This window comes from Capricornis sumatraensis, chromosome 1 (assembly GCF_032405125.1).
Source record: "Capricornis sumatraensis isolate serow.1 chromosome 1, serow.2, whole genome shotgun sequence".
Classification (NCBI taxonomy): Eukaryota; Metazoa; Chordata; class Mammalia; order Artiodactyla; family Bovidae; genus Capricornis; species Capricornis sumatraensis.
Genome location: NC_091069.1, coordinates 172630335 through 172749189, shown reverse-complemented (window position 1 = coordinate 172749189; position 118855 = coordinate 172630335). Strand labels below are relative to the sequence as shown.

The following is a 118855-nucleotide window of genomic DNA, read 5'->3' as shown; positions in this document are numbered from 1 at the left end:
AGATACAGAGATCTAAGAAGAGCAAGGCAATCTTGAATAACAATAATGGAGGATTTGCACTACCCAGTAGGAGAACTATTATAAAGCTATAGTAATTATAACAGAGTGGAAATGACACAAAGATAGATAAGGCAACCAATGCAACAGAAGAGTTCAGAAAAAGACCCACACACATACTTTGGCATTATTTAGGCCAAACATGACATGGCAGTGCAATGGGACAAATGACTGTTTTCAATTTAAAAAAATACCATCTGGATACGCATATGGAAAAAAATGTTTACCTTTATCCTACATCATTAATAAAAACTATAAAAGAAAATAATATATAGATTACATTAATATTCAGTTCAATTTGGTCACTCAGCCATGTCCAACTATTTGTGACCCCATGGACTACAGCACACCAGGTTTCCCTGTCCATCATCAACTCCCAGAGCTTGCTCAGACTCATGTCCATCAAGTCGGTGATGCCATCCAACCATATCATTCTCTGTCATTCCCTTCTCCTCCTGCCTTCAGTCTTTCCCAGCATCGGGGTCTTTTCAAATGATTCAGCTTTTCCCATCATGTGGCCAAAGTACTGGAGTTTCAACTTCAGCATCAGTCCTTTCCAATGAACACTCTGGATTGATCTCTAGGATTGACTGGTTGGATCTCCTTACAGTCCAAGGAATTCTCAAGAGTCTTCTCCAACACCACAGTTCAAAAGCATCAATTCTTCAGTGCTCAGCTTTCCTTATGGTCCAACTGTCAAATACATGACTACTGGAAAAACCATAGCTTTGACTAGATGGACCTATGTCAGCAAAATGATGTCTCTGCTTTTTAATACACTGTCTAGGTTGGTCATATAGAGAGATTAGATTAATTCTACATAGATTACAGAGCTGTTAAAGTTAAAAAAAATACAACTTTTAGAGGAAAATGTAAGAGAATATCTGTAGGACTGATTAAGCCAAGATTGCATTTTTTAAGCTAAGATTTTTTAAAATAAGACATATAGCAACCATAAGTGATTAATATATGATATAGCGTTAAAATTAATAGCTTTTGTTCACCAAAAGATACCATTAAGAGTAAAAAGACAACTCACAAAGTATTAGAAAACAGTCATACTACATATATTGGCAAAGGATTTGTATCCAAACTACATATATCACTTCAAAAATCAATGACAAAAAGAGTCATATTCAGATTGTAAGTCTTTTGCAATATAAATAATACTGCAGTAATAACCTTGCATATTAGTCAAATGTATCTGTAGAATGAATTTCTGGAAGTAAGATTTCTGTGACAAAAAGTGTTTCACAATTTTTAGAACTGCCGATTCATTTCCCTGTTTTCTATTGAGTTGTTTGTCCTCTTCTTCTAAGCTTGTAAGATCTACTTTTATATCATTTGTATTAATTCTCTTCCACCCTCTATGTTGCTAATAGTTTTTTACTGATTTTGTTTGTGGACTTTTAAAATATAACTTAAAAGGCACAAATCTTAAGTGTAAGACTGTAGTATTTTCTATATATGTATAACTCACACAACCACCACCAAGATTATATATATAATAAATATTTACTTACTTAAAAAATATATATTACATACATTATATATTATACTATGACTATGAATTGATGATGAGGTGATGGAATTCCAGTTGAGCTATTTCAAAACCTAAAAGATAATGCTGTGAAAGTGCTGCACTCAATATACCAGCAAATTTGGAAAACTCAGCAGTGGCCACAGGACTGGAAAAGGTCAGTTTTCATTCCAATCCCAAAGAAAGAAAATGCCAAAGAATGCTCAAACTACCACACAATTGCACTCATCTCACACGCTAGTAAAGTAATGCTCAAAATTCTCCAAGCCAGGCTTCAGCAAGACGTGAACTGTGAAATTCCAGATGTTCAATCTGGTTTTAGAAAAGGCAGAGGAACCAGAGATCAAATTGTCAACATCCGCTGGATCATGGAAAAAGCAACAGAGTTCGAAAAAAACATCTCTTTCTGCTTTGTTGACTATGCCAAAGCCTTTGACTGTGTGGATGACAATAAACTGTGGAAAATTCTGAAAGAGATGGAAATATCAGACCACCTGACCTGCCTCTTGAGAAACCTGTATGCAGGTCAGGAAGCAACAGTTAGAACTGAACATGGAACAACAGACTGGTTCCAAATAGGAAAAGGAGTACGTCAAGGCTGTATATTGTCACCCTGCTCATTTAACTTATATGCAGAGTACATCATGAGAAACGCTGGGCTGGAGGAAGCACAATCTGGAATCAAGATTGCAGGGAGAAATATCAATAATCTCAGATATGCAGATGACACCACCCTTATGGCAGAAAGTGAAGAACTAAAGAGCCTCTTGATGAAAGTGAAAGAGGAGAGTGAAAAAGTTGGCTTAAAGCTCAACATTCAGAAAACTAAGATCATGGCATCCGGTCCCATCACTTCATGGCAAATAGATGGGGAAACAGTGGAAACAGTGTCAGACTTTATTTTTGGGGGCTCCAAAATCACTGCAGATGGTGACTGCAGCCATGAAATTAAAAGATGCTTACTCCTTGGAAGGAAAGTTATGACCAAGCTGGATAGCATATTAAAAAGCAGAGATATTACTTTGCCAACAAAGGTCCATCTAGTCAAGGCTATGGTTTTTCCTGGGGTCATGTATGGATGTGAGAGTTGGAATATAAAGAAAGCTGAGCACCAAAGAATTGATGCTTTTGAACTGTGGTGTTGGAGAAGACTCTTGAGAGTCCCTTGGACTGCAAGATCCAACCAGTCCATTCTAAAGGAGATCAGTCCTGGGTGTTCATTGGAAGGACTGATGTTGAAGCTGAAACTCCAATACTTTGGCCACCTGATGCGAAGAGCTGACTCATTGGAAAAGACCCTGATGCTGGAAAAGATTGACGGCAGGAGGGGAAGGGGACGACAGAGGATAAGATGGTTGCATGGCATCACTGACTCAATGGACATGGGTTTGGGTGGACTCCAGGAGTTGGTGATGGACAGGGAGGCCTGGTGTGCTATGGTTCATGCGGTCGCAAAGGGTCAGACACGATGGAGCGACTGAACTGAACTGAACTATGAATTTTGCAGTCCCTTTGAAGAAGTTCTCAACCTTTTTAGAATATATTTTTATAATATTTTTTTCCATTCCTGAGTTGCTAATTTTTATTCATCTCAACACATTGGAAATTATTAATCTAAATATTACATCAATGGTATGTAAATGATATAATTACTGAATTCTGACATGTCTGAGAGTGCCTTCTTACCAAACTGTGGATGATAATACTTGATGAATATGTAATTCACAGGTCACACTCATACCCTTGTACACATGCAGCTTTACTAACTTTAGAGTTTCGGTGTAGTGTTCTGGAATCGTTCAAAGCCACTGATTTTTGTTCCTTTGTAGCCAGCTTACTTTCACTACTTTGGTACTTTTATTATCAGTTTCATCAAACCACTCAGAAAGGTCAAGCTAAAAGAATAATGAGGTTATGTTAACTAACCTTATTTTAATAATCATTTCTTAAAAACACATATCAAATCATCACACTATACAGCTTAAACTTATACAATATTATATGTCAATTATTTCTCTATAAAGCTGGGAGAAAAAAGGTATGTGCTTAGAATCATGTGAAGATTATTCTGGCAGAGAATGTCATATCTGAGAACTTGTCTCATCCATAGCTCCCTATATTTTAATGTCTGAAAATGCATCAAATAAGGAGATAACTGAAGCAAAGGAGATATTATCTCATTCCTCTCTAAGCTACTCATATTTAAATGAGTGGGGTATAGAGAATGATATACTATGTATTCAATCCATCAAAATGATCTTTAAGAACATGTTTCATCTATGTAGGAAATAATAAAAGGGGGAAGAAATGAGTTATGGCGTCTAGAATGGCAGTGGCTAAAAGACAAGGAAGGGAAAAGCCCATGAAAATAGAACAAAGGAAAGTCCGAGGACCAGAGTGAGGGCCTCAGGTAGAACAAATAGCACTCCTGGCTAGCCCAATTTACATACGGCAGGCCTGGGGGGAGGGGAAAACGTATAAACATGCGTGCTCATTCTCTCTCTCTCTCTCTCTCTCTCTCTCTCTCTCTCTCTCTCTCGTCCCCTCTCTTCTCTTCATGTCTTTGGGTCGGCATGCCCTCACGCCTCGAGGATGTATTTTCCTGCTATTTTCTAAATAAAATTGAGCTGCAACACAGAGCTGTAACACTGATCTGTCTAAGAGCTATAACATGGTCAGTTCGAGACCTGAGAGCTATAACATGGTCTGTCCAAGACCCGAGATCTATAACATGGTCTGTCTGAGAGCTGTGACGCGCTGAAGGCTTTAACGTCCGTTGCTTCAAATTATTGTTGAGATGAGACAGAACCGAGGAGAATACACTCGCCTGATATCTATCAGCACAGTTCAGTATGTGTGTATATATATATATGTATACACATACACATATATGTATATTTATATATACATATATATATAGCTAGAAAACTTCCTATGGTAAGAGATAATGTTTAATAAAAATTTTTTTCATAATTTCCAAAACTTGGAAGTAACCAAGATTCCTTCAGTAAGTTAGTGGATACATAACATTACATCTACATAATGTAATATTATTTGCACTAAAAAGAGATGAATAAGACATGGAGGAAACTTAGGTGCATACCAAGCCATGAACAAGACATCAAGGAAACTAAGTACGTAGGTGAAAGAACCAATCTGAAAAGGCTGTATAATGTCTGGTTCCAATTATAAGATATTCGGGTAAAGGCAAAACTGAGAGAGTCAAAAGATCACTGATTGACAGGGGTTGGGATATGGAGGAATGAATTGGCAGAGCATAGGATTTTTAGGGCAGTGAAACCACCCTGTATGATACTACAATGGTGGACAAAGGTGATTATACATTTGTTAACACCCATAGAATATACAACACAAAGAGTGAACTCTAATGTAAAATACGGACTTTAGATGATGATGTGTGAATGTAGGTTCATCAATTATTTAAAAAAGGACCAATCTGGTGCAGGATGTTCATAGTAGGGGAGATTATGCATGTGTGGGAAGAGGAAGTATATGAGAAGTCTCTGTACTTTCTGCTCAATTTTACTGTGAAACTAAAACTGTTCTTAAAAATAAAGTTTATTAATTAAATAAAAAACTTGCTGTTCATTAGTGACTCTCAATCTGGTGTTTATTTCCCTCAAATTCAAAAATGTTACAGGTATAAAGATTATTTATCTCATTAACACAACTGCTTATTTTTATCTCAAAAGCAAAATAAAAGGATTAAACAATATCAAAGAGATGATAAGAGAAAATGATAAAATGTGAGAGATAACAATTTCATTAACAGTTTCATTAAAACAATTACTTAGCTTCATCTTTACCTTCAATTTTAGCTTAATTTTCAACCAAAATTTAAGGAATATCAGAAAGGTTCAGAGACATAATTAAAACCAGGACATTTATTACAAATCAAGTTTTGACATTTCACAATTGAAGACAGGAGTGTGGTAAAACAGAACACTGAACTTGAACTTTAGAACACCTGATCTGCCACTGGTTAACTAACAATACGTGGGCAAGTAACTTAGAGTCTGAGTTTGTTTTCTCATCTGTAAAACCTCGTAAGAGTTTTGTTAAGATTAAATAAAACACATGAAAATGCTGGTACCCATAAAAGGTAAAAAATGTAACATCAACTGAAAATTCTGAATCAGATTAAATTTATTATCAAAGTTAGGATATATTTTCCTCAGTCTTAGAAATTTTTATTCCTAAGATAAAATAAATTATCACATCTTGCAAATTTTATACTTATATCTGAATATTTCTTCAGTCATCACTGTCACTTCCTGATTCACTCAACTGCAAATCATTTCCTAAAATAAAAAAAGCAAAACTCTAGTAATTATTTAATATTTTAATGTTTTTTGATAACACAGATATTTTGCCATATATAACCCCAAGGTGATCCTGTTTAGCCAGCATTACATTCTTAAATTATAGAAATAAGCAATCTGATTATTAGTTACATCAGTAGCAACTCTAATTGATAATGCCTGTAAAGAAAAGACAAACCATTAATCTTCAGCACAGTTTTAGTATCACTTGGTATCTATTTTAGTCTTCTTTCACATACCAACATCACCCTTCTTTTATACCACTGACTTAATTATATGAGAAAATGAGAAAATGTAGCTTAGCATAGGGGTCCCCAATGCCCAGGCCAAGAACAGGTTCTGGTCCATGGCCCATTAAGAGCTGGCCACACAACAGCAGGTGAGTGGCGGGTGAGGAAGTGAGCGAAGCTTTATTTCTGCCGCCACTCCCTACCTTCACATTACCTCCTGAGTTCTGCCTCTTGTTAGATCAGTGGTGGCAAAATAACTCTAATGTGTTTTGCTTGAATCATCCCAAACCATTCCCCTCACCCCTGCCACTGATTGTGGAAAAGCTGTCTTCCACAAAACTGGTCCCTAGTGTCAAAAAGGTTGGGGACCATTGGTTTAGAAGATCAGACTATTTTGAAGAGTGAAAAAGAGCTGTATAATTGTTTGTTTCAAATTCAGTCAGTCATTAAGTAATATATGTTAAGAGTAACTCATCATTGAATCTTTCATAATTCATCCATGTGCTTACAGCATGGAACATATTCCAGTAGGGGAGACAAACAATAAACAAATATATAATATTTATCCTAAGTAGAGATAAATATTATGTAATTTAGATGGGTATGGGGAGAGGGTGGGAGGTAATATTTTAGATAGAGGAGTTAGGAAAGCCTCCTCAGGGTGGGACATTAGAACAGAGATCCAAATGTACGCAGAGACGCATGAAAATACATGAGTATGGAGTAAACTGTCCAGGATCAGGAAAAAGCAAATATAAATGCCCCAAGGTGGAAGCATGCTTTTTGTGTTCTCAGACAGCAAGAATACCACTGTGGCTAGACTAGAAAGAATGAGGAAAAAAATGTTAGGAAATAGGTCATAAAGATATCCAGAAGACCACAGTGGGTAGGTCTGGAGAAGGATTGGTAACTCACTCCAGCATTCTTGCTGGGAAATCCCATGGATAGAGGGGTCTGGTGGACTACAGTTCATGGGGTTGCAAAAGAGTTGGACACGACTTAGTGACCTAACAACAAATAGTGTGTAGGTCATGGTAGAACCTTTGAATTTTGTTTGAAATATAATGGGAACTCAATTCATTGTAGCTCAGCTGCTAAAAAATCTTCCTGCAATGCAGGAGACCCTGGTTCAATTCCTGGGTCAGGAAGATCTGCTGGAGAAGGGATAAGCTACCCTCTTCAGTATTATTGGGTTTCCCTGGTGGCTCAGCTGGTAAAGAATCTGCCTGTGAAGAGGGAGACCTGGGTTTGAGTCCTGAGTTGGGAAGATCCCCTGGAGAAGGAAAAGAATACCCACTCCAGTATTTTGGCCTGGAGAATTCCATGGGCTATATAGTCCATGGGGTCTCAAAGAGTCAGACACAACTAAGCAACTTTCACTTTCAATTCATTAGAAAATTTTTAAAAGGCAACTGACTTAAACACTGTATATCAGTGAACAGACTATAATGGTGTGGAAGAAATATGGAATCAGGGAGGACAGTTAGTTATGAGAGTATACAGTTTCTCATGTAAGATATTGTCTTTGAGAAAGACAAATACTGTATGATAGTTTCTCATATAAGATATAATATTGTCTTTGAGAAAGACAAATACTGTATGATTTCACTTATATGTAGAAACTAAAGAACAAAACAAATGAACAAATATACAGAGAAACAGAGTGACAAGTACTGAAAACAAACAGGTGCCAAAGTGGAGGTGGGTAGAGTGAGGAGACAAATAGGTGAAGGAGATTAAGTTGTATAAACTTTTAGTTATAAAATATATGTTACAAGTATGAAATTTACAGTAGGAAGAATATAGTCAACAACAGTGTTACATCTTTCTATGGTGATGGATGACAACTAGACTTTTCATTGTGATCACATTTAAATGTATAGATTTAACATATATATTTAAAAAATATATTGTAACTCATACAAAAAAAAATCAGGTTTGTGGCCACTGAAGGTAGGGGGTAGAGGATGAGGGAATTAGCTAAAAGGCAATCAAAAGGCACAAACTTTCAGCTATAAGATAAATACTAGGGATGTAATACATAACATGATAAAAATAATTAACACTATTGTGTGTCATAAAAGAAAACTGTTAAGAGAGTAAATCCTAAGAGTTCTCATCACAAATAAAAAAAGTTTTTTTTCCTATTTCTTTGATGTTTTATCTACATGGGATGATGGATATTCACTAACACTATTGTGGTAATCATTTCAGGATATATGTAGTCAAACAGTTGTACACTTTAAAATTAAACAGTGCTATATGTCAATTATATCTCAATAAAACTGGGAAAGAATAATATTGGCTTAGACTCAGGTGATTCAGGCAAAGGTGGTGACCAGTGGTCAGATTTATAATTTTCTCTGAAGATAGAGCTTACAGGCCTATCAACAGTATTAGACTTAGTGCAAGAGAAAGAGAAAAGTGAAGAATGACCCTCAAGTCTTCTGGTCTTACCAACTAGATATATTGTGGTATCATTTACTGAGATGAGAAGCAGCAGATTACAAGACTATGTAAGAAAAATCACAAGTTCAATTTTTAAAATGTACATTTCAAATACCTAGTAAATATTCAAGTATATATGGTATATACAAGTGTATATATAAATCTGAAGCTCAAGGTAGAGGCTAGACCTGAAAACTATCTGGGAGTCATTGATTATAGGGGGTTTATTTGGAGCTATAGGATTGGATAAATCTTTCGGGTAGTAAATTAAAATGGTTAAAAATTTTTTCTATTTTTAAACTACTCCACAATCAACAAAAGCTGATATATTCTGAAATTAATATCCAATTTAATAGGAATAGTTTTTAGGCTCTATATAACTTATTGTAAGACAACTTGGCTCACTGCATGAACTCCAGAACTAATTACATGATTTGATAAAGAAACCTGCTAAAGGTCTCACAGGACCATTTTGTCATTTTCAACGCTCAAGTTTCTACTTATTATACAACTATTGTATGGCATAAAAATGTTTAACTTTATGTGATATCGGTACAATGAGATTCTCAAGTGACAGAAACCCAAATGTCCTGAGTTCCACTTTTCTTAATAGACTTCATTCTACGGAGGTTATAAGCACAGTATTACCAATGCTGTTGGTTGAAATGTTCAGTTATGTAGATATGAGATTAGCCTTTGAATATGAGATGCTTAGTAAAGAAAATAGGTTTCAATTAAAATGGTAATTAAAACTTGGGAAAAAGAGTTTACCCATAGCAAATGCATTCTGACACCTAAACCAATGTTTCTCAATGAGAGCAATACTGCTCCTTTAGTAGATGTTACAGAAATGTATATGAGAGATTGCTTGTCCCAGTGATTTGCAGATTGCTTTATAGATTGCTAGTGGCATACTGTGGAAGGGGAATTTTGGAAGCTTAAATATCTTGCAATGCAAGACCCGTCATGCACAATAAACAACTCTTCTATATTCCGCAAAACTTTTGAGAGTCCAGTGGGATATTCATGTACTTGTAAGATCTGGTGGTAATTTTAGGGCCAGGATTAGTTGCATTCTTATACACTAAAAGTATTCTTTTGTATAGATTTAAAATTCTCTAAAATTTACAAGGGCTTCTCTGGTGGCTCAGACTGTAAAGAATCTGCCTGCAATGCAGGAGACCAGAGTTCAGTCCCTGGGTCAGGAAGATCCCCTGGAGAAGGGAATGGCAACCCACTCCAGTATTCTGGCCTAGAGAATTCCTAGACAGAGAGCCCTGGCGGGCTATATAGTCCATGCAGTCACAAAGAGTTGGACATGACTGAGTGACTAACACAGACACACAAAATTTACAAGGATGTAACTATTATCCTTGATAGTTAAACTGAAAGAAAACTTTACTTTTTTCAGAATCTTACAAAGATTTTTTTTAATTGGTTTTGAAAACACAGCAATTATCTATGTTGCTCAATGTCTTTGGGTCAGTAATACAGCCCTTCAAAATGTGTCTGTGTATGCAATTCTATGAATATAATGTATATAGTTTTCCACTCCTTATTTTAACAAGTTAAATAAGAAATATTATTAACATATGAGTTGAATATTGTTTTGCTTCTCTTAATCCCACATATAATCATTAAAAGTAAGGGCAAACTTATAGCACTTTGTTACATCTTCTGGCCATGCCTGAATAAAATAGAATATGTATTACCTTACTATAAATTTTTGTCTTAATATTATATTAATCATTTTCAAAGATGTATGTGTTTAGATGATATCAAACTATTAAATTCATTTCATGTTAGTAAAAGGGACTTAAAATATGTTATGAAAAAGGGTGTTGAGTCTGCTAAGGTTGAAGTGGGATGACTATTTTAACAGTAAAAAAGGGTTTATTTCCTCTTATTAGGAAACCTACAGTTTGGATAAATTATATCAGGAAAAGAAATTCACTATTTTTTAAAATTCCAATTAGTTATTACTGGCATAACAAAATTGCTGCTGACCTCTCCATATCATTTTTACATCCAAAATATTTCTAAATTCTTTTATTATTTCTATAGTTTGTTGATTCCTTTGGATTTTCTATGTAGACAATTATATTATCTACAAATAAGGGTGATTTTATTTCTTGTTTCCAATTCTTACTTTCATTTCTTTTACTTGTTTTATTGTATTTCTCCAGAACCTTCAGTACAACACTGAATAGACACAGGGTGGTCCTAAGATGGCGTCGGAATAGGATGGGGAAACCACTTTCTCCCCTACATATTCATCGAAAGAACATTTGAACGCTGAGCAAATTCCACAAAACAACTTCTGAATGCTGGCAGAGGACATCAGGCACCCAGAAAGGCAGCACATTGTCTTCAATAGGAGGTAGGACAAAATATAAAAGATAAAAAGAGAGACAAAAGAGGTAGGGACGGAGATCCGTCTCGGGAAGGGAGTCTTTAAAAAGAGAGGTTTCCAAACACCAGGAAACCCTCTCACAGGCGGGTCTGTGGGGAGTTTTGGAATCTCAGAGGGCAACATAACTGGGAGGAAAAATAAATAAATAAATAATTAAACTCCACATATTACGTTGCTAACGGCAGCTCCCAGCAGAGAAGCAGCGCAGACACTCTATCCGCCACTAGTAAGCAGGGGCTGGACAGGGAGGCGCAGGCCGCATTGCTTAGGGTAAGGAGGTAAGGATCAGGCCTGAATGCCCCGAGGGCAATCTGAGGGAACTAACTTGAGATAGCAACCCAGACTGTGGGATAGCCAGAGAGAGAAAGAAGAAAAAAAAGAGGGATAGAGAGAAAAAAAAAGAGGGATAGAGAGAAAAAAAAAAAAACTATCCTGGGAAAAGCCCTAACCTAAGACACCGCCAGGCCTGCTCACAGAACAAAGGACTGAGCAGAGCTAGCCGGCGGCGGACTGGCCCATCTCCCGCCGGAGACAGGCAGGCCAGGCAGGCGAGGGTAGCCAGAGCCGGAAGGGGGCAATTGCGACCCCGGAGAGGCATCCTCTACCAAACTGCAAGCAGGCTTCATTGCTAACCAAGACTTCTTGGGATTTTGGACAGTTGACATCCACCAGGAGGGTCGCAGCCAGAGATCAGCTCCCAGAAGAGACACATGGCACACCTGAGAAGGCGCGCCCATTGTACACCCAGAAAACCAAGCGGCTGGGACAGGGGAGGTGATAAGATGCACCCCCCACCTGGGGGTGACTGCTCTCACCAAGCACCTGGTCACCGGAGCTGCTCGGACCTCGGAAGGGCACAAAACGCAGGCCCAACCGAGTCTGCACCTTTGTGGAGTACCTGAGAACCTGAACCTGAGTGGCTTAGACCGGGGAAGTGTATGCAACCCAGGGCCTGCCTCAGACAGTTCCCGGCAGAGCAACCTAGAGCCTGAAAACTGTAGACCATGAAAGCACACACGCTGTGAGCAAACCCAGTGCAGCTAAAACACTGCAAGCACTCCCCACACACACCAGTGATATTTGTTTGCAGTGTTCCTCCCTCCCCAAAACACAAATGAACAAGTGAGCCTAAAAAAGTGACTACCATCGCCCCCTAGTGTCAAGGAAGAAATTAGACACTGAAGAGACTAGCAAACAGAAGAAGCTAAAATAAACAGAGGGAACCGCTTTGGAAGTGACATGTGCAACAGATTAAAACCCTGTAGTTCGCATTGACTAACTACACCAACTAACATAGGAAGGGGCCTGTAGATTTTGAGAAGTATAAGCCAGAACAAGGAATTATCTGAAAATGAACTGACCCCACACTGTCTCCAACAGCTCCAGAGAAAGACCTAGATATATTTTCACTACTATCATTTTTTAAATTAAAAAAATTTACATTTTAAGTCCTCTATTACTCCTTTAATTTTCATTTTTATAACCTATGGATGGTGTGATCACTCACCTAGAGCCAGACATCTTGGAATGTGAAGTCAAGTGGGCCTTAGAAAGCATCACTATGAACAAAGCTAGTGGAGGTGATCGAATTCCAGTTGAGCTGTTTCAAATCCTAAAAGACGATGCTGTGAAAGTGATGAACTCAATATGCCAGCAAATTTGGAAAACTCAGCAGTGGCCACAGGACTGGAAAGGTCAGTTTTCATTCCAATCCCAAAGAAAGAAAATGCCAAAGAATGCTCAAACTACTGCACAATTGCACTCATCTCACACACTAGGAAAGTAATGCTTAAAATTATCCAAGCCAGGCTTCAGCAATACGTGAACCGTGAACTTCCAGATGTTCAATCTGGTTTTAGAAAAGGCAGGAACCAGAGATCAAATTGCCAACATCCACTGGATCATGGAAAAAGCAAGAGAGTTCCAGAAAAACATCTATTTTTGCTTTAGTGACTATGCCAAAGCCTTTGACTGCATGGATCACAATAAACTGTGGAAAATTCTGAAAGAGATGGGAATATCAGACCACCTGACCTGCCTCTTGAGAAACCTGTAAGCAGGTCAGGAGGCAACAGTTAGAACTGGACATGAAACAACAGACTGGTTCCAAATAGGAAAAGGAGTACGTCAAGGCTGTATATTGTCACCCTGCTTATTTAACTTTTATTCAAAGTACATCGTGAGAAATGCTGGGCTGGAAGAAGCACAAGCTGGAATCAAGATTGCCGGGAGAAATATCAATCACCTCAGATATGCAGATGACACCACCTTTATGGCAGAAAGTGAAGAGGAACTAAAAAGCCTCTTGAGGAAAGTGAAAGAGGAGAGTGAAAAAGTTGGCTTAAAGCTCAACATTCAGAAAACGAAGATCATGGCATCTGGTCCCATCACTTCATGGGAAATAGATGGGGAAACAGTGTCAGACTTCATTTTTTTGGGGCTCCAAAATCACTACAGATGGTGACTGCAGCCAGGAAATTAAAAGAGGCTTAGTCCTTGGAAGAAAAGTTATGACCAACCTAGATAGCATATTAAAAAGCAGAGACATTACTTTCCCAACAAAGGTCCGTCTACTCAAGGCTATAGTTTTTCCAGTGGTCATGTATGGATGTGAGAGTTGGACTGTGAAGAAAGCTGAGCCCTGAAGAATTGATGCTTTTGAACTGTGGTGTTGGAAAGGAGAGTCCCTTGGACTGCAAGGAGATCCAATCAGTCCATCCTAAAGGAGATCAGTTCTGGGTGTTCTTTGGAAGGAATGATGCTGAAGCTGAAACTCTAATACTCTGGTCACCTCATGCAAAGAGTTGACTCATTGGAAAAGATTCTGATGCTGGGAAGGACTGGGGGCAGGAGGAGAAGCGGACGACAGTGGATGAAATGGCTGGATGGCATCTCTGACTCGATGGATGTGAGTTTGAGTGAATTCCAGGATCTGGTTTTGGACAGGGAGGCCTGGAGTGCTATAATTAATAGGGTCGCAAAGAGTCAGACACAACTGAGCAACTGAACTGAACACCTTGTAAAAAAAAATACACTATTTTTAAAGCAAACTTAATATATATATGTTATAATTTTTGTGACTTTTTTTTTAATATTTTATTTTTGAGAATCTAACCTCTACTCTAGATTTTTAATCTCTGCTTTTTGGTATTTGTTATCAATTTTGTATCTTTAAGAACCCAATCTTCAGCACCCATTTTTATTTGGGAGTGAGATTACTGGCTTGATTGCTCTCTCCCCCTCTGGACTCTCCTTTTTCTCCATCTGGTCACCTCTATCACCTCCCTCCCCCTACTCTTCTCTACCCAACTCTGTGAATTTCTGTGTGTGTTCTGGGCTGTGGAGAACACTTAGGGAACTGATTACTGGCTGGATCTCTCTCTCTCCTTTGATTCCCCCTTTTCTCTTCCTGGCCATCTCTGTCTCCTTCCTCCCTCTTCTCTTCTCTGTGTAACTCTGTGAATATCTCTGAGGGGTCCAGATTCTGGAGAGCACATAGGGAGTTGATTACTGGCTAGCTTGCTCTCTCCCCTTTTGATTCTCCCTCTTTTCCTCCTGGTCACCTCTATCTCCCACCTCCCTCTTCTCTTCTCCGTGTAACTCTGAGTGAACCTCTCCAGGTGTCCCTCACTGTGGAGAAAGTTTTCATCATTAACCTAGATGTTTCATCATTGGTGCTGTACAGATGGAGAAGGCTTGAGGCCACTGTAAGAATAAGACTGAAAACCAGAGGGCAGCGGGCTTAAGTCCAAGATCTGAGAACACCAGAGAACTCTGGACTCCAGGGAACATTAATTGATAAGAGCTCATCAAAAGCCTCCATACCTACACTGAAACCAAATACCACCCAAGAGCCAACAAGTCCCAGAGCAAGACATACCACACAAATTCTCCAGCAACACAGGAACATAGCTCTGAGCTTCAATATACAGGCTTCCCAAAGTCACACCAAACCCACTGACATCTCAAAACTCACTACTGGACACTTCATTGCACTCCAGAGAGAAGAAATCCAGCTCCTCCCACCAGAACACCGACACAAGCTTCCTTAACCAGGAAACCTTGACAAGCCACCTGTCCAACCCCACCCACAATGAGGAACCTCCACAATAAAGAGGAACCTCAAACTGCCAGAATACGGAAAGGCCATCCCAAACACAGCAATATAAACAAGATGAAAAGGCAGAGAAATACCCAGCAGGTAAAGTAACAGGATAAATGCCCACAAAACCAAATAAAAGAGGAAGAGATAGAGAATCTACTTGATAAAGAATTGTGAATAATGATAGTGAAAATGATCCAAAATCTTGAAAACAAAACAGAGTTACAGATAAATAGCCTGGAGACAAGGACTGAAAAGATGCAAGAAATGTTTAACAAGGACCTAGTAGAAATAAAAAAGAGTCAATATATACTGAATAATGCAATAAATGAGATCAAAAACACTCTGGAGGGAACCAACAGTAGAATAATGAAGTCAGAAGATAGGATAAGTGAGGTAGAAGATAGAATGGTAGAAATAAATGAAGCAGAGAGGAAAAAAGAAAAAAGAATTAAAAGAAATGAGGACAACTTCAGAGACCTCTGGAACAATGTTAAATGCCCCAACATTCGAATCATAGGTGCCCCAGAAGAAGACAAAAAGAAAGACCATGAGGAAATACTGGAGGAGATAATATTTGAAAACTTCCTTAAAATGGGGAAGGAAATAGTCACCGAAGTCCAAGAAATCCAGAGAGTTCCAAACAGGATAAACCCAAGGCAAACAGCCCAAGACACATATTAATCAAATTGATAAAGATCAAACAAAGTTCAGTTCAGTTCACTCGCTCAGTCGTGTCCGACTCTTTGCGACCCCATGAATCGCAGCACACTAGGCCTCCCTGTCCATCACCATCTCCCGGAGTTCACTCAGACTCACGTCCATCGAGTCCGTGATGCCATCCAGCCATCTCATCCTCAGTCGTCCCCTTCTCCTCTGGGCCCCAATCCCTCCCAGCATCAGAGTCTTTTCCAATGAGTCAACTCTTCACATGAGATGGCCAAAGTACCGGAGCTTCAGTTTTAGCATCATTCCTTCCAAAGAAATCCCAGGGTTGATCTCCCTCAGAATGGATTGGTTGGATCTCCTTGCAGTCCAAGGGACTCACAAGAGTCTTCTCCAACACCACAGTTCAAAAGCATCCATTCTTCGGCACTCAGCCTTCTTCACAGTCCAACTCTCACATCCGTACATGACCACAGGAAAAACCATAGCCTTGACTAGATGGACCTTTGTCGGCAAAGTAATGTCTCTGCTTTTTAATATGCTATCTAGGTTGGGCATAACTTTTCTTCCAAGGAGTAAGCCTCTTTTAATTTCCTGGCTGCAGTCACCATCTGCAGTGATTTTGGAGCCCCCCAAAATAAAGTCTGACACTGTTTCCACTGTTGCCCCATCTATTTGCCATGAAGTGATGGGACCGGATGCCATGATCTTAGTTCTCTGAATGTTGAGCTTTAAGCCAACGTTTTCACTCTCCTCTTTCACTTTCATCAAGAGGCTTTTTAGCGCCTCTTCACTTTTTGCCATGAAGGTGGTGTCATCTGCATATCTGAGGTTATTAATATTTCTCCCGGCAATCTTGATTCAAGCTTGTGCTTCTTCCACCCAGCGTTTCTCATAATGTACTCTGCATATAAGTTAAATAAGCAGGGTGACAATATACAGCCTTGACGTACTCCTTTTCCTATTTGGAACCAGTCTGTTGTTCCATGCCCAGTTCTAACTGTTGCTTCCTGACCTGCATACAGATTTCTCAAGACGCAGGTTAGGCGGTCTGGTATTCCCATCTCTTTCAGAATTGTCCACAGTTTACTGTGATCCACAGTCAAAGGCTTTGGCATAGTCAATAAAGCAAAAATAGATGTTTTTCTGGAACTCTCTTGCTTTTTCCATGATCCAGTGGATGTTGGCAATTTGATCTCTGGTTCCTCTGCCTTTTCTAAAACCAGCTTGAACATCAGGGAGTTCACAGTTCACGTATTGCTGAAGCCTGGCTTAGATAATTTTGAGCATTACTTTCCTAGCATGTGAGATGAGTGCAATTGTGCAGTAGTTTGAGCATTCTTTGGCATTTTCTTTCTTTGGGATTGGAATGAAAACTGTCCTTTTCCAGTCCTGTGGCCACTGCTGAGTTTTCCAAATTTGCTGGCATATTGAGTCCATCACTTTCACAGCATCATCTTTCAGGATTTGAAACAGCTCAACTGGAATTCGATCACCTCCACTAGCTTTGTTCGTAGTGATGCTTTCTAAGGCCCACTTGACTTCACATTCCAAGATCAAACACAAAGAACTGATATTAAAAGCAGCAAGGGAAAAACAACAAATAACACACAAGCGGGTTCCCATAGGATAACATCTGATCTTTCAATAGAAACCCTTCAGGCCAGAAGGGAATGGCAGGACATATTTAAAGTGATGAAAGAGAGAAACCTACAACCCAAATTACTGTACTCAGCAAGAATCTCATTCAGATATGAAGGAGAAATCAAAAGCTTTACAGACAAGCAAAAGCTGAGAGAATTCAGCACCACCAAACCAGATATCCAACAAATGCTAAAGGATCTTCTCTAGACAGGAAACACAGAAAGGGTATATAAACTCAAACCCAAAACAAAAAAGCAAATTGCAAAGGGATCATACTTATCAATAATTACCTTAAATGTAAATAGGCTGAATGCCCCAACCAAAAGACAGAGACTGGCTGAATGGATACAAAAACAAGACCGCTATATATGTTGTCTACAAGACCCACCTCAAAACAAGGGACACATACAGACTGAAAGTGAAGGGCTGGAAAAAGATATTCCATGCAAATAGAGACCAAAAGAAAGCAGGAGTAGCAATACTCAGTTCAGATAAAATAGACTTAAAAAAAAGGCTGTGAAAAGAGACAAAGAAGGACACTACATAATGATCAAAGGGTCAATCCAAGAAGAAGATATAACAGTTATAAATATATATACACCCTTACATAGTAGCACCGTGATATGTAAGGCAAATGCTAACAAGTATGAAAGGGGAAATTAACAATAACACAGTAATAGTGGGAGACTTTAATACTCCACTCAAACCTATGGATAGATCAACTAAACAGAAAATTAACAAGGAAACACAAACTTTAAATGATACAATAGACCAGGTAGACCTAATTGATATCTATAGGACATTTCATCCCAAAACAATGAATTTCACTTTTTTCTCAAGTGAACATGGAACCTTCTCCAGGATACATCACATCTTGGGCCACAAATCTAGCCTTGGTAAATTCAAAAAAACTGTAATCATTCCAATCATCTTTTCTGACCACAAGGCAGTAAGATTAGATGTCAGTTATGAATTCCACTCATCTCACACGCTAGTAAGCTACTGCTCAAAATTCTCCAAGCCAGGCTTCAGCAGTATGTGAACTTCCAGATGTTCAAGCTGGTTTTAGAAAAGGCAGAGGAACCAGAGATCAAATTGCCAACATCCGCTGGATCATCAAAAAAGCAAGAGAATTCCAGAAAAACATCTCTTTCTGCTTTATTGACTATGCCAAAGCCTTTGACTGTGTGGATCACAATAAACTGTGGAAAATTCTGAAAGAGATGGCAATACCAGACCACCTGAACTGCCTCTTGAGAAACCTCTATGCAGGTCAGGAAGCAACATGGAACAACAGACTGGTTCCAAATAGGAAAAGGAGTACATCAAGGCTGTATATTGTCACCCTGCTTATTTAACTTATATGCAGAGTACATTATGAGAAACGCTGGGTGGAAGAAGCACAAGCTTGAATCAAGATTGCCGGGAGAAATATTAATAACCTCAGATATGCAGATGACACCACCTTTATGGCAAAAAGTGAAGAGGCGCTAAAAAGCCTCTTGATGAAAGTGAAAGAGGAGAGTGAAAACGTTGGCTTAAAGCTCAACATTCAGAAAACAAAGATCATGGCATCTGGTCCCATCACTTCATAGGAAATAGATGGGGCAACAGTGGAAACAGTGTCAGACTTTATTTTGGGGGGCTCCAAAATCACTGCAGATGGTGACTGCAGCCAGGAAATTAAAAGATGCTTACTCCTTCGAAGAAAAGTTATGACCAACCTAGATAGCATGTTGAAAAGCAGAGACATTACTTTGCCGACAAAGGTCCATCTAGTCAAGGCTATGGTTTTTCCAGTGGTCATGTGTGGATGTGAGAGTTGGACTGTGAAGAAAGCTGAGCGCCGAAGAATGGATGCTTTTGAACTGTGGTGTTGGAGAAGACTTTTGAGAGTCCCTTGGACTGCAAGGAGATCCAACCAGTCCATTCTAAAGGAGATCAGTCCTGGATGTGCTTTGGAAGAAATGATTCTAAAGCTGAAACTCCAGTACTTTGGCCATCTCATGTGAAGAGTTGACTCATTGGAAAAGACTCTGATGCTGGGAGGGATTGGGGGCAGGAGGAAAAGGTGACGGCAGAGGATGAGATGGCTGGATGGCATCACCGATTTGATGGACGTGAGTTTGAGTGAACTCCAGGAGATGGTAATGGACAGGGAGGCCTGGTGTGCTGCGATTCACTGGGTCGCAAAGAGTCGGACACGACTGAGGGACTGAATTGAACTGAATTGAACAGAACTGAACAGGAGAAAAACTATTAAAAATTCCAACATATGTAGGTTGAACAACATGCTGCTGAATAACCAACAAATCACAGAAGAAATCAAAAAACAAATCAAAATATGCATAGAAACGAATGAAAATGAAAACACAACAACCCAAAACCTATGGAAAACTGTAAAAGCAGTGCTAGGGGAAAGTTCATAGCAATACAGGTTTACCTCAAGAAACAAGAAAAAAGTCAAATAAATAACCTAACTCTACACCTAAATCAACTAGAAAAGGAAGAAATGAAGAACCCCAGGCTTAGTAGAAGGAAAGAAATCTTAAAAATTAGGGCAAAAATAAATGCAAAAGAAACAAAAGAGACCATAGCAAAAATCAACAAAGCTAAAAGCTGGTTCTTTGAGAAGATAAATAAAATTGACAAACCGTTAGCCAGACTCATCAAGAAACAAAGGGAGAAGAATCAAGTCAACAAAATTAGAAATGAAGATGGAGAAATCATAGACAACACAGAAATACAAAGGATCATAAAAGACTACTATCAGCAACTATATGCCAATAAAATGGACAACTTGGAAGAAATGGACAAATTCTTAGAAAAGTACAACTTTCCAAAACTGAACCAGGAAGAAATAGAAAATCTTAACAGACCCTTCACAAGCACAGAAATTGAAAGTGTAATCAGAAATCTTCCAGCAAACAAAAGCCCAGGTCCAGATGGCTTCACAGCTGAATTCTACCAAAAATTTCGAGAAGAGCTAACACCTATCCTACTCAAACTCTTCCCTGAAAATTGCAGAGGAAAGTAAACTTCCAAACTCATTCTATGAGGCCACCATTACCTAATACCAAAACCACAGAAAGATGCCACAAAAAAAGAAAACTACAGGCCAATAATCACTGAAGAACATAGATGCAAAAATCCTTAACAAAATTCTAGCAAACAGAATCCAATAACATATTAAAAAGATCATATATCATGACCAAGTGGGCTTTATCCAAGGGAGGCAAGGATTCTTCAATATCCACAAATCAATCAACATAATACACCACATTAACAAATTGAAAGATAAAAACCATATGATTATCTCAGTAGATGTACAGAAAGCCTTTGACAAAATTCAACACCCATTTATGATAAAAACCCTCCAGAAAGCAGGCATAGAGGGAACATACCTCAACATAATAAAAGTCATAAATGACAAACCCACAGCAAACATTATCCTCAATGGTCAAAAATTGAAATCATTTCCCCTAAAGTCAGGAACAAGACAAGGGTGCCCACTCTCACCACTACTATCAACATAGTTTTGGAAGTTTTGGCCACTGCAATCAGAGCAGAAAAAGAAATAAAATGAATTCAGATTGGAAAAGAAGAAGTAAAACTCTCACTGTTTGTAGATGACATGATTCTTGACATAGAAAACCCTAAAGACTCCCCAGAAAATTACTAGAACTAATCAATGAATGTAGTAAAGGTGCAGGATATAAAATTAACACACAGAAATCCCTTGCATTCCTATACACTAACAATGAGAAAACAAAAAGAGAAATTAAGGGAGCAATTCCATTCACCATTGCAACAAAAAGAATAAAATACTTAGGAATATATCTACCTAAAGAAACAAAAGACCTATGTATAGAAAACTATTAAACACTGATGAAAGAAATCAAAGAGAATGCAAACATATGGAGAAATATACCATGTTCATGGATTGGAAGACTCAATATAGTGAAAATGAGTATACTACCCAAAGGAATCTATATATTAAATGCAATCCCTATCAAGCTTCCAATGCTATTTTTCACAGAACTAGAACAAATAATTTCAAGATTTGTATGGAAATACAAAAAACCTCAAATAGCCAAAACAATCTTGAGAAAGAAGAATGAAACTGGAGGAATCAACCTGCCTGACTTCAGGCTCTACTACAAAGCCACAGTTATCAAGACAGTATGGTACTGGCACAAAGACAGAAATATAGATCAATGGAACAAAATAGAAAGCCCAGAGATAAATCCACACACCTATGGACACCTTATCTTTGACAAAGGAGGCAAGAATATACAATGGAGAAAAGACAATCTCTTTAACAAGTGGTGCTGGGAAAATTGGTCAACCACTTGTAAAAGAATGAAACTAGAACACTTTCTAACACTATACACAAAAATAAACTGAAAAGGGATTAAAGATCTAAACGTAAGACCAGAAACTATAAAACTCCTAGAGGAAAACATAGGCAAAACACTCTTTGACATAAATCACAGCAGGATCCTCTATGACCCACCTCCCAGAGTAATGGAAATAAAAGCAAAAATAGACAAATGGGACCTAATTAAACTTAAAAGCTTTTGCACAGTGAAGGAAACTATAAGCAAGGTGAAAATACAGCCTTCAGAATGGGAGAAAATAATAGCAAACGAAGCAACTGACAAAGAATTAATCTCAAAAATATACAAGTAACTCCTTCAGCTCAATTTCAGAAAAATAAACTACCCAATCAAAAAATGGGCCAAACTAAACAGACATTCCTCCAAAGACATACAGCTGGCTAACAAACACATGAAAAGATGCTCAACATCACTCATTATCAGAGAAATGCAAATCAAAACCACAATGAGGTATCATTTCATGCCAGTCAGAATGGCTGTTATCCAAAAGTCTACAAGCAACAAATGCTGGAGAGGGTGTGGAGAAAAGGCAACCTTCTTACACTGTTAGTGGGAATGCAAACTAGCACAGTGTGGAGAACAGTGTAGAGATTCCTTAAAGAGGTTCCTCTTACACTGTTGGTGGGAATGCAAACTAGTACAGTGTGGAGAACAGTGTGGAGATTCCTTAAAAAACTGGAAATAGAACTGCCATGTGACCCAGCAATCCTACTGCTGGGCATACACACTGAGGAAACCAGAATTAAAGAGACATGTGTACCCCAATGTTCATCACAGCACTGTTTATAATAGCCAGGACATGGAAGCAACCTAGATGTCTATCGGGCAGACAAATGGATAAGAACACTGTGGTACATATACACAATGGAATATTACTCAGCCAATAAAAAGAATACATTTGAATAGTTCTAATGAGGTGGATGAAACTGGGGCCTATTATACAGAGTGAAGTAAGCCAGAAAGAAAAAAACACCAATACAGTATATTAACACATATATATGGAATTTAGAAAGATGGTAATGATAACCCTACAGCAAGACAGCAAAAGAGACACAGATGTATAGAACAGTCTTTTGGACTCTGTGGGAGAGGCTGAGGGTGGGATGATTTGGGAGAATGGCAGTGAAATATGTATGTTATCATATGTGAAATGGATCGGTAGTCCAGGTTCGGTGCATGAGACAGGGTGCTTGGGGCTGGTGCACTGGGATGACCCAGAGGGATTTGATGGGGAGGGAGGTAGGAGAGGGGTTCAGTATGGGGAATACATGTACACCCGTGGCAGATTCATGTCAATGTATGGCAAAACCACTACAATACTGTAAAGTAATTTAGCCTCCAATTAAAATAAATAAATTTATATTTAAAAAAAACACTGAATAGACATAATGATATTAGTTCTCCTACCTTCTTCCTGATTTTAATGGAAATGTTTCTGGAGTCTGTATTAGTATAATATTGGCAGTAGTTTTGCTTTTTGTAATGAACTTTTATAATATTAAGGAAATTCCCTTACATTCAATCTTAAGTAAAAGTTTTAAAATTAATAAATATTGGCTTTTGTCATTTTCAAATTTGTTGAAATGATTATATGGTTTTTATAATCTAGTAATATGGTAAATTATTATTATTAATATTATTTCAGATATTGAACATATATTACATTTCTGTGATGAGTTTTATTGGTTTGTGATTTAGCATGCTTGTTTTAATATCTTACTTAGTAATTTTACATTCCTGTTAAATGAAACTGGTCTATAATGCTTTTTGTCTTGTTTCTGTTTAGTTTTGGAATTGAGATTATCCTAAAATTATAAAAGAATTGAATTGCTTCGCCTAGTATTCTATTCTCTGAAATAGTTTGTCGAAGAATTGTTTTTCTTTGAAGGTTTGTTATAATTCATCTGTAAAATTATCTTCAGTTTTCTAGCATCTTGGGGATATGGAGATAGGGTTAAGGAGAAAGAGACATTAATTGTTAATGGTTTCCTCAGATTTTCCACTTCTTTTTGAGTCATATTGGGTAAATTTTATTTTTTTTCCTAGAAAATCATCCATGTGTGTGTTAGTTACTCATTCATGTTCTGCTCTTTGCAATCCCATGGACTGCAGTCTGCCAGGCTCCTCTGTCTATGGAATTCTCCATGCAAGAATACTGGAGTGGGTTGCCATTTCCTCTTCCAGGGGATCTTCCTGACCCAGGGATTGAACCAGGGTCTCATGCATTGCAGGCAGATTCTTTACCATCTGAGTCACCAGAGAAGCCAAAATCATTCGTGTTTATGCCAAATTTACTGAGACAAATTTTTCGTAAAGTTCTCATAATTAAAAATATATATATATAATTTTAACCACTTTTTCATTCCTAATATTGTGTTTTTTTCTTTTTCTTTCTTCATCAGCCTTAGTTAGAAGTTGGTCTTTTTTTAGTTTTCAAAGAAGGTAACTTCTAGCCTTGTGATCTTCTAATGTTTCTTTGTTATCTATTACACTAATTTCAATTCTGATATACAATATTTTCTTTCCCTGCTTTAAGATACTATTGTTCATCTCAAGATGAAACTCTCACTCATTTATTTTCAATTTTTTTATAAAAGAACATTTTGAGACTATAAAGTTCCCTATAAGTACCTTTTAGGTGGCACCCCAAAACTGCTGAGATTTTTTGATATTACTTAATTATAAATATTTTTAAATTTCATTGTAATTTCCTTTTAACATGTAAATCACTAGATATGTGCTCCAAAGTTTCTAAGCATGTATTTTGAACTATTTTTTATTTATTTATATTCTCATGGTCTATAGTCATATGATGATTAATAAAATATGATTTCTTTCAAATGTGTTCATTTGTCCTAGTAGAAATTAATTTCATAAATGTTTTACATTCATATTCTTGAAGGAATACCTGCTTTTTATTTTTATACTGTAATATTCTACATATTTACTGAGAACAGGCATATTCAGTCTTTCAAGGCAAAAGAAATAAAACAAAAATAAACAAATGGGATATAATCAAACTTAAAGTTTTTGCACAGCAAAGGAAACCATAAACTAAATGAATAGACAACTTATAGAATGAGAGAAAATATTCACAAATGATGCAACTGACAGGGCTTAATTTCCAATATATTAGTATTTTTAATGTTCCAAACCAAACAACCCAACTGAGAAATGGGCAGACGATCTAGAGGCATTTCTCCAAAGAAGAAATACAAATAGCCAATAGATACATTAAAAGATGCTAAACATAGCTAATTATTAGAGAAATGCAAATCACCTCACATTAAACAGCCATCATTAAATGGTCTACAAATAAGAAATGCTGGAGAGGGCGTGGAGAAAAAGGGACCCTCCTACACTGCTTGTAAGAATGTAAGCTGGTGCAACCACTGTGGAAACTTGTATCGAGGTTTTTTCAGAAAACTAAAAACAGAATTACAATATGATCCAGCAACCCCACTCCTGGGCATATATCCAGAGGAAAACCATAATTCAAAAAGATATATGCACCCCTATGTTCACAGAAAGCATTATTCAAAATTGCCAAGTCATGGAAACAATCTAAATGTCCATCAAGAGATCAATGGATAAAGAAGATGTAGTATATGTTTGCAATGGAATACTACTCAGTCATGAAAAAGAATAAAATAATGCCATTTGCAGCAACACAGATGCAACTAGAGATTATCATACTAATTGAAATAAGTCAGAATAAAAGAGACAAATACCATACAATATCACTTACATGTGGAATCTAAAAGATGACATGAATGGACCTATCTATGAAACAGAAACAGGTACTTTGTCAGTGCTAGTATTATGTGATAAGCAAAATAAACAAGATCATAGCCCTCTTGGAGCTTATAAGATAATAAATCAAACAACATATAAATTTCTAAATGACAATTGATATAAAGAAGATACTGCTCTGAAGATCTATAACAAAGGGGATTTGATCTTGTCAGAAGAGTCAAGACTTTCTTGATCAAGTGAATCCTGGAATATAATCTAAAGAATAAATTATCTACATGAAAAGAAAGATATATTTCTAGCTGAATAGAGAGTATAAGTCCCTGAGGTAGGTAGGTAGGTAGGACTTCTGTGTCTAGAGCTAAGAGGTGCAGGTGAGAGATGCAAATTTACAAGGTATATGTATACAAGTATTGATTGCAAGAGAAATATAGAACTTATCTGAGGAAAGAGTATAGAATAAAAAGAAAAAAGGACCTAGAATTAAGCTTTGAGAAACTTCAGCTGTAATAACTGAGTAGAAGATTATAAACCAGCAAAGAAAAGACAGAAAAGTATCTTGAAAGAAAGGGGAAAAGCCAGTAAGGCATTATGTCACAGAATCAAAAGAAAATGAATAACTTAATAAGAAGGTAATGGTGATTTCTGTTAAATTAATAAAAAAGAAGCAATTCTATTTAAATTTTAGGTTGTAATCAGTGTGATTCCATTGTGAATTCTTACTTTTCCAATCACTCATGCTTATGTATACTTACTTAAAGTATTCATCAGAAGGCCATTGTTATCATGATGTTTATTCTGACCAGCCACTATTTCAGGAATCCTGCACTGTGGCATGATAGACATGGTGGGATGTTCTGAGATATAGTTCCCTGGATCAGGAGAGGATTTGTACTCTTCATCTTCTGAATCACTGGAACTATCCTCACTGCTTGAAGATGAAGAACTTTTGGAATCTGATGAACTATCACAACTACTCATCTGGTCCATTAGACTAGCTTCTGCTTTCAGTTCTGAAAATTAAACAGAATTTAACAGTTAGGTCAAAATAATGTTAACTATGTATTTAAATATATAGTTAATAAATAATGTTAACTATAAATATTAAATAACATAATAAAATTTGAATGTGTCAGTTTCTAATGAACTTGATGAGGAATAAATAATGTATACATTCACAGCATTTTATGATTTTATTTAAAAAGCTCCTCTACTAGTACAAAATGAAAAGTAAAACCCCACTTCCTACCCCATCCTCAAATTCTTTTAATCCTACTCTCCAGGAATAATCACTCCTAACAGTTTCTTATCACCATATATGTTTTAAAATTCTGCTTGGAAAACGGCATTTTAGATTTTGACACCCAATTCACCTGTTGTTAGAGCTTGAGTGTGGTCTTTGTTATCACCCAACCAAGAGTTATTTTCTGAAGGGGCAGGTTATAAGATGTCCTGCCTATGCTATTCCTCCTCTCGTCCTTTCTGAGGTCTCTAACCAGATTACCTTTCTCTTTTCATCTTTCAGAGTTCTCCTTTTGCACTGTTTCCTGGGTGTATAGTTTTACTTTGTGGGAAGAAGCAGAAACAGATTAAGTCTATGTCATCTTGTCCCACAATACATTTTAAAAGACAGAATTTATACAGAGTGTGTTTTTTACCAAAACAAAATAAAATTTAAAATTTATAAATGGAACCTAGATAATCTTCAAATATTTGAGAAGTAAATGCTCTTCTGGAAAACCCATGGATCAAGGAAGAAATAAAAAAGATTTTAGAAAATACTTCTAATTGAAAGAAAATGAAACCACAATTTATCAAAATCTGCGGAGTAAAAATAAAGTACATTTTGGAGAAAATTTTAAAACATTAAATGATTATGTTGGGGGAAAAAGAGGTTTCAACTAAATGAACTAAGATGTACTTAAGAAGCTAGAGAAAGAAGAGCAAAATTAAACTTAAACAAGCAGAAGGAAAAAAAATTAAGAGCAAAAAAACAAGAAAGAACCAAAAGAGTGAAAATAAATGAAATGAAATTGATTGCTTTAGATAAATAATGTTGATAAAACTCAGGTGGGTTTATCAAGAAAAAAAGATACTAAACATGAATTAGAGAAGGAAATGGCAACCTCCTCCAGTATTCTTGGCTGAAAAATCTCAGGGACAGAGGAGCCTGGCAGGCAACAGTCCATAGGGTCGCAAGAGTCGGATATGACTTGGTGACTAAACCACCACCACCAAACATGAATTACTAACATAAGGAGTCAGCGAAGTGACAGCACTACGGATCTTACAGCATTAAAAGAATAGGAAGGAATATTGCAAACTACTTTATGCCCATAAACACAGTAAATTAGATGAAATGGATCAATTCCTTGAAAGGCACAAACTACTAAGGTTCACTCAAGAAGAAACAGCCTGAATAGCCCTAAAAATTAGTTTATAGTTATAATCTTCCCCACACCCTGCACACAAATCTCCAGTGGCAGAAGACTTCACCAGTGAATTATACTGGTTATTTAAGGGAGAAATAATACGAGCTTGATGCAAATTCTTCTGTATAATTAAGAAGGAAGGAATACTTTCCAATTCACTCCATACGGCCAGAATTACTGATACAGAAACTCAACAGAGACATTACCAAAACAAAACAAACCAAACACCTAATATCCTTTATGAACCTGGTCACAAAACTTTTAAGCAAAATTTTAGTAAATCAAATTTAATAATATATACCAGTGGTTTTCAACCAGCTATGATTTTCTCACCTAGGAAGAAATCTAGCAATGTTTAAAAACATTTTTGGTTGTCACAATGGGGGCAAGTGGTGATACCAGCATCTACTGGGTAGAAGCTAGAGAGGCTGCTAAGTACTTTACAATATACAAGTCAGCCCCTGACCAAGAACCATCCAATTCCAAACGCCAATATTGCTGAGGTTGAGAAGTGCTAGTATTAAAAGGACAATATATAATGACTAAGTTGGATTTTCCAAGGAATACAAACTTTTAAAAATCAATCCATATAGTTCACTATGTTAAAAACTGAAAAATAAAAGCCATCTCAAAACAGCAGAATTTTCAACAGTAGTTCTTGACCAAAAAAAGGAAAAAAACTTTCCGCATCATAGAAATAGAAGTTAACCTGATGAAGGATGTCTAGAAAGAACTTACTGCTAAAATCATACATAACTGTAAAGAACTGAAATCATATGTAACTGTAAAGGACTGAATATTTTCTAGCATCAGAAACAAGAGGTTTTCCACTTTGACCACCTCTAGTCAATGCTGAATTGAAGGTCCTCCTTGGTACAATAAGTTATGAAAAAGAAACAAGAACCAACAGATTGGAAAGGGAGAGGTAAAATTGTCATTATTCACAATAACATGACTGTAAATGTAGAAAATCATAAGGTACCTTCAAAAAGCCTCAAGAATGAGTTTAGCAAGGTTAAATATAACAAAGACCATATACAAAAATCAGTTTCATTCCAATCCCAAAGAAAGGCATGCCAAAGAATGTTTAAACTAACACAGAATTGCCCTCATTTCACATGCTAGCAAAGTAATGCTCAAAATTCTCCAAGCTAGGCTTCAACAGTACATGAACCAAGAACTTCCAGATATTCAGGCTGGATTTAGAAGAGGCAGAGGAACCAGAGACCAAACTTCCAACATTTGTTGGATCATAGAAAAAGCAACAGAATTCCAGAAAAATGTCTACTTTTGTTTTACTGACTACGCTAAAGCCTTTGAATGTGTGGATCATGACAAACTGAGGAAGATTCTTCAAGAGGTGAGAATACCAGGCCACTTTACCTGCCATCTAAGAAACCTGTTTGCAGGTCAAGAAGCGACAGTTAGAACTGGAAGTAGAACAACAGACTGGTTCCAAATTGGGAAAGGAGTATGTCAAGGCTGTATATTGTCACCCTGCTTATTTAACTTATATGCAGAGTACATCATGCAAAATGCCGGGCTGGATGAAGAAGCAGCTGGCATCAAGACTGCAAGGAGAAATATAAATAACCTCAAATATGCAGATGACACCACCCTCATGGCAGAAAGCGAAGAGGCACTAAAGAGCCTCTTGATGAAAGTGAAACAGAAGAGTGAAAAAGCTGGCTTAAAACTCAACATTAAAAAAACTAAGATCATGGCATCTGGTCCCATCTCTTCACAGCAAATAGAGGGGGAAACAATGGAAATAGTGAGAGAGACTTTATTTTGGGGGCTCCAAAATCATTGCAGATGGTGACTGCAGCCATGAAATTAAAAGACAGTTGCTCCTTGGAAGAAAAGCTATGAAAAACCTAGACAGCATATTAAAAAGCAGAGACATCACTTTGCCAACAAGGGTCCATCTAGTCAAAGGTATGATTTTTCCAGGAGTCATGAATGGATGTGAGTGTTGGACCATAAAGAAGGCTGAGTGTTGAAGAATTGATGCTTTTGAACCATGGTGTTGGAGAAGACTCTTGAAAGTCTCTTGGACTGCAAGGAGATCCAACTAGTCCATCCTAAAGGAAATCAATCCTGAATATTCACTGGAAAGACTGGTGCTAAAGCTGAAACTCCAGTACTTTGGCCACCTAATGTGAAGAGCCAACTCATTAGAAAAGACCCTGATGCTGGGAAAGATTGAAAGCAGGAGAAGGGGATGACAGAGGATGAGATGGTTGGATGGCATTGCCAACTCAATGGACGTGAGTTTGTGCAAGCTCCAGGAGATGGTGAAAGACAGGGAAGCCTGGAGTGCTGTAGTCCATGGGGTCACAGTCAGATATGACTGAGTGACTGCACAACAACAACATAGATAATTTTAACAAAATATTTGAAGGACCTGTATGCTGAAAACCATAAAACATTTGTAAGAGAAATTAAATATATAAATAAATGGAGAGAGACACTGTGAGGAAAAAAAAACTGTCCATATACACATGGGTCTATTTCTGAACTTTTATTCTAACACATAGATCTATTTGTTTATATTTATGCCAACACCATATTGTCTTGTTCAGTTCAGTTCAGTTCAGTCACTCAGTCGTGTCTGACTCTTTGCGAGCCCATGAATCACAGCACGCCAGGGCTCCCTGTCCATCACCAACTCCCGGAGTTCACTCAGACTCATGTCCATCGAGTCAGGGATGTCATCCAGCCATCTCATTCTGTCATCCCGCCATCTCATTCTGTCATCCCCTTCTCCTCCTGCCCTCAATCCCTTCCAGCATCAGAGTCTTTTCCAATGAGTCAACTCTTCGCATGAGGTGGCCAAAGTACTGGAGTTTCAGCATCATTCCTTCCAGTGAACACCCAGGGCTGATCTTTAGAATGGACTGGTTGGATCTCCTTGCAGTCCAAGGGACTCTCAAGAATCTTCTCCAACACCACAGTTCAAAACCATCAATTCTTTGGTGCTCAGCTTTCTTCACAGTCCAACTCTCACATCCATACATGACTACTGGAAAAACCATAGCCTCGACTAGACGGACCTCTGCTGGCAAAGTAATGTCTCTGCTTTTCAATATGCTATCTAGGTTGGTCATAACTTTTCTTCCAAGGAGTAAGCGTCTTTTAATTTCATGGCTGCAGTCACCATCTGCAGTGATTTTGAAGCCCAGAAAAATAAAGTCTGATACTGTTTCCACTGTTTCCCCATCTATTTCCCATGAAGTGATGGGACTGGATGCCATGATCTTCGTTTTCTGAAAGTTGAGTGTTAGGTCAACTTTTTCACTCTCCACTTTCACTTTCATCAAAAGGCTTTTTAGTTCCTCTTCACTTTCTACCATAAGGGTGGTGTCATCTGCATTGTCTTGTTAGCTTTATAATAATTTTGGAATCAGAAACTTTTAGTCTTACATCTTTGTTCTTCTCTTCCAAAGTTGTTTTGGGTATTCTAGGACTCTTCCATTTTGCACAAGAATTTTAGAATTAGCTTCTCAATTTCTTACAAAGCTTGTTGAAATTTGTATTGGGATTGCACTGAATTGTTTGCCATTTCCTTCTCCAGGGAATCTTCCCAATCCAGGGATCAAACCCACGTCTCTACATTGACAGGTGGACTCTTTACCACTGACCCACTAGGCTCAATAATATATCTATATATTATATGTATACATCATGCATATTATCTAAATATATATTATATATATATTATATACATGTACATACATTATATATTATGTAGATAATGATATGTATATATCTATATGTATATTATACATCTATATATAGATATGTATATATATAATGGAATATTACTTATCTATTAAAAAAATAATGAAATAATGCCATTTGCAGCTATATGGATGGACCTAGTGAATTAAGTTAGAAAGAAAAAGACAAATACCATATTATATCATTACACATGGAATATAAAATATGATACAAATGAGCTTACCTATAAAACAGATACAGACTCATAGAGAACAGACTTGTTGCCAAGGTAGAGTGTGGGAGAGGGATGGATTGGGAGTTTGGGATTACCAAATGCAAACTATTATATATCATATATATATGTGTAACTGAATTGCTTTGCTGTACACCAGAAACTAACACAACACTGTAAATCAACTATATTTCAATCAAATAAATTTTTAAAAGAGACCCAATGAGATACCACTACACATCTTATTAAAATGAATTCAAGCATTGATATAGATTAGAAAAATGTAAAATCATACAACCACTTTGGAAAACAATTTGGTAGTTGCTTAAAGAGTTAAATATACACCTACCATATGATCCAGCTATTTCACTTGTTGTTGTTGCTATTGTTCAGTCGCCCAGTCGTGTCTGACTCTTTGCAACCCGATGAACTGCAACATGCCAGGTCTCACTGTTCCTCACCATCTCCTGAAGTTTGCCCAAGTTCACGTCCATTGCATTGGTGATGCTTACCAGCCACGTCATCCTATGAAGCCCTCTTCTCCTTCCCCTCAATTTTTCCCAGTATCAGGGACTTCTCCAATGAGTCAGCTGTTCATATCAGATGACCAAAATACTGGAGTTTCAGCTTCAGAATCAGTCCTTCCAATGAGTATTCAGGTCTGATTTCCCTCAAGATTGACTGCTTTGATATCCTTGCAATCCAAGGAGCTCTTAGGAGTCTTCTATAGCACCATAGTTCGAAGGCATCAATTCTTTGGCCTTCTTTACAGTCCAAATCTCACAACTGTACATGACTACCAGGAAGATCATAGCCTTGACTATACAGACTTTTGTTGGCAGAGTAATGTCTCTGCTTTTCAACATACTGTCTAGGTTTGTCATAGCCTTCCAGCCAAGAAGAAACTGTCCTCTAATTTAATGGCTGCAGTCACCATCCGCAGTGATTTTAGAGCCCAAGAGGAAATCTGTTGCGATACGTCCACCTTTTTCACTTCTATTTGCCATGAAGTAATGGGGCCAGATGCCATGATCTTTTTTTTAATATTTAGTTTTAAGCCGGCTCTGTCACTCTGCTTCTTCACCCTCATCAAGAGGCTCTTTAGTTCCTCTTTGCTTTCTGCCATTAGAGTGGTATCATCTGCATATCTGAAGTTGTTGATGTTTCTCCCACCTATCTTGATTCCAGCTTGTAACTCATCCAGCCCAGATGTTGTGCTCAGTGTATAGGTTAAACAAACAGGTGACAGCAGACAGCCCTGTTGTACTCCCTTCTCAATCTTTAACCAATCAGTTGCTCCATATGAAGTTGCTCAATCATGTCCAACTATTTGTGACCCCATGGACTGTAGCCTACCAGGCTCCTCTGTCCATGGGATTTCCCAGGCAATAGTACTGGAGTGGATTGCCATTTCCTTCTCCAGGGGATCTTCCCAACCCAGGGACTGAACCCAGGTCTCCCACATTGTAGACAGATGCTTTACCATCTGAGCCACCAGGGAAGCCCAGTTGTTTCATACAGGGTTCTAACTGTTGCTTCTTGACCCACATACAGGTTTCTTAGGAGACAGGTAAGATTGTCTGGTATTTCCCATCTCTTTAAGAGCTTTCCATAGTTTATAATGATCCACACAGTCAAAGGCTTTAGCGTAGTCCATGAAACAGAGATAGATGTTTTTCTGGAATGCCCTTGCTTTCTCTATGACCCAGCAAATGTTGGCAATTTGATCTCTGGTTCCTCTGCCATTTCTAAACCCAACTTGGACATCTGGAAGTTCTTGGTTCATGTAATTCTGAAGCATAGCATGCAAGACTTTAAGCATGACTTTACTAGCATGGGAGATGAGTGCAACTATCCACTGGTTAGCACATTCTTTAGTACTACCCTTCTTGGGAATTGGAATGAGGACTGACCTTTTCCAGTCCTGTGGCCACTGTGTGGTCTTCCAGATTTACTGACATATTGGATGCAACACCCTGATGGCATCATCCTTTAGGGTTTTAAATAGCTCTACTGGAATTCCATCACACCCACTAGCTTTATTAACAGTAATGCTTCCTAAGGTTCACTTGACTTTGCACTCTAGAATGTCTGGCTCTGGGTGATTGACCACACCATCATAGTAATCCGGTTCTTTAAGATATCTTTTGTACAGTTCCTCATGTATTCTTTCCATCTCTTCTTGATCTCTTCAGTGTCTAGTAGCTTTCTACCATTTCTGTCCTTATTGTGCCCATAAGGCCTTCTTGTCTCTCCGTGCTATTCTTTGGAACTCTGTGTTTAGTTGGATGTACCTTTTCCTTTCTCCCTTGCTTTTTGCTTCTCTTCTTTCTTCAGCTATTTGTAAAGATATCCTCAGATAACCACTTTGCCTTCTTGCTTTTCTTTTTCTTTAGAATGGTTTTGTTTGCTGCCTCCTGTACGACATTACAGACCTCTGTCCATAGTTCTTCAGGCATAGTTAACTAGATTGAATCCCTTGAATCTATTCATTACTTCCAGTGCATATTTCACTTCCACATACTTAGTCAAGATAAAACATTTGTCTTTTCAAAGATTAATATGTGATGTTCATAAAGAGTTTTATTTGTAAAAACCAAAAACTGGAAACAACTCAAATGTCCATCTTCAAGTTGAGCAGATAAGCAATTGCTGTCTGTCCATAAAGAAGATCCTTTTACTCAGCAGTAAAAAAGGATTGAACTATTTATACATGCTTCAATAATGGATGATTATCAAAATAATTATGCTTAGTTCAAAAATCTAGACATAAAAAAAGAGGACATTCTATATGATTCCACTGATATAAATGTCTAAATTAAACAAACTAATGATAGTGACATAAAGCATATCAGTACTTACCTAGGAATGGATGGGGTGGGGAGGACTGGCAGAGCGGTATTACAAATGACCAGGCAGAAACTTTTTAGAGTGATAAATAAGTTCATTATCGTGGTTGTGGTTGTAACTTCAGGATGTACAAATATCAAAACCTAACAGACTGTAGTTTAAATACCTGAAGATTTTGTATCAGATATACCTCAATAGAGCTGTTAAAAAATGTATAAACACATGCACAAGTGATACTACATGGCTTCTGAGCCTGTGTAATTAAAAAGATAAAGATTTCACCTCCACGCTGTCCTTTCTCCTTTCACTCCCTGTCTCTCGACACTTATTCTTAGAACCTAGCCACTAGGTTGTGAGGAAACCTAGGCCACCTGGAAAGGCTACGTGTACTCTAACCATTATGGCAACAAGAGTTCTGAGATTATATTTTCTTATTGTTTGTAAAGTGAACACTAATATATTAGGGATCTAATACTATACTGGGCTTAGAAGGGGGCAAGAGGAAACAGAACGTGATATATAAGTTATGAAGGCAAAGTGTAGAAGCAAATAAACTTCGGTGATCAGGAGCTTGCTCCTACCACATTTAATTACAATAACACAGACACCCAAACTGCAGCTAGAAAAGAAATAGATATATAAGTTTCCTTACTTTCAAAGGGACTGTGCTTTCCTAGAAACACCTTCCTGCTGAAAAGTGAGCAGCAATTCAGAAGAACTTGCCTGCTGCTTTGGCTTCCTACATCTCCTCACTTCACTATTGGTTTGGCGACATCTTAGACATCTATAGTCTGGCTATACATAAAAAACTTCAACAGGAAGATGCTGTGAAGACCTGAATTTGAATCATCATAACTGTCAAAGAGAAGAAAACGCCAATTACACGTATTTAAACTTGTTACTCTGAATAATAAATAATAAATACTTGTTCCTCTGAATAATAAAAAATGTAAATTCTGTTATATATAGGCTCATGTACATAAAATTACTAAACTATGTTCTTCCCCTAGAAAAACCCATAATTAAAAACATGCTTTTAGAATTTTATGGTTAGTTTGCTTGTCAATTAAAATGAAAGATTTCACTTAACATTTATTAATAATTTCTTGTAAAGGGACATTACATACGCATAGACTTTACCTCTTTCAATATCATCCATTGGAGATGCTGGGGACATCTTGTCTTCGGATGGAGAATGTTTTAAAAGATTGGGAGTCCTAGCTGAATTTCGCATTTGTTGCTGCTGCTGTTCTATTCGATACTGAATTTTACTGCTTCCTTCAAACCTGCCATTAAGAATAGCAAAAGGTCAAAACCAGTATGATGATTGCAATATAACAACAATTTCAACTTACAAAGCTGCTAAAACTGACAACTTGTTCTTTATTCTAGAGATCTTTAAAATGACATTCAAAGATTAAAGCATTAATTAATTCATTATATAACAAATGTTTATTGAGCCCTGCTATATACATGGCATACACACAGGCTCATTGAAGGATACAAATGTGAATAAAAACAAAACCACTGCTCTAAGTTGAAGAGATAAGACATACACAAATGACTGAAATAAAATGAAATTATACATAAGTATACAAGAGGTACAATATATTCCCTAAATTCGGAAACTTTCATCCTGTTAAAATTAAATCACTCCCACATTTTTCATTTAAAACATTAAGCTGCTCAGTCGCTTCAGTTGTGTCCGACTCTGTGCGACCCCATAGACAGCAGCCCACCAGGCTCCTTCCTCCGTCCCTGGGATTCTCCAGGCAAGAACACTGGAGTGGGTTGCCATTTCCTTCTCCAATGCAGAAAAGTGAAAAGTGAAAGTGAAGCTGCTCAGTCATGTCTGACCCTCAGTGACCCCATGGACTGCAGCCTTCTAGGCTCCTCCATCCATGGGATTTTCCAGGCAAGAGTACTAGAGTGGGGTGTCATTGCCTTCTCCTAAAACATTAAGACATGTTACTAAAGAAGATTCGTATACTCTCCTTTCAATACTTTTAAGAAAAGAGTATGTATAAATAACACAGTTATGCTTGACTTTGCTGTTCCCATTTCCAGTCACCAAATCCTGCTAGTTCTTCCTTCACAGAGTATTTGGAACTTCGCTTTAATCTTCATTCCTACTCTCAAGAATCATGGTTTATGCATTTTTCTGTTTCCCACATGGTTTCATTTAAATTGATTTGCTTGGGATATTTACATTTCAAAACAAGAATGTAAGCATGTCGATCCCTGGTTAAAAAACTTTAATGCAGTATATAACCACCGCCAATAAGACACTGTACTAATTTCATGGTTAATATTGAAAGCATTAGCTCACCTAACTCTAGCTTCTTCCAGCCTCATTCCCCATTTCTAATATTGGTACACAAGCAAAGAAACAAATTTCTGCTCTATTCAAGCAAGTCTTACTCATAGGTTCCAAATAAGTCAGATAAATTCCTACCTTGTTTATGTCCTCATGTTCTCTCTGATAATTAAATCAGTATCTTCTAAACTTTTCTATCAATAAAAATCATCTGAGAGGAGAGGATAATTTTAAAAAAAAGAAAGCTTCCTAGGCTCCTTCCCTGATCAGTTGAGTTTGGGAACTCATATGTTTAACAAACACACAAAGGTAATTCTTATCACCAAATATGTTTGGGCAAAACAGTTCTAAATCTTATCTTCCTTTTAAGGTACATCAATAAGAGCTCCCTTAATGCTCTGGTGAACCATAACTTCTCCCTTCTTTTAATTCCTAGAACAAGTTTTGTCTATACTATTAATATTTTTATGGCTTTTAGAGCACAGCCCTTAATGCTACATGTTAATTATTCTACTGCCTATCCCCCTTCCCCAAAATCTGAGATGGCTATACTCTCTTACTGACTTTTTTAGTGCAATTATATGTTAACCCAATTAAAATGTAGAAGTTTTGAGGTACTATTTGTATTGGAAATTCTCCCTTTTCTTGCTTCACGTTTTCTAGGTGCTTGATAAAATTTTACCAACAATAATGATATTATTTGGAAAGTGCATAATGACTCCTTTCAGTCCAGTTCTACAAACATATCTACAACAGAATAAAGATATAACTACATATAAGAAAACATTTAGAAACAAAAGAAGCTTTTATATATCATAGGGAGAAATGGTAAAAGCTTCTGGCTAAAGGATCTTCATCAAATTTAAACTTGCAAAAAAATCAAAACATCTTGCACCACATAGAAAAATCCTTATATAATAATGTGACTTAATCCAATAACTTTTTTCATTGACATTTTCTTAGCAATTTATATGTTGATAAAATATTTATTTCATTAACCACATACCTTGTTTTTTTTACAGTGATGTTGCTGCTGAGTTTTTCTAGACGACATTCCCCAGTATCATGGTTAATAATCAAAATGCATTCTTTTAAGTAAGGTTTCTTTGAACCTTTGAAAACAGTTACTGGTGCAGTTGAACCCTGTTTAAAAAGTTCATTATTATTAAAAATTTTTATGGAAATTCAGTTGAAAGAGACTGAGATCTTCACTTCTCTGGTACGTAAGCTGGTAAAGAATCCGCCTGCAATGCAGAAGACCTAGGTTTGATCCCTAGGTTGGGAAGATCCCCTGGAAAAGGGAACAGCCCCACTTCAGTATTCTGGCCTGGAGAATTCCATGGACTCTATAGTCCATGGGGTTGCAGAGTCAGACACGACTGAGCGACTTTCACTTGAGATCTTCTGTGTTTCTCAATCTATTTTGTACTTCAAGTCACCTAAGTTAACTACCTAAATTTACTACTCTGGCAATAAGGACTATAGTAAAAAAACACAGATGAAGAGAGACTGAGATCTCAAAATTGCTGTCATTAGGAAAGAGACTAGAGGATGTAGTTGCGTTAAGCCAGTAAAGATTTGTTTCATAAATCTTTGTAGATTTGGTCTACAACAGGCAATTGGTATTCAATTCTAATACAGCTAATATACTTTACAATAAGGGGACAAAAGTTCTGAATTATATTTCTTACCCCTCCTCTTCTTCCTTCTTTAATTTGTCAAATCTTAAATCTTATTAAAGGGGTGCTCCCCTATGCAGATTAAGTAAAATGAATGTATCAAGAAACACGTTACATTAAACCAACTGATTAAAAGTGGGCCAAGCAGACATTATATGCCTCGATGTAATATAAAAGAAAGTACAAGGCACCATCTACAAAGCATTCTTGCCTGAAAAAAAAAACAAACCTTACAAAGAATCTAACTCTCATCAAGCCTTTAAAAATAACTACCAGCTTATAGGAAACATGAGGAGAGAGAAACAAGTTACATAATACCAGACAGAAGTTATTTGAAATCCAGAATGTGGGTATATCCTCTAGGACAATTAATCTGGTTTCTCCAGCAAACTGATGTCATAATAGAGGTCAGGGAATTTTACAGAATAAAAGAGACATAAGAAACATAATATCAGAATGCAATATAGGAATATAAAATAGGTAAACAATAAGGACCTACTCTATAGCAAAGGGAAATATGCTCAATATCTTATAATAACTTATAATGGAAAATAATCTGAAAATATAGATAGATATGTATAATTGAATCACTTTGATATATACTTGAACACAACCTTATAAATTAATGATACCTCAATAAAAAATAAATGAATACATAAATATGCTATATAAGGATTTTACATGGATTCCTAGGGAGAAAAGTTGAAAAAAGACATTTTTGAAAACATCATGAAAACATAAATATGGACCAGGTCTTATAATTAATTTTATGGTAAGTGATGGTTAGCATGGTCCTTAAGTGAAAGTAAAAATATCCTTATCAGTTAAGGATGTATATATAAGCATTTGTGAATATCTGGGATTGCTTTTAAAATATGACAGGAAAAAGAAGTGGTAGGAGACTATATTAAAAACAGCAAAATGGTGATAATTCTTGAAACTCAATAAGTACATAGGAGTTCATTATACTATTCTATTTTCCATAATAAAAGGTTAAAGAACCCTGGCTCACTCCTAATAACCCACATTTACCGACATGCTCCTCTTCTATCCTTTGTTCCCATTTTCCTCAACCCTGCAGGAATTTTGTTTCCCATTCTCTTATTTTATCCCACATATATGTATCCCTAAACAATATATTGTTATAATTGCTTGGTTTTGAACTTTATAGAAGTACATTTAATTTTTACAGCACTAATTATAATAATTTTGTCAAACACGATAGTAATATTAGATCAAGTTAGAACAAGGTGATTTCTAAAACTCTGCAGCCCCATGGACTGTAGCCCACCAGGCTCCTCTGTCTATGGAATTTTCCAGGCAAGAATACTGGAGCAGGTTGCCATTTTCTACTCCAGGGGATCTTCTCCACCCAGGGATTGAACTCCTGCACTGTAGGCAGATTCTTTACCACTAGCTGCATTGTAGGTGGATTCTTTACCACCAGAGCCACCTGGAAAGCCCCCATAAAAGACTAAAGTGAAGTGCTGCTCAGTCCTGTCAGACTCTTTGGGACCCCATGGACTGTAGCCCGCCAGGCCCCTCTGTCAATGGGATTCTTCAGGGAAGAATACTGGTGTGGGTAGCCATTCCCTTCTCCAGGGGACCTTTCTGACCTAGGAATCAAACCCAGGTCTCCTGCATGAAGGCAGACTCTTTACCATCTGAGCCACCAGAAAGGTTAAAAAGGCATATCATATTTTAAAAGTTAACAATTATTAGAGATTGTACACATGACCACAAGGAGGAGTATGAGATAAATTTTGTAATTGAGGCTGCCAAACAAAAGGGCTAGATTAGAGACATCTGAAAGGTTGGGAGAGAACATGATGAAGTCAAAAGAAAGAAAGAAATTTTTCTAAGACAAAATGATCTATAGGAAGTTAAGCATCCACAGCATAGAAGAGGACACATCTGGAGTGGCCTATAAGAAAGAGTGAGATGTGGATCACTCAGGAGAAGCCCCGGTAAGGTACAGAGCCAGAAGCATGATCTTAACAAATATACTTGCTTGGCTGGTAAATATATTTTTTAGATGTCTTCACTGAAAATAAGTTAGTAAGATACCCCCAAATAGCAACCCAAGGGCTCCATGTTACATTTAAGAATTTCACGTAATATATCCTCCTTAAAAATACTTGTATTCTTACTTAGAAAACATTTTAAAATACAATACTTTATTGTTACTCTGAGTTTCTGAAGAAGGAAGACTGATTAGAATTTTTTTTTATTGCTCCAATTATTTACAGTAACAAGATCTGAACAGATACTCAATGAATGCTCATATGAATAATATGAACATTTTTTATTATAAATAAAAGTTAAACAGGTTGTTCACAATCCCTATGCCTGCCTTCTATACTCTGAACAATTTTTAAAAAAATATTTATTTATTTATTTGGCTGTGTTGGGCCTTAGTTGTGGCATGCAGGTTCAGTTACCCAGTAACATCTGGGATCCTAGATCCCCAACCAGGGATCAAACCCATGTCCCCTGCATTGCAAGGTAGATTCTCAACCATCAGATCACTAGGAAGACTACAAACAAGTTTTTTAATTAAACTTTTTTACTCACTAAACTGAGCACCACTCTTATTTTAAACTTCAATTTCTGAACTTACTTCAGGTCCCAAGAAAGGGGTATTAAACTACTAAGGTGCCAGGAAACTCCTAAGCATATGAACTCTCTTTGCTTCTGAATCACTGCTGAACACATCCTACCACCTCATATTTCCTGCTATAACCCGACTTCAGAATGCACTTATCAGCTCACCTAGATTACTGCTATCCTCCTTCCTTCTTTCCTTCTAGTTTTGTTTTCCATCTGCTGACAGGCAAATCTGAGCACGTTGGATTGTGAATAACAGGAAAGGAAAGGAATCAGTAATGGAGTGGAAGAGCACAATAGTACTCCCAAAGTAACATGAGGGAAAACAAAGAAAAAAAGAAAAAAGATGAGCTGCTTCATAAAACTATTAACAAAAAGAGAAAACAAATTAAAAGTTGGCTTAAGGCTCAACATTCAGAAAACTAAGATCATGGTACCTGGTCCCATCACTTCATGGGAAATAGATGGGGAAACAGTGCAAACAGTGTCAGACTATTTTTTTGGGCTCCAAAATCACTACAGATGGTGATTGCAGCCATGAAATTAAAAGACATTTACTCCTTGGAAGGAAAGTTATGACCAACCTAGATAGCATATTCAAAAGCAGAGACATTACTTTGCCAACAAAGGTCCATCTACTCAAGGCAATGGTTTTTCCAGTAGTCATGTCTGGATGTGAGAGTTGGACTGTGAAGAAAGCTGAGAGCCGAAGAACTGATGCTTTTGAACTGTGGTGTTGGAGAAGACTCTTGAGAGTCTTGGACTGCAAGGAGATCCAACCAGTCCATTCTGAAGGAGATCAGTCCTGGGATTTCTTTGGAAGGAATGATGCTAAAGCTGAAGCTCCAGTACTTTGGCCACCTCATGCAAAGAGTTGACTCATTGGAAAAGACTGATGCTGGGAGGGATTGGGGGCAGGAGGAGAGGGGACGATAGAGGATGAGATGGCTGGATGGCATCACAGACTCGATGGACGTGAATTTGAGTGAATTCCGGGAGTTGGTGATGGACAGGGAGGCCTGGCATGCTGCAATTCATGGGGTTGCAAAGAGTCAGACATGACTAAGCGACTGAACTGAATTGAACTGAATATATATACATATCCATATGTCTGATGGCTACATGCCTTTGACTCTGTTGGTCAAAGTCCCTTCCAAGATGAATATAGTCTGATTCTTTGCTTTAAGTTTACATAGCTCACTTGGGAAAGCAGCCCACCACATCCTTGGGACTTCAGCTTATTTTAGGACTAGAGCCCTATTTTAATGTCCTATTACAATTATACTTTGAAATGAAGTATATCTTTTATCATTGTATAATAAACCTTAATCAAGTATATCAGCTTTGAACTTAATGTGGATAGAATTATCCTAATAAAAATAGAAAGTGCAAATTAGGTTTAAAACTGAAACACAGAATATTCCACTAATAAAAGGTATACTTAAAAATGTAAGTAAATAAAAGACAGTAAGATTCCATGAACATGCAAATAAAAAGAAAGCAAAGGTGGCAAAATAAATATTAAAGAAGGTGGTATTTAAGCTTAAAATCACAAAAACAAGGTAAAAAGGTTTATTATACAATGATAAAAGATATACTTCATTTCAAAGTATAATTGTAATAGGACATTAAAATAGGGCTCTAGTCCTAAAATAAGCTGAAGTCCCAAGAATGTGGTGGGCTGCTTTCCCAAGTGAGCTATGTAAACTTAAAGCAAAGAATCAGACTATATTCATCTTGGAAGGGACTTTGACCAACAGAGTCAAAGGCATGTAGCCATCAGACATATGGAACTCTCACATGTCCAGGGTTTGAGAGCTAGAGTTGTTGAGCAACCATTAGACATACATCCATTGCATAATATGATGTGTAGCTGGAAGTTTCCTGTGGGCTATTTCACTGAAGCCCACAAAAGTACCTCACAAGATAACACTAAACGTATCCCAGACTTAGACAGCACCAGTGACAAATCATTAGCAGTCAAGTATCTCTTTTCCTTTCAAAATTCAACATTTTGAAATTTTATAGCAGTCAAACATAGAGCTTTTTGTAAAAATGAGAGACTTGTAAATGCCCAATGCTGACTCCCTTAACAGTGTTCATTTTTATTCATTTCTTCTATTTGATACTATCAAAGAAAACCTAGAGAAATGAAAATGAGAAAATTTACCCTATCAAAGAACTACCAGAATCTTAAGGTATTCTTAAAAGAATAATAAAAGTTCTATTTTATGGAATGCCTCCAAGCTTCTAGGCATTTTCACCAAGGTGATGAAAATAAGTTGATAAAGAAAATAGGAGAATCTAAATGCCTCAAACTAATAAAGCATTTCTACAAACACCCACAAAATTAAGAAAAGTGAAGAAATGTAAAGCTCCTACCTAGTTAAAGTTCTTTAATGAAGGAGGAAAGTAAAAGTGAAAGGGATTCGTGTCTAGCTCTTTGTGACCTCATAGATTATACAGTCCATGGAATTTTCCAGGCCAGAATACAGGAATGGGTAGCCTTTCCCTTCTCCAGGGGATCTTCCCAACCAAGGAATTGAACTGGGGTCTCCTGCATTGCAGGCAGATTCTTTACCAACTGAGCTATCAGGGAAGCCCAATGAAGGAGGAAAATACCACAAAATTTGAGAATATATTTCTAGTCTTATTCACAATTGTTTACAGACTGTATGCCTTGGAGAAAAAAAAAAAAACAAAAACGCTGCTCTTAGCAAACAGTAATTCAAACAATTCTTTTCCAATCCAGCTATGTGAGAGTCACAGTACAGGATAAAATTCAAATTCTTTCGCATTACACAATAGGCCCTTCTTTATCTGATTCCTAAATATCTTTCCATCTCCCACTATGTACTTATAGGCACCCTTTCTTACCTAGCCATAGTGGCCTATATGTAGTTCTTCAAATGTAACAGACTTTTTTGTTGCTTTGTTGTAGCCCATATCTTTCTTTATGCCTAAGAAGTCCTTCTCTCTTTCTTTCACCTGGGTAATTTCAACTCATCTTTTAAGACAGCATTCCCAATGTCTCCTTTCCCTCTCCAGGCTGAATGATCCCTTCTTTGTACTCCCATAATATTCTGTGTATACCTTTATGATGGTCCTTACATTATGAAACTTTAATCAATTATCTCCTATCTTTCTCATTAAATGATAATGTTTTTTTAGGACACCTACCACATCTAGTCTACCTCTTTTTTTTTTTTTTTTTTTTTTTTTTTGCTGTGCTGTGGGAAAAACCACCTGACGTTTTTCAATAAATTTTCAACAAATTATGTGGGAAAATACACCTGATGTTTTTCAATAAATTTTAAATTTAGGTTTTTCTTTAGTAAACCTCACAAAGCAAAAAAAGCCTTAGATTACTGGGTACTTAATTTCCTAACTATTTTAGAGACACCAGAATCTGAATACTTTTAAATAACAGAGTAATGCAAAGCCTTACTTATCTACACTGTTTCACACTGAACTCTATTTTTCATTTCCTTCAGTTTCTAAGGGAGCATATGAGAAAAATAAAATGCCCCCATGAATTTAATTAACATTAGGGAAAACTTCAAAGGCACCAACTGATACAGTCTGACATAAAAATGAGGTCTCAATATATAGTGTTGGCTGATAAAAAGAAAAAGATGGAAGGCTGGATAGAGGATAGAGAGCTTACTGGCTATATCTCTAACCATGACAAGCCATTTCATAATTGTATATAAGAGAATGTGGATGAACTAGCACAAAACCACTCCTATCACAAAAATTAAACAAGACAAAGGAAAAAAAATCTCAGAAAGTCTGGTGTTTTCTATGTTAAACTATAAATTTACAATCTTGGTTTTCTTTGAGAATAGATCAAGTGAGTATAAAAGAAACACTGAATGCTGAGAAATTTCTAACTCAAGGATTGAGAAAACTAGAGCATACAATATAAACAGTATTTGATAACATCTGAAGATTTTTGAAATGGGCAAAACTTTTGGTAAAGGCCCCCTGATTTAGTATCTCTCTTTACCAACCCATTCCCTAATTAAGTTATTGCTAAAATCAGTCCTAAAGCACAAATCTAACCATGTTATTTCTCTGCTTAAAGACCTCTGAAAGTTAAGTGTTAGTCACTCAGTCATGACTAACTCATGCTCAGACTCTTTGCCACCTATGCTCTGTCCATGGAATTTTCCAGGCAAGAATACTGGAGAGGGTTGCCATTCCCTTCTTTAGGGGATCTTCCCGATCCAGGAACTGAACCCTTGTCTCCTGTGACTTCTGATTTGCAGGCTCAGTCTTTACCCACTGAGCCATCAGGAGAACTCTAAAACCTCTAATGGTTCTCTAATACCTATGGGATAAACTTCAAATTCTATATTACAACTAAAAGATTCTCTATAATCTGATTCCAATCTACCTTTCCAGTCTCATATCAATCATTTTTCATCATTCTGTAATTTACTACATGTATTCATTTAGTCACAAAATTCTAGTCCTTTCTCCACAGAAACATTTCACATATTGTTCCTTTTGCCTAGAATATTTTTTCCTCTTATAACTGGTGAGACTCCACTTGTCCTTTAAGTCTTGGCCCAAATAGATCTGCTTTGTGAAGGCTTTCAAGATTCTACCAGGCAGAGCATTTAATTATGTTCATGTGCTTAAACAGAATTTTATCAGTGCTCTAATCTATAGCACTAGATGTTCATGTGCCTGTCTGCTATAACAGATTAGGACTAGGTGGCAGAGGATATGTTATTATTCCTAGTTTGTAGTACAAAATCTGGTTCATAATAGTGATTTAATAAATATGTTTAGATCTCTAATTGTTTCACATCATTTAATAAGATAGTTCTTGGAAATTACAAAGTAAAGTTTAACGTTTCAAGCATTTTCAAGATTGTTTTATTTAAGATAGTTTAAGATTTTTTGCTTTGCTGTATTTATTAATTACTTTAATTGATCATCACTATATTAACTGTGCAATTATTTTCATTTAAATTTAGTAAAAATTCTATTAAAAATCTCTTCAGTTTAAATATTAATATATATACTCACTTCTATATTTGGTAAAGTAATTGTCACCTGTTCACCTTTGCCGACTTCAAGTTCTCCTTCACAAGAAGTGTCAATAGAGGCAGGTTTGAAGTCATCTAAAAAAACATACAGATACAGATTTTTATAAGATGGAATACCTGAATATGTGGATATCAAAAAATGAGCATGTTTCAGAGTGATAAATCATTTTCCAGCAGCCAGTAATTAAAATGGATTAGAAGTGTCTTGATATTAAAAATAAATAGAATACAATCCAGTTTTTCTGTATATATAACTCTGAGAAAAAAAAGAAATAACTACACTCTAAAACAGTATTCCTCAACATCATGATCCCTTAGAATCTGTTTATATCAAGATGATCCAAACTAAGATGTTCCACTGCTAAAAATGAAATACTGTCAGTGTCTTCACAATTTGCTAAAACCAATTGTCAGTAGAACATTTTCAACTTTCAGGTTTTTGTTGTTGTTCAGTCGCCCAGTCATGTCTGACTCTTTGCAACGCCATGGACTGCAACACGCCAGGTCTCCCTGCCCCTCACCATATCCCAAAGTTTGCCCAAGTTCATGTCCATTGCAATGGTGACGCTTACCAGCCACGTCATCCTATGAAGCCCTCTTCTCCTTCCCCTCAGTTTTTCCCAGTATCAGAGACTTCTCCAATGAGTCGGCTGTTCATATCAGATGACCAAAATACTGGAGTTTCAGCTTCAGCATCAGTCCTTCCAATGAGTATTCAGGTCTGATTTCCCTCAAGATTGACTTGATATCCTTGCAATCCAAGGGGCTCTCAGGAGTCTTCTCTAGCACCATAGTTCGAAGGCATCAATTCTTTGGCCTTCTTTACGGTCCAAATCTCACAACTGTACATGACCACCAGGAAGATCATAGCCTTGACTATACAGACTTTTGTTGGCAGAGTACCGTCTCTGCTTTTCAACATACTGTCTAGGTTTGTCATAGCCTTCCAGCCAAGAAGAAACTGTCCTCTGATTTAATGGATGCAGTCACCATCCACAGTGATTTTAGAGCCCAACAAGAGGAAATCTGTTGCAATACGTCCCCCTTTTCCACTTCTATTTGCCATGAAGTAATGGGGCCAGATGCCATGATCTTACTTTTTCTAATATTTAGTTTTAAGCCAGCTCTTTCACTCTCCTCCTTCACCCTCATCAAGAGGCTCTTTAGTTCCCTTTGCTTTCTGCTATTAGAGTGGTATCATCCACATATCTGGGTTATTGATGTTTCTCCTACCTATCTTGGTTCCAGCTTGTAACTCATCCAGCCTGCCATTTTTCATGATGTGCTCAGTGTATAGGTTAAACAAACAGATCGACAGCAGACAGCCCTGTTGTACTCCCTTCTCAATCTTGAACCAATCAGTTGCTCCATACAGGGTTCTAACTGTTGCTTCTTGACCCGCACACAGGTTTCTCAGGAGACAGGTCAGACGGTCTGGCATTTCCATCTCTTTAAGAGCTTTCCACAGTTTGTTATGTTCAGGTTTTTGTTTTCCCCTAAATTCTTCTTAAACCACCTTGGTCTCCTACTACCGCTTGTCTACTGTCCTGTGGAAAAGTGAGAGAGTTAGTCGCTCAGTCGTGTCCGACTCTTTGTGATCCATGGACTGTAGCCCACCAGGCTCCTCTGTCCATGGAATTCTCCAGGCAAGAATACTGGAGTGGGTAGCCATCTCCTTCTCCAGGGAATCTTCCCAACCCAGGGAACGAACCCTGGTCTCCAGCATTGCAGGTAGATTCTTTAACTTCTGAGCCAACAGGGAACCAAGGAATTCTGCTATGCTAGCAGAATACGAAATGAATGAAAATGCAGCAAACACATATTCATGGGGAAACTTTAAAGAAAGCTTATTTAACAGCTTGAGTTTCTCATGGATATATACACCACTAAAAGATGTGTAAATTTAACCAAATCTGCCACTTCATAAGAAATTAAATAAGCTTTCATTTTGGATTAAAGTATGTCATTAAAATATATCACCTAGATGGAACTAGGGGGCTGAGATATAAGTATTTTACATACTAAACAAGCTTAGAAACCTCAAAGAACACAAAGAGAAACTCCAACTAGATTAAAGACCTAAACATTAAGACCAAAAACTATAAAACTCTTAGAGGAAAATACAGGCAGAGAACACTTTGACATAAATCACAGCAGATCCTCTAAGACCACCTTCTAGAGTATTGGAAATAAAAACCAGAATAAACAAGTGTGACCTAATTAAACTGAAAAGCTTTTGCACAGCAAAGGAAATGATAAAAAAGGTGAAATCCTCAGAATGAGAGAAAATAATAGCAAATGAAACAACTGACAAAGTATTAATATTCAAAATATACAAGCACCTCATGTAGCTCAAGAACAGAAAAACAAACCACCCAATCAAAAAGTTGAAACACGTTTTTCCAAGAAGACATACAGATGGCTAATACACACAATGAAAACATGCTTAATATTGCTTATCAGTAGAGAAGTTCACATCAAAACTACAATGAGGTTATCACTTCACACCAGTCAGAATGGCCATCATCAAAAAATCTAAAAATAATAAATACTGGATAGAGTCTGGAGAAAAGGGAACCCTCCTGCCCTATTTGTGGGAATGTAAATTGATGTAGCCACTATGGAGAACACTATGGAGATTCCTTAAAAAACTAGGAATAGAACTACCACACGACCCAGCAATCCCACTCTTGCATATATACTCTGAGAAAACCATAACTGAAAAAGATATATGTACCCCAATATTCATTGCAGAGAATTTATTGCACCCCACTCCAGTACTCTTGCCTGGAAAATCCCATGGACGAAGGAGCCTGGTGGGCTACAGTCCACGCGGTCGCTAAGAGTTGGACACGACTGAGCGACTTCACTTTCACTTTTCACTTTCATGCATTGGAGAAGGAAATGGCAACCCACTCCAGTGTTCTTGCCTGGAGAATCCCAGGGATGGGGGAGCCTGGTGGGCTGCCATCTGTGGGGTTGCACAGAGTCAGAGACGACTGAACCAACTTAGCAGCAGCAGCAATGTTCATTGCAGCACTATTTACAATAGCTAGGACATGGAAGGAACCTAGATGTCCATGGACAGATGAATGGACTGTGATATATTTATATACACACAAGGGAATTTACTTAGCCATAAAAAGGAATGTATTTGAGTCAGTTCTAATGAGGTAGATGAACCTAGAGCCTGTTATACAGAGTGAAATAAGTCAAAAAAAGAAAAACAAATATTGTATACTAACACATATACATGGAATCTAGAAAAATGATGCTGATAAACCTATTTGCACTGTGGCATTAGAGACACAGCCATAGAGAACAGACTTGTGGACACAGTGGGGGAAGGAGAGGGTTGGAAAAATTGGGAGAGGAGCATGGAAACATATATATTACCATATGTAAAACAGATAGCCAGTGGGAATTTGCTGTATGACACAGAGAACTCAAACCTGGTGCTTGGTGACAACCTAGAGGGTTGAGATGGGATGGGAGGTGGGAGAGAGGTTCAAGAGGGAGGAGACATATATTTACCTATGGCTGGTTCATGTTGATGTATGGCAGAAACTAACACATCATTGTAAAGCAATTATCCTCCAATTAAAAATAAATAAGTTTATAAAACTAAGATATGGAAATCTCTTAAAACTAATTCACATCAGTATACATTAATGTTTGATAATAATTCTGACATAGAATTCCTTCACTGCTGTCAAGTCATCTTCTGATTTTTTCAAAAGAGAAGCTGGTGTTAGGTAAGAAGTTGGGCATGAGCAATGAGGGGTGGCCTATCCAAAAAGGATGCAAGCTGATCTCTAAAACAAAAATTTGGAACAATGGACTAAAGGGTTTAAAACAACAGACAAGTTATAGCTCAGTTCCATTCAAGCAGACAGATTTTCTGTTAGACAGACACTCCCAAGACATGGGAGCAGGCTGACCCCAAAGCAGCTGTCTTCCTCATCCCTGTTGGCTTCCCTCTTTTCATACTTCCTGTCTCCTCCTTTTTGTTGTGCCCAGTACAAAACAGGGCTTGTACCAACCACCAGTCAAGGAAAGGAAATACAAACGCGCATACACTCAAGGCCAACTGGCAATTGCAAGTTATATAACAACAGACTCTGTTGTGTATGTCTTCTCATAATTTCATCTGTTATGATCAGATATATGTATGTGTAGAATATTTATGAACACTTAAAGGGCTCCTAGCTGCCTAAAGTTACTTGAAGAAGTGCCTGTGGTTAGCCTGTATCCACTATGTGCCAAGGGTACATGTGCAGGAGTTGCAATAGTCTCTGTGGTTATTTTTGTAGCATATCTGTGAGCTCTCCTGGGTGTGCCTGGAATGGAGTTTAGTCCCTTGTTCCAAATTTTTGTTGTGATGAGATAAAAACCAAGGAAGAGAAATAAACCAACATGACACTCATAATCCATATTTTTGTATAAAGGATCTTGATTTTTAGGATTTACAACTAATTTATGTTAAAACAACATCTGTGGGGGTCAAACAAAACATCTGTAAAGTCGCAATCTGCCAGTAGGCTATAAACCTATAATCTCTATTTTGGTGTTTAAAAACTGATTCTTTTTCTTTACAATATATCATTACTTTTGATCTTCACAACAACATTTGATTTTAATATTCTCACCCAAATTTTACTGATGGTGAACTCCTCTAAGTAATGAAGCCAGTAAAAGATAACTCAGAAACTCAAGCCACTATTATTCTTGTTCAGTCACTAAGTTGTGTTCGACTTTTTGTGACCCCATGGACTGTAGCACGCCAGGCCCCTCTGTCCCCTGCTATCTCCTAGAACTTGCTCAGATTCATAACCACTGAGTTGGTGATGCTATGTAATTATCTATCCTCTGTCTCCCCCTTCTCCTTTTGCACTCCATCTTTCTCAGCATCAGGTGGCTGTTTGAATCAAGTTTAAGTATTGGACTTTCACCTTCAGCATCAGTTTTCCAGTGAACATTCAGGGTTTATTTCTTTCAGGATTGACTGGTTTGATCTTCTTGGCAATCCAAGAGAGTCTCAAGAGTCTTCTCCGGCACCACAATTCAAAAGCATCCATTTTTCAGCACTCAGCCTTCCTTATTATCCAATACTCACATCTGTACATGGCTACCGGAAAAATCATTGCTTTGACAATATGGACTTTTGGGGCAAAGTTATATCTCTTCTTTTTAATACTCTATCAAGGTTTGGCAGTTTTCCTTCCACAGAGCAAATGTCTTTTAATTTCATGGCTGCAGTCACCATCTGTAGTGATTTGAGAGCCCAAGAAAATAAAATCTGTCAGTTTTCACTTTTTCCTCTTCTATTTGCCATGAAGTGATAGAACCAGTTGCCATGATCTTAATTTTTTTTAAATGTTGAGTCTCAAGCCAGCTTTTACATTCTCCTCTTTTACCCTCATCAACGGACTCTTCAGTTTCTCTTCAGTTTCTGCCATTAGTCTGGCATTTATTCATAAGCTTTTAAGGGCCATGAATCTGGCTGAGTCTGGCATTTTGCATGATGTACTCTGCATATAAGTTAAATAAGCAGGGTGACAATATACAGCCTTGATGTACTCCTTTCTCAATTTAGAACCAATTAGTTGTTCCATGTCTGGTTCTAACTGTTGCTTGTTGACCTGAATACAGGTTTCTCAAGAGACAGAGAAGGTGGTTTGGTATTCTGATCTCTTTAAGAATTTTCCAGTTTGCTGTGATCCACACAGTCAAAGGCTTTAGCATAATCAAAGAAGCAGAAGTAGATGTTTTTCTGAAATTCTCTTGTTTTCTCTATGATCCAACAAATGTTAGCTCTTCTTCCTTTTCTAAATCTAGCTTGTGTATCTGGAAGTTCTCAGTTCACATACTGCTGAAGACTAGATTGACAGATTTTGAGCATATTCTTACTAGTATGTGAAATAAGTGCAGTTGTATGGTAGTTTGAACATTCTTTGGCATTGCCTTTCTTTGGGATTGGAATGAAAACTGACCTTTTCCAGTCCTGTGGCCACTGCTGAGTTTTCCAAATTTCCTGGCATATTGAGTGCAGCACTTTAACAACATCATCATTTAGGATTTGAAATAGCTCAGCTGGAATTCCATCACCTCCACCAGCTTTGTTTGTAGCAATGCTTCCTAAGTCCACTTGACTTCACACTCCAGGATGTCTAGCTCTAGGTGAGTGACCACACCATTCTATATTATACTCTACCCTTCTATATTATATGGCTTCTTTGCCTTAGATCCACAGCTCTGAACTTTTGTATATATGCGTGTGTCTGGGGGTTGGAGATAGGAGATGAGCAATAGTCATAAGTCCCTTTGGGAATCTGATGAAAATTATAGACCAGCTATAGATCCTGTTTACATAAAAATGCATTTATGAAAAAACATATCAAATACTATATAATTTCAAGGGATTCACAAGCCCTTAAAAGACTATGAATAAATGCCTATAATATCTGAGATACATATAACATACAGAAATGTACTCAACACACCTGTAGCTTTGCTTAATGATAAGCTGGAATTTATAACCAATAAGTCTATAAACACTATTCTGAACTACTCTGAATCTACATTTCTAATGATTACTGTTGGAATTAATAAATTCCACTTTTTACTTGTTTATATTAAGAAGTGTTATCTTTTTATTTACCTCACACAATAAATTTCTTTTAAAGTATGCAACTTTTGTGTTTCATGGGGTTAGAGCTCTAAAATTACAGAATTTATTGAATAATCTCATGTCATACTTTGCATATGTTTTCTAATGTTTAAGTTGCTATGATTCCAGACTAAAAAGTTTTTTTCTTTCAGTTTTTCTTGGTTTGGAAACCCCACTACTAATTTTATCATTTGTTTATTTTCTCTGGATTTCCTTCGCCTGTATTATTTTCTTCAAGTTTACAACACAATTACTTATACCACATTAAGAGTAGAAAAACATTTCCTGTTTTGTTTTCAATACTTTTCTGTTACTTTTTGACTGTTTTGGCTGTAGCATCACACAATGTCAGTATCTTCACAAAGGAGCCCACAATTAGTATCATAAATTTATTTCCTAAGATTTGAACTAATTAAACTAACTCCAAAACACATACCCTTTCCATTATACTACACTAATCAGAAGAACATTACTGTAAATATGATTTTAATCATATGTTCATTAGTGTCCTCTCTAATATTTGCTCACACCAAAGCTTAACAACCACTTTTTTAGGAATGGCTCCACTTGGTGCCTCACAGTCTTCCTGCAGTCACTGTCCATGAACTCATCATTTTATGACAGCAAAAAATGGTGTCATTTAAAAACTTAGGAATTTCAATCTTTATTCACTTATCTGGATATAAATTGCAAAACCAGTGCTAGCCCAAATTCAGCACTTGTTCTAGTGAGTCCTATTACTCAAACTCTTCTACCCAGTGAGGCATCTGCAGTTAAGCATTTGGTTTATCATTTATAGAGCACCCCACATCCTCCCTACCACATGCTGACTATCTTTTGATAGGTTTTACTGCCAAGCCCTGATAAATGCTTTCTGAAAGTCTAAATAAATTACATTTACTGGCACTCCTCATACACATTTGAATATAACCTTCAAGAATAACAGTGACTACTATTTATACTCTACCATGTACCAAACACTGTGCTAGGTTGTTTATACTATCTTATTTAATTCTGAAATTCTGAAATGTAAATGCTATTATTATCATTCTACATTTGAAAAACTGAGACTGAAAACTCAGAGAATGTTCCCAAAGTTATATTACATATATAGGCAGTGAAGGTCAGAATTCACATCCAGGTTTTTCCAAAACCTAAGTGCATTGAACAGGCATAATTACCCAATTACCTAAAAACAGATACTTTGCCAACAAAGGTCTGTTTAATCAAGGCTATGGTTTTTCCAGTGGTCATGTATGGATGTGAAAGTTGGACTGTGAAGAAAGCTGAGTGCTGAAGAATTGATGCTTTTGAACTGTGGTGTTGGAGAAGACTCTTGAGAGTCCCTTGGACTGCTAGGAGATCCAACCAGTCCATCCTAAAGGAGATCAGTCCTGGGTGTTCATTGGAAGGCCTGATGCTGAAGCTGAAACTCCAATACTTTGGCCACCTCATGCAAAGAATTGACTCATTGGAAAAGACCCTCATGCTGGGAGGGATTGGGGGCAGGAGGAGAAGGGGATAACAGAGGATGAGATGGCTGGATGGCATCACCAACTTGGTGGACATGAGTTTGGGTAAACTCCAGGAGTTGGTGATGGACAGGGAGGCCTGACGTGCTGCGATTCACGGGGTCACAAAGAGTTGGACACGACTGAGCAACTGAACTGACTGACTTTCTTCCAAGTCACAATGATTTGAGTGTTTGTTATAAATTAGGCCAACCCAGAAGGAGATTAAGAGGTACAAATCTCCAGTTACATAATAAACAAGTATTGAGCATAAGGAACATGGTCAATAATATTATTATAACTTTGTATGGGGACAGATGGTTACTAGATTTATGGTGGTGATCATTTCATAATGTATGCAAATATAAAGTCATTATATAGGACACCTGAAACTAACATATGTCAACTTTGTTTCAATAAAAACTTTTAAAATAAATAAATGGTTTTTATTTATTTAAAAATGCTAATATATATTCTTAAAAATTATAATACTTTTAATATATATTTCACAACCTTAACTGTTAAAATCCTTGAAAGATTATAAAGATATTTACATTTAGGGGATAAATGAAAGCTTTGAGCATTATGTAAAACTGATACTGAAAATATTTTTCAGTATTTTTCACATATCTATCAATTTAAGAATATTTCATAATTTTAATAAAAAATGAGAGAATGCTGAATTTATTGCTCCATTGTATAGATAAGATGAGCTCAGCAATTTAAAGTGAATTTTCTAAATTACATAGTTAATAGAAAAGTTGAAATTAATCTATTATGTGTGTATTTCTGTTCTACTTCATTACTGAGCCTAAACATGAATATATTTTTTTAAAAATAGAAACAGTTCTCCATCAATCTCCTTCAGAAAAAAATATATCTTTATGCACAGAAGTGATAATTAAAAATAATAAACATTTTTGATTTCTAGAAAGAAAATGCATAATTTTTTAAAAATAAGTCTCATCACTTACTCTGTGTCCTTAATGGGGTATGAATCACATGGGAAGTGAACCCGTCCTCAAGGTTAATGACTGGTTTTATTTTAATACATCTAGAAAGGTTCTGTCTGCTTCAACAAGAAAAAAACTAAGGGCTGAACACCTTTCTAATGTCTTCCACAGGATTAAAAGTATATTCAAACACCTGGATTTATTGTGGTTACTACCGTTGCTGTTTTGTTTATATTCATTCTTGTAATGGATCATCCAATACTCTGATTCTGAAGACACAATTCCAGCGTTTTGAGAACTTTTATAAACAAAAGACTTTAAGGGATCTGCAAAGCGCTTTTTGAAGTCTATTTCTTTTTCACTTAAATTTGGGTTTTACGCCCTTAAAAAGATATAGCCAAGTGTCAGGAAAATCGAGTCTTCAGCAAATGTGTATAATCTTAAAACACAATTTAAAAAATTAATACTATGATGACTGGAAACCTGAGAAAGAAGAGGAAAGGAGAAGGAAGATATTATTTGAGAGAAGGGTGTGGAGAAACCAGATAAAACTCTACCATACTTTTGGAAAATGGAACTGAAGAAGGAGAGAAACTGCACAGCCAGCACTAGCTGTCTCACTAGATAAAGTGTGGTAAAGAAGGGTCAGTGTTGAAGATCTGTTTGCAAATACTCCCCCATTTATTCTATCAACTGGATATTAATTTTGCTTAATAAAACCCTTTCATAAAATGTAAAAATATATCCTTGGAGAGTTAAACCTGTAGGCTCTTGTTATCTTCACTGTGAGTTACCATAATCAGATTGTGTACAACTATGTAAACCTAAGGAGAATGTGAGTTTTAACAAAGCATGAAACACTTCAGAGCAAAAACTATAAAGATCTCTAAAACAGTCTTACGACAGAATGACTGAGAAGGGTGGAATGATGAGACACTAAGGAAGGGTACTGTAGTAAGAGGAAGTGAAAAAAATACCTACTTTAAAATTTGCCACAGAAAAATAAGAGGTTATGACTCAATGATCTCAAAGTTTCCTTCCCACTCCATAATTCTATGAGGGTTATTATGCAAAGAATGAATGTTTTACATATCAAATCATAATATATTATATTTCCTTCCTGGAATCTACACCATCCAACTATTAAAGCAAAAGAGTTCTATTTCCTACCTCAACAACATAAAAGAGGAAAATGTATCAAAACTAGTTTCAGAGGACAAAAGAGCTTTCTAATAAATTAATAGTGCACCCTTCAATACTATGATCATTAGTATTTGATAGATGACTGAATGAAATTAGGGGTCCAAAAGAGATACAGATATAAGAATGATCCAAAAATCTTTCCCCAGAAATACACTAAGAACCACCATCAGTCAGACACCAAAAGTGAAGACAGGAAAGAATATTTCCCTACCAACCTAAAGGCATTCTCCTTCCCATTTCCCTTCCCCCCCCCCCCCCCATCTACTTGTCACCTTACTACAGTTGTTCCTTGAGTAACACGCACGCACGGGGCTGAGATTCACAGGTCCACTTACATGCGGAATTTTCCCCCACTAAATAGAGTACCTGTATTTTCATCTTACAGATCTTTAAATTAATGAAGTATGGGAGAAGCATGTGTTCCATTAGAGGTCACATATATGGAATCAAAACACTAAAGTTTCAGTCTGATTCTACCCGACGGCTTCCGCTTCTGGACCTCGGGTGAGTCGTATATCGACTCCCTGGTTTCTGAGGCAGAGGCAGCAATAAGTGGATTTTCCACAGCGCGAGATCGACACCCCTAACCCCTGCGTGGCTCAAGGGTCAACTGTACCTTCCTTTCCACCTCTGAATCGGCCACCAGTCAGCTCTGACTCCATCCATAGTCGCCTCTGCAGACCTACCCCACATAGCGTCCCTTTCTACCTGCTGTCGTGCTTAGTCGCTCAGTCGTGTCCTACTCTTTGCGATCCCATGGACTGTAGTCCGCCAGGCTTCTCTGTCCATGGGGATTTTCCAGGCAAGAATACTGGAGTGGGTTGCTATTTCCTCCTCCAGGGATCTTCCCAACCTAGGGATGGAACCCAGGTCTCCCGCCACCAGGGAAGCCCTGCTAGTCTCCCTTAAATCACTCCACTCAGAATTACCCACACCTGCGGCTTCCATCTGCCTGCTTCCACCGGCCCCCTAGCACTTTACGGCTAAAGCAGCGGGTCGCACAGGGCACCCCATTCTCTCACAGAATAAGAGGATCTGTTCGAACACGACTTGGAGAGGGTTGTGCTTCTGCACCCCCAAAACCAGAAATCCTCCCTTTCCCCTCGGGCGTCCTCACTCACAGCGCACAGTGTGGAAGGCGCAGCGAGGCTGCTTCTCAAAACTGCCTCCTAACTTGAGAACTCGCTCGCGGCTGTCAATCTGCGAAGGTCCAGCTGCTCCATTCATCCTTCTCCTGCGGCTCTGACTTTGCCTCTGCCGCTGGCGCAGACTACCAGTTGCAACCTCAGCCTGTTTGAACCAGCTGCGCCTGCTGCTACCAGTGCAGCCACCACAGACTCCGCCCCGCGCCAGCCGAGCGCCGTCCCACTGGGCGCTGATTGGCTTCCTGGGGAAGGGCGCCCCGCCCCTTGCCCACGAGGCTCCTGGTCCCTGCGCCAGCTTCACGCGTTGCGACGCACGCAGCCCCCGGGAGGCCGAGCTTCTGAGGTACTCCCTGGGAGCCGAGTTCTCTGGTGGAGCGACGCGAGGCGGGAATGAGGTAGCCGACTTGAAGTGGCGTCTGGGGAAGGAGGCGGCCCCGGGATACCCAGAGGGCAGGACCAACAGGCTTCTGGACCAAGTGACCGGGCTTTTAGGAGCTATTAGAGGCAGAACCGGCCTTTTTGAGGAGATGTGGTGTGGAAACTGAGGAGGGGGAGGGGCGGAGAGTGGGCGCGAGGCCTGATGTCTTGTCTGAGGCCTGGTAGCGCCAAAGCCGGGTCTAGAATCAGAAGTAAAGGAGCCCGTGGCCTCAGAGCGCAGTCTATGGACCTGACTGGAGGCGACGCTGTGACCTCAGCAGTTGTTATTTGGCCTTTTGTTCCTAAGGAAGTTCCAGGTGGTATTAATACCGGGATGCGGGAGCGGTTTAGGGGATGTTGTTAAGAAGCGGGGATAAAGATTCAGAGTTAGGAACTGCAGGTATTTAGGATCAGTTGCAGCTAGGTTGCATTGGGTTGCCGTCTTCATTTCTTTTTTTCACAGAGATCCTTGGCGTTAAGGGCACGGCCTGGAAAAAGAGATTCCCAGAAGATCAAGGCCAGAGAGCTTTTGCTCTGGCAACAGGGTAATAGTATTAATTATTGAAAAATAATGTCTTTTGTTTTTTTCCGTCTGAAAAGTTGATGACTTTAAGGGTAAAGATGACAGATATGCTGTATTAGAGGAGAAGCACCCAAGAGAAAGCTTACAAATGGTTGCTATAACAGCGGTGGCTTTTCAAGGTGATTGAAAACTCCCTTTCTTAACTGCTACCTTCTCCAAATTGTCATATATTTTTCCAGGCAGGAAGATGAACGTGGCAGCCTCTGCCTATCTGCTTATCTAAATTCTGCTCTTTTAAAGTGTACTAAGACTGTTTCCTGTGGTAGTTAAGCGCTCAGGTTCTGGAGCCAGAATCTTTGGGTTTGAACCCCAGTTTCATACTCCACAGAGTGACTTGTGTGAACCAAAGTTAGGTATGCTTATCAGTAAAATTTTTGGAAAAAAATAATGGTTCTTATAACTTGCACTTTTTCAGAGGATTAAATGAGGTAGTACAAGAAAGCATTTAAAACAATGTCATAAAGTAAAAGCTCTCTGAAAGGTTATTGTTTTTGAGATTTGACTGTCAAGTAACATTTTAGGGCCATCTTTGGTGGCTGCCTTCTTTTCCAAATTTTAAATTATTCCAAGAGGTAGGAACTATTATTTTGTTTACAGGTTAGAAAGCTTGTTCATGGAAGCCCAGTCTTCTGACTCTGTATGTTTTTCATCCTTATCTATATCATGTATTTTACATTTAACATATTTTATAGAATTAAATATTTTATTTTACATATGTATATGTATGCGTATGTGGACACTTTTCTTTCCTAACCTGAATGTGAGCTGAGAATCTGTCCTGTATAAAATCTTCGTGACCCTTACCTCTGTCATAGAGCCGTGTGCTTGTTTGGTTTTGATGATAATGTTTCAGTAATGTTTTACTATGTTAACCAGAGATCAAGAACAGTGTTATAAGTCTGTCTTACTTTGAAAAGGCTTTACAGCAGAAATCTAAAGTTTCCATCATATAACAAGGGTAAAAGTAGACGTCAAGAAATTGAAGTTTTGGAATACCCCAAATTTGTGTGTTTATTCATTCTTTCAATCTACATAAATATTAAGTACCTACCACCCACCAAGTACTAGTCTATCCTCTGGGAATATAGCAGTGTATCAAGGAGATAAGAAGGCAGCCACCAGGAATGGTATGAGTTTTGCCCTTGTGAACCTTACCTTCCAATGTGAATTTTCTCTAAACATATATTTAAATAAACTATATTGTACTAGCTAGCCCAGGAAGAAATAGATTAATGAACTAAATAGAATCCAAAAATATATTGAGGTGACAGGTTGCTTCTCTTGTATCCATTCATGATAAATTACCTCAGGAGTTTATGAAAGCTAGGTGCATTTGTTCTTTTTTCACCAATCTGTAATTTCATCTAACCTTATTATAGCTTCCTATCATATACCATTCAGAAAACTAACTTAATGTTTTGAAGGTTAAGTTGTAAGTAAATGAAGATACAAATAAAACAAAATCGTAAAAAATGTAGAAAAATTTAGGAGATTATATTTTAGCTCAGGATAGGAAGGACCTTTGTAAGCATGACACCAAAGGTAGAAGTCATAGAGGGAGAGATTGTTATACTTGACTACATAAAAATTGTAAATCTTTGGTAAAACGTAATTAAACTTTAAAAAATAAATGGCCGACAAGGATAGTGTTTATGAAAGTGAAAGTGTTAGTCCCTCAGTCCTGTCCAACTCTTTGCGACCCCATGGACTATAACCTGCCAGACTCCTCTGTCCATGGAATTCTCCAGGCAAGAGTACTGGAGTGAGTTGCCACGCCCTTCTCCAGGAGATCTTCCCAACCCAGAGATCACACCCATGTTTCCTGCATTATAGGCAGATTCTTTACCTTTTGAGCTACCCAGGAAGCCAAAATGTGTTTACAACCAATGTAAAAGATAAAGGGTGTCTAATCCATGTATAAAAAGCTTAAAGCTTCTACAAAGGAGTAAGACAAGCTAATAGAAAAATTAAGGGGTATAAATAGAAAATATCTTTAAAAAAAAATGACCAGTAAACGTGAAACACGTTGAACCTCCCTAATAATCAAAGAAACAGAAATTAAAACAAGATGATACCATTTTTCACCTAGCGAATTGACAAAAATGCAAAATACAACAGTATTTACTATTAATGGCTTAGTAAAATGAGCACCTTTAAACATTGTTGCTGGAAATATAAATTGGAACATCCATTTTAGAGGAAAGTTTATTGTCTAATGAAAAAAATTTAAAAATATGTATCTTGCCATCCATCCATCTGACTTGAAGGGAAAATTCATCCCACAAAGAATTATCATGAGTACATAAGACATGTACTTTGATATTCATTGCCGCATTCCTTATAATGGCATACACTCTGAATGACTTCCAATAGAGGAGATGCTTAAATATATTTTGATGCACTATTATGAAGGAAGCATAGCATAATACAGCTATTGGAAAGAATGAGATTAACTCTGTCCATTTTCTTGGAAAGTTGTATGCCTTTTATGTGCCAAGAGTTGTGCTAGGCTTTTTAAAAAAATATTTCCAAAACTTGTTTTTTTTTTATAATTGATATTTTACCTAATAAGGAATGCTTTCTGGATGCCTATATTATGACCAAAAATGTGAACTATGGTGCCAGTTATGAAGAGTATTAGCATAAAAAGTGAGTTAGAAATAGGTTTTTGGAAATATGTTTCATGTTTTTTTCTCTTTTATGTGGGAGGGGATATAATGAACATTGATATGGAAATTTGAGTCATATTGATCTGTATTTGAACACTTACTCTACCACATAGAGGAGGGGTGGTGGAACGATGAAAGGTTCTTCTTCAAACTTGATTTTTTTTTTAATCTGTGAAGTGGAGATGATTAAAGGCTCTGCCTCATAGTCCTGTTATAAGGATTAAATGAGAATGCTTATGAACGCACTTCACACGGTGCTTAATTCAAAGTAAACAATGTTATGTTAGCCTTTATTAATTATAAATAAATAACATCTATAATTTTTTATGGTTTCTTTGAGCTTTGGATGCCTTAAAACTTTTTTTAAAGAAAAGGTTTAGCAACAAATTAAATTAGGATGTGGATTTTTTTTAAAGATAATTGATTTTGTTTACTATACTGCTTATAAACAAGCTTTGGTTATTTTATAATAACATTTCTGAATTATGTGTTGGGAATCTCCAAGACCAACTTCAGGTTCAGTGATTTGCTAGGAGGGCTCATAGTTCTCAAAATATAATTATATTCGTAGCTATGATTTATGATACTACAAGGACACAAAATAAAGTCAGCAAAGGGAGAAGGCACATGAGGTGAAGTTCAGAGGAAAACAGGTATTCTCTTCCAAGAGAGCCCTATCCCAATGGAGTCACATAGGATAATGCTTAATTCTTCCTGCAATTAATTGTGATAATGTGTTGAAGTATAGTCTACCAGGGAAGCTCACTAGCAACTTGGTGACCAGAGTATTTATTGGAGGATGGTCATGTAGGTGTCCTCTGCTACCATATACCAGAATTCCAGACTTCAGGAAGGAAAGCAGGTGTTTAACATAAACCACATTATTTAGGCCCAGTGAGCTACACTAATATTAAGAAATTGATGGAAACCTCCTGAAATCCAAGTTCTTAGACACCAGCCAAGAGCCAGCCTTATAAGAAGACCTTTGAAAATGATAGCAGTCTTAGGCCTGTATTGGGCTTCCCAGGTGACTCAGTGCTAAAGAATCTACCTGCCAGTACAGGAGATGCAAGAGATGTGGGTTCAAACCCTGAGTTGTGAAGATCCCTTGGAGCAGAAAATGGTAACCCAATAGCAATTCCAGAATTCTTGCCTGGAAAATTCCATGGACAGAGGAGTCTGGTAGGCTATACACGGGGCCTCAAAAAGTTGGACACGACTAAGCACACAGGCACACAGGCTGTGTGCTACACACACAGGCTTGGATTAGCTCTTTTCGGCTCACTTTCTCTTTCATGATAAAAGAAAATGAACTCCTAACCTAGTACTGTTGTGCAGATTAGAGAGAGTGAGTGTGAAACACCAAGCACAGTTTTGGACTCTTAGTGCACAATAAGCAGTACCCACTGTAGCTGTCTAATCAAGGCTATGGTTTTTCCTGTGGTCATGTATGGATGTGAGAGTTGGACTGTGAAGAAAGCTGAGCGCCAAAGAATTGATGCTTTTGAACTGTGGTGTTGGAGAAGACTCTTGAGAGTCCCTTAGACTGCAAGGAGATCCAACCAGTCTATTCTAAAGGAGATCAGTCCTGGGTGTTCTTTGGAAGGAGTGATGCTAAAGCTGAAACTCCAGTACTTTGGCCACCTCATGCAAAAAGTTGACTCATTGGAAAAGACTCTGATGCTGGGAGGGATTGGGGGCAGGAGGAGAAGGGGATGACAGAGGATGATATGGCTGGATGGCATCGCAGACTTGATAGACATGAGTCTGAGTGAACTCCGGGAGTTGGTGATGGACAGGGAGGCCTGGCGTGCTGCAGTTCTTGGGGTCGCAAAGAGTCAGACACGACTGAGTGACGGAACTGAATTGACTGTAGCTGTTAACACTAAGGTATAAGAATCTCTAACTTTAGAAATCCAAGTTTCTTCCTATAAGGAAGAAATGCGAGAAATCTAACTTTCACTTTTCAAACCAAGCCCAGCTATTGCCGTTTATGTTTCATATGTTATTTAGGGGATGACCTAACTAAGGACTGTTGACCTTTATCTTTCTGATTCTGTTAAATATAGGTGGTATGAGAAATGAAGCCAACAGGTACAGACCCGAGAATCTTATCTCTGGCTGCTGAAGTTGCAAAAAGTCCTGAGCAGAATGTCCCTGTTACACTGTTGAAGTTAAAAGGTAAGAAAATCTTTTTTGTGATTGGCTAATTTAAGTAACAAAACAAATTCTATCATATTAGCATTTGTTTTTAATTTGTTCAGTGAAATCTTAACATTGTGATAAAGCAGTGATTTCTTCATTTTTAATGTATTTTTAGTTTTTATTCAACTTACAGAAATACAGATAGCTCTTGCATTTATTGAGCATAAATAAGTTAACTTATTTCCTTTCGCCTTAGAAATAATAAACAACACACCTTTAGGAAGCTCAGAGTTGAAGAAAATCAAACAAGATATATATTGTTATGATCTCATTCAGTATTGCCTCTTGGTCCTCACTCAAGATTGTTCTCGTATCCAGGGTGGTTGGACTACAGTTTCCCAGCTAACACAGATATTAAGGTAAAATGAAGCAATAAGTCAGCTTTTTGTTGAGGGATATAGTAGATTCTTATTTTGAAATTTGCTTTCTTTTCTTAAAATCTTGCTAACAAACATTGACAACTGCTTCCATGGTATGTTATGGATGTATATTGTTCCTAACTGTACTTGTGAATATTTCACTGTCTAAAATTTCACTCCATAAGCTCTGCGAAGATGGTGATCTTGTCTCATGCTCACCACTGAATCCCAAGGACCTTATAGACTCTTTATTGACTAAAGAATATTGAAGAAACAAAGAGATTAAGACACTGGCTCTATACTGGAAAAACTTAACAGTAGAGATGGGATGACAATCATGTGGATTTATCATACAAGGCAGAATGAAAGAGGTGCTGAAATGAAAGGCATTTCAGGAGAGATACAGAAACTATTCATTTCACAGTATATTGATTTAGCTATTTCAAATTTATATTTCATTAGTAACCCAAATCATGCCAATAAATTTAGAAGCAGCATATATTGATCTACTGCCACTCTAGAAATTAAGAGAAAAAGAGATCAAAATCTTTTTTTTATGTAGGAGGCTATAAAATAAGCCAGATGTTCCCAGTGTCTAAGCCACTTCCTAATTAGTAACTGAAAATGTGCAGTACTAATTGGATCTTAGTTTTTGAAACTGCTTACTCATAATTAAAGATAGATAAAGGCCAGATTCAAGGTATACCATTAGGTATACCTTAACAACTGTATATAATATTTTTATACCTTAATTTTCAAGATTATTTCCTGAAGTAAATAAGGCCTTATGTCTTCGTTTTGTTAGATATGTTAGCTCATGGAAATATTGATTGAGCTAGACTCTCAGAAGTAGACTGCACGTCTTAAGAAATCCACAGTTATGAATGTACAAAAATGTGTTTCATTTATTAACATTTTCAGTAAAAATAGTACTTTTAATTAACTTTAGAAATGAAAGGGAAAAGAGAAACTGATGCATGTGGGTATAAGTCTCTTGACCTTCAGAACCAATATGCAAAAAAAAGGACCTATTAGTTAAGTTCTTAGTATACTCGATATGTAGTAACTGTTACACAAGCCTCAAGCATCAGTACTTACTCATTAGAGTACAAACATAGAGACCGTTCTTGGATTGGGGACTTTTTTTGGTATTAGTTTGCAGAAATACTTTATTATTGAACCTTTTAAATATACTCATTTCATACCTAGGGGATGACTTTATGTATGGTTTCAAGAGGACCCACCATTTCTCTAAATGACCTTTCATTGTCTGCTGTGTAATGTGTCTGCTAGAGTTTTTGCTGTTTGTCCTTCCGATGTAGGGAGTATGCAATCAGATATTTCACAGGTTTTAGGAAAGGAGATCTCTTGGAAAGAATTGGTATAAAATTAGAGTGTTCCATTTCCTAATCTGTCCCTTGTAGACTAATACTACCCTAGCTATTTTTCAGCTGTCTGATGTCTAAAAATGTATCAGTTAACATATGTTATTCCCGAGTTAAATTCTCAAGGTATTCTATTGCTTTTAGAGTGTGTGTAGCCCATTCACCAAAAACTTGCCTCTCTCTTTATTGTGAGCCAAGTGTATTTTGTTTCCTGAAGAACTGACAAGTAAATTTTTAGAAAATAGACGTCCTAGCTCTAAATACAGGCAAAATTCACACCACTGTTTACTTATTAACAAAGTTGTTACACTAACTGTCCATTAAAAATTCTTTATTGGCTTGACAACAAAAGAAAGATACTAAAAATTCTCATTAAGACACAGTGTCTAGAAGCCTTAGCATTTGTCTAAAATTTGTAATTGGCACAAACTGAGTCACAAACTTATGCTCTTATTTCAGCCATTGCTGTGTGGGCTTGGAACCAGGAGAAGATGCAGAAGAATTTTACAATGAATTACTTCCATCGGCTGTAGAAAATTTTCTGGTTTTGGGGAGGCGATTACAAACATGTTTCATCAACGCAGCTAAGGTATGTTTGTTTACTTAGGGGTTTGTGTTTGTAGCCAAAACTGTTTAATTCTTGAGATGATATTCCACATTGTTTTTCAGATGTGCAATATTTGGCTGCAAGGACAATTGGAGTGGCTTCCAAAGTGGCTCAGTGGTAAATGATCCACCTGCCAGGCAGGAGATGTGGGTTTAATTCCTGGGTCAGGAAGACCCCCTAGAGAAGGAAATGGCAACATGTTCCATAATTCTTGCTTGAGAAATCCAATGGACAGAGGAGCCTGGTGGACTATATAGTCCATGGAGTTATAAAAGAGTTGGACATGACTTAGTGATTAAACAACAACTAGAGTAATGGATTTAAACATTTTAGCTACAAAAAAACCTTTACAGTTGAAAATTTTACAGTGCTGACTGAAGCATATTGTACGACACTATGCTTTTTGAAGTATCTGCTTTACTACTCACTTTTGAGCAACACCCATAGATATTTATTTCCATAGCATAATTTCTTCTTTAATTAATAGTAGAGGAAAGTATTGTTCTCTAAGCTCAAGGCTTTTCTTTGTTAACTCCAGTGGTAAAGAAGAATAAAGGTAAACTTTCTATTTGCTCATTCAGATCCTCTCTAGTCAAAATATTTCATCCAAAACATTTGGATTCATATCAGTCCAACAAATATTTCTTGAGTGAATTATGCTGAATACTATATGTACTTTTTTTTTGACCCATGGATTGTTTTGAAGTATGTCGCTTAGTTTCCAGATAGTTGAGGATTTTCTTGATATTTTATTGTCACCAGTTTCTAATTTAATTCTGTTATAGTCAGATAACATACTGTGTCATTTCAGTCCTATGTTTCCTGCATTGGCAGGCAGATTCTTTACCACTGAACCATCAGGGAAGCCCTGGATCTGATTTCTTTTTCTGGCTGTGCCAAAAACTTAACTCTGGATTCTTACACAAATCACTTGATTTCATTCTGCCTCTGTTTCCTCCTTTGTAAAATGAATTTCCATCTCATGAAGAGCTCAGACCATTATGAAAGCTTTATGTTTTCATCAAAGCATTTTTAATATTCCCCATTTAAAAGCAGTAATAATTATATTATTTTCATTCATATTGTCCTTCAATACTTTCCATAATACTTTCGTATTTGTTAGGAAACATTATGGTGTTTGTATAGAGATAAAAATTTTTTTAGTATATCCATCAAAGGGAGTAAATCAGCTACAAAATAAAAAGAAGGCCCCTTGACCACAGAAGAAATTAAAATTGGTGGATAAAAAGATGATGACAAGACAAAGAGGATTCAGTGCACAGGCCCATAAGGGCACAGAAGTAGTGTCCAGAATCCAGGCAGGAAGCTACTGTCTGAGTCCGTGACTCAGGTGCCAGTGGAGCAGGTGCTGGTGTGATAGACAGGCTGGTTGATCAGGAGGACTGGCTTTCTTTGACTTCAAGGCCCAGCCTCTGCGCCCATCCAGTTCCTCCTGTAGCACTTGTTTGTTGATGGGTTATCATGGCATCAGCAGCACAGACTAAAACAAAACAGTTTGGACTTTGGTTTTAAAATTAATTAAAATTCTGTTTCTGCTGTCAAAAAAGAATAAGAAAACTGAACTTATCTATTAATTCTATCTACCTAGTTGTTTGTCAGTCATATATATATATTTTAAAATTAGTTGGTATGTTGGTAGTGGAGTACGTAGTGGGACATACATAGGATTTTATGGCCTAAACTGAAAACTTGTTAAAATATACATATACATATATACAGGCATACATACATATGTATATATACACACACACACATTCATACATACATATATTCTATTTTTAAGAATAGGAAAGCACCTATGCCAGAATTTTGAAGTGACTTCGGGATAAATTTTGTTAACCAGTCTCAGAGGCCATGAATTTAAGGTTGACATTATCTGATGGACTTTTAAAAGAAAGTACTAATTTTAGGAACCCAGCAGTATCCTTTGAGATTGGTAGCAATGAAGATTATGTGCCCTTTCTTTCAGTGAAACTGGCTAAGGCAGTTTATTGGACTAAAGGGATTCTTGATCTAATGTGACACTTCTTTCTTTTTTGATTGTTGTTATATTTGTTAGTACATGTCTGTTTAAGCACCTATCTAACCCTGCACTAGAATAATAGGAAGAAAATGCTTTCATTATTATAAAGAGTAACCATAGCAATCATATTTTTGCTGTTATTACTTTTATGCCATAGTACATTCAGAACGTGGATGAGATTAATGGCCTTTATATTAACTTGGCAGTAAAATTATGTGGCCAGGGAAAGACAGAAGTGTGAATATATTCTGTTTATTTCCCACTTTGACACATACTGTAATCTAGAATAATTCCTCATTCTACTTTCCAGAAGCAAAGAAGCAGAAAAAAATTGTCATTTATTTATTGGATAAATATTGATTTAACTGTGTGTTTGAACTGCTTTAGACACTGGGTGTATAGTATATAATGGGTGTTTCAGTTCAGTTCAGTCGCTCAGTCATGTCCAGCTCTTTGCAACCCCATGAATCGCAGCATACCAGGCCTCCCTGTCCATCACCATCTCCTAGAGTTCACTCAAACTCACGTCGATCGAGTCGGTGATGCCATCCAGCCATTTCATCCTCTGTCGTCCCCTTCTCCTCCTGCCCCCAATCCCTCCCAGCATCAGAGTCTTTTCCAATGAGTCAACTCTTCGTGTGAGGTGGCCAAAGTACTGGAGTTTCAGCTTTAGCATCATTCCTTCCAAAGAACACTCAGGGCTGATCTCCTTTAGAATGGACTGGTTGGATCTTCTTGCAGTCCAAGGGACTCTGGAGAGCTAAATAACATGGTCTCATGCTCTCATGGAGTCATAGAGTAGAAGCTACAACTGAAATACACTAAATGCTTTATATACTGACATCTATATGTGCATATTGCAGTGATGTTCAACCCTGGCTGCATACCCAAGTCACCCACTTAATTGTGTAAAAAGTAGATGTCTAGACTTTTAACTTTGGAGATTCACATTTCAGTATGTTTGAACTAAAACCTGTACATAGGAATATTTGTAAAACTCCATAGATGATTCTTATGAATGACTGGTATCGAAAAATCCCTAGTGTATCAACTTATAGTTCTTTTGCTTCTTCTATTGTCCCATTTGACCTCTGGATAGCAATCATTTCTGTTATGTATTACTAGCCTTAACCACAGTCTTATAAATTAAGAAAATAAAAGCTTCAAGATTATATACCTCATAAATAGCTAAGATAGATCCAAAAACCTGGTCCTAAGACTCTCCAGAGAGAAGTCTATCTTTTTATTAATTAAAACAATTACAGTGAAGTCAATTCTTGTGTGTGTGTGTGTGTGTTAAGGGTGAAGAAAAAGATGCATTACTACACTTTTTTGAAGTTGTGACTGATTCTCTCTTCTGGCTATTGGGAGGCCATGTTCAACTCATCCAAAATGGTAAGAGAAAAGATTTTTAATGTAACTGATAGTCATTGTAGAGTCACTTGCTATCAGTTTGATTTTTTTTTTTTTCTAAAAACTACTTCATTAAATACAGTTAAATAAAAGCACATTGAAATAACCCCATACACAAAAAGTAAAGGGAAATTTGGATGTTCCAGCTTTAAACAGACAACATTAACAATAATATTACATAAGGGGAATATTGCTAAAATAAAACTTTCTCCTTAGCTTTTTCTATGTAGCAAATTTAAGATAAGGCTTAATAATTTTAACAGTTTATTCCAGGGGAAAAGTTTTTTATGTTTGTTTCAAAGATTACAGTTGTATTTTAGTCTTAGTGTGTCAGAAATCCTTATGTAAAGAGTATAGATATGATTTAATTCACAGCCTAACTATTGAGGTAAGATTAAGCTTTTATATGGTAACATTTTACTAAACTGGAAAGTTACTTTATAGGCTATTTCTGTACTTACATTGAAAAATATAAATATATGTTAGTTTTATGTTTCCTTAAGACTAAAAAATAATTTTTAATAAGTGTGACAGTGTTCCTACCTTCTTGAAAGATTTACTCTAAGAAAAATGTAATGTATAGGAATAATATAAGAACATTGATATTTTTAGAAAGTAAAAATTGAGCTGAATATTAATATTTTATTTTTTACTTTCAGAATTATGCATGTACATCATTTACAGAGTCAGCGAGTTCCATAAGGATTATTTAAAAACACACAAACGCAGTCCTTGGCCCTCACACCTCTCTCCATTTCCCATTTTCCAAAGGCAATTACTCTCATGCTCAAATACTTCCTTTAAAAAAAAAAGAAACATTATCTGTTCATTTCCCTTTATGAAAAAAATATTATTATAAACTTCTCTACTATAAGAACTATTTTACCAAAATGTAAAGTGCTTAGCTACACTATGGTGTAATACTAAAAACCTAGTTAAAAGACAGCAGGAGACAGAATACGTGAAAAAAGTTTTAAATATGCCATATTCCTTTTCAAAATAATAGCTATAACAAAAGTGACAATATTTCTTAGGTCAATCTGTCAGTTTAAAACACCAATAAAATAGGTGTTAAATAGAATGTCCAGTAAGTTTTTCTCTCAAAAGAACCACTTCCTTGGAGAAATAGCTGACTGTATATAGGTATGAGGTAGAAAATATGCAAGGTAAGGCAGAAGTATCTTGAATACTAGATAGGAAAGAAGCAGTCAAAGTCTGTTAGGATTTTGTGAAAAGGACTCAGGAGCCAGCATAAGGAGGTTTCTGCTAGCCAGAAATGGGAAAATTGAAAAGTAATGAGGGTAATAACTACAGTGGATTAAAACACATCAATAGAGTGAGATTATTAACTTTAACCTTTTTACTATGGGAAGTAGAATAGTTTAATTAACCCCTCTGTACTCATCACTGAGATTCAATCATTATTGACATTTCTCTAATCTTTTTATTACTTATTTCCTGCCACAATTAAAAACAGTTAGCATTAGAGTCTGCTAGGGAACCAATTCATTTTGAAAAATGGTAATAAATAAAGAGTCCATCATTTATACTGCCTTTTCTTACATATTGATGAGGAAAATTTTTTCTTTATAAACATATTCCAGCTAATAAGTGAAAAGGGTATGATAGAATCATGCTATATTATAACCTTTAATGAATTAATTATCTATCACTTGTCAACATCTCAAAAGGAGAGACATCAGATATGAAGTGCCTCATTGTAATGTCTCATTATAACCTCACATATGACATGTATATAACAAAAATTCAAACATGAATCATTTTGATCCTGGAGCTCCAACTACCAATTTGTAGAAGGTCAGAGAAACATTAAATTATGCCAGAGGAATGCAGTTAGCAAAAGTAAACTGGGAAGCTCAAAGGACAGTTGACATAACTGAATGTAGTTAGCAAAAGTAAACTGGGAAGCTCAAAGGACAGTTGACAGTTGCAAGGGGCCAAAGGGTAGAGTAGAAACCCATAAGTTAAAAGAAATTTGAAAGATAACCGGTTACATTGTGTGGCTCCTGTTTGGATCCCAGTTCAAATAAACTTCTGAAAATTCACCAAAAAAATGGCAATGGGAGCAGGGACTGGATATTTGATAAAATCAGGGAATCATAATTAGTTAGGTTAGATAATGGCTATATTTTATTTTTTAATAATTCATACATAATATTTTGGGAATATGTATTGAAATATTTCTGGGTAAAATTATTTGATGTCTTGGATTTGCTTTCAGATAAAATGGGAGGCAAGAAGTAGATAGGGTAGGTGAAACAAGACTGGCCATGAGTTGATCATTGTTGAAGTTGAGTGACTAATACATGCAGGGTCATATATACTACTCTTACACATGTTCGAAACTTTAATTTTAAAAAATTGGCAAATATCAGTTTTTGTTGGGAGACCAAATAGTTATCTGACTATACTTGAAAACAATATACTGCTGCTGCTGCTGCTAAGTCGCTTCAGTCGTGTCCGACTCTGTGCGACCCCATAGACAGCAGCCCACCAGGCTCTGCCATCCCTGGGATTCTTCAGGCAAGAACACTGGAGTGGGTTGCCATGTCCTTCTCCAATGCATGAAAGTGAGAAGTGAAAGTGAAGTTGCTCAGTTGTGTCTGACTCTTCGCGACCCCAAGGACTGTAGCCTACCAGGCTCCTCCGTCCATGGGATTTTCCAGGCAAGAGTACTGGAGTGGGTTGCCACTGCCTTCTCCAAAAATAAATCTTATAATAAGATAAATGTTATTAAAGTAGAATAACTTCAACAAATTATTTTATCATATTTTTTCCAAAATAGAGAAAAGATATATAAACACTGCGTACTACATGATTTCAGTGAATTCAGAATTAAAGAGTTATTAATAAACATCTTTGTTGCTACTGCTGCTAAGTCACTTCAGTCGTGTCCGACTCTGTGCGACCCCATAGATGGCAGCCCACCAGGCTCCCCCATCCCTGGGATTCTCCAGGCAAGAACACTGGAGTGGGTTGCCATTTCCTTCTCCAATGCATGAAAGTGAAAAGTGAAAGTAAAGTCACTCAGTCGTGCCCGGCTCTTAGCGACCCCGGGGATTGCAGCCTACCAGGCTCCTGGGATTTTTCCAGGCAAGAGTACTAGAGTGGGCTGCCATTGCCTTCTCCAATAAACATCTTTAGGTAGACAAAAATAGAAAAATACACTTATCCCAGCTACAGAGAATTTTTTTGCTATTGAAAAATAAAAAACCATAAAAATATTTAATAATATCAGGTTTTTGAAGTTGTTAGATTTTTTTAAATGGTATCTAGTGAAATATTGGATTATGTAAACAGAAATGAAGAACAGTAGTTAGTATGTGAAAGAAATCAAATATGTCCCCTCAGGAGACTGATGGAGAAGGAAATGGCAACCCACTCCAGTGTTCTTGCCTGGAGAATCCCAGAGACGGGGGAGCCTGATGGGCTGCTGTCTATGGGGTCGCACAGGGTTGGACACGACTGAAGCGACTTAGCAGCCACAGCAGGAGACTGAAAGAGGAAAAAATGTGTAGAAGCTAGGATAGTGTTCACAGAGCTGCCTTTCCAGCATACCTGATCCCACTTTAATTAAAATTCTAGTCAGTTAATGAACAAAGGACTATTAACTGACGTTTAATAGGAATCTACACTGTTTCTAGGCAAACTTAGATAGTGTGTTGTCACCCTGCTTATTTAACTTCTAAGCAGAGTACACCATGCAAAATGCTGGGCTGGATGAAGCACAAACTAGAAATCGACTGCTGGGAGAAATATCAATAACCTCATATATGCAGATGACACCACCCTTATGGCAGAAAGCAAAGAGGAACTAATGAACCTCTAGATGAAGGTGAAAGAGGAAAACTGGCTTAAAACTCAACGTTCAGAAAATGAAGATCATGGCACCTGGTCCCATCATTTCAGGGCAAATAGATGGGGAAATAATGGAAACAGTGACAGACTTTATTTTCTGGGGCTCCAGAATCACTGCAGATGGTGACTGCAGCCATGAAATTAAAAGACACTTACTCCTTGGAAGAAAGGCTGTGGCAAACCTAGACAGCATATTAAAAAGCAGAGACATTACTTTGCTGACAAAGGTCCGTCTAGGCAAAGCTATGGTTTTTCCAGTAGTCGTGTACAGATGTGAGAGTTAGACCATAAAAGAAGGCTGAGTGCCAAAGAATTGATGCTTTGGAACTGTGGTGTTAGAGAAGACTCTTGGGAGTCCCTTGGACTGCAAGATCAAACCAGTCAGTCCTGAAAGAAATCAACCCTGAATATTCATTGAAAGGACCAATGCTGAAGCTGAAGCACCAATACTTTGGCTACCTGATGTGAAGAGCCAATTCATTGAAAAAGATCCTGATGCTGGGAAAGACTGAAGGCAGGAGGAGAGGGGGATGACAGAGGACAAGATATTGGATATATCACTAAATTAATGGACTTAAGTTTGAGCAAACTCTAGGAGATAGTGAAGGACAGGGAAGCCTGGTGTGCTTCATGGCATCACAAAGAGTCTGACATGACTTAGCAATTGAACATAACAACAACCCTGTTCTAGGACATTTTATAGTAGTCTGTGAGAGAGTTGTTAGTTTTAACTTTACAGGGAAAGAGGTAAGATTTTCTGAGAGGTTAAGTGACTTGCATAAGCATGTAGTGCCAGATCTTCATAACTGGCTGTTCAGAACCTAAAAATTACAAACCAAATACTCTTCTGGGTAGTTAGTGATTTTATTATTATTTAAGACAAGGTATTAGCAAATATGATACATTATATAACAGTTAAATTTTTAAGTACATGAGCTGCTGATTATAATCGTCTGAACTATTGCTATTCCTTCATATTCTCTTTTTCACAGAAAATGTGATTGTCTTCACTGAAATCAGTTAGAAAAGGAGACTCAGTTTAAGGATATGTTTTATTTTATTTTTAATTTAAGGGAAGATAACGATACATTCTTAGCTTAGTATTTATTTGTAACTGTCCATAAAAATGGAATAACTGCCTTATTATGGTTATGGAAAAACCAAGTATAACTTTACTGCAAAGTATATCAAGGCAGGCAGTTTAGCAGAAATGCTTATGCTTTGATCTGGTTTTGAAAATACAAGTAAATCCCAGTTGTATCATCATAGAATTGTAATCTTTCTTTTTTTCTCTTTTTTTAGTACTGAAAAGTGATCATTTCTTGTGCTTACTGCAAACTGATAATGTTCAAATAGGATCTACAGTCATGACTGTGCTACAGAACATACTACAGATCAATAGGTGACTTGGCTTTATAAAATATATAGAATTTTTTATTTTTGATGAGAAGCATTACCAGTTTTACTAAAATCAATTGTATATGACATTTAAAAAGGTTTGTTATTACCATTGTATTTTTCAATGAATATAAAAAGTATAAAATACTGTAAAAGAAAGTTTATTATCGAATTTGTATCTTATTTCAGAACTTAAGATTTTAGCCCTATCTCAGTCTTAGAGAAGAAAAATTACTGTGATATCTGAAGGAGAATATTGGGATCACGATAATAAATGACTAATCAAATAGCATCACTGACTCAATGGACATGAATCTGAGCAAACTTCAGGAAATAGTGAAGGACAGGGAAGCCTGGCATGCTGCAGTTCATGGGATTGCAGAGAATCAGACACAACTTAGTGCCTGAACAATCATGTACTTATTTAGCAGACTGCAAGCTCAGTATTTGCCAAGTGCTATGCCCTTCTAGAGTATAAAAGAAGTAACAGACAATTTTTCCCAGGTTAAAATAGAAAGGCAGAGTAAACACTGTTGAAATCATTGATTTTTTTTCAGCTCAATATGGATTTGTTAAGCATCTAGTATATGTGATGCCATCCAACCATCTCATCCTCTGTTGTTTCTTTGCCCTCCCGCCTCCATTCTTTCCCGGCATCAGGGTCTTTTCTGAGTCACTTCTTTTCATCAGGTGGCCAAAGTACTGGAGTTTCAGCTTCAGTATCAGTCCTTCAAATGAATATTCAGGACAGATTTCCTTTACAATTGACTGGTTTGATCTCCTTGCAGCCAAAGGACTCTGAAGAGTCTTCTCCAACACCACAGTTCCAAAGCATCAATTCTTTGGCACTCAGCGTTTTTTATAGTCCAACTCTCATAACCATACATGACTACTGGAAAAACCATAGCTTTGAGTTGGCAGACCTTTGTTGGCAAAGTAACATCTCTGCTTTTTAATATGCCTTCTACGTTTGTCACAGCTTTTTTCCCAAGGAACAAGCATCTTTTAATTTCATGGCTGCAGTCACCATCTGCAGTGATTCTGGAGCCCCAGAAAATAAAGTCTGTCACTGTTTCCATTATTTCCCCATCTATTTGCCCTGAAATGATGGGACCAGGTGCCATGATCTTCATTTTCTGAATGTTGAGTTTTAAGCCAACTTTTTCACTCTCCTCTTTGACTTTATTCAAGAGGCTCTTTAGTTCCTCTTTGCTTTCTGCCATAAGGGTGGTGTCATCTGCATATATGAGGTTATTGATATTTTCCCAGCAATCTTGATTTCAGCCTGTGCTTCATCCAGTCTGGCATTTTGCATGGTGTACTCTGCATAGATGTTAAATAAACAGGGTGACAATATACAGCCTTGATGTACTCCTTTCCCTATTTGGAACCAGTCTGTTGTTCCATGTCCAGTTCTAACTTGCTTCTTGACCTGCATACAGATTTCTCAGGAGGCAGGTCAGATGGTCTGGTATTCCCATCTCTTGAAGAATTTTCCACAGTTAAGAAGTAGATGTTTTTCTGAAACTCTCTTGCTTTTTCTATGATCCAATGGATGTTGACAATTTGATCTCTGGTACCTCTTCACATACTGAGATGAGTGCAATTGTGCGGTAGTTTGAGCATTCTTTGGCATTGCCTTTCTTTGGGATTGGAATGAAAACTGGCCTTTTCCAGTCCTGTGGCCACTGCTGAGTTTTCCAGATTTGCTGGCATATTGAGTGCAGCACTTTCACAGCATCATCTTTTAGGATTTGAAATAGCTCAACTGGAATTCCATCACCTCCACTAGCATTGTTTGTAGTGATGTTTCCTCAGGCCCACTTGACTTCTCATTCCAGGATGTCTGGGTCTAGGTGGGTGATCACACTATCATGATTATCTGGGTCAAGAAGATCTTTTTTGTACAGTTCTTCTGTGTATTCTTGCCACCTCTTCTTAGCCAAAATAGATTCAATATTGGTTTGTCCAACATAGACAGATATGTTCAGCAGGCAGAGAAATAAGAGTGCATGCAAAGATTTGTACACACAAATGTTTATAGCAGCTTTATCTGTAATAGTCAAAGACAAGACAACTCAAATGTCCACTGACAGTGAGTAGGACTTGTGGAAGAGATCTGGACTAGAATTATGGACTTACAAGTTATCAGGCTAAAAAGTATAGTTAAAAACATGAGAGAAGAGCTCAGTGAAAAATATGTATTGAGTAAGAAAAGAAATTGGCCCAAAATGGAATCCTAGGGAATAACCTTTTAGGGGTGTACTGGAAAGCCTACAAAGAAAACAGGAGAAAAAAAAAAAAAAGGTCAAAAATCTGTAAACAAGGTGGAAGAGGACCAGAAGAACCTTTTTCCACAAAAGCTGAATAGTGGAGAATATCAGTTATAAACGTTCATGGTTATTTTTTCTAACTGGACAAAAGTTTATTTATATTGTTGAGTAAGAGTCTGTTTGCATTGCTCTCAGGTAAGAATCCTTGCCATTATTTGCTTTCTACAAGCCAACATCTACTTTTTTTTTTCTTTTTTTAATTGGTAGAATATTGCTTTACAGTGCAGTGTTGGTTTCTGTCATACAACAACATGAATCAATCATAATTATATATATCCCCTCCCTCCTGAACCTTCCTCCTGTCCCCACAGCTCACCTCTCTAGGTCATCACAGAGTGCCAGGCTGGGGTCCCGTTGTTATATAGCAAATTCCCTGATAGTTGTAAATATGTCAATACTACTTTCTCAGTTTGTCGCACCCTCAACTTGCACCACTGTGTCCACAAGTCATTCACTACTAAGTTGATCAGTACCATTTTTCTAGATTCCATATATATGCATTAATATATAATACTTGTTTTTCTCTTTCTGACTTCTTTCACTCTGTATATGAGGCTTTAGGTTCATCCACTTCACTACAACTGACTCAAATTAATTCATTTTTATGGCTGAGTAATATTCTAGTGTTTATACATATTCTTTTTTATTACATCTTCTTTTGTAATAATTAAATTTATTTAGTTTTAATTGAGGGATAATTGCTCTACAATATTGTTTTGGTTTCTGCCAAACATCAACATGAATTAGCCATAGGTATACCTATGTCCCCTCTCTCTTGAACCTCCCTCCCACCTCCCTCCCTATCCCACCCCTCTAGGTTATTATAGAGACCCAGTTTGAGTTCCCTGAGTCACACAGCAAATCCCATTGGATCTCTGTTTTACATATGGTAATATATATGTTTTGTGTTACTCTCTCCATACATCCCATCCTCTCCTTCCTCCCCACCCCACTGCCCTATGTCTATAAGTCTGTTCTCTTATGTCCTATCTGCATTGCTACCCTACAAATAGGTTCAACCGCACCATCTTTCTAGATTCCATATGTATGCGTTAATATACGACATTTGTTTTTCTGACCTAGTTCACTTTGTATAATAGGCTCTACGTTCATCCACCTCATTAGAACGGACTCAAATGTGTTCCTTTTTATGGCTGAGTAATATTCCATTGTATGTATATACCGCAGCTTCCTTCTGTCAGTGGACACCTAGGCTGCTTCCATGTCCTAGCTATTATAAATATTGCTGCAATGAACATTGGGGTACATGTGTCTTTTAGAATTGTGATTTTCTCAGGGACTATGCCCAGGAATGGGATTGCTAGGTCATACTGTAGATTTATTCCTAGTTTTTTTAAGGAATCTCCATACTGTTTTCCGTAATGGTTGTGTCAGTTTACATTCCCACCAACAGTGCAGGAGGGTTCCCTTTTCTCCACATCCTCTCCAGCATTTATTGTTTGTAGATTTTTTGGTGATAGCCATTCTGACTGGTATGAGGTGATACCTCATTGTCATTTTGATTTGTATTTCTGTAATAATGAGCAATGTTGAGCATCTTTTTATGCAATATCTACTTTTACAGAATTGCAAAATATATTAATCAGTAATAAATGGATAATCAAAGGAACATACCCCTAGAAAATCATATACTCCTTGATGGGGTGATTAAAAGGACACCTAGTAATCCCTTTTGATTGTTTCTAAGTTTCAGATAATTTTTCATGACATCAGTAATGCAACATAAAGTTGTTGTGTAATGATGGAATACTAAAAGAAAAATTTCCTCCTAAGTACGTGATAATTGATTTTCTATAACATGTTTGTCTTCATCCATCATTAAGCAATGAACCATGTACTTACTGTCTTGTGATTTTCCTTTTATTATTGCTTGAAACTTTTGAACCATCTGTTAACTATTTTGCACATTAATCTTTCTCCGATAATTGATTGCAGGTTTCTTTGACTACTTTGTATTCACTATTTTACTTAGCGTGGTGGCTTACATACAATAAGAATTCAATTAGTTGATGTAATGTGATGTATTGTTGGAACTAAGCTAGCCACTTAAAATATTGGTTAATTTCCTGGATCAGGCCATAGACATTAAGTTGCTGCACCTTTTTTGTTTAATTTGTTGTGATAATGATGCATCATTTAGTAATGGTACATTTTTTATTCTTTTATTCTATTAGTGGTGATTTACTCAGAATAGAAGGGAAAATCCTTCATTCAATTTTAGATGAAGTTGTTTACAAACTTTTATCAACTCCTAGTCCAGTCATAAGAGGTACTGCTACAAAGCTACTACTGTTGATGGCTGAATCCCATCAGGAAATCTTGATTTTACTGAGACTAAGTGCCTGCTATAAAGGTAATACATTCTTTCTTTTCTTGAGATTTTTAAAAAGAACATTTTTATTGATGGTATATGGAAAACAAAATACCTGTGTTGTGAAAAAGTCATTAACTAAAGTGTGCAGATAAAAACTCTGTCACAACAGGTAACAATTCAGGGGAAAAACTATATAATCCAGCCATCTTCATATCTCAACAGATGGCATATGATACTTTATTGATGAGGTTACAATAAGTAATTTGCTCCCTTCGTCACAAAAGATTGTGTGTTGAATATGCCATATATGTAATAACATAATGACCGAAAAGATCAGTGATCTTCCCTACTTTTACTGAGAAAATAGAGCTTTGCTTGAGAGCCTGACAGCCTTTTAATCTTTACATCATTTAATAATTATTCTTTACCTCCTATACTGCCTTTCCTAAAAGACAAAAAAATCCCCATCACCCCCAAAATCATGTGAATAAAAATTCAGAAACTTGAGAAGGAAAGGGTTCAGTGTATTACCGTTACCTTATGATAGCTTTTCTTTAATTGAGCATTTACTATATGTCAGATACTATTCTGCATACCTTATGTGTATTAGAATATTTAATCTTCATAACAACGCTGTGAGATGTTTGCTATCCTCATTATATGGCAGTGGAAACAAAAGTGTGGAACATGTAGGTAGTTTATCCAAAATCACTCCGTTTGGTTTTTTTTTTTCCCAACTGCTAAGCAAAGTTTAATGTGAGTTTTTATTTCTTTGTTAGGCAGTCATGAATTTATTACAGTATATTTTCTTATTCAGTATGGTCAAGAAATAGGTTTCTAGTTCATTAAGTATCTTATACTATATATTAATAATAATAATTTATCTTATATATTGGAGAAGGAAATGGCAACCCACTCCAGTATTCTTGCCTGGAGAATCCCTTGGACAGAGGAGCCTAGCCAGGCTATAGCCCATGGGCTCGCAAAGAGTTGGACAAGACTGAGCAACTAACTATATTGTATATAAAATTTCAAGAATTAGAATACAATGTGATATATTTAATGGACTTCCCAGGTAGTAGTGGTAAAGAATCCGCCTGCCAATGCAGGAGACACAAGAGACGCAAGTTCAGTCCTTGGTTGGGAACATCCCCTGGAGGAGGGCATGGCAATCCACTCAAGTATTGCTCCCTGGAAAATGCTATGGACAGAGGAGTCTAGCAGGCTACAGTCCATAGGGTTGCAAAGAGTCTGTCAGACATGACTGAAGTGACTTAATACACACAGACGTGAGTGACTTAGCTTACTTGAGTCATTACTGTGAACTTTGTGGGAGAGAAGTGCCAGTAATAAAACTCTCTAGATGATACTATGCTAGATACATATTATTTCTGTAATTTTATTTCTTCTGTAGAAATGTGAATGCCCAACAGAGTTCATTATAAAGGAATTCTATCTTAATCTGTCTCCCTTTCTTTTCTCAACAGTAGAACTTACTCAGTTTCCTCAAGATATTTTACAGTTATTAATACTGCTGAGAACTTGAGTCTTAAAGTAGAAGACATGGAAAGACCCATACATTGCTATGCTGTGCTTAGATACTCAGTTGTGTCCAACTGTTTGCAACCCCCTGGACTGTAGCCCGCCAGGCTCCTCTGTCCATGGGTATTCTCCAGGCAAGAATACTGGAGTGAGTTGCCATTTCCTCCAGGGGATCTTCCCTATCTAGGGATCTCAGGTCTCCTGCATTGCAGGCGGATTCCTTAGCATCTGAGCCCCCAAGGAAGCTCAGTTGTACACTCCAAGCCCATTCTCTTGGTTATGTGTATTGCACACATACATAATAATAATCATTCCTCCATGCCTTAGAAATGGGCTTCCCTGGTGGCTCAGAGGTTAAAGCATCTGCCTGGAATGCTGGAGACCCGGGTTCGATCCCTGGGTCGGGAAGATCCCCTGGAGAAGAAAATGGCAACCCACTCCAGTACTCTTGCCTAGAGAATTCCATGGAGGGAGGAGCCTGGTAGGCTACAGTCCATGGGGTTGCAAAGAGTTGGACACGACTGAGCAACTTCACACGACTTCACACACTCACATGCCTTAGAAATAGTACTTATTTTGTAACTTACATTACTACTCAGTTTTAATTTGGGATGGAAGTATTTTAATGTTATAACACTTCTATAATAAATGCTCAGGAGCCTATTAATTAACCCCATATCACATACATTGTTGATATTTTTATTTAATAATAACTTCTTTTAATTAATAGTAACTAATAGCCTGTTTCAGTACTTCCACAGGATAGGCATTTACTCAGTATATATTCAATATCTTTAAAATATTCTCATGTAAGGTATTTATGTTGGAACAGGAAAAAAATATATATATAACTCTACCCTTTGACTTACCATAATGACTCCACTCTCTCTGTTTTTTCTAATCAAAGAGATTGACTAAGCAGATTTTGCATCAGATCTCACAAGTGAATACCTCAGAACTCTAAGGACAGTGGAAAATCTTAAAGACCTCTATCTAGAAGTTTTTGAGAAAAGGAAAAAGAAAAATCATGTGATTAATCTTGTTATTTTCATTTGTTTCTAAACTAGACATTTTAACCTCAAATTAATTCTGATAAGATAATAAAAATCATATTTTATTATTAATAGCTATGCTTTTGTTATTCCATTTCAGGACTTAGAAGTCTACTAAATAAACAAGAACCTGGGACAGAGCTTAGTCAAGAACTTAGACAGCTCATTGGTCTTTTAAGCCCTAAGGCCTATCAGGAAGTAGAAGACCAGGTATTGAATTATAAAAATAATTTGCATGATATTTACTAAAATTTCAGTAAACACTTTAGTTTGAAAATACTGGCTAGTAGTAGTCTCCTGAATCTTGTATTTGCTTTGTCTCCCCCTTCCTTTACTTATTCTCCCCTAAAATCCAGAGCAGCTATAGTTTGATGAGAGAAGTTGTTTTATGGTTTAAATTTTTAACTCTAGAGCCTTTTTTAAAAATCTATACATAGTCCTTTGTATCCTTGTATCTTTGAATAAGTGAAGCTAAGCATCAGAAGTGAAGCAAAGATGTTAAAGCATTAAATAAGCAAAATTGTGAAATCCTTGTAATGAGAATGGAAGTGATATTAATCAGGGAGAATTTGAAGCTGTCCAGACTGCATCTTGAATACATTTTAGATATTGCCTAACTGAGCCTCCTTTGGGAGATAAGGTTTAATATTCTTAGGCTGTTCCTGTCGTGGGTTTATACAAATGTTGCCTTCTGCTCAACTTATTAAAGATGGAGATTAATACTTGCCCAGGCTGATATTTTAAGAAGTAAAATTCTAAAAACAACTTGCCTAGGGATGTCTTTAAATTAATTCTGGCCTTTAATTTCAGAAACAACATAAAGCAGCTTGCTTGATTCAAGCTTATTGGAAGGGTTTCCAGACTAGAAAGAGATTGAAGAAGCTTCCATCTGCTGTGATTACTTTGCAGAGGAGTTTCAGGTAAAAAATTTGGGTGAGAGGATTGATGATCTGAGAGGGCTGCTGCTGCTGCTAAATCGCTTCAGTCGTGTCCGACTCTGTGCGACCCCATAGACGGCAGCCCACCAGGCTCCCCCATCCCTGGGATTCTCCAGGCAAGAACACTGGAGTGGGTTGCCATTTCCTTCTCCAATGCATGAAAGTGAAAAGTGAAAGGGAAGTTGCTCAGTCGTGTCCAACTCTTCGCGACCCCATGGACTGCAGCCCACCAGGCTCCTCCGTCCATGAGATTTTCCAGGCAAGAGTACTGGAGTAGGGTACTGTTGCCTTAAGAGTTCTTTTTTTTCTTTTTCAATATTCTAGTGTATTTCTTTCATTCTTGCTTCATACATTTGTGAGTGCCAGCACTTCATTAACCTTATTATACTTTCAAAAGCAGAGGACATAACATAAAACAGGAATCTAATGTAACAAATACATAATCCTATTCACTTAAGACTTTTGTGAGCCAGGTCTACAGAGGGAGCCAATAATGGTCAATATCTCATTAAACCCTTAAAACCAAAAGTTGCCATAATTGTTCAAATGTAATTATGGTAAAAATATGTATGAATATTAAAAAGCTTAAGTATGTTAACCTGATTTTCCTCAGTAAATACTGTCATGGAGAGATTTGGCCATTGACATATGACATAGTTTGTCATTTATCTCTATTTCAAGTAGACTAAAAATGAAATAATGAAGACGTGGCCCAGTTTTTACATGACTACATCTAGATTCTTAGAGGCAATAAAAAGAACATACACACACGCCACACACATAGGAGTTAGCTTCTAGGTCATTGTTGATAAATTGGAGCCATCTCAGAGATGATTTCATATAACCTAACTTAAAGCTAAATTTTAGTTCACTGAAGTGTCACTTGCATATTCCAGAAGTCAATGTTTTTTTAAGAAAACTGAAACTATTTTAATAACTGCAGCTGTGTTTCTCAGTTACAAACATGTTTTAAAATAGTGAACTAAAATAGGCTGCATGAAGAATCACCTGTGAGATGGCCCTGCTTTCATTAATGACGTTAGGAGCTAAGTTGTTTGTATCTGTGTTTTCTTTCAGTTGCCTCTAAGAACCTGTGTGGATTAGTGGTAGGTATTGAAGCCACTCTGGCTGTGTCCCTTAATGGACATTCATTTCATTGGTAAAAGTTTCCTTCAGAGAAGACTTAAAAAGTTAACTAATATCATTGGGCATGAATTTCGTTGGTAGCAAAAAAGCCACCAAGGGAATTTTTAAACATGTAATTTTTTAAACATGTTTCAAGTGCCTAATATATTCCAGAGCCTATCCTAGGTATTGGGAGAGTTAAACAGACTTGAGTTTGTATCCCTCCTTAGCAACTTATGGGCTGAATGATCTTGGACAAGTTTCCCTACCTCCCTTAGCCTCAAATTTCCCATTTATAAGGTGAGATAATTGTCTGTGTAACTCACAAGATTAAAATAATATAAATTTTTTTGGCATGTTACTGGGCACTAAGAATGTGGTAGGGAGGGAAATGCACATTTTTTGCCATTGAAGATTTACATATCTAATTAGGCAGACAGATCTATTAAATAAATAGTATGCTTAAGAGGCAAGTATAATCCATTCAGGCATTGCTCAAAGTTTATTGTGTATCTTACCTGCTGTTTCTTTAAAAATATTAATTATTTCTTTGGTGAATTAAATTTGGGAAATGATGGATATTTTGAGAGTCACAATATATTGTTTACAAGATCCTGAGATGTTCTAGCTTTACCTTTGTAGTGAACTCAGGTAGAATAGTTACCACTCATGAATTCTACCTACTATCATTTTCAGCTGTACATCATCTTACAGTTAAAGGTGCCCCTGTGCCATGGATTCAGACTTTTACTGTTTAGTCTTACAGTAGTTGCCAAATTTGCGTGTCTATTTTCCTTTGCAATATTAAAAAATCTCTATTTACAAGTATCCTAGAATTACAGATTTTGTCCACTTAGAAGTGTATCTATGGAATCTAATTAATAGTCCACTGTTTAAACTAGAAATTCCATTTCTTTATGTAGCAACACCAGAGTGGTTATAAATATATCCCTTAAAAGGCATTTTCCATGAGGCCAAAATTACTTAAATCTCACATTATAATGAGTTTTTAATTTTTTAATCTCCAGTTTGCTCCAGGCTTGTACACCTTTCCTCTTCTATTAGTTGCAACAGTTTATGCAAATTTCTTTTACTTCCTTTGTAGCTGGGCTTTCTGCAAAGGTTATTTCTGTCTCTTTGTGGTTAGGTCATTATCTCAGAGTAATTTCCCTCTCCCTTGTTATTTTGGGGGAGGGACTACCCACCACTCATAATCATGGACCTAGATTCATCAGAGCTTCGGATTGAACGAGGTATTCTGTTACAGTCACACTCTTTTTAAAGCACTTTCGTGGGGCTTTCTTTTTTATTTAATCATTTTTCATGGTCAGAAACTTCATTTTCTGTTAAAATTTCGTTTTCTGCCCTTTTCCTCAGCAAGGTTTTCTGAAGCAGCTAACAGCCGTCTCAGTTACCCTCAGGAAAGCTCACAATTTGCCTACCTCTAATATGGTGCTGGTATTTAAGTTATCTTATTTGTTTTACTTGTAGGGGAAGAAAACAATTTTTTCCCCTCTATCTATTTTAGGTTCATTGGTTGGGGTCATGAAGACTATACTGATAGAAACAAAAACAGATTAACAAAAGAAAAACAATTTCTTAACTTGTGAAGCACATACAACATGGAAGAAACCTGACACGATGCATAACTTACAAGGGGTGGTTAGAATTTGGGTTTATATAGTTCTTGCTTTCTGAGATGGCCCATACTCTGTCCGTGGAATGTGTTTCTCCCAGGGTTGTTGTAGCCTTTTGAGACAGACCGCATTCTGTTTATGTAATATGTATCTCTCTAAATAAATCCACTTCTTACCTAAAAAAAAGAAAAGAACTTGGGCTTAATTTTATATATATAATATATATTATATATATATAATATATATATTATTCTTTATTATATATAAAGAATAATTTATAGAGAAGTGACAGGTGAAAAGAAAAGGGTTTTAGGCTTCTAAGGACAGTGAACTGTGGGAAGGTAAGTATATTGGGGAAAGTAAATATGTTGGGGAACTAACTAATGAAAGATATGTGTTATTTGTGCAGGTCTGTCTTAGCCTAACTTTCCATCTTCATGGCCAAACCTTGGGAGGAAAAGTTTGTGACAGTCATTTCTCAGATGTTTCTGCTTTTAGTCAGTTAAGAGACACTCTGGGAAGACTTCTTTCTATGCTTCATCATTCTCTCTTGCCTCCAGCTCAAAACAGTCTTTATGCCAAAGTGGCATATTCCACTACCTTTCAACTTCCCCTTGAAACTGATCTCAAAGGCATTAACTGTATCTCTTTGTTTGCCTTAGGGACAGTGATTATAGGCAGCAATCACTCAGATAAATGTTAGTTGAGTTAAATGAACAAAATCCATTAAGTACTTCTTTGAAATATTTATTTTAAAAACTTTTTTGCTGTCTGTATTTATATGATTACTAGCGAGGTTAAGCCTTTTTTGATATACTTCTTGAGTAGATATATGATTATGGAAATTATGTGTACTTAATGTTTCCGTCATAGATCTAAACGAACAAAGATGTTAATGAAGCTAAGCAGACAGAAGGAAGAAGAGGACCACAGATTACAGCTGCAAATTCAAAGGCAGAGAGCCATGAGACTTTCCCGAGAAATACGGCTGAATATGCTTGAAATAGTTCATCCAGGTGTGTGGCATTATCGGTTTATAAGCATAAGATCGATAGGGTAGTTTTGATAAACCAAATTTGATGAGTTAATTTTTAAATGTGAACCTTTACCCCTGTTTCAACTTTTTCAGGTCTTAATAAATCTCTTCAGTCAAAAAAAATTCTTATTTTTTTCTGATTAGACTTACTAGTTGATGATGAGCAATTTCTCCACTAATTCTTAATTTTCAGATAAATCAGTGAAACATAAAATTTTATGCTTAAAGATAGATGTCTTTGACATAAAGAAAGAACCCCTTGAACTTACGTAAGGTATTATAATATTGCTACATTGAAACATTCTGCCCTCAGAACTTAACTCATGATTCAGTACAAACCTGGTGACACCTTCTTGCATCTTTGACACACAAAGCTGAAATTAATATTAAAGTGTAGCCTGGAAAATCTGAGTCATTTCAAGATTGCTTTTTTTATTCTTCTTCCCCTTCCTACTACTTATTCCCAGTATCCCTCAGTAGCCTCTTACTTTTCTTCCTTTCCCTAAAATATAGATCTTTCCCAGGGTTCCTTCTTTACCCTTTTATTCTCATTATTGCTCTTCCTGGGGTATCCCATCCATAACTGTAGCTTCAATTACCAAATGAGTGCTTAGCATTCTTAAGTCTTGTCTGCATCCTCACCCTTTTTCCTAAGATCTAGACCAGCCCTACCCAACAGAACTTTCTACAAAATGAAATGTTCTTTGTCTGCACTGTTCAGTACAGTGCCAATGGTTAGAGATAGCTGTTGACTTGAAATGTGGCTAGTGCACTTGAGGGCCTTAAATTTTATTTTATTGTCTTTAAGTAGCCATTTGTGTCTAGTGCTTACTACATTGGACAGCACAGCTCTGTAGCCAGGTGCTTATTGATTAGCTTTGCTTAGATAGCCACAACCATCCCCAAAGCTAGTCATTATCTGCCCCCACAGATTTCCACTTCCTGTATTCCTAATCTCTCAGGTAATTGCACCAGCAGTCTACTCAATGTCCCATCTATGAGACATCCTGGAATTTTTTCCCCTCCCTCCACATGTAGTTCACCACTAAATCCAATGAATTTTGGCACTATCTCTCAAATATATCCTTTTTAATTTTTAAAATTGAATTTTTTTTAATTTTAAATTTTTAAATTTAAAAATTAAATTAGCTACTGTGAACCCTAGGATATATGCTGACCAATTGCTAGAAACTAAAAAATTATCTGTAGAACCAAGTGAGTGACTAAAGAGAAATTTAGAACCATATAGAGTAGGTAACGTATATGCACAATGTGCCCTTTCCTTTTGGTGGTACTGAATGACTTTCTATTTACTTATGATTCTTTTTTCTAAATATTCTTGCTATTGGATTTTTAGTCCTTTCTCGTTTCTAAGACTCAAAATAATTATGTGAGTCTTTTTTCTAAAGATACGTGAACTGAGAAGGCTTTTGGAGCTCTTGTAAAATAATAGAATTGGGAAAATCGTATTGAAAATAATTAAAGGACTACAAGATTGTTACTTTGATTGTCCTGATTCTAGAGTTTGAGAAAGCATAGAAGTGAGTATGTTATAATAGTGTCTGTCATCTTTTTAGGTCAGGTGGAAAAACATAATCGGGAAATAGAAGAGAAATCAGCATTGATTATCCAGAAACATTGGAAAGGGTACAGGGAAAGGAAAAATTTTCGCCAACAGAGGCCATCTCTTACGGAATATAAAGCGGCTGTCATACTTCAGAGAGCAGTAAGTCTGATGTAGTAAAAAGAGTACTGGATTAGTAGGCAGAGACATGGGTTCAAACTTGACTTTTGCTGTTTACCTGCTGTAAAGTCTTGGTTAAGTCTTTTAACTTAGCTTTTTCTAAGCCTTTGTTTCTTCCTCTGTCAGAACCTCCTTAGGGCCAAAATGACTTAGATATTCAGTCCTTATTACTTTGATAGAACCTTGTGCATCATTTACCAAAATGCAGTGTTGTTATTAATTTTTTTTGTTTTTACTTGAACTATGAGCATCTCAAGGTTAAATCACTAAGTCTTATTTATTGTCAACCTCTCGCATGTGCTTGATACATGAATGAATGTCTACCCTGTGTTTTTCACTCAGTTATGTGGATCAGATGACCTAATTTATGGGAAAGTATTTCGTCAGTTGTAAAGTCCTCTTTAAGTGCAGCATGTCATATTGGATGTTTTCAATGCATAGATAATATATTAGTTATAATAAGATCATTATAATTCTTGAATTATAGAATGGTGTTCTTCAGTGATTTTCCTGGGGTTTATATGGAGCATAGTAATATTTTATAGCACAACTCTGTCTATTTCACTTAATATCTAGTTTTCCTAATATATAGTTATTTACTTACACATGGTTAACGTTCATATTAGGATTTCAGTCATATAGCATTTAGATTTATAATCCCTATTATAAAATTTTAGGTCAGTTTCAGTTTTTCACAGTCAGATTTTGAACAGTCTCTGTTGATTTCTCTGATTAAGCTTTTACAAGTCTTTTTCAAACCATTGGAAAAACAGAGTGGTACTCTATTCTGGGAGAGATAGTCTGCTGCCTTCATCTTTCTCATTCAGGCCAAGTCGGCAACAGATGGTCCTGTTCTGTCACTGAATCACATCCATGCATGCTGTTTACCTTCTGCTAAGCAAGGCCATCTAAGGATTAGCCCATAGATACCAGTGTTAGCCCTGGAGGAGGGCATGGCAACCCACTGCAGTATTCTTGCTTGGAGAATCCCCATGGACAGAGGAACCTGGCAGGCTACAGTCCATGGGATCGCAAAGAGTTGGACACGACTGAGCGACTAAGCATAGCACAGCACTAGTGTTAGAGACTGATGGTGAAAGGAGGAGCCTGTAGATCCTTTCTAATACCTTCACCACATGACCACCTCCTTTTTTTTTCCCCCTGTGCTGCCTGTCATATGGGCTCTTAGTTCCCTGACCAGGGATCAAACCCATTCCCACTGCAGTGGTGCAGTAGAAGTGCAGCGTCTTAACCACTGGATTACCAGGGAAGTCCCAAATTTTTTATTTTGATTACATGTTGAAATGCTAATATTTTACATATATTGAGTTATGCTTATGTAACTCAGTACATGCAAAATACTAATTTAACCTCTTTTTACCTTTTACCCTGTATAAACCGGCTAATTTCAAATTACACATCCTTACTCATGTAGACAGCTTAGGGTTTTCGGTAGTAGTATAGTATTGGAATTAAATTTGAAGAATTAGCTGCCTTTACCCTTTTAATGCTCCAGGATTTTCTTTTCTTGCTTTTACATCTCTTAAGAAGCTCAAAGGGGCCCCCCAAGAGCATGGGACTACTGGGCATCAATAGGGCCAAGCAGGGTCAGTGCTGGTGGTCAGTTAGCAGAACCCTGCCCTCCTTGGCTGGCTTTAGACTCCCAGGGGAGTCGCTGCGAGAGATGGCCAGAGACGCTTAACTGGTCCTCTGCAATTTGGTGCAAATGGCAGACAACCTTTCTTTTGCAGAGCACTATGATCTGCTAAGCCTATAAACGTTCTCTTTTTATCCTTCAACATGGTGTCCTCCAAAGTTACCCTGTTAGTGCTCAGCCAGGAGCAGTCAGAAGGGGTTGAAGCATGGGTATGCAGGAGTATTGGCAGACCTGAGTTTTAAAATCTGGCTCCATTTTTACTGTTTGATGAATTTAAAGGTAGTAGTCCAGGCGGAGAAGGCAATAGCAACTCAGTCCAGTACTGTTGCCTGGAAAATCCCATGGACAGAGGAGCCTGGTGGGCTCCAGTCCATGGTGTCGCGAAGAGTCGGACACAACTGAGTGACTTCACTTTCACTTTTCACTTTCATGTGTTGGAGAAGGAAATGGCAACCCACTCCAGTGTTCTTGTCTGGAGAATCCCAGGGACGGGGGAGCCTGGTGGGCTGCCATTTATGGAGTCGCACAGAGTCGGACACAACTGAAGCGACTTAGCAGCAGCAGCAGACCAGGTGGATTTCCTGATCACCCGCACTGAGGTTTTGAAATGATATCTTACCTCCTGGAAGGGGGGTGTAGCATAGCTCAGGAAGACTGCCGTGGACATGTTGGTCAGTTGAATTCAGGAGGCCTATACTGGATGATCTCAGGCTGGGGCATTGTGCATGAGAAGACGCCTTGCTCAGAGGAGCCAGTCCATGACCTTCAACTGTGGGTTAATTTGAGGAGCTCACAGAAGATAGTGGAGTCTTGGTACCAGGAACTGAAAAGCAGTGAAATCCCTAAACCCAGTAAGGATAGTGTGACCATTGCTGTCATTTCTGAAGAAGCCCTGGGAGTCAAGTCCAAGATTTACATCTACACACCAACCTTATATTTGGACTTCAAATTGGACAAAGGAGCAAAGCATTACCAGCCTATTCCTAAAGGGTGGACAAGCTCCCTTTGTACCATATCTGAAAATGTGTATACTGTACCTGATAATATGCAACAAAAAACAGAGCCTCATCACACAGCTGTGTTAGGGGAAGGTGACAGTGTCCAGGTGGAGAATAAAGATGCTGAGAGAAGCCCCTCCATCCTAATTCTTGAGGTGCCATTAAGAGAACCAGTTGTTCAGCATGGAAAAGTGTACTTACCCTTAGAGAATCCAAAATGTGATGCTTTCTTGACTTGAAATTTTTGTAATCTTCTGTTTATTGTCAGTGAGGTGCTACTAATTTTCAAACATAACTTAGACCTTCATGAAAGGACACAGCCTCATATACTGCAGAGATACCAAAACTATGATGAGATTATTTTTATCAAGTCAGTTCAGTCCTTGACATTAGCCAGTGCTATTTAACTGACAACTACAGTGAATCTTTAAAGTTCTTACCACAAGAATTCTGTAACTGTGTATGGCAACAGATGTTAACTATACCTACTGTGACAGCTGTTTCCGAATATGCACAAATATCAACATTATGTTGGACACCTGAAATATAATATTGTATGTCAATAATATCATACCTCAATTCTAAAAAATAAAGAAGATAAAAAGAACTAAAACTTCAAAAATGGTTGTGAAAGAGGCAAGCCTAAGAATATTTTGAATAAAGAGATTGCCATTCCTGATGACAGTTTGCAGTGGGTGAAGGAGATATAATTGCATTTGTTTATCTGAAATTTGGTCTTTATAAATCATTCACAATCTTAGTTTAAAAACTTGTTTTATACTCCTTAGGAATCGGATGCTGGGAAAATAACTGTTTGCCGTTTACATATCCTGAGTTTGTTTCAAACTAAGAACTACAGAATGCATACCATTTTAGTGGTAGAAAAAAATATTCTCATCACCCAGAACTTTCTGAATGTCTGCTTCTACTCTTCATTTTTGATGAACACAAATGAATAGATTTCTCAGGCCATTCTTGATTTCAGAAATGTGGAAAATGACTTTGAAAGAGCCAAAACCTGAAAATCAAATATTGGAAATGAGTGACAAGCACAAGGGCAGGTCTGACTGCCTTCTAGAATTTTCCGTTTGTGGGATCCGCCTATTCATATTCAGTGCATCCAATTTCCAAAGCTGACTTTGCCAGTGCTTCTAAAGAATTCCACGCTAAAGTGATAAACATGGTTTTTACAGCAATGAATGTGAGATATTTCCTGGCACCAGCAAATAAACCTAACTATTGGTTCTTTTACAAAAAAGTAAAGAAGCTCAGAAAGAAGGTGATGTTTGCTTGCATCTCCTCTCTAGAGCCAGAATGACAGCTAATTCTTGCTACCTGATTATAGAAGAAAAGTACCATGTATACATATCCAATGAAGACCAACTGCAAAAGCACTTAAAAGAACAAGCCATTGGCAGTTGAAAAAAATAAACATTTGGTGATAGATATATAATCTCAGAGAGTCCTAAAATAACAAAGAATGAAGAAGAGACAGAGAAAGAGATGTCAAGGTGAACTTTATCTGATCTAAGGGCAAAAATTCCCCTGTTCTGGAAACTTTACTTTTGAGTTCCCGGCATAGGATCATAAACCTGACTTGGTACTAAAAGCAAGAGGCAGAGGAAGGATAGGAAGTATAAGGAAGAAAAATCAAGAAAAGGGAAGAACAGAAGAAAAGGAGAAAAATCTCTCAATAGAAAGAAAACACAGTTGAAGGCTTGAGTACTATAGTAAAAACATAAGGAAAGTTTATATACTAATGTGAAAACCTCCAGCCCCTTTTTACTTCTCAGCTCTCAGTGCTGTCACCCAGGCTTAAATCCTATTGAAAGCATTTTCTTGAGGAAATCTGAACAGTCCAAGAGAATAGTTAAACTCACTTTGAGGTCCTCCAATGAAACAGCCCAGTTCAGTAGCCCTAAAAAGAAGTACATAGTAGATTAACCCTACCCTCATGCTCAGCATTTCTAAACAGCTGAAAGTATCACTGGACATCTGAGGAAAGCTAATGCCAAACAAACAGAATAATACTACTTGGTGGAAACAGCTATTGCAGGGATAAGAAGACATTTTAAATGTATTATTTTCTCAGAGAGTGAAAAGAAAATAATACATGAAACAAAATCAAGATGCTATATAACAGGGAACAAATATAATAAAATTTGCCAGAAAAAATAATACAAGATATAATAAAAGGGATAGGAAAAAAGGTCTGGGAAATCTAGAGAAAGAGGAAAGAACCAGTCTAAGAGGTCACATATCCAAACATGTGAAACAGAGAAGGAAAAAAGGAGAGAAAATAAAATAGTTTGATTTCCCAGAACCAAATACCATGTGGTTTAGTTCAAAAGGACTGACGAACTGTCCATTACAAAGACAGAAATACACTCACGTTTATTTCACATTACTGTGAAATACACTGGGAACAAAAGTACTCTTCAACAACATAATTGGAAGCTAAAAGGTATTGGAGTTAGGCTGATACATATTTGAGGAAAAATGACTTCCAATTAGAATTCTGCATCCAACCAAACCATCAGTTAAAAATAAAGATAGACTATAAAGATATATTTATGCATCACAAATCTCTGAAACAAAGGAATAACTCAAGAAAGGAATCCAGAAAACACAAAGGAAAAATGGGAAGAGTCACCAAGATGATGGTGAATGGGGATATCAGGATAATAGCTATACACCAAGAATAGAGAACAATTGATCCAGATTGGAGCAGGTCAAAAAGCTCTGGAATGTATATCCAAGAAAATTAATTTGGTAGATTGCCTGATACGTTTTACTGTAAGGACAATTAGGGCAGAAGTTGTTATATATAATCAGTGGTAAATACATAGAAAAATAAGGAAAATAACAGAATTATTAATTCCTTGCTTATTTTTCTAATGTGTTAAAATATGCAAGGAAGAAAAAAGTAATCATCATATACTATATGATCATAAAATAAATAACCTTTATGTAGGCATAATGTAAACACTGAACATGAACATAACTAAAACTATGATTTAATAATATTGAATATTTAGAGATATAGAAAGTATGTGTGAAAGAGAGCTAAGTCCTTACCTTTCATATAGGAAAATCAATAGATAATACCTGTTACTGAAAAAAATCACAAAAATGTAGATAGAAATAAACATCAGAAGAAAAACCTGAAAGAATTAAAGCGGAGAGGACAGGATAACTCGGCAGAGAGCTGTAAATTTTTAACAGTTCTTCTAAAATTGATACTTTAAACAATAGAGTTACATCAACAAATTTTTGGAAAGCATCAAATTGTAAAATATATTAGGTTGCAGGTCATGTAGTTTTCTTGCAACTCTTCAGCTCTATAGTTGTAGCACAAAAGAAATTGTAGACAGTATGGAAACCAATGAGCATGATTGTGTTTCAGTAAACATTTGTAGACACTGAATTTTGAATTTCCTTTAATTTTCATGTCATAAAATAATTCTTTTCCTTTTGAACTTCATAATCATATAAAATGTAAAAGGGCTTGTCTGGCGACTCAGACAGTAAAGAATCTGCCTGCAGTGCAGGCGACCTTGGTTCAATCCCTGGGTCAGAAAGATCTCCTGGAGAAGGGAATAGGTACCCATTCCAATATTCTTGCCTGGAGAACTCCATGGACAGAGGAGCCTGGCAGGCTACAGTCTATGGGATCGCAAAGAATCGGACACGACTGAGCAACTAACACTTGCACTTCAGTTTCAAAATGTAAAAAAATCATTCTTCTCCAGCTACTCAAAAACAGATAGCAGCTGGATTTGATCTGTGGGCCATAATTTTCCAACTTTTGCCTTTAATAATGTGAACGTAGAACAAAGAAGAGTGGAAAAAAATGGACAAAATAAATGTCTTGTCTCCTAATCTTGCCTGTTATAAGATTTCTTATCAGGAATTCATTCTGAAGAACAAAAGGAAGCACATTTGTTTACCAAACTTTTTCTAATATAGTGTCTCCTTGATCTTTACTATCTTTTGGCTAAGTAGAATTGGGGGTCCCTGTTTTCTGTAGACATAGAACCTGTCTTATGGAGATTGAATGACTTGCCCCAAATCGAACAAGTTTATAAGGGACTAGAACTTAGACTAGAACCCAGAGCTGGTTCCCTGTTTTTTTCTTTTTTTTGCCTTCTGTAAAAATAATACATGACTATTTCCTTATAAAATATTAAAACACTACAAAAGATTGTAATGATAAAGTTATTGTCTTCTGTCACATCTGTCATCTCTCCCTCCATACACACTATAAGTTAACAACTATTACAGTGTTGTCCTACTATATATTGCTGTAGAAAGAAAATAGTTCTATCAGTCAGGGAAGAAAAATCACAAGTTTTGTTTTTGGTTTTTTTTCCCCAGACTCTTAAATTCTTAGCAAAATGTCGTAAGAAAAAGAAACAATTTGCTCCTTGGCCTGGACTCAGAGAACTCACTGATGCACGCAGAATTGAACTGAAACAACAAGTGGATGACTATATCAGAAGACATCCAGTGTGTAGGCTTTTGTGTTACATTATTGCAGTGTGTGATACTCACCAACAAATAAGTGTCTCAGTTGTATGTGTACATTTATTGTTGGCATAAGGTAATGCAATGGCTTTATTGTAGCCTTACCATGGCATTACCTTGACTTTACTATGGCTTTGGAGTCTTATAATTGTGTGGACCGTAAAGTCAATAGTAAAGGACACTTCACTTCAACTTAGTGGTTTTCCATACTGCATCAGCAAGACTGTTGGTACATCCTTATCAACATTTATTATTTTCACATCCTAACGAATGTGAAATGGTATTGTGATTTGGGTTTATTTACATTCTGTAATAATTAGTGATTTTTAACATCTCTTTTGTGTTTATTGCTTATTTATATATCCTTCTTTGAAGAAATTTCAATTGAAGTCCTTTACCCATTTTTAATCAGGTTTTTTTTTTTAGTGTTGAGTTTTGGGAATTCTCTGTATATTCTGGATATTAATTCCTTATCAGATGTATGATTTGCAGATATTTTCTTCCATTCTGTGGGCTGCCTTTTACTCTATTGATAGTGTCCTTTGATGCACAAAACTTTTTCATTTTGATGAAGTATAATTTGTCTAATTTTTGCTGTTGTCTGTACCTTCACAGTGTCATATTAAAGAAATAATTGCCAAATCTAATATCATAAAGCTTTCCCTCTATCTTTTCTTCTAAGACTTTTGTAATTTTAGCCCTTATTGTTTAGGGCTTTGATCTCTATTTTTTATTAATGCACTGTGCATGATTCTGATGCATTCTTCTATTTAAAAAAGAAGTACTGCTTAGCCATGCTCTAGTACAGCTGTTACTCTGTGGCTGACAAGTAAGATGTTAGTTAGAACAAGGCAGCATCCATGATCCAGGAACTGGAATACCTGAGAAAACTATAGTGTTAGAAACTTTATCAGTTTCAGTGTTGAGGTTATGTCATCCTTGTTCTAAATATTAATAATTAGGTCAGTTCCCTTTAAAGTAGCTAACTAGCCAGAAGAATATGATCCTTTGAATGATTCTGTCCCATGTTCTTTGAAATTAGAAGCTATATAATATTATGGCTTAGATAAGTTTGAGAGAAGGAATAGGATAAGAAGTAAGGCAGTTTCTCAGGTGGGGTTCAGAACAAAGGGATTGGTCCTGTTACTCCTCCAGGCCAGTGTCTTTACCAAACCATTTGTAATTTTCACTGTGATTCCTCAATCTTACCTCTTCTCCCAGAATATTACACTATGTGAGGAAGTGAGGTATAGGAGTATATCAAAAAGAATTTTGCCCACTTGCATTTTCAATGAAATCTGCTTTTAAGAAGAGTACAAGATCGGGCTTCCCTGATGGCTCAGTGGTAAAGAATCTGCCTGCCAATGCAGGAGACATGGGTTCAGTCTCTACTCCAGGAAGATCCCACATGCTTTGGGGCAACTAAGCCCATCCACCATAACTACTGAGTCTGTGCTCTAGAGCCCAGGAGCCACAACTACTGAACCCACATGCAGCAACTAGTGAAAGTGAAACATACTTTGATATATGTGTCCTTCGTGTGACAATTTTCTTCTGTCCTTTGTTCCCAGGGCTCTCAGATATCAGATGTGACCAGCAGGGAGCTCCATTCCCAAGCACAAGAACGACTGCAACACTACTTCTTGGGCAGGGCTCTAGAAGAGAGATCTCAACAGCACAGGGAGGCACTGATGGCTCAGATCAACACCAACATTGAACAGTTGATGAGTATGTGCTCATTCCATTTTTGTTTCCTAAAAGGAACACCCTATGCAAGATTTTGGTGACAGCCATAATCTTCAGAAGGAAAATAGCATGTAGTGGTCTATTAGCTCATTTCCTATCCTCAGAAATTTCTACTTCTGGATCATATCAGCACACAATGTTTTCAACTGATGCAAATCCCATAACCTTCCTGACTGCTTCCCTCAGCCTTTCTATCATTCATATGTACCAACTCAGACAAAGTTATTAATTTCAAAGCCCTACTAGCCAGACTGTTATATAATAAGAAAAGCTTCTTAAGCCTACTTTAAAAGTAGATAATGACAGTATTTTATGGTGCCATTTTATATTTTTAATGAATTGTTTTCACAAAAATTAATTCACCTACTTCTCACAACTGCTGATACATTAAATGAGAGATCTCGTCCATGAAGCCAGTGTTTCAGACAGGTTCTGAAACACTTTTATTACTTGTGGAGCAGAAGGGGTCAGGATCCTCTGTTTAGTGCCATTTACTTGTAAATTTTGTATTTTTGAATGGATAGGTGACTAGAACTGAGCCTCTCATCTGTAAGAATTCTGCTATTTGTTTTTAAGTTCCTACTCTTTTAAATAAACCATCTAAAAAATATCTACCTCTTTATTCTTTCCCTTTAAACACAGAAGGATGGGCTACATCTTGTGAATAGTCACATGCCAACTACAGCTGGCAATAATAGACTCAGAGTTAGAATCTAGTTTCTGCTGCTATTGCAGAGTTCCAGCTTTGCAGTTTCTAAGTTTCTGTTTGTCTGGTACAGAACTCTTCCACTCACCTGTTTATTTTTTGTTACTACAGAAGCACCAAGTCTGAAGGAGGCAGAAGGAAAAGATCCTGATCTCTTCCTAAGTAGATCCAGGCCTGTGGCAGCCAAAGCCAAGCAGGCCCATCTTACCACCCTGAAACATATACAAGCACCCTGGTGGAAGAAGCTTGGGGAAGAAGCAGGAGATGATATTGATGTCCCAAAGGATGAACTTAGTATAGAATTAGGAACTTTATTCATTGGTGGAACCAAACCACCTTAAAGGAGTTACCTGGAGGAATGACATATCTATATTTAAATAGATTATATTGGTTCTACCTCTGACATGCTAGTAGACTAGTGTTATCCTTAACTCATGGCTTTCTAGAGGTTCTTCTCCAAATAAGACTTGATGGATATAGGCACAGAGTTATTTTCTACCTCAATTTCAATTCTTTTCTTTTTCCACACCTCCATCATTGGCCATACATACAAATTGGTATGGCTTTTATTATGAAACTAAATTCAACATTGTATTCTGTTATTAATACATATTTGAAATGTGATATTTCTTTTTTTGTTTCTGCTGTTTTCCAACTAAAGGTGTTTTCTCAATAAATATTTTCAACAATTGTTCTGAAAAACTTGTCAGGTTTGCTTCAACTTTTCACATTTATTGATTTTTCTGTTAAATAGGCTTCCCAGATAGCGCAGTGGTAAAGAATCTGCCTGCAATATAGGAAACACAGGAGGCACAGGTTCAATCCCTGGGTCAGGAAGATCCCCTGGAGGAGGAAATGGCAACCCACTCCAGTTTTCTTGCCTGGAAAATCCCATGAACAGAGGAACCTGGAGGGCTGTAGTCCATGGGCTCTCAAAGAAGCAGACATGACTTAGCAAATGTGCATGCACTCACAGGAAGTGTGCTCTTGGAATTTATTAAGGTGAGAGAAAGAAATGGTCAATAGAAAAACAATTAACTGTTTTCTACCAGTGTTTGAATTCAGCTTCTTTCTTATTTCTAAAAGTAACTACATTTAAAAAGTCCACTTTGGATTCAGTGCCAGAATTCTAATAAAACTGCATTCTTTCTATTAAACTAAGAGAATATAACCTACTATTTCCGTTTTGGTCTTGTTTCCTAGGAGTCTCAGAACTAAAATAATGTTTAACTTCTGCTATGATTCTCAATATCTACACGATTATCAGGTTCTAGCCTAACAATTTTGAATTTCGCTATTATCTGTGTTTTAATACCAAAAGCCACCTCTATTTGTGTTTTGATAATACAAAATTTACGTTAAAATCAATTAAATCATTGACTCCATATCATAAGGAACCTGGAGTGTGCTTTTTCTATAAATGAGTAGAAATACCAGTATTTCTGGATGGAAAGACAAAATACTATAAATCCCTCTGAAGTTTAGTAAAATTCTAGTCAAAAATCTAGTGTAATTTTTATTCATAATTTAGAAAATGAGTAAAATTCATTTGTAAAAATAAGCAGATGAGTTCTGGTTTCACTTAGAATATAAAAAGTTCCATGAGAACGTTTCTTCCATCTTAACAACAAAAAATTGCAAAGTAATCTATGAAAATCGTTTTTCTTGAGCCTATCAGATAGTTGAGGCCTCAAGATAACCAAATAAATCGAGGGGACTCAGTATCTATGAAATAAACCATTTTATCTTTGAGAGCACAAGAGACAAAAGTGGCTGGAAAAAAATCAACTAAAATTTTAACAGATTCTTAAGGGCGAAGTGTGAGTTGCATGTCAGAATATCTAGGAACTTTTAGAAGTTAGAGCTCTACCAAATATGAGAAAGTTTGGGAGCAGGGCAGGAGACCTGAAAAGATACCTCTGTGGCATAGGCAAATAGGAGATGACAGGCTGCTACTGGGTGACATGCCCAAAGCCTCACCTGCTTTCTGAGACCCTTTTCTTAAAGGTCTTAGGCTGCTGGAGCAGGGGCAGCAAGCCCTCTGACATCTAAGGCTCAGACAAAATTCCATTGCATTTAAGGAAGGAACAGAAAACCTAGCTGTCGGTGCTGAAGACAGGGGTGATAGGAAATAGTCTACCATGATACAGGTAGAGTCCAGTGTTACTAAGGGAAGTATGGAAATAAAAACCCTTGTCTCCTGGGAGGGAGGCAGAAAATGACATTGGGCCCAGAAATCCTACATCTACACAAAGCAGATGTCTGGTAAGCTAATGAAAAGGAGCAAACTCCTGCTAAAAATGAACCACAGATATGAAGCAGTTTGACTACCATGGCATAAGAAAGCCCTATCTCCAACCCCAGGAAGAAGAAACTTGGCCTAAAATTTAGGCTGGATCAGGACAAAAGACCACCCAAGTCTCAACAATTAGCCTAGCACCAAGTAATAAGCAGCAGTAGTTAACCACTGGGGTAGGGAAGCATGGAGAGACACCCCTTCCCCGCACTCCCCCACCCCACCCCCTGGCAAAGGCAAACAGGGATGCTGGAAGATGGAGGTAAAGCAGGAACATAGAAAAAACTTCAGCTTTTCAGACCCCACTATAAGCATAAGGTAATAGCTAAAAAATACAGGCACTTGAAGCCTATAGTACATTGGAAATGAAAAGCCAGACCCGGCTAAACTCCTGAATGGTTTAACTCAGCCTCCCTGCAACACTGCAGTATAATTAATCTTTTAATTTCCGACTTAATGCTGTCTCACTTTCTGACTTAAAATGCTGCTATGTTTACTATAACAAAACTAGTTCAGTATTACTCAGATAAATGAAAAATAAGATTTTAAAAAGTGATATTATTTGATCATCAACGTTTGTCACAATTTAACTTTATTGACTCCTTATTGTAAAATTCAGACTTAAATTGAAAACCACTGGGCATTCAGGTATGACCTAAATCAAATCCCTTACAATTACACAGTGGACGTAACAAATAAATTCAAGGGATTAGATCTGATAGAATGCCTGAAGAACTATGGACAGAGGTTTGTAACATTGTACAGGAAGTGGTGGCCAAAACCATCCCCAAGAAAAAGAAATGCAAGAAGGCAAAATGGTTTTCTGAGGAGGGCTTACAAATAGCTGAGAAGAAAAGTGAAAGGCAAAGGAAAAAGGTAAAGATATACCCAACTGAATAAAGAGTTCCAAAGAATAGCAAGGAGAGATAAGAAAGCCTTCTTAAGTGAACAGTGCAAAGAAATAGAGGAAAACAACAGAATGGGAAAGACTAGAGATCTCTTAAAGAAAATTAAGAGCTACCAAGGGAACACTTCATGCAAAGATGGGCACAATAAAGGACAGAAATGCTAAGCAGAAGAGTGAGAAGAGGTGGCAAGAATACACAGAACTGTACAAAAATGGTCTTTTAAAAAAAAAGGTCTTAAAGACCCAGACAACCATGGTGGTGTGGTCACTTGCCTAGAGTCAGACATCCTGGAATGTGAAGTCAAGTGGGCCTTAGTAAGCATTGCTACAAACAAAACTAGTGGAGGTGATGGAATTCCAGCTGAGCTATTTCAAATCCTAAAAGATGATGTTATAAAGTGTTGCACTCAGTATGCCAGCCAATTTGGAAAACTCAGCAATGGCCACAGGGCTAGAAAAGGTCTGTTTTCATTCCAATCGCAAAGAAGGGCAGTGCCAAAGAGTGTTCAGACTACCATACAGTTGTGCTAATTTCACAAATTAGCAAGGTAATGCTCAAAATCCTTCAACCTAGTCTTCAACAGTATATGAACCAAGAACTTCCAGATGTACCAGCTGGATTTAGAAAAGGCAGAGGAACCAGAGATCAAATTGCCAACATCTGTTCAGTTCAGTTGAGTTCATTTCAGTTGTTCAGTCATGTCCAATTCCTTGTGACCCCACGGACTGACTGCAGCATGCCAGGCTTGCCTGTCCATCACCAAATCCCAGAGCTTACTCAAACACATGTCCATCAAGTCGGTGATGCCATTCAACCATCTCACCCTCTGTCATCCCCTTCTCCTCCTGCCTTCAATCTTTCCCAGCATCAGGGTCTTTTCCATTGAGTCCGTTCTTTGCATCAGGTGGCCAAAGTATTGGAGTCTCAGCTTCAGCATCAGTTCTTCCAATGACTATTCAGGACTGATTTTCTTTAGGATGGACTGGTTGGATCATAGAAAAAGCAAGAGAGTTTCAGAAAAAAAAAAATCTTCCTTGACCTACTCTAAAGCCTTTGACTGTGTGTGTGGATTACAACAAACTGTGGAAAATTCTTAAAGAGATAGGAATATCAGACCACCTTAACTGCCTCCTAAGGAATTTGTATGCAGGTTCAGAAGCAACAATTTAAACCAGACGTGGAACAATAGACTGGGTTCAAAATTGGGAAAGAAGTACGTCAAGGCTATATAATGTCACCCTACTTATTTAACTTCTATGCAGAATACATCATGAGAAATGCCGGGCTAGATGAATCAGAAGCTGGAATCAAGATCGAGGGGAGAAATATCAATAGCCTCAGATATGCAGATGATACCACCCAAATGGCAGAAAGCAAAGAGGAACTAAAGAGATTCTTGATGAAGGTAAAAGAAGAGTGAAAAGGCTAGCTTAAAACTCAACATTCAAAACCCTAAGATCATGGCATCTAGTCCCATCACTTCATGGCAAATAGATGGGGGAAAAATGGAAACAGTGAGTGGCAGATTTTCTTTTCTTGAGCTCCAAAATCACTGTGGATGGTGACTGCAGCTGTGAAATTAAAACATGTATGCTCCTTGGAAGAAAAGTTATGAGAAACATAAACAGTGTACTAAAAAGCAGAGACATTACTTTGCTGACAAAGGTCTGTATAGACAAAGCTATGGTTTTTCCAATAGTCATATATGGAAGTGAGAATTGGACAATAAAAAAAAGCTGAGCACCAAAGAATTGATGCCTTTGAACTGTGTTGCTGGAGAAGACTTGAGAGTCCCTTGGAGAGCAAGATCAAACCAGTCAATCTTTAAGGAAATCAACCCTGAATAGTCACTGGAATGACTGATGCTGAAGCTGAAGCTCTAATACTTTGGCCACCTGATGCAAAGAGCCTACTCATTAGAAAAGACCCTGATGCTGGGAAAGACTGAGGGCAGGAGAAGAAGGGGTGACAGAGGATGAGATGGTTGAATGGCATCATTGACTCGATGGACATGAGTTTGAACAAACTTCAGGAGGTGGTGAAGGACAGGGAAGCCTGGTGTGCTGCAGTCCACGGGGTCACAAAGAGTTGGACATGACTGAGCAACTGAATAGCAACAACTTTATTGGATGTCTTGCTCACATCATAGCTCATTTTCTATACAGAATAGAGTACTAGAGTGGGTATAATACAAATAGAGACCCAATACATAACATTTATTTTTATAAACCTATACAGTGAGTGTCTAGAAATAGAAATTTCTGCTAGTTAATAGAAATTCCATAGAAAAGCTATTCTGCATCCTGTTTTTCATTTTAGGAATATTCATATCTGTTTAAGTCATTTTCAAATTATGACAAATAGAATTTAAAGGCATGGTTGCTATTATAATGATTAAATTTTGAAGATTTTATTCACCTTATAAGTGAAAGTTTGTTTGCAGTGACCAGCATCTCACTATTTCACCTTCTAGGCCTTGGTAACCAGTCTACCTTCTGAGTTTGACTTTTTTTTTTTTTTTAGATTCCACATACAAGTAAAATCATACAGTTTTTCTCTCTCTGGCTTATTTCACTTAGCACAGTATCCTTCAGGTTCATCTTTGTTGTCACAAATGCAGGATTTCCTTCCTTCTTGTGACCAAATAATATCATGTTTATATTTTCTCACATCTTCTTTATCCATTCATCCATTAACACCTAGGTTTTTTTTTGCAACCTGTTGATGATTATGAATAATGCTGCAATGATGTCTCTGGGATACTGATTTCATTTCCTTCAGATATATACCCAAAACAGGGATTTCTGAGTTACATGGTAGTTCTATTTGGGGAATGGGAGTGCTAAGGAATCTCTATAATATTTTCCATAATGGTTAAATGAATTTACATTCCAACCATGTACAAAGGTTTCCTTTTCTCCATATTTTCTCAACACTTGTTACCTCATTTTCTTTTTTCTTTAATATAAAATCCATCTTAACAGGTGTGAGGTGTTATCTCATTGTAGTTTTGATTTGCATTTCCCTGATGGTTATTGATATTGAGCACATTTTCATGTACTTTTTGGCCATTTGTGCCAAGAAGTTATTTAGGCATATAATGCTATCCACTGGAATTAATTCAAACTCCACAAGTTGAGGTTATTCCCAACAAAACTTCCCTCACTTCAGATGCCATAAATTCAGGTGTACCCAGGCTGCCCACACTTCTGACCAACTGACCACAAATTTGGGAATTGATGCAAACCTATGATGTTTGATAATTCGCTAGAACAAATCAGAGAACTCAGGAAATACTATACTTTTGAATAGTTTTGCTGTAATGATACAAATAAGATTTAGCCAAGTAAAGAATTTGTTGGGCAAGAGTTTGGAGGATCTCAAACATAGAGCTTCCATGCCCTCTCCCCATGGAATCAGGATACATTACCCTCTCTCCATAGCACACTGACGTGCTCACCAATCAGGAAGTTCAACTGAGCCTTAATGTTCAGAGTTTTCACTGGAGTTTCATTACATAAGCATAATTAATTGTACTATTGGCCATGTGATTTAAATCAATCTTCAGCCCCTGCCACCTCTCCAATGGTCAGGAAATCAAGCTTATATATGGCTCACAGCCTTAACACTTTAGTCCCTTTACACCCACCACAAATAATAAACACACTCTTGTCACTTGGGAAATTTCAAGGGTTTAGAAGCCCCATCTCAGGAACTCAAGGCAAAGAACAAATCATTTCTTATAAAACACCCTCACATTAACTGTCTGATATAAAGAGAGATGTACCCATATCTGGGCATAAGCAGTATCTGCCTTACTCTTTTCTGTTCTATACTGTATGATGTTTAGTCAAAAACTGAGACACACAAAAAAGCTGGGGAAAGAAACCAACTTTCATCAAGAGATAACAAAACGATATTCAGAGATGACTCAGATATTGGAACATACACAGAAAAAGATGTTAATAACTGATTAATAAAAGAAAAATGTAAAAGTTGACAACATGTATAAAGAAATGGGGAATTTCAGAGATGTAAGTTTAAAAATAGATTAGTGGAAATGCTAGGAAAAGTACAATATCAGAAGTTAAGTTCATTAGCAGTTCTTTGACAAGTTCATTAGCAGACTAGAATTGAATAAAAAATATATGAATTTGTCAATACATTAGTATAAATGTTCCAAACAGAAACACCAAAAGAAAAGAAAAGATGAGGGGTGGAGAAGTAGGGAGAATAGAGCCTCCAAGAGCTATGAAACATACTAGCAGTATAACATGCAAGTAACTGGAGTTCCAAAAGTAGAAGAAAGAGAACTTAGGTAGAAGAAGGTAAAGGAAATTGGCTAAGGACTTTTGAAAATTAATGAAATGTAGATCCAATAATCCCAGAGATTCTCACCAGGATAAATAACATTTATGTTAAAAATGTAAAAGCACACCTAAATACATGATCATTACATTGTTTCAAATCAAATATAAATAGAAAATCATGAGAGCAGAGAAAAAAGAAAAATCATATACCAAGGAACAAATAGAGTTTTGCTAGATTTCTCATGAGAAACTATACAAGCCTGAAGACAATGGAAATGACATCTTTAGAATGCTAAAAGAAAAAAATATCAACTCAGAATTCCATATACAGCAATATCTACCAGAAAATGAAAATAAAGATTTTTCCAGAAAAACAAAGCTGATTATAAAGGAAAAACTTCAAAAAACGAAGATCATGGCATCTGGTTCCATCACTTCATGGTAAATAGATGGAGAAACAATAGAAATAGTGACAGACTTTATTTTCTTGGGCTCCAAAATCACTGTGGACAGTGACTGCAGCCATGAAATTAAAGATGCTCACTCCTTAGAAGAAAAGTAATGACAAACCTAAACAGCATATTAAAAAGCAGAGACATTACTTTGCCAACAAAGGTCCATCTAGTCAAAGCTATGGTTTTCCAGTAGTCATATATAGATGTGAGAACTGGAAAATAAAAAAAGGCTGAACACCAAGGAATTGATGCCTTCAAACTGTGTTTCTGGAGAATACTTGAGAGTCCCTTGGAGAGCAAGATCAAACCAGTCAATCCTAAAGGAAATCAACCCTAAATATTCACTGGAAGGACTGATACTGAAGTTGAAGCTCCAATACTTTCACCATCTGATGAGAAGAGCCGACCCATTGGAAAATACCCTGATGATGGGAAAGATTCAAGGCAGGAGAAGGGACGACAGAGGATGAGATGGTTGGATGGCATCACTGACTCAATGGACATGAGTTTGAGCAAAGTCCAGGAGATGGTCAAGGACAGGTGTTGCTAACATCAAAACTACTATATTCCTTTTGCTATATCCAATTACATTGATTAATATCCTTCAGGTGCCTAAAAGATAAAGAATATGGAGGTCTGGCAGCAGTCATTGACTCAAACTGAAACCCATCACCAATATGATTTTTAGCTTTTTAGAAAAGGCTCTATATCTTTAAGATGCTTTAAGCTTCGTGCCTCTCATGGTTGAGGGGCTGTAAACAATCACAAGTTGTAAAAGTCTCTAACTGTCAGGCAAGTTAGAGAGCCATCAGAGGGGTTTGAGCTGAGACACTCCTTTTATATGCAGGAGACTGTTAACTGGAGCTCTAAGTTAACTCTTTCCAGAGAAAGGTGGTCGGGGATAGCCCCCCGTTATGTCAGAAGAGTGAAAAGCACAGTACAATAAAGCAGGCAGACTCTGGTTTTGGGGGTAGATGCTCAGGAAAATCCAGGGGTACCCCTGAGGCCTGATCTCAGCTTTTGCCTTTTGCCAGGCCCCCTTCCTCATGACCTTTGCCATGGGCGGGATTCCCCATGCTGGCTCCCAGTAGACAGGGAAGCCTGACGTGCTGCAGTCCATGGTGTTGCAAAGAGTTGGACACAACTGAGTAACTGAATAAAATCAAAGATTTTTTAGACAGAAGAAACAAGATAGAGATTAGAGCTACACAAAGAAAAAAGTGAGGGAAATTGTGAAAATTAAATATAAAATTTTTTTCTTATTTTTAATCAATTTAAAAGTTAATTTACTGTCAAAGGTAGAGAATCTTAAAAGCAGCAAAAGAGAAGTGACTTTTCATGTACAAAAGATCCTCAGAAAAATATCAGCAGAATTTTCACCAGGAATTTTATAGGCCAAAAAGCAGTGGGCCAATATATTTAAAGTGCTAAAAGAAAATACCTGTCAATGGAGAATCCTTTATCTGACAAAACTGTAATTCAGGAGTGTGAGAGAAAAGCAGAGGAAGTTGATTATCACTAGACCTGCCCTGCAAGAAATGTTTTAGAGAGTCCTGCAGGGTAAAATGAAAGGACATTAGATAGTCAGAGCTGGTATAAAGAAACAAATATCTCTATGAAGGGATCTGGGTGAAGGCAGGCATCTGATTGAAGACAACAGCATCTAAGAAAATAGAAAACTTACCATTTGGATGATTCAGTGTACATACCGTGGAGTCACGGCTGTGGTTTTTCCATAGACTCTTAATCATTTCCTATTTAGGACTGTTGCAAAATAATTCATAAATGTAATGGCAATATGTAAAGTCTCAAAGGATGCCAGAGAAGTTATACATTTAAAATATGATCTAGGGGAGAAAAAAGCATTTATAGGAATCACTCTCATGGGTCACATGTAATTTTAAAATAAAAGGAAACATTAGGCCTGTGCATGTGTGCTCAATCACTTTGTTGTATCCGACTCTTTTGTGACCCCATGGACTGTAGGCCACCAGGCCACTTTATCCACTTTATCCAGGCGTGAATATTGGAGTGAGAGGCCATTTCCTCCTCCAGGAGATCTTCTCCATCCAGGGATTGAGCCCATGTTTGTTGCATGTCTTGCATCTCCTGCATCAGCAGGCAGATTCTCTACCACTGCACAACCTAAGAATCCCAATATTAGTCCAGTTTGTTTTAAAATGTCTATTTGTGACTTATAAATGTATTTTCTTGAGTTTGAAAATGTTTCAAATAAATGAGGGAGACATGATGTTCTCATAGACCTTATTTCTTCTTTGCCAAAGTGTCAAGGGCATTCATGGCAACATAGCTGTATTTCCATAGCTACTCACTCATATGACTTAAAGGGCTTAAAAATTATACTTCAAAACATTGTTTGCTATTTCTTAATAAAATTTTTAACATTCTACTTACTTCAGTTTTTCAATGAGTTTTTTGAACAGAGGTTCTATAGTTTCTTTGTCAGCCAAAGAAAGGAACTGACTGAAGAGTTGTGTTCTGTAGGCAAAAGTTAACTGGCACATACCTAAAGTCTGTAAGACTAAAAATTGTTTGGAGAGTTGTAAATCTGTATGTAGTCGTTGGATTAATGAGTTTCAAATTATATAACTCAGGCAACATAACTTTTCTTTAAAATTAACGTCAATCTTTTCCCTTTGGGCTTCCATGGTGGCTCAGATGGTAAAGAATCTGCCTGCAGTGTAGGAGGCCTGGGTTCAATACTGGGTCGGGAAGATCCCCTGGAGATGGAAATGGCAACCCGCTCCAGTATTCTTGCCTGGGGAATCCCATAGACCAAGGAGTCTGGCAGGCTACAGTCCATGGGTTGCAAAGAGTCAGACATGATTGGGCGAATAACACTTTTCCCTTCAGGAGTCTAAAATATAAAACAACAAGTTTCAATGTGTTGCCCATGGACCCCTGTAAGAGGTGGTCCTGAGACCCCTTCAGTTACCAAAGGGTCAAAACTATTTTCATAATAATACTAAGATGTTATTTGCCTTTTATACTGTTGATATTTACACTGATAGTACAGAAGCAATGGTGGTGAAACTGCTGGCACAAATCAAGGCAGAGGCACCTGACTGCTGCAATAACCACTGCATTCTTCATAGCCATGCATTCATAGTATTGGAAACAAAATATGACCTTCACTTAAGAATGTTCTTAATAAAGGAGTAAAAATTAATTTTATTTAACTTCAACTTTAATATATTAATATGAATTCACATTTGAATACATATAAATGTTAATTAAAAATAAAATTACATAAACTGACAATTCAGTAAATCATATTTGAAAATATTATATCTATTGTATCTGTATGTAGGAAATACTATTTTTGTGTGTGCTTTTCATCATTTCTGCACATTTGGTGATGACGTATTAGTAGATTGAACTCAGTCATGGTGGGTTTGCCTACACCACAGAAATCAGTAAATGGTACCCCTAAAGAAATATTTTCCCCAGATGTTAAACATTTACAAGCACATCACTAGATATAACTGACTCACTGGAAAAGACCCTGATGCTGGGAAAGATTGAAGGCAGGAGGAGAAGGGCATGACAGAGGATGAGATAGTTGGATGGCATCACTGACTCAATGGACATGAGTTTGAGCAAGCTCTGGGAGTTGTTGATGGACAGGGAAGCCTGGCGTGCTGCAGTCCATGAGGTCACAAAGAGTCAGACATGACTGAGCAACTGAACTAAACTGAAACAAAAGTTCAGTGGTATACGTGATTTTGTGTGTCAGCTTGATTGGGCTATAGTATACCCAGACAGCTGGTAAAACAATATTTCTGGGTGTGTCTGTGAGAGCATTTCCGAAAGAGATTAGCATTTGAATCAATAGGCTGAATAAAGAAAATCTGCCCTCACCAATGTGGGCAGGCATCATCCATCTGCTGAGGGCCCAAACAGAAGAAAAAAGGTGAAAGAAGGGCAAATTCTTATTGTCTCTTTCTGAGCTAGGATGGCAGGCATAGTAGCTTCCGGTTCTCAGGCATTTCAGACTCTGGGACTTAACGCCAGCAGTGTCCAAGTTCTCAAGCCTTTGGCATCATACTGGGAGTTATACCATTGACTCCCATAGTATTCAGGCCTTTGGACTGGGACTAAATTATACCTCTGACTTTCCTGGTTCTCCAGTTTGCAGAAGGCAGCTTGTGGGAATTCTCATCCTTTATAACCAATAATTGAGCCAATTTCTATACTCAGTCTCAGTTCAGTCACTCAGTTGTGTCTGACTCTTTGCAACCCCATGAACCATAGCACGCCAGGCCTCTGTCCATCACCAACTCCCAGAGTTTACCCAAACCCATATCCATTGAGTCGGTGATGCCATCCAACCATCTCATCCTCTGTCGTCCCCTTCTCTTCCTGCCCTCAATCCCTCCCAGCATCAGAGTCTTTTCCAATGAGTCAGCTCTTCACATCAGGTGACCAAAGTATTGGAGTTTCAGCTTCAACATCAGTCCTTCCAATGAACACCCAGGTCTGATCTCCTTTAGGATGGACTGATTGGATCTCCCTGTAGTCCAAGGGACTCTCAAGAGTCTTCTCCAACATCACAGTTCAAAAGCATCAATTCTTTAGCGCTCAGCTTTCTTTATACTCCACCTCTCACATCCATACATGACCACTGAAAAAACCATAGCCTTGACTAGATGGACCTTTGTTGACAAAGTAAGGTCCTGCTTTTGAATATGCTATCTAGGCTGGTCATAACTTTCCTTCCAAGGAGTAAGCATCTTTTAATTTCATGGCTGCAATCACCATCTGCAGTGACTTTGAAGCCCAGAAAAATAAAGTCAGCCACTGTTTTCACTGTTTCCCCATCTATTTGCCATGAAGTGATGGGACCGGATGCCATGATCTTAGTTTTCTTAATGTTGGGCTTTAAGCCAACTTTTTCACTCTCCTTTTTCACTTTCATCAAGAGGCTCTTGAGTTCTTCACTTTCTGCCATAAGAGTGGTGTCATCTGCATATCTGAGGTTACTGATATTTCTCCTGGCAATCTTGATTCCAGATTGTGCTTCTTCCAGCCCAGCGTTTCTCATGATGTACTCTGCATATAAGTTAAATAAGCAGGGTGACAATATACAGCCTTGACATACTCCTTTTCCTATTTGGAACCAGTCTGTTGTTCCATGTCCAGTTCTAACTGTTGCTTCCTGACCTGCATATAGGTTCCTCAAGAGGCAGGTCAGGTGGTCTGGTATTCCCATCTCTTTCAGAATTTTCCAGTTTATTGTGATCCACACAGTCAAAAGGCATTGGCATAGTGAATAAAGCAGAAATAGATGTTTTTCTGGAACTCTCTTGCTTTTTTGATGATCCAGCAGATGTTGGCAATTTGATCTCTGGTTCCTCTGCCTTTTCTAAAATCAGCTTGAACATCTGGAAGTTCACGGTTCACATATTGCTGAAGCCTGGCTTGGAGAATTTTAAGCATCATTTTACTAGCATGTGAGATGAGTGCATATATAACTATTTATCTATTAGAAAAGACATAGAGTTTCTCTTTTTTTGGAGAACCCCAATCCTGAGTCCTAACTAATATTTAAGTATATTAGGCAGTCCTGAAACCTAAAGGTTTAAGCACTCTTGATCTAACATAATCATTGCAGCATTAGTCTTTAGCAGTTGGTCCCTTCCCTAGTCTATTTGAGAATGTAAGGATATGCTATTCATAGACCTGTCACCAAATCATCCCGCCTTGCCTCTTTTCAGTAACCTAATTATACTACTACTGCTACTGCTAAATAATAAACATTTATTGTGTGATATATGCCTGACTCTGGTAAGTATTTTATAATCATTATCTCATTTATTCCTTCCAACAACCCTACAAGATAGGAACATTTATAATTTTCATTTTATAGATGTGAAAACTGAAGCTGTGAGACATTGACTAATTTGCCCAAGTTTAAAGCCAGGTCTAATCAATTCTAAAATGAACCCCTTATTAATTTCAGTTAATCATTTCCTTACTCACTCACTCTTTTGGTACTTGAGATTTTTGTAGATATTTAATTAGTTGTGTGAAAATGTCCCGTTTGTTTTACAGAACACTTCTTAAGAGTTGGGATGGTGCTCTATAATTTTTTTAGTCCCTTCACTATTACTGCAATATGTTTAGTTGCTTAGTAGTGTTTGACTCTTTGCAACCCCCTGGAGTGCAGCCCACCAGGCTTCTCTGTCCATGGGATTCTCCTGGCAGGAACACTGGATTGGGTAGCCATTCCCTTCTCCAGGGGATCTTCCTGACCCAGTAATTGAACTGGGGTCTTCTGCATTGCACTAGGATTCTTTATCAGCTGAGATACCAAAGAAGCCCATTTTATATATATTATTGCAATACTTATGCACTTTGAGGTGTTCGATTAATCATTAAAGACTGAGTTCTCAGTACTTGACAAAGTGTCTATTATATCAGAGATTTTAAACTAACATACTAGTGAATACCTATAAGCATCTATGATGTAAAAAGTCCTGCGCTAGATGCAGAAGGCAGATACAGTTTCTGCTAATGGAGCTTATGTTCCAAAAGAAGAGATAAACATTTAACGAAGAAATGATTTAATGTGTGATGACTATTATTTTGCAGGAAATAATGTGTACCCGAGAGTCACTTAATCTGGGAGACGGTGAGAAGAAGCCACTCAAAGAAGTGAAATAAAGAATGGACTGAGCAGCTCAAGGAGTAAAAGAAGAGTGTTTCATGGAGAGAGAATGAAAAAATACTATATTTATTCAACCAATGTATTATGAAGAAGGTACTTGGTAATTTTTTGTTGAGTGTAGATTTGGCTAGCACACATGAAAAAGTGGTCTTGCCCTTCATTAGAGACCAAGAAATTTTAAGTCCTTTGACTTTCATGTAATACACTAAAAAAAAAGGCAGAATAGAAAGATTAAGTAAATCAAGTTAAAAAATATGAAAGGAATAAACTGGCTGCATAGAATGCCCATATGGCACGCAGAAGACAAGAGAGTGGAGGCGAGGTCCTAGATGGCTATCTCTAGAATATGCAACCCTCCACACTACACAAGTGTAAAGAAGTCACATAGCTTAATGGGAAAGAGTCTTCCAGGGAGCGGAGACTCAACACATGTCCCTTCAGGAGTCCTATTAAGGTGTCTTATTCCTGGATCTATAAATTATGCAGCCAAATCTTTCATTCATATTAACCAGTCTTTCTTATGTCTGTCAACTCAATTAAAATGTGTGTAAGGAAAGGAAATGAGCTTGGTAATCTTGAAGGCTGAGATGAATAAAGCAGGAGAGAAAGGCTAGGACTGCACTTACTTCAGGAATCAGAAGACAGGTTGTTAACTGCTGGTTATATAAAACCTATTAATAACAGTTTTGACTCTTGGTTGAATATACTTTCCTAAACAGCATGCTTAGAACTCTAAAGTAGTAAATGCAGAAAATACCTTAACTGTTAAATAAAGCTTCTAATAAAGATTAAGGAGAGTTCATTGAGCAGGACACACCTAGGACAATTTAAAGATGTATAGGAGGTCTATAGACTTTCTCACAATATCTGCTCTAAATGCAAATTATCAAATTTATTATATCAGTGATGGTGAAGTGACTTTGTTCATCTTGGTGATGTTCTTAACTAGGAATATTGATGAAGGTAGGCTTTAGTGATACAGTCCTTTAAAGTACTTATGAAGCATATCAGAGATGTCCTTTTGATGTGTAACTTGAGTTCTAGTGGCCGCTTTGTGCCAGTATATTCTCATTAAATACAGTTGTCTCCTGAAGGACTTTTAGAGTACTCTCCAAAAGAGGGGCCTGCCACATACCCTAAGATACATGATAAGAACATTCTTCAAATTGAAGAGCTAGAAAAGTCTCCATCACATAGCTTGCTTAAAGGCCTGAGATTTATTCTTAGATTCCAGGTGAAAAAATAAACCACATCATTTCCTGACACATGGTTGGTGCTTAGTAAGTATTTGCTGAATCAGTGAAGAATGAGAGGAATTTTCTGAATGATTAAGAATTTTCTCTTTGATTTCAGATTCCTTACGCTCTTGGCTGTAAATGCCTCATGATAAGAAAGTCACCATTGCTCCTCATACAACTTCTTCATATATTGGAAATGCTCAGTAACAATTCATACAGAAACAGTAACTGAGTTCCTATGGCATAAATGTTTTTTCTCCTCTACAAAATGCCATGGAGCAGCTCCCAGAAAGACCATGCCTGGGAGACAATTCTTGTCACCTCCCAGGCAAGGAAGCCTGGCCTCTTCAGCTCTCCTCTTCTCCTATGTGCTAGGGCTACTGCTTGGCCCTGCCCCTCTTTGGGCAAAGTTACTGCTTGAGGATGCTCAAAAAGAACTGAAAGATAGTATCAAGACAGGAGCATAACTTGGCAAGTATCTGTATCCCTCAGGCATCTCTGATGCCTCTGAGAAGCCTGTACCAGAACATCCACTCTGCACTTAAAACCCTCTCAAGAAACACTCTGCCATCCTTGTTCCCCATCCCAAAGTTCATCCAGTAGGAGGTAAGGAGACACCTGCAGCTTCACAGATAGAAGAGGCCTTCAGATCCCAACCTCTTCCATCCTCAAAGATAGAACTATCTATAGGGACTCAGGAAGAGCAAAAACTGGAGCGAAATACACATCAAGGGGGCTGCTGTACCTTCCAAGTTTCAAGGAGACAAGAAGCTGAAAGAAAAGTCATCAGGCCTGGACTCAGTTTTCCTAAAGTCAGGTTGGTCTCTCCATGGGTCTAGTGCCTAATCAGGAGTGCCAACATTCCCAGGAGGAAAAGTTCAAGAAAGTTCAAAAAAGAACAAAATTCCAATTCCTGTAGACAGCCTCCTCTGACATCAGATCTAGGAGTTAATTAACATGAAGGATGACTACCAACACCAACATGGAGACAAATGGCCTGAAGTCTAGCCAACGTCATATTGGCCTCCTTGGGACACCAGAGCAAGGCCCAAGTAGTTCACAGAGCAGTGGTCCCTCTGGTTTCATCATAGGTGGGACACCAGTTCCCATCTGCTGTGGCTGCATTCTGTAGGTAGCCCCTAGTCAAGAGATGGGTACCGAAGTATGCACAGGTATCTCTGCACTTCCAGAGGAACACCTCTGCCTCATTACTTCTGAGAACCAGGGGTTTCAGAAGAACAATGTTTTCTTAAACTTTCAGTACTGGATATTTGGTACATTCTGGATCCTTTTGGGATTTTTGCTGATGTAGAGGAATATAGCCTACCTATAAAGATCCAGACGTCTGCAGGCAAGTATACACAGATACTTTCATACAAAATCCAGATCTCATAATTTAGGCTTCTTCGTCCCTTCTGGAATCCTAATCCCTAAGGATTTTATTTGATGACTGTATTTAAATATAACTCACAGAGACCAGATACTTGAGAGGTCTGCAAATTATCAGGGAGAAATTTCAGCTGTTGATACAGTCAGCTGGGTGCCTTAACCCTGAACAGCTGCAGTTGATAATCAGCAACATTCCCCTGTTCACTGACCTCAAATAAAATCTCTGGGAGAGCCTGCAGAATAAGCCCCGCAAGCCCTGGTTCACGTTGGCCCTGGAAGGGCTGCCCTCTATGTTCCAAGTTTCAAGAAGTACAGGAGAAAAGAAAAGCATGCCTTGTCTCGGTTTTTCTAAAGCTGCAATCCCTTGAACCCACTATACCCCTTCTCTGCTTATTTTTCCCTAGGCATTTTGCCATCTACCATATTAAGGTTGATCCTTGAACAGTGTGGGAATTATGGGTTCAGACCCTCTGCAGTCCTAAACCCCAGAATAAATCACAGTTGGTTCTCCCTATACCTGTTTCTTCTTTACAGGTGGTTCTGTATTCACAGGTTGAACCAACCACAGGCCAAACAGTGTAATATTTATTTTTTTTTAAAAATTAGTGTATAAGTGTATATAGTGTATAAGTGCAACACACACCTGTGTTGTTGAAGGGCCAACTGTTTTTCTCTCTCTTCGCTAAATTATTTTCAAAAGGGCAGGAACTTTTCTTTCTTGACTGCAGCTATATGTACAGGCCCAAGAAAAGTACACAGTAATTACAGGCGATTACAATTTTAGATGGGTAGCGAGCAGAGGCCTTACTGAACCTCAAAGGGTTATGTAAGGATTAGGGTGAGGATGCATACGGTGGGCTCAGTGCCTGGTACACAGTAAGACTCAACAATTCAAATAATACTCATCGTCAAGACAGTGCCTGAAATCACAGGAACTGGCTACTTCCCTTCCTTCCTTGGGGGCTCAAGGAGAGAATGCATGTTTCCTGCGCTGTTACCGGAGCGCGTCATTGACTCCTGTTCCAGGAACCGAACCCTCAGCCTCTGCTAAGAGCCAATTTAAGCTCCACTTCTTAAAAGGCATTTCCTAGTATTCACCGTTCTCTCTCTCCCTCACGTCCTTAGAAACACCTCTGATCGTTTCATACAGACGCCAGGTTCTAGCCCGAGTTTCATTAGTAAGTCACTGTTTGTCTTTGGGCGAGTCACTTTAACTTGATTCTCATTTTTCATCAGTAAAGGGAAAAGGTCATATTAGACAACCTACTTTCCGGCTGTAATATTTTATGACCCCACGAGCAAAACTCACATCCCCATTCCCTTCTCACGTCTCATTCAACAATCCTCATGGCAGCTGATTCCCGCTGTGCAGTGTCTCTGCAAAAGCCCAAGCCGTAATCTAAGTCAGGCACGGTCAACCTCGTGCAGGAATTAGAAGAAATCGGCCGACCCATCTCACTTTGGAAACACCTGACCCTAAACAGAACACCCGCCCTCTCGGCATTTCCGGCTCTTCCACAGATTTTCTTCCGGAACACTTGCTCGCGTCTCACTCCGCCCTTGCTCCGCTCTTCAGAGACCATTGGCTGTTTCTTTGAGGAAGCGGAGCGTTTCCCGACATCGATTGGTCTCTTGCATTGTTGATGGGTTAGTTACAAACAAGGCGTGCCTGGTCTCCCTGGTAACGTCCTGCCGACCGTCCTGATTGGTCCATATCCTAATCCTATCTTCCGTCCCAACTGCGAGTGGCTGAGTCCCTTGGCGGGGCGCGGCGGTGGTAGGTGTCGCTTACGGGATTTCTGAGCTGACGTGGCTTAAATTTGGGAGGGGGCAGCTGGAGCCTCCGGCGACAGCTTCTTCCAGGTGAGTGGGGGACATTCCCCAACTCTTCGCCTTCTTGAGTCTTGTAACGGTCACCCCCGCCACAGGCCCCGCGGGGCTGCTGAAGCAGCTACACTCCGTCCTCTCCCCGTCCCGCCTCTCCTGATTCAGCCCAGGATCTGGCCCTTCTATCCGCCTCCCTTCACCTACCAGGCCTAGTTGTAATCGTCCACACGCCTGCTGGCCCCGCCGGATGGCTTCGGGGTCGCGCTATGCGGCCTCTAGACACATATCCACTATCTGTCCCCTGCCCAGGAAGTTTCTCCTCCGGGAGCGGTGGAGAAAGGCGTTCCGGACAGTCCTCTCCTCACGGCCTTGTTCCCTGAGCGGCCTTCGCAGGCTGACCTGCGTACGCAGCAGCCAGCGTCGGGGAGAACCTGCCGGGGCCCTGCGCTCCGGCCCTAAACAAACTTAGAGTCGGGAAGGGGAGGCGGGACCCAAACAAATCGAAAGTCTTGAGGGCAGAGATCGCAGAAACGTTGGGAATAATAATGCCGAAGAGGGCCTATAGAACGATCCCGCTAATGAGTTGCTGGAGAGATTCAGAGAAGGGGACTAATCGTGCGATCCCATCAACACTAAAATCCCAGGAATCAGAGGTGGGCAGGCTGTAAGAGGAAAGGGAATCCTGAAGAGAGTTGGGGTGTGTGTGTGGGGGGGGGGACTTGATCTTGATTTGGTGGTGTGGATTGTGTTTATTCTGCATAACAGGAGTGACGTGTAGGAGTGTGAAAGGGAGGATGAGCCGCCGGACAACTGAGGAATTTTTGTCTGACTTAAAAGAGTTCCAGTTGGTCTGTAGGGAGAAGACAGTTTAAGAGGGCCAGAGATATTTAAAAATCACTGGATAAGTACTTTCACTTTTGGAAATAGTTGGAAGTTTTCTGAGCTTTTAAAGAATCTCAATATATACACACTGCTATTTTTTAAAATGGATACCCACCAAGGATCTACTGTATTATAGCACAGGGAACTCTGTTTAATGTTACGTTGCAGCCTGGATGGGAGAGGGGGTTGGGGGAGAATGGATACGTGTATATGTATAGGTAAGTCCCTCTCCCCACACTTGAAACTGTCACATTATTAATCAGGTATATTCCAATAGAAAATGAAAAGTTTAAAAAAAAAAGAATCTCACAGTTATGAACAAGCTGGCAGTGAAGAGCTCCATACAGATAGTCTGGAGGTCTTTTCAAAAGAATGAAGGAATTAAATTGGGATGGTCAGAATTATTATGAATGGTCAAATCAGGAAATGTTCTTTGGGGAAGTGACAGGATATGATCATGGATTGATACTGGAAAAAACTGAAGAGAATTCAAAAACTTCAGACATCGTACACTGTTACACAGCTTTTAATTTTTATCCTTTGACC

General features: G+C 37.6%; 2 protein-coding genes and 1 pseudogene across 5 annotated transcripts; 2 read left to right on the top strand and 1 right to left on the bottom strand.

Annotated features, from left to right (window-relative positions):
- Positions 1-5568: 5568 nt before the first annotated feature.
- Positions 5569-58095, bottom strand: EAF2 (ELL associated factor 2). The gene is made up of 6 exons (XM_068986420.1): positions 57955-58095; positions 46477-46571; positions 38157-38293; positions 35974-36119; positions 26352-26609; positions 5569-5919 (listed from the first exon to the last, which is right to left on the bottom strand). Exons 1-6 carry the CDS (start codon positions 58058-58060, stop codon positions 5873-5875), a joined length of 789 nt encoding a protein of 262 aa, XP_068842521.1. The 5' UTR covers positions 58061-58095; the 3' UTR covers positions 5569-5872.
- Positions 58096-58327: 232 nt separating this feature from the next.
- On the top strand, positions 58328-98951 carry IQCB1 (IQ motif containing B1). 4 transcript variants are annotated; one of them, XM_068974076.1, is made up of 15 exons: positions 58328-58373; positions 58859-58940; positions 63717-63828; positions 64049-64211; positions 66056-66185; positions 69549-69642; positions 74842-74941; positions 79466-79644; positions 82300-82409; positions 83010-83119; positions 86773-86915; positions 88513-88661; positions 95712-95843; positions 97433-97589; positions 98425-98951. In XM_068974076.1, the coding sequence occupies exons 3-15, from the start codon at positions 63729-63731 to the stop codon at positions 98652-98654; spliced, it is 1797 nt and encodes a 598-aa protein (XP_068830177.1). In that variant the 5' UTR covers positions 58328-58373; positions 58859-58940; positions 63717-63728; the 3' UTR covers positions 98655-98951. The 4 variants fall into 4 exon arrangements, with proteins under 4 accessions (XP_068830177.1, XP_068830205.1, XP_068830196.1 ...); XM_068974104.1 differs by having other exon boundaries at positions 95712-95847; positions 98425-98551; XM_068974095.1 differs by lacking the exon at positions 95712-95843.
- On the top strand, positions 90480-92380 carry LOC138090045 (pirin-like; annotated as a pseudogene).
- Positions 98952-118855: the final 19904 nt, after the last annotated feature.

Coding starts and splice junctions, on each gene's coding strand:
- EAF2 (XM_068986420.1), bottom strand. CDS start 58,060: ATGAATGGAGCAGCTGGACCTTCGCAGATTGACAGCCGCGAGCGAGTT. Junction 26,610..35,973: donor AATGGATGATATTGAAAGAG/GTAAAGTCTATG, acceptor TTTAATTTTCAG/AACTGAAAGCAGAAGCTAGT. Junction 5,920..26,351: donor CCTTCTGATGAATACTTTAA/GTAAGTATACAT, acceptor TTTTTATTTTAG/GAAATGATTTGCAGTTGAGT.
- IQCB1 (XM_068974076.1), top strand. CDS start 63,729: ATGAAGCCAACAGGTACAGACCCGAGAATCTTATCTCTGGCTGCTGAA. Junction 95,844..97,432: donor ACTATATCAGAAGACATCCA/GTGTGTAGGCTT, acceptor CTTTGTTCCCAG/GGCTCTCAGATATCAGATGT. Junction 97,590..98,424: donor CAACATTGAACAGTTGATGA/GTATGTGCTCAT, acceptor TTGTTACTACAG/AAGCACCAAGTCTGAAGGAG.